This window comes from Mytilus edulis, chromosome 11 (genome assembly GCF_963676685.1).
Source record: "Mytilus edulis chromosome 11, xbMytEdul2.2, whole genome shotgun sequence".
Taxonomy (NCBI): Eukaryota; Metazoa; Mollusca; class Bivalvia; order Mytilida; family Mytilidae; genus Mytilus; species Mytilus edulis.
The window spans coordinates 63,910,506-64,054,684 of NC_092354.1; the positions used below are offsets into that span (position 1 = coordinate 63,910,506).

General features: G+C 32.9%; 4 protein-coding genes and 1 pseudogene across 4 annotated transcripts in view; 3 read left to right on the plus strand and 2 right to left on the minus strand.

Annotated features, from left to right (window-relative positions):
• Positions 1-9,823: 9,823 nt before the first annotated feature.
• LOC139496046 (uncharacterized) lies at positions 9,824-19,309 on the minus strand. Its single transcript, XM_071284475.1, has 3 exons — positions 19,200-19,309; positions 11,608-11,940; positions 9,824-10,762 (listed from the first exon to the last, which is right to left on the minus strand). The coding sequence occupies exons 2-3, from the start codon at positions 11,914-11,916 to the stop codon at positions 10,172-10,174; spliced, it is 900 nt and encodes a 299-aa protein (XP_071140576.1). The 5' UTR covers positions 11,917-11,940; positions 19,200-19,309; the 3' UTR covers positions 9,824-10,171.
• Positions 19,310-23,272: 3,963 nt separating this feature from the next.
• On the plus strand, positions 23,273-38,296 carry LOC139496047 (perlucin-like). Its single transcript, XM_071284476.1, has 4 exons — positions 23,273-23,388; positions 24,533-24,627; positions 32,900-33,002; positions 37,851-38,296. Exons 1-4 carry the CDS (start codon positions 23,319-23,321, stop codon positions 38,093-38,095), a joined length of 513 nt encoding a protein of 170 aa, XP_071140577.1. The 5' UTR covers positions 23,273-23,318; the 3' UTR covers positions 38,096-38,296.
• Positions 38,297-59,089: 20,793 nt separating this feature from the next.
• Positions 59,090-112,561, plus strand: LOC139494478 (scavenger receptor cysteine-rich domain-containing protein DMBT1-like; annotated as a pseudogene).
• Positions 112,562-115,956: 3,395 nt separating this feature from the next.
• On the plus strand, positions 115,957-127,139 carry LOC139496048 (L-proline trans-4-hydroxylase-like). The gene is made up of 10 exons (XM_071284477.1): positions 115,957-116,029; positions 117,117-117,133; positions 117,887-117,965; positions 118,595-118,676; positions 119,734-119,841; positions 120,464-120,555; positions 121,022-121,112; positions 124,468-124,597; positions 125,561-125,712; positions 126,901-127,139. Exons 2-10 carry the CDS (start codon positions 117,118-117,120, stop codon positions 127,024-127,026), a joined length of 876 nt encoding a protein of 291 aa, XP_071140578.1. The 5' UTR covers positions 115,957-116,029; position 117,117; the 3' UTR covers positions 127,027-127,139.
• A 1,879-nt stretch (positions 127,140-129,018) lies between these two features.
• LOC139494940 (neuronal acetylcholine receptor subunit alpha-10-like) overlaps positions 129,019-144,179 on the minus strand; it is a 20,552-nt gene continuing 5,391 nt past the window's right edge. Inside the window, exons 3-6 of the mRNA XM_071283067.1 lie at positions 135,013-135,122; positions 133,976-134,156; positions 130,777-131,131; positions 129,019-129,679 (exon numbers count right to left, since the gene is read on the minus strand). Of these exons, the coding sequence (XP_071139168.1) occupies positions 129,078-129,679; positions 130,777-131,131; positions 133,976-134,156; positions 135,013-135,122 (1,248 nt within the window). The 3' untranslated portion in view covers positions 129,019-129,077. The remainder of the gene's footprint in view (positions 129,680-130,776; positions 131,132-133,975; positions 134,157-135,012; positions 135,123-144,179) is intronic.

Here is a 144,179-nt window from a genome sequence, read left to right on the forward strand (position 1 = left end):
TAAAACTTGATCTGTAACTCATCATGGTTAACCCACAAACCAAAAATCAGCCCAATATCTGAAGGCGTTTAGAAAAAACTCTGTATAACTGTGATTTTCAACAATTTATCAAAGTTCAAAGCCCGTAATTTCAGCAAAAATTAGCGAAGCTGAACGAAACTTAAACTCGATCTGTAACTCATCATGGTGAACTCACAAACCAAAAATCAGCCTAGTATCTGAAGGTATATAGAAAAAACTCCGTATAATGGTTTGTTGCGGAATGACGGAATGACGGAATTTCGGAATTTCGGAATTTCGGACAAGAGTTTAAACTATATGGCTCCGACAACTTCGTTGCGGGACCATAAAAACGTGTTTATATTCTGTGATAATTAAGCCTGTCTTGTATTTGACCGACATGCTGAATCGGATTTTAACGTGATAGTAACCAAGGTAACAGTCCCCAGGAAGTCATGACACCCTAATCTGACACGTTATTCTACTTCGATCGACACATATGTACTCTTACTCTCTAGTGCCGCATACACCCTAATCTGACACGTTATTCTACTTCGATGGACACAAATCTACTCTTATTTTCTAGTGTCGCATACACCCTAATCTGACACGTTATTCTACTTCAATCGACACATATACACCGTAATCTGACACGTTATTCTACTTCGATCGACACATATCTACTCTTATTTTCTAGTGTCGCATACACCCTAATCTGACACGTTATTCTACTTCGATCGACACAAATCTACTCTTATTTTCTAGTGTCGCATACACCCTAATCTGACACGTTATTCTACTTCGATCGACACAAATCTACTCTTATTTTCTAGTGTCGCATACACCCTAATCTGACACGTTATTCTACTTCGATCGACACAAATCTACTCTTATTTTCTAGTGTCGCATACACCCTAATCTGACACGTTATTCTACTTCAATCGACACAAATCTACTCTTATTTTCTAGTGTCGCATACACCCTAATCTGACACGTTATATTCTACTTCGATCGACACAAATCTACTCTTATTTTCTAGTGCCGCATACACCCTAATCTGACACGTTATTCTACTTCAATCGACACATATATACTCTCACTCTCTAGTGCAGCATACACCCTAATCTGACACGTTATTCTACTTCAATCGACACATATATACTCTTACTCTCTAGTGCCGCATACACCCTAATCTGACACGTTATTCTACTTTGATCGACACAAATATACTCTTACTCTCTAGTGCCGTATACACCCTAATCTGACACGTTATTCTACTTTGATCGACACATATATACTCTTACTCTCTAGTGTCGTATACACCCTAATCTGACACGTTATTCTACTTTGATCGACACATATATACTCTTACTCTCTAGTGCCGCATACACCCTAATCTGACACGTTATTCTACTTCAATCGACACATATATACTCTTACTCTCTAGTGCCGCATACACCCTAATCTGACACGTTATTCTACTTCAATCGACACATATATACTCTCACTCTCTAGTGCCGCATACACCCTAATCTGACACGTTATTCTACTTCAATCGACACATATATACTCTTACTCTCTAGTGCCGCATACACCCTAATCTGACACGTTATTCTACTTTGATCGACACAAATATACTCTTACTCTCTAGTGTCGCATACACCCATAGCTGACACGTTATTCTACTTTGATCGACACATATATATTCTTACTCTCTAGTGCCGCATACACCCTAAGCTGACACGTTATTCTACTTTGATCGATACATATAAACTCTTACTGTCTAGTGCCGCATACACCCTAAGCTGACACGTTATTCTACTTTGATCGATACATATAAACTCTTACTCTCTAGTGCCGCATACACCCTAATCTGACACGTTATTCTACTTCAATCGACACATATATACTCTCACTCTCTAGTGCAGCATACACCGTAATCTGACACGTTATTCTACTTTGATCGATACATATAAACTCTTACTCTCTAGTGCCGCATACACCCTAATCTGACACGTTATTCTACTTTGATCGATACATATATACTCTTACTCTCTAGTGTCGTATACACCCTAATCTGACACGTTATTCTACTTCAATCGACACATATATACTCTTACTGTCTAGTGCCGCATACACCCTAACCTGACACGTTATTCTACTTTGATCGACACATATATACTCTTACTCTCTAGTGCCGCATACACCCTAATCTGACACGTTATTCTACTTTGATCGATACATATATACTCTTACTCTCTAGTGCCGCATACACCCTAATCTGACACGTTATTCTACTTCAATCGACACATATATACTCTTACTCTCTAGTGTCGCATACACCCTAATCTGACACGTTATTCTACTTCGATCGATACATATAAACTCTTACTCTCTATTGCCGCATACACCCTAATCTGACACGTTATTCTACTTCGATCGATACATATAAACTCTTACTCTCTAGTGCCGCATACACCGTAATCTGACACGTTATTCTACTTTGATCGATACATATAAACTCTTACTCTCTAGTGCCGCATACACCCTAATCTGACACGTTATTCTACTTTGATCGATACATATATACTCTTACTCTCTAGTGTCGTATACACCCTAATCTGACACGTTATTCTACTTTGATCGACACAAATATACTCGTACTGTCTAGTGCCGCATACACCCTAATCTGACACGTTATTCTACTTTGATCGATACATATATACTCTTACTCTCTAGTGTCGTATACACCCTAATCTGACACGTTATTCTACTTTGATCGACACAAATATACTCGTACTGTCTAGTGCCGCATACACCCTAATCTGACACGTTATTCTACTTCAATCGACACATATATACTCTTACTCTCTAGTGCCGCATACACCCTAATCTGACACGTTATTCTACTTTGATCGACACATATATACTCTTACTCACTAGTGCCGTATACACCCTAATCTGACACGTTATTCTACTTCAATCGACACATATATACTCTTACTGTCTAGTGCCGCATACACCCTAACCTGACACGTTATTCTACTTTGATCGACACATATATACTCTTACTCTCTAGTGCCGTATACACCCTAATCTGACACGTTATTCTACTTCAATCGACACATATATACTCTTACTCTCTAGTGCCGTATACACCCTAATCTGACACGTTATTCTACTTCAATCGACACAAATCTACTCTTATTTTCTAGTGTCGCATACACCCTAATCTGACACGTTATATTCTACTTCGATCGACACAAATCTACTCTTATTTTCTAGTGCAGCATACACCCTAATCTGACACGTTATTCTACTTCAATCGACACATATATACTCTCACTCTCTAGTGCAGCATACACCCTAATCTGACACGTTATTCTACTTCAATCGACACATATATACTCTTACTCTCTAGTGCCGCATACACCCTAATCTGACACGTTATTCTACTTTGATCGACACAAATATACTCTTACTCTCTAGTGTCGCATACACCCATAGCTGACACGTTATTCTACTTTGATCGACACATATATAGTCTTACTCTATAGTGTCGTATACACCCTAATCTGACACGTTATTCTACTTTGATCGACACATATATACTCTTACTCTATAGTGCCGCATACACCCTAATCTGACACGTTATTCTACTTTGATCGACACAAATATACTCTTACTCTCTAGTGTCGCATACACCCATAGCTGACACGTTATTCTACTTTGATCGACACATATATACTCTTACTCTCTAGTGCCGCATACACCCTAATCTGACACGTTATTCTACTTCAATCGACACATATATACTCTAACTCTCTAGTGCCGCATACACCCTAATCTGACACGTCATTCTACTTTGATCGACACATATATACCCTTACTCTCTAGTGCCGTATACACCCTAATCTGACACGTCATTCTACTTTGATCGACACATATATACTCTTACTCTCTAGTGCCGCATACACCCTAATCTGACACGTTATTCTACTTTGATCGACACATATATACTCTTACTCTATAGTGCCGCATACACCCTAATCTGACACGTTATTCTACTTTGATCGACACATATATACTCTTACTCTCTAAGTGCCGCATACACCCTAAGCTGACACGTTATTTTACTTTGATCGACACATATATACTCTTACTCTCTAGTGTCGTATACACCCTAATCTGACACGTTATTCTACTTTGATCGACACATATATACTCTTACTCTATAGTGCCGCATACACCCTAATCTGACACGTCATTCTACTTTGATCGACACATATATACTCTTACTCTCTAGTGCCGTATACACCCTAATCTGACACGTTATTCTACTTTGATCGACACATATATACTCTTACTCTCTATTGTCGTATACACCCTAATCTGACACGTTATTCTACTTTGATCGACACATATATACTCTTACTCTATAGTGCCGCATACACCCTAATCTGACATGTTATTTTACTTCAATCGACACATATATACTCTTACTCTCTAGTGCCGTATACACCCTAATCTGACACATTATTCAACTTCAATCGACACATATAGACTCTTACTCTCTAGTGCCGCATACACCCATAGCTGACACGTTATTCTACTTTGATCGATACAAATATACTCTTACTCTATAGTGTAGCATACACCCTAATCTGACACGTTATTCTACTTCAATCGACACATATAGACTCTTACTCTCTAGTGCCGCATACACCCATAGCTGACACGTTATTCTACTTTGATCGATACAAATATACTCTTACTCTATAGTGTCGCATACACCCTAATCTGACACGTTATATTCTACTTCGATCGACACAAATCTACTCTTATTTTCTAGTGCCGCATACACCCTAATCTGACACGTTATTCTACTTCAATCGACACATATATACTCTCACTCTCTAGTGCAGCATACACCCTAATCTGACACGTTATTCTACTTCAATCGACACATATATACTCTTACTCTCTAGTGCCGCATACACCCTAATCTGACACGTTATTTTACTTTGATCGACACAAATATACTCTTACTCTCTAGTGTCGCATACACCCATAGCTGACACGTTATTCTACTTTGATCGACACATATATAGTCTTACTCTATAGTGTCGTATACACCCTAATCTGACACGTTATTCTACTTTGATCGACACATATATACTCTTACTCTCTAGTGTCGCATACACCCATAGCTGACACGTTATTCTACTTTGATCGACACATATATACTCTTACTCTCTAGTGCCGCATACACCCTAATCTGACACGTTATTCTACTTCAATCGACACATATATACTCTAACTCTCTAGTGCCGCATACACCCTAATCTGACACGTTATTCTACTTTGATCGACACGTATATACTCTTACTCTCTAGTGCCGCATACACCCTAATCTGACACGTTATTCTACTTTGATCGACACATATATACTCTTACTCTCTAGTGCCGTATACACCCTAATCTGACACGTTATTCTACTTTGATCGACACATATATACTCTTACTCTATAGTGCCGCATACACCCTAATCTGACACGTTATTCTACTTTGATCGACACATATATACTCTTACTCTCTAGTGTCGTATACACCTTAAGCTGACACGTTATTCTACTTTGATCGACACATATATACTCTTACTCTCTAGTGCCGCATACACCCTAATCTGACACGTTATTCTACTTTGATCGACACATATATACTCTTACTCTCTAGTGCCGCATACACCCTAATCTGACACGTCATTCTACTTTGATCGACACATATATACTCTTACTCTCTAGTGCCGTATACACCCTAATCTGACACGTTATTCTTCTTTGATCGACACATATATACTCTTACTCTCTAGTGCCGCATACACCCTAATCTGACACGTTATTCTACTTTGATCGACACATATATACTCTTACTCTCTAGTGCCGCATACACCCTAATCTGACACGTCATTCTACTTTGATCGACACATATATACTCTTACTCTCTAGTGCCGTATACACCCTAATCTGACACGTTATTCTTCTTTGATCGACACATATATACTCTTACTCTATAGTGCCGCATTCACCCTAATCTGACACATTATTCTACTTTGATCGACACATATATACTCTTACTCTCTAGTGCCGTATACACCCTAATCTGACACGTTATTCTACTTTGATCGACACATATATACTCTTACTCTCTAGTGCCGTATACACCCTAATCTGACACGTTATTCTTCTTTGATCGACACATATATACTCTTACTCTATAGTGCCGCATTCACCCTAATCTGACACATTATTCTACTTTGATCGACACATATATACTCTTACTCTCTAGTGCCGCATACACCCTAAGCTGACACGTTATTCTACTTTGATCGACACATATATAGTCTTACTCTATAGTGTCGTATACACCCTAATCTGACACGTTATTCTACTTTGATCGACACATATATACTCTTACTCTCTAGTGCCGCATACACCCTAAGCTGACACGTTATTTTACTTTGATCGACACATATATACTCTTACTCTCTAGTGCCGTATACACCCTAATCTGACACGTTATTCTACTTTGATCGACACATATATACTCTTACTTTCTAGTGTCGTATACACCCTAATCTGACACGTTATTCTACTTTGATCGACACATATATACTCTTACTCTATAGTGTCGTATACACCCTAATCTGACACGTTATTCTACTTTGATCGACACATATATACTCTTACTCTCTAGTGTCGTATACACCCTAATCTGACACGTTATTCTACTTTGATCGACACATATATACTCTTACTCTATAGTGCCGCATACACCCTAATCTGACACGTTATTTTACTTCAATCGACACATATATACTCTTACTCTCTAGTGCCGTATACACCCTAATCTGACACGTTATTCTACTTCAATCGACACATATAGACTCTTACTCTCTAGTGCCGCATACACATAGCTGACACGTTATTCTACTTTGATCGATACAAATATACTCTTACTCTATAGTGTAGCATACACCCTAATCTGATACGTTATTCTACTTCAATCGACACATGTATACTCTAACTCTCTAGTGCCGCATACACCCTAATCTGACACGTTATTCTACTTAGATCGACACATATATACTCTAACTCTCTAGTGCCGTATACACCCTAATCTGACACGTTATTCTACTTTGATGGACACATATATACTCTAACTCTCTAGTGCCGCATACACCCTAATCTGACACGTTATTCTACTTCAATCGACACATATATACACATCATTCTAATTCAATCGACACATATATACTCTAACTCTCTAGTGCCGCATACACCCTAATCTGACACGTTATTCTACTTCAATCGACACATATATACTCTTACTCTCTAGTGCCGTATACACCCTAATCTGACACGTTATTCTACTTTGATCGACACATATATAGTCTTACTCTCTAGTGTCGTATACACCCTAATCTGACATGTTATTCTACTTTGATCGACACATATATACTCTTACTCTCTAGTGTCGTATACACCCTAATCTGACACGTTATTCTACTTTGATCGATACATATAAACTCTTACTGTCTAGTGCCGCATACACCCTAATCTGACATGTTATTCTACTGTAATCGACACATATATACTCTTACTGTCAAGTGCCGCATATACCGTAATCTGACATGTTATTCTACTTCAATCGACACATATATACTCTTACTGTCTAGTGCCGCATACACCCTAATCTGACATGTTATTCTACTTCAATCGACACATATATACTCTTACTCTCTAGTGCCGTATACACCCTAATCTGACACGTTATTCTACTTCAATCGACACATATATACTCTTACTCTCTAGTGCCGTATACACCCTAATCTGACATGTTATTCTACTTGGATCGACGCATATATACTCTCACTCGCTAGTGCCGCATACGCCCTAATCTGACACGTTATTCTACTTCAATCGACACATATATACTCTTACTCTCTAGTGCCGTATACACCCTAATCTGACATGTTATTCTACTTGGATCGACGCATATATACTCTCACTCGCTAGTGCCGTATACACCCTAATCTGACACGTTATTCTACTTGGATCGACGCATATATACTCTCACTCGCTAGTGCCGCATACGCCCTAATCTGACACGTTATTCTACTTCAATCGACACATATATACTCTTACTCTCTAGTGCCACATACACCCTAATTTGACACGTCATTCTACTTCAATCGAGACATATATATACTCTTACTCTCTAGATAGTGCCGCATACTTAACGGATTGCAGCAACATTGAGATCAATTTTAAAGTCTTTGGTTCTGTAGGTCGGGTTTGAACCCACAACCTCTCTCATTCAAGACAAACGCGCTACTAAAATAGTCCAGACTCGTTAGTGCTGGTTGTGAGACTTGTATCATTTCATCTATCAAAAAGACTTGTATCATTCCATCTACCAAAAAGACTTGTATCATTTTATCTACCAAAAAGACTTGTATCATTTCATCTATCAAAAAGCTTGTATTAATATGTATTGATATTGCGATTAGCCATTTCAATTGATATTTTATCGAGTTTCTTTCTATCTTGTGGTGTTACACTATTTTTCCAGGTACGGGTGAAGGTTGACGCCTGTTTAATCTTTTAAACCCACTGCATTTGTGTACCTGTCGTACGTCCTGGATGAATGTTCAGAACTTGTCGTTTGTCGATGTGGTTCGTAAATGTTCCTCGTTTTTTTATATAGATTATAACGTTGGTTTTCCTGTTTGAATGGTTTTACACTAAGACATTTTTGGGACACTTTATAGCTTGCTGTTCGGTGTGAGCTCCGTGATGAGGACCGTACTTTGACCTTTAATGGTTTTCTTTTACATATTGTATCTTTGATTGAAATTTGTCTTATTGGCACTTATACTACATCTTCTAAACAGGATAGAATAATTAAAAGTGTTTAAGTATAAAAAAGAAGATGCGGTATGATTGCCAATGAAACTACTCTCCAAAAGAGACCAAATGACACAGAAATTAACAGTACGGCCTCCAATAATAAGCCAAATCAATATCGCATAGTCGGCTATAATTAATCCCGAAATGACAATGTAAAACAATACAAACGAGAACACTCATACGAATGATTTATTATAGAGTATACTTATAAGACAATTCCTATTCCAATTTAGGAATATAACTGTTGTTATCCATTCGTTTGATATATTTCATCTTTTGATTTTGCCATTTGATTAGGGACTTTCCGTTTTGAATATTTTCATCGGAGTTCAGTATTTTTGTGATTTTACTTTTGAATTATGTCCGCATTTTTCATGTCAGTACAAGTTTTCCTCATTTTTGAAGGCTGTGCGGTTGCCTTTATTTACTTACATCCACGTCAATTGAACTCTGGGTGAAATTTGTCTCAATGAGACAACTCTGCATCCAATTCAGAATGTGAAAAAAGTGAACAATTATAGGTTAACTGCAAACCTGATTTTTTGTAGTTTGCTCTTATGTTTAGCATTTAAACGATTGTCCAAGGTAAAAATAGGGTTGAAGAGTGTTCACACAAACGACTCACACAAATGTTCCAATCGAGGATGAGAAGTCGAAAACGCATTATGCAAGACATGAAAGACCCATGGCAGTATTTATTTCTTTCAAAATAAACTGTGTAATAATTCAATAAGTCAATTTTAAACTAGGTATCCCCTCCCCTAATACGGCTAGTAATGTTTTATAGTTCTATATAAAAATCATAAATGGTTATCTAAAGTCGGTTAAGCAATAAAAGATAAAAACAGATAATTATTTATTTATTTTATTGAAAAATATAGAGCATCTTTTAAACTATGCTAACATATGCATTTTTTCACGAGTTCTCGTTGTTTATAAAATGTTGTTTATTTTAGATGAAGAAATTGACAGGCTACATGTATTTGGAACAGTAACTTCAATAACGTATTCTATTGGCTTATTGTTGACATGGTTTAACCCTCCCTATCCTTGAACTGCCCAGCGTAGTATTATAGGCTCTTCTTTGACGGATTTGAATAGTTTGTCTAAAATGCATGCCTGATCGCTGTTTGTCAAAAAAGAAGCATATAAGGAAAATTTGTACAGGTATAGTATTTAAAGATGGAACATCTGCTAAGCTATGCTAAAATATGCAGATTTTTTATGATTTCTCGTCGTTTATAAACATAAAGGTTTCTTTTCAGATGAGGAAATGTACTGGCGTCTTGCAACAGTTTGGACGACGCGTCATCACGGTGAAAACCGTGCTTATTCATTACTTCAATAACGTATTCTATTGGCTTATTGTTGACATGGTTCAACCCTCCTTGTCCTGGGACTGCCCAGCTTAGTATTATGCCTTCATTGGCATGTCTGAATATATTGTCTAAAAATATTTCCTCATATTCCTTGGGAATATGCTCGGCTACTTCAATGGAAACGACCCAATCATAAACTGGTAGCCCAAAATGTGGAATAGTTAGGTCCATATATTTAACATTTCCTTTGCTCTCTTCTTCAGTAAATGGTCCCCCGTCGTATGAATCGTACGACTTTATCTGTCCTAATCCTAAAAGTTTTGTTTTGTATTCACCAGTTCCGTCACCAAAACTTGCTACATTTTTACCCTGTAATAATTCCGACAATGCCGGAAGTAACGTCTTGTCTGCTCCCAGATGTTGACCTCCTCTACTACAATATCCCCCGGCCGCTGCGGTACCTTTCTTTCTCTACAATAGAAACAAATAGAAACATTATGTTCACATATACATGATATACATTCCGCTTAATCTTATTATAGTAAAATTTGTATAGTAAATAAATAAGAAGTCAAACAGATAAATAGACTATAGATCTAACGAGTCTGTATCACTAAATATGGTGGGGATATACATGTACCGCATTTTTGCGCCTGTCCCAAGTCAGGAGCCTTTGGCCTTTGTTAGTCTTGTATGATTTTTTATTTTAGTTTCTTGTGTATAATTCGGAGTTTAGTATGACGTCCATTATCACTGAACTAGTATAGATATTTGTTTAGGGGCCAGCTGAAGGACGACTCCGGGTGCGGGAGTTTCTCGCTGCATTAAAGACCTATTGGTGACCTGCTGTTATCTGTTCTATGATCGGGTTGTTGTCTCTTTGACACATTCCCCATTTCCATTATAAATTTTATATTATATCTATAGACTTTTTGTTTTGTTTACGTAATAGTTCCCAAATGTAATCTCTATACTTCATCTCAAAGAGACAGAACTTGTTGCTAGTATAAATACACGTTGGATAGCGGTTAAATTGAATTCTGGGGAAAACCAAACGAAAAGGGAGGGTTAATATAAGTCGGGACATATAAATGTTGAAAATATACAGCACATCATTATCTTTTGACCTTTACAAAAATAACAGTGCATTAAAACTTTCCATTCTAGGATAATTTTTTTTTAGGAAACTTCATAGTAAAAGTGGCACAGTAGTGTTTTAGCCCATAAATGGAGTTTTTATAGGTAATTGCATTGTCTATATTTACTGACGTGCAACCTACAGTAATGCACATGTGTTTTTATTGATATTTATTTACCTCACACTGCAGTACCCCGATTCTTTTACTCAATTTATTAAGCATTGCTGATACTGCATTTCTCTGTTTCCTTATAACATCCGTGATATTGGAATTAATTGGCATTGATCCAATAACTGGTAACACATTTATGGCACTATCCTGCTCGAATCTTTTGACATTTGTGTCACCTTGACTCAATACTTGGACGTTATTGTCACTTTGAACGACTGTTTTGTCTCCACTTCCGGCCACCAGGTAGAATACATTAAACCCGATGAATACACAAGCTGCCAGTATGAGCACTTCTCGTACGTTTAGTTTCGGCATGTCGTTATGTTCTACGTTGAATTTCTGAAATTAGAAAGAAATAGATATTCATATTTATTAACAGTTATATATATATACATGAAACCAGGTGCTCCGCAGGGCGCAGCTATATACGACCCCAGTGGTCGAACCCTGAACAGAGTGGGCAAATTTGGTCACAATATTCAAGCTTGATACTGTCTGAATTTGGATTGTGATCAAATTGTTTACATAATATGGGTTTTTGTCACAAAATTAATGTGGTCAAAGATCTAACAAATCTATACTGCACAATACTGTGCAATTGAATATTTCTTCTTGAAACTTTTCAAAATTTGAAATTTGAAAAATTTTGAAAAAAAAGGAATCCCTTTAAAAATGGTAAACAAAAAATCCCCACCCCCCACTTTTTGAAACCCCCATTGGAGCAATAACCCTTAAACTCAATCCCATGCTTTCTTTTGTAGTATTCAACCTTGTAGTACAATTTCAGAGAGATCCATACACTTAAACACAAGTTATCATCATGTATGTTTGGAAACTAGAAACATGCTTCTTTTTTGCCCTTTTTAGGCCCCTAAATCCTACATATTTTGGGCAATTAACCCAAAACTTAATCCTAGCCTCCCCTTTGTTATAAGGTACGTTGTGATACAATTGAGAGAGATCCATACAATTACACACAAGTTATTATCCTGAAACTAGAAAAATGCTTGTTTTGGGCCCCTAATTCCTAAACGGTTGAGACCATCATCCCAAAAAGTAATCCCAACCTTCATTTTGTGGTATTGAACCTTCTGAAAAAATATCATAAAGATCTATTCACTTAAACTAAAGTTATTATCCGGAAACCAATGTGTCTTCGGACGACGACGACGCAGACGACGACATCATACCATTATACGATCCAAATTTTTTTTTGGGGTCGTATAAAAGGGGTATTGCCGGGTTTGTGTCTACGAGACAGCAACCCGACGACAAGAATAACCAATAAACGCACAGACATCAACAAACGCGAGTTCTTAATACGCAACATAGAACAAACAAACATGCATAGTTATTCTCAACACTAACGGAAACTTGGTCCCAATCATTCATATTGATGTTATTAGTATTACAAAAACATAGACAAAAATATTTTACGCTCTACTTAGGGACATTATATTTTTCGGTCTGTTCGTCTATTCGTTCGTCTGTCCCGCTTCAGGTTTAAGTTATTTGTCAAGGTAGTTTTGATGAAGTCCAATCAACTTCAAACTTAGAACACACATGTTCCCTATGATATGATATTGTTTCTGTGTCATTTCATGCACTTTGGTTTACGACAAGAAAAGACTTTTATACAGCTATTTCTAATTATATTGCCAAGTTAATTTGAAGGTATGGACCAAAATTTCATGGTCCACTTAACACAGAAAATAATAGTACGAGTGTGGCATTAGTAATATGTTTAAATTTTCTAAACGTATGGTATACATTCTTATTCTCGCATGTTTGATACCATTGTTCTATTGCGTCACGTGTTATAGATACAATTATTTATTATTGCATGTCACTGGTAGTGGATTATATTAAGCTTTCAACTAGCGTTTATAAAATATTAACAAGAATGGCTTATAAATTTCATTAATAATTTATAATATAGAAAAGTGCCATTGACCATGAAAGCGTAGAATTTCATGTTCCTTAATGATGTTCGCTTGTCATGTTATGGGATTTTTGTCAGATTTTCGGAATCCTCTGGTTTTATCTATTTGAATGCCTTAAACAAAAATGCCCACTAACCCCCATTTTTCTTTTTATAAATCTTTTGCATTTATAATTATAAGCAATCTTTCAAAGTCTTATAAAATCCTTGTTTTTTTTTAGTACTTTTTGGGGACTTAAACTTGTCAATGATAAAGCTATGGAAAAATCAAGACTCAGAGAACATTTTCCCGCCAAATTTTCAATGGCTAATATCTCAAAAACATGCATAATTATGGACCTAAAACTTTTTTTTCGCTCTTTTGATTTCTTTATTAATTCCCTATAAATATATACCAGTGTTATGAAAAGCTTGTTATTTTGAAACTGAGTAGCGAACTTCCCTAATGTGAAGAATGAATGTAAATCCTGTTCCTAGTAAGGGGTTATCCATTTGTTTAGGCCTATTTATATTTCAAAACACAGAATATGTAGTGATAAAAATATTATATATGAAGAGTGCCCTTTATAAGCTATGAAAATTTACTTTTGATACCTAAACTTCCATCCTTAAAAACTCGCAGACTTAGAACTATTGGAATAGAAACATTTAAAATTTTACATAAGAACAGTCATAGTTATCTTCATGACTTAATAAATATCAAAACTCAGACTAACAACAGTGGCGGATCTAGAACTTTTCCTTAGAGGGGGCCCGCTGACTGACCTAAGAGGGGGCCCGCTCCAGTCATGCTTCAATGATTCCCTATATAATCAACCAAATTTGTCCCACGAAAGGGGGGCGGGCCCCCAAGGCCCCCATGGATCCGCCTATGCTAACAAGACTGCACACGCTGAAATGTCTCGCCTTTTTTACTAATCATTGATATTATGTTGATAATCCTAAGTATAAAACTTTATTAATAACTGTCAAATAAACTTAACATTAACCAAGATAACTAAACAAAGACCAATGAACCATGAAAATGAGATCAAGGCCAGATGAACCATGCCAGGCAGACATGTACAGCTAACAATGCTTCCATACAACAAATATAGTTGACCTATTACTTATAGTTTAAGAAAAATAGACCAAAACACAAAAACTTAACACCGAGCAATGAACCGTGAAAATGAGGTCGAGGTCAAATAAAACCTGTGCGACTGACATATAGATCATAAAATATTTCCATACACCAAATATAGTTGACCTATGGCATATAGTATTAGATAAAATGACCAAAACTCAAAAACTTAACTTTGACCACTCAACCATGAAAATGAGGTCAAGGTCAGATGACATCTGCCCGCTAGACTTGTACACCTAACAATCATTCCATACAACGAATGTAGTAGATCTATTGCATAAAGTATGAGAAAATCAGACCAAAACACAAAAACTTAACTTTAACCACTGAACCATGAAAATGAGGTCAAGGTCAGATGACACCTGCCAGTTGGACATGTACACCTTACAGTCCTTCCATACACCGAATATACTAGACCTATTGCTTATAGTATCTGAGATATGGACTTGACCACCAAAACTTAACCTTGTTCACTGATCCCTGAAATGAGGTCGAGGTCAAGTGAAAACTGTCTGACGGGCATGAGGACCTTGCAAGGTACGCACATACCAAATATAATTATCCTATTACTTATAATAAGAGAGAATTCAACATTACAAAAAATCTGAACTTTTTTTTCAAGTGATCACTGAACCTTGAAAATGAGGTCAAGGACATTTGACATGTGACTGACGGAAACTTCGTAACATGAGGCATCTTTATACAAAGTATGAAGCATCCAGGTCTTCCATCTTCTAAAATATAAAGCTTTTAAAAAGTTAGCTAACGCCGCCGCCGCCGGATCACTATCTCTTTGTCGAGCTTTCTGCAACAAAAGTTGCAGGCTCGACAAAAACCTGAAGAGGGACAGACGGACGAACGAACGAACGGACGGACGCAGAGACCAGAACACATAATGCCCATTAATGGGGCTTAAAAAACCAACTACGCCCTCTTTATCTTTTAGTTATGTGAACATTGTATTCTCAATATATATGTATATTGTATATGTACATGTAGTTAAATGAGAAATGAAGTAATTTAGTCCGATATTCACGGATGGCAGACTGATTGAAAGCTGTTATTGACCGATATACATGTATAACTTGAATATATATTAAAAAAAAAAGATCCCCACCACTATTTATAGCTTAACAAATAGTGTTTTATATAGATTTCATTCACATTGCAATGTTTGTGTTGTGTTTCTCGTTCAACTTGCAGATTTGGAAAGGTTACAATTTTATCACATTTACCTTCCCTCTTTAAAATGATGTAATTTTCTACACACAAAAAAGTGCATGGTTTTACCTGGATAAGTATGGGTCGATATTACATTTAAATGAACAATTTGAGTTGTATAATACCAAATTGAATACTTCGTAATAATAAATATTTCTGGTTAAATTATAAATGAAGTAATTCTACCACCATACGGTTTTTTGGTCCGATAGTCATGGATAGAAAGTTGATTTTGACAGACATGTAAAATAAACTGTTATCACAGAGATATGTCTCGCCTTTTTGTAATTTTGATTATGCAAAATAGCAATACTCTTATATCTTACACAAGTTATGCAAATATTCAAAGTCAATGAACCATGACTGAGTTATATGGCATGTAAATGAAATGTACCAATGCTAATACAACTGCATACCAAATACCATTGACTTGTTATAAGTCATTTCCAAATCTAAATACAAACATGAACTTGTAAACTATGTAAAAGTTTCAAAGTCAATGGACCATGAAGAGGGGGTGGGGCTATATAATCTCCATGGAAACAATTCGCCTTAAACTGATATATTTACAAACTAATACATGTAAACTAAGATAAGTTTCAAAGTCACTAGACTCTGACTAAGGGGCAAGGCCAATTATTCTCCAGGGAAATGAGATGTGCCAAAGCTTATACAACGGAATACCAAGTAACATTGACCTACCACAAATGGTTCCCCTTGAACTGACCTAACTCAAACTAATACATGATAACTTAGAATTTTTTTCAAAATCAATAGACAATGACTGAAGGGTGCGGAGCCAAATTATCTCGATGGAACCGAGATATGCCAATGCATTTACAACTGCATACCAAATATCAGTGACCTACCACTTGTGGTTCCCCATAAACTACACCTTATCACAAAGGAACCATAAACTACAACTAATCACAAACTAATACATTGTTGACGCCGTCGCCGCCGCCGACGCCGGAAACAGCATACCTATGTCTCGCTTTTTGACTCCGTCCAGGCGAGACAAAAAAATAACAAGAATGTGTCCATAGTACACGAATACTCTATCCGCACTATCATATGTTCAGTGGACCGTGTAAATGGGATAAAAACTTTAATTTGGCATTAAAATTAGAAAGATCATAGCATATTAGGACACAAATGTACTATGTTACAAGTTTATTGGACTCAACTTCATCTAAAACTACTGCGGCCAAAAACGTTAACCTGAAAACCGTGACAGACGGACGGACGACCGTATGGACAAACAGACGAACGGACAGACCAGAAAACATAATGCCCATAAATGGGGCATAAACATATCCGCATAAGGCCTTTTTTTAATTTTATGTCATGTAGGGATAAAGAACTACAGTCTAAGCATTCTAGTTAGCTGATTTATACGAAATACGAAATATTTTATTAAAGACAGCTTATAATAATCCACATAACACATGTAAACACACAAAACGTATATGGAAGTTCATAAAGTAAATTGCCTTTTTGACCTTTTTAAATTGCATAAACTATATCAGAGATTAGTCTTCCTTCGTTGGCTGTTAGTAAATATTAAATGCATCATACGGCTTATTGGGTTATATGAAAATCAATGTAGGATAAAAAAAAAAAAAAAAAAAAATTAATTCAAATAGTTGTAAGGCGGGGGGAGGGGGCTGGGGGTAAAAATTGCTGCAAGTTTATTTAATTGACATCAATTTTATATATATCCTTATTAGTCAATCAATTTTTACCAAATTAAGTTAAGAGGGGGGTATGGGGGTCAATGAAAAAACTATATGAATTCATTTTTTTTGTTATCCTACATTGAAATTTTGATGTCGTCCTTTTTTGGTAAATATGCCGCGGAAAATCAGTGAGAGATAGATGAACAATTATAAACTGTTCGCTTACAATTCATCACCAATCGGATTCACATTCTTAATACATTTTGTACCGCTTATCGGTACGGTATTAGGTATCATAAGTACTTGGGGACAGGACACATTTGTTTTGCCCTCCTCCTTTTCCCCCAAAATATATTAATCTTATAGTAATCTTTGAATTGATAGCAAATAGCAAATAAAAAAAATTGTAGTATATTTATGTTCTAATAGTACAGAAAAACGCGAAAATAATTGAAGTTAATCAAAACGAAAAAAAATACGGATTTTGGAAAAAAAAGGAGCAGGGCAAAAACAAATTGTCCTGTCCCTCAGTACCTATGATAGGTAGAGCACAGATCGAAATTCGAGGACCTAGAAGGTGTACTTGAATTGGTCCATTTTTATTTTGTTTTAACCAATTTTAATTCATAACCTTGTTTTAAGGAAATTATTAAAAATTGAGAATTGAAAATAGAAATGTGTCAAAGTCAACAAACCTACCAAAAACCAGAAAACAAATAAAGGGTCAGAAGGCCACATTTGATCTTCAACACAGAAGAAAATTCCTCACATGGAGGCCGTCTTAGACTGCCCCTAAAAGAAATGTGCACAGGTTACGTGCAATAATTCTATATCTATCAAGCACCGACTTGTCAAATATTGTAATACAAAATGTACAAGGGGTAATGCAGTGGCGGATCCAGGGGGGGGGGGGGGGGGGGTTCCGGGGGTGCGCACCCCCTTTATTTTTGCCGATCAATGCATTTGTATCGGGACATATGTTTTGCACCCCCCCCCCCTTTGCCCTGGGTTCCCTGGGTTAGCACCCCCCCCTTTCGAAAATTCCTGCATCCGCCCCTGGAATGATGTGGATTTCGACCATTTTCCTTTTTTCTATAAAATTACACACATTGTGTTAAAATTGAGCCATGATTTGAAATGGGGAGTGTTTCAAAGAAACAACAACACTAGCAGAATATACATCACGTTGAAGGTGGCAGTACTTTAAAGAAGGAAGCATTGAAAAATGGTACACAATTCTTAATTTTCGAAGCATAATTAATTGCAACTGTTTTCCTTAGGGATGCTCATGTTATAAACCGGTTTGAATATACCGTGTTTACCTGTTTACGGTTGAAATGTCACATACCCCCCACCTTAGTTCAGAGAACTCCCATCCTTTCTACAGCATTACTAAGTTATACAGTTCAACATTTCACACACAAGGCCAATATTCCGTAATACAGGGACTAACAACCAACCTTCATTAGAAAGCAGAGAAAGAATAAAAGAGATGAATTTCGTTTAAACTAAATACACACTTTTCTTGTCATTCCGCTAGAACGGAAAACACACAATATAATGCCATATCATATATATAGTACCATTTTCTTACTATACAAAGTATATACGTGTGTTTATTATTACTTACGTTTGTCAACGTTCATCCATGGAATGTATCGATCACGTCCGCCATTTTTATGAACGCCTATAAGTTGATCGGCTGTTCAATATACGGGTAGCTACATGATTTTATGGGTGAATAGGTTTTCATAATAGCGATTAAAAATAGTTGTAAAAAACTATTTAAAGGAAGGTATAAATAGGTTTCAGGTGGTTGTACTTGAATGAATATTTTAGCTTTTAAATTGTTAAATTAAATTGATTTATGAAACAATACTAGATGAATTTTATGAAGGAAAGATGAAGAAATCAACAAACATGATCATTCAGACATTTTAAACATTATGTTTAAATTTATGATTTTCTTGGAATATTTATTCGAAACCGATATTATTTTTTTTTGTGACCGAATATATCATCTTTAATATACATGTATATCCCTGAGTCTATGCATGCTATATCGAAGATCAATAGTACATAAAAATATTCTGCAAAATTTAACACGATTTCGACTTGTATTAAGTAATGAGATATTTAGAAACACATTTATTATTCGCTTTAGAGATTCTATTACTAGGCGTGTCAGTCGGATCGATTAAATGACATTAAAACTGTTTAATTCAGCATGAAAACATTGATATATAATATAACCAGTAGAGATAGATATAAATGGATCTATTTAAAAATCCATCTATAATTATTAAATTGGTCATTGTCCACTAATATAGACTAGTCCCTATCGTGGACGGGCCCGCGTGGACAGTGTGTTATCTTGCATTTTTTTTTTTACCCCTTCAAATTTTATTTCATCAATGCCTCATGCAGTCAAACAGCAAGTAGGGGCATGCATTTCAAACTGTAAAATAGATTGGGTCAGTAATTTTAAAGAAAAGTAGAGATTTGGTCCGACTGAAATAGATTAAAAATTAGCATTTTGGAAGCTGTCAAAAGATTTCAAATCCCCTTGGCATACAATTGTTCTTATTTGAGTTTAAGCTGATGAAGTTTTCTGTAATTTTGATAAAAGGAGTAGGTCCAGTAAGACCCCTTTTTGGCCCCAAAATATAGCAGTTTTACAAAATTGTTAAAATGTAAACTTTTAGTTATTTATTGTATAGTAGAATGGTTCTGTTACATAAATATGGGCTGTTTTGACAATACAATGCACATATATTGGGTACTAGCACCAATAAGTCATGCTAAATTACTGAAATCTTAACAATTCCAGCATTTTACTTAAATTTTAGCCGGTTTCCGTGTAAAACGGAAGTGGCCGCATTCGTGTTCATCCAAAATATTGAAATGGAAGTTGTATTTGATGATAATACATAACATATATAAAGATTGAGGATGAACACGGATGCGGCCACTTTCGTTTTTGACAAAAACCATCTGAAAAGTGACATTTTTTCGCATATTTGGTAGATTTTTCATATTTGAGCTTGAATCGGATCGTTTTGAATGACTGAATAAGTTAAAATCTTTCACATAAATTAATTGAATCATATGAAATAGACACTTAAGTGTTTAAAAAGTGGTCAAAATCTTTCGTCAGATGAAACTGAAATTTGAGGCCAAAATCGGTCCTTACCGGACCTACTCCTTTGTCCCAAAAGTAGTACAATACACTGTAAACATATTATTGAGAAAGCTCAGGAGAGATTTTTTTAATTTACATTTATTGTCTTAAAACAATGCACTTGTAAATAATTGTGTTCTCAGACCAACTGGTTGTTCTTGAATAACAGTTAACGTTGGAAATGAGATCAGATCTTTGACTGGATACTTGTTTTTTTTATTATGCTCTATTAATGATAATCTGAGATGACCGAGTGTTGATCGATGTTTTTCTGTTGCATAATATAATTGTTCGTTTGTGTAATCAGAGATCATAATTCTTATAACAAAATCTCATTTCTCCCAAAGGGCACTCGCACCAAGTCCTGTAACATATGACTTCATATTTATATTAAATATCCATCGTTTTTATACTGATATTTTCATTTTTTTTCAAAGAATTGAATTATCATTATTTTTTTACCAGTCGCCAGTTTCATAATACTTTTATTTTGATGAGTATTTAGTTTAATCTAAAGTGATAAGGTTATTTATATTATATGTTACATGTATGGTATCTGTAACCAAAAAAAAATGTTCCGGCGTGACATTTGTTCCGTCGGAACAAATTTGATACGAAATATGTTCCATCGGAACTTATATCACAGAAAATTTGATCCGGAACTAATTTTTTAACCAAATGTGAAATAAGTTCCGGAACAAAAATCACAGCTCTATGAGTTTTGTTCCAATATTAAAATTGGAAAAAAAGGGAAATATGTTCCTGTTATATTAGTTTTGAACGAAAGCATTTTACAGGAATCAATGAAAATGTTCTGCTCGAACCTATTTCACAGAAAATAAGTATCTTTAACATATTGAACAGCGAAAATTTTCTTGTTACACTTAACATTTATAATGCAAGCTGAATGCTGTACTATGCTTGAGGGTCTGGATGTGGGGGTCTGTTATTCTGTAAACATTTATTTTCACCCCTTTTTTCTCTAATCTTTAAAAAAAATAACCCATTTTTTCTCTAATCTTCATTTTTTTTTGCCCGATATTCTCTAATCTTCATTTTTAAGGGCATTATTCTTTAATCATTTAACCCCATCCAAACCCTCATGCTTGCATGGGGTACATTTGCAATTGAAGGCATAACTGTAAGATGAAGAAAGGAAATAAAAGCGATGATAATCTACAATGTATGTTTGATCATTTATGTGGTATTCCACCTCCTTGTTTCCTGTTAATCTGTCATTGGTGTTCTAATCATAAATGTACCTAGCTATGGTCATTGCACAGTTTTAAAAAAGTGTGTCTTTTGTTACTTTATGTCATTGATATAATTGATCAGTTGCAATGTCCTTTTCAAATTAGTACAAATGTTCATCTTTAACTATATTAATACTTTTTTTCGTAATGACTTTTATTGATATTTCTTATTTTTCTCTTTCCTAGTTCATAAGTGTCGTTTTTAGTGTTATTAACTGAGAATGTTATTACTTCTGATTTACTCAACAGGATCCAAATTGAACGTTTACACTTAATTATTGTTTAGTACATTATCAGTATAATACATTTTTTTATAATGACTTAAAACTCACGGATGACAAGTGCTTAGTATATAAGATAACTTGTTTAACCAGTGGAACATATTTCATAGACAAGGAACTTATTTCACCAGGTGAGGAACAAATCTCACAAATCCAGAACTTATTTCACCGGGTTACAAACATGGAACTTATTTCACTAGGTAAGGAACAAATTTCACCAACCCAGAACTTATTTCACAAGGTATAGTGTGGAATTTATTTCATAGAGATGGAACAAATTATATAGAAATTGTCTGTGAAAAAAGTTCTCCCAGAACATATTTCCTGTGAAATTAGTTCCGCTGAAACTTTTTTCACAGAAATAAACTTTGGATCACATATCCACCCATTGCGTACCATACAAAAACAATTCGCACCAAAGCGCGAACATTTTATTTTATTTTTTCGACGCTATCAATCATTTTTTTTTCTCTCCAAAATTTAACACTATACGGTATCGATAGAATCTGGATTCAGAAAACATTTTTTTTTGTTATCACCTTAACCGCAATATTTGTTCATGTAACTGATGAATTTATAAATGCTACACATTTATTTTCGATATTCACTTGTAAATGGAAACAAACATAAAATACTGAAATGTTGTTCATCTATCCAGGACAATAACACGGTCTTCAATTTAAAGATGGTGGGTCAAATATGACAAAATACATCTAAATGACCCCAATGTCACAAAAAGGGAAAATTATGCCAATGAAGAAAACACATTGCAATAGAAGTATACCGTATTCACAAATGATATAAAAAAGTCTACATTTTTTTTTTGTGTTAATATGTTTAAGCTTGACTGAGAACAAGTTTTACCCAACAGTCTAACATCGAAGGAATATTTATCAAATTCGGTTAAAAACCAGTGACTTGTTCAAAATGATGACCTTCTTGTCAACCTGGAGATAAGTCACATCAGATCACTCTAGAACACGTTGTAAAGCCTCATTGAGGTTTGTATAATTTGTCATCGCTAATTGTGTACAATGATAAGTAAACGTAAAATGGGTTGGAACCTTTTGTTGATGATTTGTATTGTTTATCTTGCTAAAACAGGTACGTTTAATTGCACTTAGTAAACTCAAAAGATACATGTATGTATGATTATATAACAAGAGATGTATGATATAAGTCAACGGGACAACAACCAAACGTAAATATGTATGTTTCCCCGTCATATTTTAAGCTTCGTAAATTAGTGTTAATCAAATCGTTATCATAATGCTTGACTGGCCTGCTTAAAAATCGAAGCTCTTTCAAATTATTTGAACTATAAAAAAAAAGATGTGGTATGATTGCCAATGAGACAACTCTCCACAAGAGACCAAAATGACATAGAATTAACAACTATAGGTCATCGAACGGCCTTCAACAATGAGCAAAGCCCATATCGTATAGTCAGCTATAAAAGGCCCTGAAATGGCAATGTAAAACAATTCAAACGAGAAAACTACCGGCCTTATTTATATATATAAAAAAATGAACGAAAAACAAATATGTAACACAAAAACAAACGTCAACCACTGAATTACAGTACAACTTAAGAACGAACTATAAAAATCATTTGAAAAAGGCTTAACTCATCAGATGGGACAAACATACAAGTGGACGTGGCCGGGTACTTGTACTTCCAAACAACAAAAAGACACTTGGCACAGATCTGAGAGTACTCCCAGTTCAAAGCCACTAACAACTAATAAAAAAAAAATCATGCATCTTAGACTAAATTATCAATCCGTACCAATCCAACATCCAATGGATTTAGTGTAAAGACGTCATAAACAGTCAGAGAAAAACATGACCTTGTGCAATGCCAAGATAATCATTTTATTGTTGTTACATGATCTTGCGGTCATAAAACATAAACAAATTCGAGCACAAGTTGTTCTCAGATTCAAAATCCAACCTATCAAAATTCTGGATTTCAAACTGAAGTTTCGAATACAAATATTGTTCTCCGAGGACAGTATCTTCTTTTTCTTTCTTGGTCTTTTGACATTGGATTTTAATATCAAATCGTTTCTTAATGTTTTTTGTTGAATTATTTTACAACTGTCATGAATCTGCTGTCTCAGAGATTCATTTTTGTTTAGAAATATATATTCATGACTTGCGATTGCTGTACATTTTTCTGCAGTATAGGAGACTGGGAATAATCACCAAAATTTTGTATACAACATATGGTTTGTTTTTATTTAAGTAAGTGGTGCCAATGGATGTCAAGATGGGTGGGAATCTTTCAAAGACAAATGCTTTCTGTTCTCCGAAGACCAGAAATCTTGGAGTGATGCAAAGGTATTACAATCTTTTTAACATATTAAAAACAAGAAGTTGTGACATGATTGCAAATGAGACAATTCACCACCACAGACAAAATGACGTAGAACTACATAGTTCACCGCACGGCCTTCAACAATGAACAAAACCCATTCCGTATTGTCGGCTTTAAAAGGTTAAACTAACAGCCTAGTTTATGTTAAAAAAACATATAGGGATGAGCAGTTCGAAAATGTAACTATTTCCATAAGGTTGATAAATTAAGATTAAATATGCATGTAGATGTATGACAAGGTTGCTGATTAAATCAAAAGTATCTTATATAGATAAGAAGGTGTGGTATGAGTGCCAATAAGAAAATTCGGAAGTCTTTTAGGGCCACGCTAGTCTACTTTTTACAATCTGATACAAGAAATTATCCATTTGAAATAACAAATTATAAATTTGATATAACAAATTATAAGTTTGATATAACAAATTATAAATTTGATATAATAAATTATTAATTTGATATAACAAATTATTAATTTATGTTTTATTTGATATAACAGACTATTAATTTGACATAACAAATTATCAATTTGATAAAACAAATTATTAATTTGATATAACAAATTATTTATTTGATATAACAAATTATCAATTTGATATAACAAATTATCAATTTGATTTGTCTACAAATAGTGAGATTTTATCATAATTATGATTAAGTAAAAGTTGCATAACCCGAACTGGCGCATGTCGTGTAGATAGAGGAATGCGAATGTAAGATGGAGGCGTAAATTTTTCGCTCCTCAGATAAGTCAATTATTTGCTATATATGATGTATAATTATGGATAATTCGTAGATGCTTCAATTTATGCTTAGTTGTGGGACCTTCCGCCCGGATAATTTATCTGATTTGATAATAGAAAATGACATTTTCAGATTTATTTTTTTAAACTTGTGTGATATTGTCTTCCATTCATAACATGCGTAAAATCTAGAGACCATACCTGTAACCCGGGGGTATTGAATATTAAACTGAACTGTAATCAAGTGTCGCAAAGCAATTTGAGGCTCTATACGAGTGGATAAAAATGGAAGAAGAAAATGTCAATACCTCCCAAATGTTAAATACCAGCAGAGATGTTCTATACGGGCAACCCGAACAAAGCGTAACTTTAGATAATGTCTATCAATTAATGCTAGGTATACATGAAAGACTTACAACTATCGAAAAGGGAATGTCACAAGTAAATCAAATGAACAGAACTTTGACAAATTTAGTAACAAAATTCACTGAAATAAACTCAAAAGTTGCAGAAGCTGAAGGGCAAATTAAAAATTTAAAAAGTAGATGTGATAGCAACGATGGAAGAATGTCCCAGATAAAACATGATCACACTGAACTAAATAAAGAAGTTAAAAATATGAAAAAAATCCAAACTGATGCTAATAATAACTTACAGGGAATTAGCGACTTCATGGACGATTTCAAGGTAAATCACGAAAACAACGTAAAAGATGTAAAATCGGCTAAATCATCCATTAGTAAAGTAGCAAATGACCTTGCAGATAACACTTTGGAGCTGAGAAATGAAATTAAAGCAGTCGTCAAAAACGCAAAACAAGAAAATGAAATTCTACAAAGCACCGTTATTGACCTTCAATGCAGATCAATGAAGAATAACTTGGTTTTTACTGGTTTGACGGAAACCGAAGGAGAAAACACTGAAGAAGTTATTAGAACATTTATACAACAGTTCCTACATATAACACACAGAATAGAATTCGGCAATGTTCACAGATTTGGATATGGTGCCAAACCAGGCAGACGCGGACGCCCTAGACCGATTGTGGCCAGATTCTTATATTACAAAGATTTGGCACAATCGCTCTCAAATACATACAGGCTCAAAGGAAAACCGTTTGGGGTTAATCAACAGTTCCCTGAAATAATTGAACAAGCACGCAAAAGCCTATACCCAGTCATGAAACAGAAACGCATAGAAGGACACACAGTTAAGCTAGTTAGAGACATTTTGTACGTGGATGGTGAAATGTATAACGACCAAATTTCGGACATAGAACCTACTGACAGTCTCGCATCTCAAATGCGCACACCGGACCACCATCAAAACCGGAAACGACGTCGACGCATATCTTCGACTCCTAACCCAGACAGCTAGGATTCCAATGGAGATTTTAATATGTTGAAGAAACAAGGATGTGCAAATAACAGAAAAACAAGTTATGACAAAAATATCTGTAAAAATGTCAACAGTTCATTAGACTTAAAAATATTGTCGCTCAATTGTTGTGGGATAATGACCAGAATGCAATATCCCGAATTTATATATAGAACTCATTAAATGTTATGACTTTATCTGCTTGACAGAAACAAAAACTGATGATTTTGATAATGTTGATATACCAGGTTATACTTTTAAATTGAAAAATAGAAAAACTAAATCAAAAGTCAAATAAGGTGGTATTGCATTTGGATATAAAAATGAATTAGAAAATTATGTGCAAACAATAGAAACAGAGTAATTTAGTATTTTGGGTTAAAATTTCAGCCAATTATTTAAAAACAGAACAAGATGTTATGATTGGTACAGTGTACATACCACCCGGAAATTCTACCTATAAGGTACATGTACCAGATTCAATAAATATACTTGAACAAGAATTTCTAAAATTTTCAGCAAACCACGAGTCTATTTTGCTTACTGGTGATTTTAACAGCAGAACTGCTGCCAATTTAGACTTCTATGAAATAACAAATACCAATCATGACACATCAGATAATTTTAATATTGATTTTTCAAACAATTTACACAAGTTTCATATGTCACGTTTTAGAAATAGTTGTGACAAGACAAAAAACCACTATGGCAATCTACTTTCAGAAATGTGTAGAAATAACAATCTGTTTATTTTAAACGGTAGGGTTGAAGGTGATAAAGAAGGCTTATTTACATGTCGCCAGTCAAGTGTGGTTGACTATTTTATTTGTACATATAATTTGTTATCATGTGTTGTAAATATGTCTGTACTTGATTTTTCTGCTCTTTTTTCCGATGTTCATTCGCCTCTGAACTGTAAGCTAGTCTTCAACTCGATTGATAACATCGTCGAATGCGATGACATTTAAATAAACGATTTTACATGCCATGAAAGAAAGGGCTTCAAAAAATGGGATTGTGAAAAAGAAGCCGAATTTTTGAGAAATATCGATAGAAATAAAATCGATCAATTAAATAATGATTTAACTATGTTGAATACCAGTATACTGGCTCAAGAAAATATTAATAAAATAGTTGAATCTGTAAATGGTTTAATGCTGGATTCAGCCGAAAAGGTGTTTGGATCTTTTACATATAAACATATAAACGACATGAAAAGAAATGTCGAAAAAAAGTTATTAAACCTTGGTTTGACAAAATATGTTGGGAAAAAAGGCGGTGCTTTCGAATATCAAAAAGAAGATATAAATACAATAAAACATATTTAAAAAGAGAGGAGATGAAGAATACAGAACGTGAATATAAGAGGCAAATGAACATTTCTATTAACAAGCATAAAAAAGCCATGAGAAAAAAGATGAATGTTTTAAAAAATAGTAATTCTAAAGAATTTTGGAGGATATTGAACTCGTATAAAGAGAAAAAAAGGAATAATATTCCTGTTGATATACTTTTTGAATTTTTCAAAAATTTAAATTCGTCAGATCCTGACGCTGGTGAAGAAACTATTATAGATGAAAATAACGAACTTAATTCGTTATTAAACAGTTCTATTACGGAAAATGAAATTTTTAAATGCATCAAAAATCTCAAAAATGGCAAAGCTTGTGGCGATGACTTCATCATAAATGAATATATTAAGAGCACCTCTCAGATTTTCATGCCAATCTATGTTAAACTGTTCAATATTGTATTTGATACTGGAAAAGTGCCTGAACTTTGGCTTGTTGGTAATGTTATACCTTTTTATAAAAACAAAGGTGACCAGTCAGATCCCCAAAACTACAGACCTATAACTATATTAAGCTGTATGGGTAAACTTTTTACGTCAATTTTGAATTTAAGATTGAGTAACTTTTTGGAAGAATATTTGTTGTTAAATGAAAACCAGTTTGGTTTCAGAAAGAGTTATTCCACTATAGACAGTATATTTACTCTGCATATTTTATTTGAATTACTGAGACAAAAAAAGAAAAAACTTTTTTGTGCTTTTATTGATTTTGCTAAAGCTTTCGATACAGTTTGGAGATCTGGTCTTTGGTCAAAACTCATTTTACATACAGTGAATGGGAAGATGTATAACACTATATTTAATATGTATAAAAATGTGAAATCACGAATTTTCAGTGATGGAGAATATTCAGACTACTTTCCATGTAATGTAGGTGTAAGACAGGGAGAAAATTTATCTCCCATACTTTTTTCTATTTATCTAAATGATTTAGAAAGCTTTTTTCAGAACAAAAATATAAGCGGTTTGAAATCTTTATCAGATCAGATAGAGAATGAGCTAAATATGTATTTAAAACTGTTTGTTGTATTGTACGCAGACGACACTGTACTTATGTCAGAAACACAAGCAGATCTACAAAAACAATTAGACGCTTTAAAGGAATATTGTGATACATGGAAATTAAAAGTCAATATCCCAAAAAGCAAAATAGTAATTTTTTCTAAAGGTAGACCACTACAAAATGTTAGTTTTAAATATGCTGATATTGTGTTAGAAATTGTTGAAGAATTTACATATCTTGGTGTATTATTTTCTAGAACAGGAAGTTTCACAAAAGCAAAAAAGGCACAAGCTGATAAAGCAACAAGGGCTATGTACGATATTCTGAAAAAGGGGAGATTACATAATTTAAATATTAAAAGCCAGCTAGAACTATTTGATAAAGTAGTTAAGCCTATATTATACGGGTGTGAAGTCTGGGGAATGGGTAACACCTCTGTTATAGAACGTGTTCATCTAAAATTTTGTAAATTACTGCTTAATCTTAAAAAGTCCACGCCTGATTTTATGATATATGGGGAACTTGGCCGATTCCCATTGGATATTTTTATTAAATTACGTACTATAAGTTATTGGGAAAAGCTTGTAACTGGGGAAAATAAGAAACTTCCTGTTATTCTATACAATCTTGTTACTGGTAGTTATAATGGAAATATAGCTTGGTTCAAGAATGTAAAATCTGTGCTTGATAATTGTGGACTATCAAATATATGGAACACTAAATATTTTATAAGTAAAAACTGGTTGTATGATACTGTTAAATTAAGACTAACTGACCAGTTCAGACAGACATGGTATGCTACTGTACAGAATTCTCCAAAAGCTCTAAATTATAAGTTATTCAAAAATAGTTTAAATTTCGAATTTTACTTTGATATTTTAGATGACAAAAACATTGCTTCTTTTTGTAGATTTAGAACTTTGAACACAAAAATTCCTATCGAAATTGGTAGATGGCAAAACATTCAGAGAGAAAATCGTATTTGTACTTTGTGCAATAACGGTGATATTGGCGACGAGTTCCATTACATTTTAGAATGCTCAGCAATAGACGATAGTAGACAATTGCTACTAAAGAAACCTTTTATAAACAGACCAAATATTCTAAAATTTCAAGGTCTCATGAATAGTAGCAACCCGTCTGAACTAAACAATTTGTGCAAGTTTATAAGAATTATTATTAAATGCCTAGAATCTCCTGGGTAATCACTTTATGTCTCTATTTTTACATTTGTATTTAAAATTTATACTATGTTAATTTATTTGTATATGTCTCTGTACCATTGTACTTTGGTTTACGAGAATAAAGAAAGATATGTATTCATATTAATATTATAATGGATTTTCAAAACTCAATTTACAGGTTGAATGTTTCTATACATCAACCCTCCTCCTCTTTCTCTTTTATTTGAGACTATTTTCGAGACTTGTTTCTCAATTTCGCATATGGGACCTGGTGCCTCAGAACAAACAAATATAAGAGAGAAAAAGGGTGTCTATTTGATCAAATTATATGGCATATTTTTAAATCAAAGCGAATGAAGAGTTCTATTGAGATGTTGGTGTTTTTAGGAACATAGGAACATGCAAGGATAAAAAAAAAAATATCCCTTATCTTCTTAAAAAAACCTGGCATGTTGCTTTATTAATTTCAATAGGAACATGTTTAATCCCGCTGCAAATGTATGCACCTGGCCTAAGACAGGAATCTGATGTACAGTAGTTATCGTTTGTTTATGTAATTTATACGTGTTTCTCATTTCTCATTTTTTTTTTATAGAGACCGTTGGTTTTCCCCTTTGAATGGTTTTACACTAGTAGTTTTGGGGGCCCTTTAAAGCTTGTTGTTCGGTGTGAGCCAAGGCTCCGTGTTAAAGGCTGTACCTTGACCTATAATGGTTTACTTTTATAAATTGTTACTTGGATGGGGATTTGCCTCATTGGCACTCATACCACATCTTCCTATATGTATGAAGGGATTTATTAAACATTCTTCAATTCATCACTGCATGAGTCTTAAATAAATTTGTTTCAACATATATTTTTGAATTGGATTTTTTTTTTTATTAAAAATAGAGAAACATGCGTGAGATTTTGAATTGATTGTGGACTTACAAATTAAGTTAAAAAAGACCACACGAGTATAATCTGAGCACCTTAATAACGTTGTATATACAGAAGAAGGAATTCAGATCATGAGCAATGCAAAAAACATTTAGGTCTATATCTCTAAACATTTTAATCCTTTCATTAGTATATATTTTGTCAAATCGAGAAGGGAGATAACCCTAATCCATGCATAAGTAATTTGACATATCACATTTCCTTTTTTTGTTATATCAAATTAATATGTGTATATCAAATAATTATAATCTGTTGTATCAAATTGATAATCTGTTATATCAAAATCGAAAATCTGTTATATCAAATTAATAATTTGTTATATCAAATTAATAATTTGTTATATCAAATTAATAGTTTGTTATATCAAAATAATAATTTGTTATATCAAATTGTAAAAAGTAGACTAGCATGGCCCTAAATGGCTTCCGTAATAAGAAAACTCTCCATGAAAGCTACATTGTATAAAAAGTTAACACTTATACATGTAGGTCAAAGTATGGCCTTCAACATGGATCCATGGCTAACACAGAACAGGAAGCTATAAAGGGTCCCCAAAATGACTAGTGTTAAACAATTCAAACAGGAAAACCATCGTTATAATCTATAAAAAATAACACGACGAGAAAACCATATCAAACCACACAAACAAACGACAACTGCTGAAAAACAGGCGCATAACTGACACTATTTGTTCACAGATTCCATGCAAACCACAGTCATCAACGGCTAACCCTAACTCAAATGATTAAAACATTTCACCATTAAAAATAAAATAAGAACAAACATAATGAACTCCAAGGCTAGTAAGCCAAACAACCGGACATATAGAAAACAACTGGCATATTCCTGACTTGGAACATGCATTGTCCGAAGAAAATGGTGGGTTGAATGTGGTTTATAGCTAGGTAGATCCCCGGTTGCAACTCTATGACAGTTGTTAATAACTCCGTTATAATGACAATATTCGACAAACGAACCAAACAGACATAGTTGAGTAATGTAATAATACCGGTAGTTGGGAGCTGTGTGTATAGAGAGAGCAGAGTGGTTGGTACAGCAATGCATTTGTATAAACTAGGCAGGGTTTTGTTTTTGAACTTCTTAATAAAATATTTCTATAGGAGGTAGACATGTTTAGGGGTCAACTGAAGCCAGCCTCCGGGTGCTAGATTTTCTCGCTGTGTTGAAGACTCATTGGTGACCTTCGGCTGTTTTCTGCTCTTGGGTCGGTATATTGTATCTTTGACACATTCCCCATTCCCATTCTCAATTTCATAACATTATCATTCCAAATTTTAAAAATAAATTAGAAAATAGAAAACTAAAAATACCAAGAACGACGCAAGCAAATCCAGTTTGAGGCTGCTTCTTCCGCTGTTATACACAGTTCAACTACGCTATCTATGCTGCAACCATTATTATTGACAGAGGTGCCTGATGGGTTATTTTCGTTCTTCGTAATCGGCGCATTTTCGCTATAGTGATCCGTTTTTCTACAGATTTTTTTTTTATATTTTCGTGATCCGTGATCATGGAAATTTATTTTCTGTGAATCGCGATTGACAAAAAAATCAACTCGTGAATCGTGATGAGACCCCCCGTCAGGCCCCTCATTTTTATCATGTTGCTTTTTATTTGCAGAGCCATTGTAAATCCCTAGGAGCACAATTAGCAGAACTGAAAGACTTTGACACAAATGAATTTGCCAAACATTTTCTCAATCTCAAGTACCTTTTTCATAATGGTAAGAATAATGTCTAATCGGATAACCTCATTCTCCTGGTATAAACCACCCATCAATGTAGACATAGAACCAATACTTGCACCAAATAACCAAGTATAATCAATACTTGTACCAAATATCCAAGTATAACCAATACTTGTACCAAATATCCAAGTATACATATACACTCTGAATATACACGCCATAAAAGGCTATAATAAATACCAAAGACTTTGTAAAGTGGATAGTCGCACGACAACGCCGATGCTCTATATTTAATAAGAAATAAACACAATTCATACATATACATCTACACATATAATATATAATTCAAACATCAGTATCAAACAAAAATTCTCCAAATAAAAAGCTTAATAAACTTTAACCAGAATTAAAATTTACCAAGAAAATTCGACTGCTCAGATTGACGATGTCGTGCTGAATGAATACATAGGCAATAAAATACCGCGAAAATAATTTTGAAGCGGGAAAACATTACGCCCTCTATGCTACATATGATGAAACACCCAGGAGAAATTAATTTCATTCTAATGCACTGCCCGTTTAAACGAATGAAATTATAATTCTCCTGGTATAAACCACCCATCAATGTAGACATAGAACCAATACTTGCACCAAATAACCAAGTATAATCAATACTTGTACCAAATATCCAAGTATAACCAATACTTGTACCAAATATCCAAGTATACATATACACTCTGAATATACACGCCATAAAAGGCTATAATAAATACCAAAGACTTTGTAAAGTGGATAGTCGCACGACAACGCCGATGCTGAACCCAAAGAACGGGAAGCTATTTATTACTATGTATGGAAAATTATATAGTCTAAAATGTAGATAAAACAAAAAAGATATTCATTTCCCAAATTCTGAGAAACAATCCTACGTTCTGATAAATCGTCTTTCACTAGCCATCCTTTGAAGTGTCCGACTTCCAACGTCCATGACGTTTAAAAAAGTCTATCTGAAAAACCAAACCTTGCAGAGGTAATAGCACCACAAGATACTATACAATCCCTATGCTTTTACATTGGGAACAAATGGAGAAATTGCATCAAAGAATGTTCCCTCATCCTTGTATAGCTTAAAGGCTTATTTGTTGAACGAAAAACAAAACATTTCTTTCACTTGTGACAAATTCCTGAATGAATACAAATTTTAATCAGATTAAATGCCACTGCATGCATATATAATTCCAAATTAGAACTGGACGCAAAGTTGTGACGTTCTTCACAATAATAAACCAGTTTTTATCTCTGTAAATATCCGTTTTTTCGATAAAAATTGAAATGTGTGTTGACTTGCAATTAATTTAATAATAACGCAAATTCAACAATTCTGATACACGCATAAAGCCTAGATATACCAATATACACGCACAAATGGTACGTTGTGTAAAACGATTATATGCACAAAATAACTTATTATACGCATCCTGTAATAACTCATCGGCTCTTCCTTCCATATTTGCGAGCCTAATTTCTTTTTAACATCCTCAAACACATATTTCTCTAATTGAGAATCTGTTGAAGAATCTTCACCAATAATCGAGTGCGCCCCTTCATACTATAGTATGCATCACATACAGGACTAGACAAAGTAATATCGTTTCTGAACACCTGGAAAAAACATACATGTATTTAATAACATAATTTTAAATTGATATGTGGTTCCTTCCACGTTTTGACATAGTTCATCAATACAATACATAATATACCAATAAAATGAAAAAATACAATATAGTACATCATGATCATGTAGTACATGCAATAAAAATGACCCCAATACATGAAAACTATCACCAAGTTAATACTAGTTAATTTCAACATGAAAACTATCACCAAGTTAATACTAGTTAATGTAATGTCACCCTAAACTCCATTCTAATAGCCAACACCCTAAATGGTAAATCAATATACCAAAGTCCGATTTGTTCCCTCTACCAGGTAAAAAAAAATAGCTTTGTTAGTAGGTAGGTAATGTAAACCCAACACCTGATCAATAAATATATCTCCTTTGGGACATAAAAACGGCTAGTAAAACGCCGATCTCCACAAAGGTAAAATAATAGTACTATATGCCTTGTACATGTATACATTAGGACTTTCAATAATAGGCAAACTGGGGGAACATACCACCCATTTATACCTTCTGATCAATTAATCTATCTCCTTTGGTATATAAAAACGGCTAGTAATACGCCGATCTCCACAAAGGTAAAATAATAGTAAAATATGCCTTACACTGCTGCATGTATACATAAGGACTTCCAATAATAGGCAAACTGGGGGAACATACCACCCATTTAAACCTTGCCAATAGATAGTGAACGCATCAATACACATTGAATGTACATTCCAATACCTGGAGTAAAATACAGGTAATCGATGGTTATGATCACTAACAAACCAATTAATTTCATGAGGACCCAAACAGGGATTCCAAATATTCAAAAATATGTACTGCATAACGGCATTCATCAGTATTTATGATAAGACTTATATAGTCTGCAATTTCATTCTTTGCCCTAGGTATCCATTCAACCTCTACGAACAAGTGTGCTTCAAACAAGTCACAAAAATGGCATATGCAAAATCTTGCAAATAAGGCTTCATACTGCCCTTATATTAATAATGGAAACAAAGTTTTGGTTATCCATAAACCATTAATCGTTTATCTCTCATAAAATCTATCAAAGAAGCCATATACATTTAACAGCCGTAAGTTCTTTCCAAGTAGAACTATGGTGTACATTGTATTCATGACACATACCATGAGCAATATTCTTAGGATTTTCTACTGAACATCCACTATATCCAGTTCCACTGGTATCACTATAAACATAGTGTGACACGAAAAATTGGATACAAATTGTTAAAATTAACACATTTAAGATTTACCAGCCAGAGTATAAGCTGCTCTTAACTTTGAACTGAAAGTCCAATATTAGATTCGAAGAATAGGCTGATTTAACATCAATACTAATGATTCAATCATAATATAAGCCACATTCCTATGACATATACGACATGGATATAATCTGACCAACGGAAGCTACAGTTCTCCCATAAAATAACCTAAATATCCTGAAGATACTATAACTTGTTTTATGGTATCAAACAGTTATGACAGTCTCTCAACTGGTATGCTTAAGATAGCTTTGTTTGTATCAATGAAATAACCAAATATATCAATGTATAACTGGGAGACCAAATGGACACAACCACTTTGGTCAATAAGGTCTTGTTTAACTCATGTGGCAATATCTGTACACACGCTAATATCAGAATCTGTGCCAAATCCATAATCTATATACATAAAAATTTCTTTTCATTTACCTCAATTTAATAGTGGTCAAGTAACTTTAGTACATATATAATAAGCAGAACTTTATCCAAAAAGGGGGAACGAGAATAAAATATATGAACTTTCATCCAAGGATTTGTAGTCTCAACTATTATACCTTGTCATATGTCCAGTAAAGATAATCAGAATGCAGATCGTATATGCCTATATGGTGATTAGCTGAATGTAAAACTTAAAACAATAAAATTCTGTTAATTAGATTGCATATATATCTACCAAGATATCTTCAAATTATACAAAGGTGTTTTCATAGATGTAAATTGACATGACCTATATCTAAAATTAAAACTTTCATTGCCATTGTTTAGAACAGAGGTAGCAAGTGAATTAGCAAACCAATAGTAACTGTTTATCATCAGTGCATGAATAATAATGTCCTCTAAACAAAAATCTTAAATAGCTTCTAAAACAAAATTAGCACTGTATGTTGTTTTGTAAACAAAACGGACAGCCGTGTAGTATAAAATGTATTTTATAAGCGTGTAAAATGGTATCGGTAATGAAATCATGACAACCAATGTTATACCAAAAATCAATATGTCGCTATAATCTATCTCTGACGATAATTTTAGACTGACCTTGTTCATATTCAAAATAGTCGTGTGTGAGAAAGTGTGCACTCGATTGACTACCAATAGAAATATTTAAATACTCATCTTATATAAATAATTCCGTATCTGGCCTATCGACTGCTTTCCGGTTGAATAGGCATCTATTCCTCAAATATTGGTTATCCATAACCATAGCAGGCTCCTTCCTGAAACTTAGACTGACTTCCGCTCGTGCTGGACATGTTGCAATAAAACGGGAAAAGGCATATACAACCGGGATGAGGTTCTCGAAAGGGCTTCTGTTGAAATTTTAATTGTTGTTTACTAGTGCTGAAAATTTCCTGTTGTGAAACACCATGCAGGAGTAATGTAATCAAGTAATGGAGAATTTGGGTCCATTGTCAAATTCAAGATAGGCAGTGTACCAAGAAAATTCGACTGCTCAGATTGACGATGTCGTGCTGAATGAATACATAGGCAATAAAATACCGCGAAAATAATTTTGAAGCGGGAAAACATTACGCCCTCTATGCTACATATGATGAAACACCCAGGAGAAATTAATTTCATTCTAATGCACTGCCCGTTTAAACGAATGAAATTATAATTATTAAGTTGTCGTCCTTAAGTACTTCAGCTCAGCCAAAAGTTGTTATTTTTGTTTCATTAGGCTCATTATGCAGGGACTATGTAAAATGAAATGGGTAAATATGAAAAAATCTCTGTCGCCTTCGGAATTTGAATGTAATTCTTCATGTACAATGGGCAAGAAAGACGTTCGATCTACAATAATGATGACAAAAGGGGAGATAACAATCGCTAGATGACATAAACTAAAGAAAATTAAACGTGTAGATAGAAATAAGAGATAAAACATATCAAATATTAAATATAGCAGATATCGAATATATTATTTTTTTCTAGAACAAACAAGACACAATTTCTTCATCGGTTTGTCGGACCAAGATCAAACAAATGTTTGGAAATGGGCCGGAAGTGGCGAAACAGCTGATTTTACCGACTGGACTTCCGGCGAACCTTCAGGAGGATCAGAACATTGTACTGTTTTATGGGGATACATTGGTTATTGGTGGAATGATGAAGAATGTCAAAAACAATTCCAGTATATTTGTGAAGCTGATAATACATTACCTGTTGTTGGAAAATAATGGAAAAATTCTGTCCGCTTTGTTTATTTTTTGTTTATAATCGGTTTAGCCGTTCAAACTATTGTAAAGAGTTAAGAAAAATAATTATTCAAACGTCAATTGGATTTCAATAATAAAGTACATATATGGAGAATAATGGGCTGTTCAATAAAAAGAAAAGAGAAAAAATACTTACAGCCGATTTCATTGAGTGTGTAGGCAAAGGTAATATCTTTGGTAAGCTTGCTTGTTAGCTGAATCGTGCAGTCATTATTAGGTCAAGTATACAACCCTCCTTTTGAAGTAGCCTAGTCCAACAGACAGATAGATTGGTTATCTGTCGGACTATTCTACTCTAAAAGAAGGGCAGTTTATCTAACCTAACAATAACTTCACGGTTCAGCTAGCAAGCAAGCTAACCAAAAAAATAACCTTTGCCTACACACTCAATGCGATCAGCTGTAAAAACTTTCTTGAAGTACCGAAGGACCCCTACAAGACCCTCTTTAATCATAATTCCTTAGGCAAAACCTTGGGTAGCTGAAAATACACGATGATGACTTAAACGGTGAAATGTATTTAACAAAAAGCGCGCTACATGTACTAATCATCAAAATTGCGAATTGAATTGAAAACCATTCCTCTTCTGTTATTATCATTAAAAGAGACTCGATAAAAACAAACTCTAATTTCAACTATTTGAATAAACTGAATATTTAAATTAATTTCTTCTAGTAGTCTGCCAATAGACCGTTATTTATTTTCCCGCGGTTCATGGGTTACCACCATTCAGCACGACAGGGCCGACTTGAATCAAATAATCAACATAAAGCATCGAAAATGAATACTACTGTTTTTCTCTTATGGTGTGAATTATATAACAAAATCATTGAATATGTTTCATTGATTTAACAACATGTTGCGGAACAAATGTTTTTTTAGCGAAAAGTGTACTTTTAAATGTCGATGTTGATTTGAAAGTAATTTTGTTATTTGCCATATTTTGTACTATTCTTGATTTACAAAGTTAACGATCTTTAAAAATTATTTAACTGCTTGTGTTCATCGAATAAATATACATTTAAAGGCTTTGAAGTAACTATCACTGCTTTTGGATTGTACTATCTTTAACCTGTATATAACTATATATTAGGTACAAGTATTTCATTTTCTAATGAATAAAACATGTCATTTTTTAAAGTTACAAGGAACCAATGTCTATTTATGCTCGTCTGGTCAGAGTTCAGACCGATGCCAAGTGTAGAGAGTACAACGCTCTATGCACAGGAGAAACTCTTGCAACAACTGTTGAACGTTTAATTTCTGTTTCCTTCCAATATGTCCTCATTTTCGCACGTGGCAATTTAGGTTGAATTGATCAGGATTCGTTACTTTGCTCCCTCTGCCTCTACTACATTAACCTCTAGCACCACGCCCACGTTTTCTAGTAGATTTTGGTGGCATTACTATTGTTTCCGAGAAATCTACGTATTAATCAGAATCGAAGGAATGGAACTGTATTGATATGGAACACGATATTGACGTTATTGTTGGGAACGTACTAGTAAGATCGCGGTATGAACGTAGTATAATCGTGGTAAGAACGTGCTTTAATCGCAACAAAAGCGTGGTAAGATCGTGCTGCAATCAGATAACTCGTGGTATGGTCGTAGTAAGAACGTGAAGAGCGTAGAACGATTGATACTGTGCTTTTTGTCCGCAATTCGCTTTTTGTCCGCTTTTGCTTTTTGTCCGATAATTTTGCGTTTTGTCCGAAACTTTTGCTTTTTGTCCGTTGCTTTTTGTCCGTTTTGCCTTTTGTCCGATTATTTTGCTTTTTGTCCGAAACTTTTGCTTTTTGTCCGTTGCTTTTTGTCCGTTTTGCCTTTTGTCCGATTATTTTGCTTTTTGTCCGAAACTTTTGCTTTTTGTCCGTTGCTTTTTGTCCGTTTTGCTTTTTGTCCGATAATTTTGCTTTATGTCCGATATAAAATGTGTATATTTTTGGCAGGTTTCATTTTGAACTTCAAAATACCATGTCCTTTTAGGAGTTAAATACAGACCATACTCACATTATAAATGATTTGTACATGAAATTTCATGTCTTTTACAATATATCGCATTACCTCTAAAATGGCTCGAAGCACTAATATCCTAGACCCATAGGTGTTGGTCAACAGAGGGCATGCAAGGGGAATACTCTTGTATATCCCTAAGTCTAAAAAACAACTATTGAAAGCTGGCTAAACTAAGACATACTCCAGGTAGGCCATTATACCAGACGAAGAGGTAGTCAAACCCTTATAAATGGCTTATAGCACTTATGTCCTGGATCTACACGAGTTTATCAGCAACGAATTAAAAGGGGCATGAGTTTCGCCGGTATATCACGAAGTAAAAATAAACCTCATTATTGCCAGCTCTTCAAACTAAGAGATTCTCCACGTTGGCCATTATACCAGAGGTATAGGTAGGCAGTGCCTCTTAAATGGTCCATGGGCCATGGCACTTATGTCCTCGACCCGTACGAGTTGGTCAGAAGAGGGTAAGGGGAATACTCTAGTATATCACACAGTCCACCAAAAATAGTGACGGCTGCCCAAACTAAGAATTTTTAGGTGCGCCCTTATACTAGATGTTGGAGTAGTCATTCTCTTAAAAATGGCTCATAGCACTTATGCTATAGACCCGAACGAGTTTGTCAACAATGAGTTAAAAGGGGGATGAATTAGCCCGGTATATAACGAAGTTGAAATAAACTGTTGCTCGCTGGCTAAACTAAGAAATTATCCACGCGGGCCATAATATGAGAGGTAGAGGAAGGGATTGCCTCTATAAAATGACCATGAGCACGTATGACCTAGACCCGTACGAGTTAGTCAGCAAAGTGTAAGGTTGGTACCCTAGTATATAATAAAGTCGAACTAAACTATTGCTGGATGGCTAAGAGATTCTCCGCGTGGGCCATGATACCAGAGGTAGAGGTTGTCATTGCTTCTAAAATGGCCTAAATCACTTATTCCCTAGAGAAGTACGCGGTATCATCAAAGGGTTTAAAAGGGAGTTGGAACCTCTGTTTACAAAGAAGTCGAAATAAATTATTGCCGGCTTGCTTAAGTACGAGATTCTCCAAGTTGGCCATTAATCCTAGGTTAAATGTGTGCATTGCCTTTTAAATGGCTGATAAAACTAACGCCCTAGACCTGTACGAGTTTGTCAGCAAAAGGTTAAAGGGGGGATGCGATGCCTCTTTTTACAACGAAAATATAAATTAAGCCGACTGGCCTAACTAAGAGATTCTATACGCGGGGTATTATATCAGAGGATGAGGTAGGCATTACCTCTAACATAGCCATAACACGTATGTCCCAGACCCGTGTAAGTTAATCAGCAAAGGGTAAGGGGGGTACCTAAGTATATCACAAAGTCGAAATAAACTATTGCTGGCTGGCTAAACGAAGAGATTCTCCACATGGGCCATGATACCAGAGGTAGAAGTGGCCATAGCCTCAAAAATGGCCACTTATGCCGTAGACCCGTACCAGTGCTTCAGCAAAGTGTTAAAAGGGGGAGGTGGTATCTATGTTTACAACGAAGTCGAAATGAATTATTGCCGGCTGGCCAAACAAAGAAATTCTCCACATAGGCCATTATAACAAAGGTAGTGGTGGACATTGCATCTAAAATGGCCCATACTTCTTATTCCATTGATCTGTACGAGTTTGTCAGCAAAGGGTAAGGAGGGTACCCTGGTATATAACAAAGTCGAAATAAACTATTGCCGGATGGCCAAAAATAAAAGATGATCCACGTTTATCATGATACCAGAGGTAGAGGTGGGCCTTGCCTTTAAAATGGTTTATAGCACTTATGCCAGCAAAAGGAAAGGAGGGTATTCTAGTATATCGTAAAGTCGTTATGAAATATTGCCGGCTGTTCAAACTACGAGATTCACCATATGGGCAATGCTACCAGAGGTATAGGTGGTCATTGCCTTTAAAATAGCCTATAGCACTTATATGGCAAATATCCGTACGAGTTTGTCAGTAAAGAGCTAAAATGAGGAGGTGGTACCTCTGTTCACATTAAAGTCAAAATAACTGTAGCCGGTAGGCCAAACTCCGGGATTCTCTACGTGGATCATTATACCAGAGGTAGAGGTTTATTTCGACTTCGTTGTAAACAAAGGTAACACCTTTTATTTTTAACCCCTTGCAGGCAAAATCGTACAGGTCTTTGGAATTAGTGTTATATGCCATTTTAAAGGCAATTACCATATCTATCTCTGGTAAAATGGCCTATGTGGAGAACCTCTTAGTTTGGCCAGCCGGCAATACTTTATTTCGACTTTGTTGTAAACAGAGGTACCATCTCCCCCTTTTGATTCATTATTGTCAAACTCGTGTGCATAAGTGCTATAAGAAATTTGTATGGCAATGCCCTCCTCTATCTCTGGTAAAATAGCCTACGTGGAGAATCTTTTAGTTTGGCCAGCCGGCAATTATTAAAGTGTATTTCGACTTCGTTGCAAACAGAGGTACCACCTTACCCTTTTAATTCATTGTTGTCAAACTCGTACGGGTCTTGGGCCTAAGTGATCTGTGCCTTTTTTTAAGGCAATGCCTACTTCTACCTCTGGCATCATACCCCACGTGGAGAATCTCTTGGCCAGCCGGCAATTGTTTATTTCGACTTTTTTATATACCAAGGTACTTCCCTAACCCTTTGCTGACTTACTCGCTGGCTTATCCCTTATTGTAAGTAAGTAAGTTCAATAAATATAAGACTATATGCCAGGTCTTTCTGACAACCAATTACAAACAAATTGGGGTTTATCTAATGAGGCTTTTCCCAGGATGCAATTGCTCGTAGACTGTATACAGTTGACCAAATAATCCACAAATTCCGCAAAAGGATCTTTTAATTATAGGCCATGTCCATTTAGACATTAAGCAACAAAAGCCCAGCATGACCGATGCATTTGTCTTTAACATCTCCGATATTGATTCCGCGTGGCCTTCCAATTGACATGAGTGTCCATTGGTGTTCATTGTTAAACCTTTGGAGCTATATCAGTTTGTGTGGAAATTAAGAGCACGATGACCTTCCCTTGGTGATAACAACATGACCAACAACCATATCGTGTGTTACCAAAAGCCGTCAGCGAGTCACACCGACAATTTGCTACCTTCGTGGACAAAAGCCTGGCTTTTCGCTGGATCCTAATTAACATCTAGTGTTGTCACTACCATTTGCTGTAGAGATTTAGTTGCCCAACATAACAGAAACATTCTTTGTAAATACTCTATGTTGATATTTTGACATTTGGATTGGTTCATATACCAATTGTAGCCGAAAAATGATAATGAAACATTTCTGTTTAATATCGATCTATTGTTGGAATTGTAAATTTTCATATTCAATTTTTGTTTGTTTAAAGATGACCATTTTAAATAAAGATTTTAATTTTTTAAAAAGCAAGTGTTAGACTTGTGCTTTTATTGCCACTCAGTTCATATAACCTGTCATTTTAGTCGAGCCTGTAACGTTTGTTGCAGAAAGCTCGACATATGAATAGTGATCCGGCGGCGGCGGCGGCGGCGGCGGCGGCGGCGGCGTAAGTTAACTTCTGAAAAGCTTAATATTTTAGAAGGTGGAAGAATTGGATGCTTCATACTCTGTATATAGATGCCTCATGCTACGAAGTTTCTGTCAGTCACATGTCCAATGTCCTTGACCTCATTTTCATGGTTCAGTGATCACTTGAAAAAAAGTTCAGAATTTTTGTAATGTTGAATTCTCTCTTATTATAAGTAATAGGATAACTATATTTGGTATGTGCGTACCTTGCAAGGTACTCATGCCCGTCAGACAGTTTTCACTTGACCTCGACTTCATTTCGTGGATCAGTGAACAAAGGCTAGAATAAGTTTTGGTGGTCAAGTCCACATCTCAGATACTATAAGCAACAGGGCTAGTATATTCGGTGTATGGAAGGACTGTAAGGTGTACATGTCCAACTGGCAGGTGTCATCTGACCTTGACCTCATTTTCACGGTTCAGTGGTTATAGTTAAATTTTTCTGTCTTGGTCTGTTTTTCTCATACTTTATGCAATGAGTCTACAATATTTGTTGTATGGAATGATTGTAAGGTGTACATGTCTAGCGGGAAGATATCATCTGACCTTGACCTCATTTTCATGGTTCAGTGGTCAAAGTTCAGTTTTTGAGTTTTGGTCTTTTTATCTAATATTATATGCCAAAGGTCACTATATTTGGTGCATGAAAATATCTTATGATCTATATATAAGTCTCCCAGGTTTTATTTGTTTTTCTTAAACTATAAGTAATAGGTCAAGTATATTTGTTGTATCGAAGAATTGTTAGCTGTTCATGTCTGCCTGGTATGGTTCGTCTGACCTTTACCTCATTTTCATAATTCATTTGGTCTTTGTTTAGCTATCTTGGTTAATGTTAAGTTTATGTGGCAGTTGTAATAAATCTTTATACTTAGGGCTATCAACATAATATTAATGATTAGTAAAGTAGGCGAGACATTTCAGTGTGTGCACTCTTGTTTAAATGTGCTTATTTATCCGAGTCCTGGACTGCATTCCAGTGGCTTTCATTCGTTTACTTTTGTGTAAATTTTATACAGATCAGTATTTTTTCAAATGTTTTACCAATATTTTAGCTGCATGTAACATCTTGAACACTCAGAACAGCAAAACAAAATTTAGATTTCAGAAATAAATAGCCTTTAGTCATCGACGAATAGCCGATGATTTCAAGAGTTGTTTCCGTTAAAGGATGATTCCTTTTTTTTGTGCAATACTTGCTCTTTCGGAAGCTCGAGGGTAATTTCAGCAAAAATTTTATCATTTTTGTTTTCATTACAAATTTTATTTATTACACTATTAGCATGATTAGTTATAACTTTAAAAATTGGCTCAAAAATCAACCCAAAAAATCGAATGATTTTGGCCTCCGACTTATTTTTCAAATGTTTATATCACTGTAAAAGCTCCAAATTGTCTCCCTTTAGTGCAATAATGACATTTTGTTTTGGCATTAGAATTAAAATGTCTTTTTCGGTGACCTATAGATATTTTTCAAATATGCTTTACGTAAACTAAACAGAAAACTGTTGTAAAATTAAATCGATTTCTGTAATTAAGTTCTTTTTTTATTTCGATATACAGTGTATATAAAGTGCGAATCCAGCTATTTCATTTTCACTGTCATATGCTGGTATGTCTATTGTAGAATAAAGGATCATGGGAAAACTGTATTTGTTTACGTTTTGAAAATACCAAATTAATTGATTTGAAGGAAAGTTTTTACATATTTTCATTGTTATATGTCTTTATTATGTACACACATAGCATTAAAGTTCAAATAAGTGTTATAAAAGCAACATAATATAGCATATCGATTTTTGAAAGCGATCCATTTTAACTATAGATGCGATGAATTATCACTGTTAGTGCAGTCATTTCTGATGTGGAATTTTCGAAGATGCGAGGAATTTTTATTGTAGAATTATGTGATAAATGCACTTGAAACAATTGAAAAAACTTAGTTGATGACTTTAGAATTTATGATAAATGTATTTTCAAATTGAAATACAAACTCCTCATTCATTCTTTATCAAATATATAGCTTTTCAAACTTGTAACAAAAACGCTTCTCAAAATGTCATATTGTATTCTTCAAATTACGTTTTTCCTTGATTTAAAAAAAAAATTAAAAGATATTTCTGTATTTTTTTTAAGTCAAAGATTGATATTGCGGAGTTTAAGTGCAGTCTGTGTAAAATAGAGACGAGTACATTTGAAGACGTTATCTTCCACGCAATAAATACACTTGCGAACAGAGAAATATGCATCTTGAAACGCAATGGTGACAGAAAAGCTTATAAAAAATTAACTTTCCCCAGTTGTACCCTCAACTGCTTCAATTTCCATATTCTGAAAAAGACAGTTTTGGTAGAACAAATGTTCTTGACTCGATTGTTGCTTGTGTGATTTTAACTGTATAAGGTGAAACGGTATGTGACATAAATTATCCAGTCATTAAAACATGAAATGTAAGGTGCGGGCGAACTTTTTTGTTTGCATTGGTACGTGAAGTAGAGCACCCTTGATACAAAAAAAATTATCCGTAATGAACAGCTCGATACCAGAGGAGGATTTAGGGGGACAGGGGGTTGCCCCCTTTTTGGGAAAACATTTGGTTACTTTTATATGGAATCACTGGAGCGGGCCCCCTCTTAGGTAGTCATTGGACCCCTACTTATGAAAATTTCTAGATCCGCGAGAGGATACTACCACAGAGGTCAAACAATGCACATTTGGGTAATTGTACACAACATGCATGCTACAATTCATGTTTGATGATCTTAGACCCTTTGGCTCTCTATGTGGGCTATTTCGGTAACTTGGTAAAAATCCCCAAACTGGTTACAAGGTTAGATTCAGCATGTCAAAGAACCCCAAATATCCATAAGGTCTTTTGTCTATAAAAATGCATGCATGGGATACATTTGTTATTGAAGGCATGACTGTAACAATAGGATGAAGAAAAAAAAAATCTTATTCTGGGGTCTCATTTGGGGGGGGGAGGGGTCTGATCCCTGTTCCCGCTTACATCTTTGTCAGATTCCCGTATCCCGCTTATACTATGCAGTTCTCATTTTTTTTAATTTTCCGTGTCCCGCTATACTTTATTTCTCGTTTTCACGACACAATCATTTGACTATCACGTGTCACGCTTACAAAAAAATCGGCAATTCCGCGTCACGCATTTACCCCAACGCGACCCAATATTCTACTCTTTTCTGACTCATATTAAGCCCATTATAAATATATTAAAAAAGTGTGTTTTTTATCCCTTTTTATCCCGTCTCGTTTCGGGTTGAGCCACAGATAAAGAAGGATAAAGATCCCTATACGATTCATAAGAAATTTTTAAAATGGAATACATTTAAAATAAATGTTATTTCTATTGAATTTATTTAGACACTCCAGTGTTTTAAAACCAAACTTTCCTCCGTAAGTTAAATTTTATCAAATCCGTCTCTTACTTTATCTATTGTTTGAGCAAGTCGGCTAAATTAAGGCTTTACAGCTAATTTCCTAATGCATGTAAAGCAAAACTTTGGTTGACTTGATTGCTTAGTTTGTATAATTGTTTATACAAACTTTGTAAATAAGATTGACATCTTTAAACAATATGTATCGGCATAGTTTAACCTGTATTTATATAATTATTATATTTGAATTAAATTGGATGTTATCATAATGATTGTAAAAAAAAAAAAAAGCAAGCACGCTAACTAAAGTCTTGCTTTACATGCTTAAAAAAATACGCCGTAATAGATAAAAAAAATAAATATATCATACAGTGAAAATGCGCCGCATATACAATACTAATGAATCGCTCTACTGTGAAAATGAAAGAATAGTATCATTATTCGACAGTAAACATGGCTCGCATAAAGAAAACATCATAGTGGAATTCAGTTCAATATGAAGAAACTGAATGACAAAACCTATTCTACGTTATACAACTTTAATAATTGTGTTGAAATGAATATTTTTTCTGCAACATCTTACCTGTTAGTTATAAAACACCTGCACGATCTGTTCGTGAAATGTCCTAAATATTCACCTGTTTTGGTATATATTTCACAGCTATTTGGATTTAGGCGCGAAAAAACCCCGTTCGCATCTCTTACTTTGTTTTATTGGTATTATGTGTTTCTTAACATATACTTTTTAACTAATTTTCTTCATTTTCTTCAAAAATAAAAAAAAAGTCGTCTGTTTATTTATCATTCTACATCAAAAATTTCTGGCATATACAGTGAAAATGATATTTTAGGATCCGCACTTTACATACACTGATATATATATCTCTCTATTTCTCCTATTAGTTCAACTTAAAAAAAGTACCTTAACAAAAATGGTTGCTTCTTTCGAGGGCAGATTGTGAGCTTAAGTGAACGATAACCCCATGTTTTTATTTGATTTTTCTATTTAGTATATGATAAAAGTTCATCTATAGAAAAACAAGCAAAATCCTACATGTATATTTAAAAAATAATGGATTAATACCCTCCAGTCCCCTTAACGACAAAAAAAATAAATAGAACATTACGTTTAAGTATCACCTACAGTATTTTACAACCTCCATTGGTGATACATTACATGTATTTCTGCTGTTGTTTTATATAAGTTATTGTCCTGAATAAACATCTTTATGCGTTTTTGCGTTTTTGCGTTTCAGTTTTTATTGTGAAATTTCTTCAATCAGCCAAGACAAACTTTAAATTTCGCCTTAACGATGTTTTCGCGAGAAATCCATGTATTATTATCGAATTACTACATTTAATCATTGTCTAGTGCCCTAAAATGAGATTTTCCGAGACGCTGGGTTTGAAATGGGATACCCTATATAATTTAAACAATATTTGCAATCTTTTCAAAAAGATGCAGATGGGAATTTTCGTTCCTTATGAAAGTGTTCGCAAGGAGTTAAATTATAAACTCCTTATAGGATTATCAAAAAGCAACTATTAAGGACCCCCTTGGAATAAAGATCTTCCAAGACAACGTGTTCGAGAGTTTGAGTTTAATACATGACTTTTTAAAACTCAATGGACGGAGCAGGATTATCTTACTCTTCCAGTTAACCATACATCATCACAGTTGCATTGGTTCTTGTTGCTCAGATTTTAAATTTCAATGATTTCGTCCGAGACCACAATTGTCGTCCCTTGATTTTCGTTATTAGTCTCTAGTGATAACAGTGGGTTACTTGCCAATAATTTTTATACCCCTTCCAAATTCATTTCTCCTTGTTTAATGCCTCACATTGTAAGTAGGGGGGGGGGGGGGGGGGGGAATTACACTGTAAAAAAATTTGGGTCCAGAATTTTACAGGAAAGTAGTGATTTGGTCCAGCTGAAAAAGGTTAAAAATTAGCACTTCGGAAGCTGTCAAAAGATTTCAAGACACCCTAAACACAAAATTGTCCATATTTTGAGTTAGACGCGATGAAGTTTTCTATAATTTTGATATAATTTGTCCCAAAATTAGTACAACACAATGTAAAAGTTTCATTGAGAAAGCGCAGGTGGGATTTTTTTAATTTTCATTTATGTTTTAATAGAAATGCACTACGAATTAATTGTGTTCTCGGACCATTTGTTTTGTGGACTGTTGTGTATCTTGTTGTTTTTCATTCAGCTGCGGCTTTGTTGGTTTGTTTCAACCCTTTTTAGTGTGATTATCCTTTGGTACACTTTGCCTCTCTCTTATATATGATATCGCAATAATTATATATATGTAAACGTTCATATACATTTATATGGATACAATATTGAATTAAAATAGATATAATAATTAGATAAGTGAAAAAAAGAAAATGAAGTAATAATTGTACGTGTGAGAAGTTGGCATTCTTATAAAAAAGAAGATGTGGTATTATTGCAAATGAGACAACTATCCACAAAAGACCAAAATGAAACAGACATTAACAGCATTAGGTCACCGTACGGCCTTCAACAATGAGGAAAGCCCATACAGCATAGTCAGCTATAAAAGGCCCCGATAAGACAATGTAAAACAATTCAAACGAGAAAACTAACGGCCTTATTTATGTCAAAAAAATAAATGAAAAAACAAATATGTAACACATAAACAAACGACAACCACTGAATATACAGGCTCCTGACTTGGTACAGGCACATACATAAATAATGTGGCGAGGTTAAAGTCTTTTACACTATAAATATTTTAGATCTTGTTATATAGACTAATTCTTATTCATTCTGGTCGTAAGTTAGTCTGTCATCCTCAAACGTGTGAGCAATGGTGTACGTACACCAATTTGTAGAATACATGGGATATTCAAAGACTTAAACGAACGTTAAGTCTCAGAGGCATGACTTTTTATTAGTTGTTAGTGGCTTTGAAATAGCTGTCAGATAACTGCGAGTACTCTCAGATCTGTTCATTGTGACTTTTTGTGTCGGGATGTATAAGTACCCGGCCACGTCTACTTGTATTTGTGTCTATCTGATGAGTTAAGCCTTTTTCAACTGATTTTTATAGTTCGTTTTTATGTTGTACTGTTATACCACTGTCCCAGGTTAGGGGGAGGGTTGGGATCCCGCTAATATGTTTAACTCCGGCACATTATTTAAATCTGTGCCTGTCCCAAGTCAGGAGCCTGTAATTCAGTGGTTGTCGTTTGTTTATGTGTTACATATTTGTTTTTCGTTCATTTATTTACTTAAATAAGGCCGTTAGTTTTCTCGTTTGAATTGTTTTACATTGTCTTATCGGGGCCTTTATAGCTGACTATGCGGTATGGGCTTTGCTCATTGTTGAAGGTCGTACGGAGACCTATAGTTGTTAATGTTTGTGTCATTTTGGTCTTTTGTGGATAGTTGTCTCATTGGCAATCATACAACATCTTCTTTTTTATATGCTCGAAACTTTAGAATAGTTTAGAAATTTATCAAATCAAATAATCCTTGAGTGATGGTTTCGTTATTGAAATTCTAAATTGATGTTTAACCGCGCTAAATATTATATATGATAATCATACGAATAATTCAGGAACGGAGTTTCAATCTGTAATTCAATAGTTGTTGTTTGTTTCTGTATTTGTTTGTCGTATAGTGTTTTGTAAATCAATGGTTTTCTCGTTTGAATAGTTTTATCATTATGTTAAATGGTGTCGGCGTTTGCTACATGTGGAAGTGCACACATTTACGACATGTTATTGCTTAAACGCACAGTTTCTTCTTCCCGCTAATAATATATAGTCACCATTTGCACTTATATGCGAATGGCCGATTGACAGTCGCTCCAAAATATTTTGCAACATTTCAGTTAAAAAAAAAACTTTTTTAAGTCTGGTAATATTTTCGTCATATTTCCAACAACTTTATTTTTCTTAAACATTACAAATATTACAAATATAACAAACAAACTTCATTTTTGGAACACTATCACAAAGTTTACGTAATACATGTGTAGCTATTTATTTAGATAAACTGTATTAATCCATATATTTCGGAATTATTTAGCAACTATATCCAAATGACGAGGAAGTTCGAGGTTATTCAAGTAATAAGATTAAGGAAACTTTGGTTAACACAACAGCATTTTCAACAAAGTAGTTTATTTTTGTTTGACAAACTCGAAAAGGGGTGGAAAAGTATTAAAATGGTTACTTAAGCATTTACTTAATTTCTATCACGAAATAAATGCGTTTAATATTTTAGATACAGATACAATATAGTGCATTCGTAAATGTAAAACACTTTTTAATAGAAAATTTAAAAGAGATACATCAACAGTGTTTATTTTAGAATTGCTCAAGTCTGTAGGGCTTATTCCCGATTGTCCCACTTTTTTTTAAATTAAGAGCTCATATTGTCCCACATGAAAAGTTCTGACTGGTCCACATTATTTTATGAGGCGAAATGTTCGTATCCCTTGTTAGATTGTCTCTATGGTTTTGTTTCAGATATATAAGCCAAAATCTACATTTTATGCGATGCTCTTCTTTTAGACATTGCGGCCATCTTAATTATTGGGCGGGGTCATCGGATACTTTTTTGAAACTAAATACCCTAAGGATGATTTTGGCCATGTTTGCTTTAATTTTGCCAGTAGTTTCAGAAGAGAAGATTTTTGTAAAAATTAATGACGACGACGAATAATGAGAAAATGAGAAAAGCTCACTTAGTCCTATGGTCCAGGTGAGCTAAAAAGCAAAACGGACAAAAAGCAACGGACAAAAAGCAAAAGTGTCGGACAAAAAGCAAAATTATCGGACAAAAAGCAAAACGGACAAAAAGCAACGGACAAAAAGCAAAAGTATCGGACAAAAAGCAAAATTATCGGACAAAAAGCAAAACGGACAAAAAGCAACGGACAAAAAGCAAAAGTATCGGACAAAAAGCAAAAGCGGACAAAAAGCAAATCGCGGACAAAAAGCACCGTATCAAACGATCTTGATAAGCGTACATGTAGTAAGGTCGCAGAATAAGCGCGGTGAGAACGTGGTATAATCGTAACGGGATCTTTGTGGAAACGTAATGAGGACGTCGTAGCATCGTGAAATCAACGAACATTTACATTTTCATGCCGCCCATACCGCGACCTCATCACGATTGGAATTTATTTTAGATCGCGGTGAGCGTGGTGCGATCGTGGTCTAGTGGGACTGGGGCTTAACATTCTACAAATTTCAACATAAACAACCAAAGATCTGCCATCATTAGCAACCAATTGTCAAAATGATAAAGATAAAATCTATTAAGATATGACCCACGACAAAACCTGGCAAGGTTTCTGACTCTAGATAGGTACATTCAAATGTGATGGTGATAAGAGATTTTTGAGATCTCAAAACTCCCCTTTTCAAGTATATCAGTAGATTAACAAAACTTATACAAAAGAACATACAATAAAAACCAATATACATGATATGCACCAACACAAAATAAATAACAAATTACACAGTTTTGAAAACAGCTTGCAGTAACATAAATCAATATAAAAGTACTACATCTTCTAATTTTTATAATTACTACAGATAAGAAATCATACAGTCCTACAGAGTCGTATGCTGTGATCCCGTCAAGATTTTTATGCCCCACCTACGATAGTAGAGGGGCATTATGTTTTCTGGTCTGTGCGTCCGTTCGTTCGTCCGTCCGTCTGTCCCGCTCCAGGTTAAAGTTTTTGGTCAAGGTAGTTTTTGATGAAGTTGAAGTCCAATCGACTTCAAACTTTGTACACATGTTCCTTATGATATGATCTTTCTAATTTTAATGCCAAATTAGAGTTTTTACCCCAATTTCACGGTCCATTGAACATGGAAATTGATAGTGCGAGTGGGGCATTCGTGTACTGAGGACACATTCTTGTTTATACTGCAACTATATATATAGTTGTGTTTATTTCCTAAATATAGTAACACAGCTATATTTTGTGCAATGTCAATTTCACCATGGATCACTTTTCCCACAATCAGGGGTTCCTTAAAGGATGAAAATAAGTGTTAAATAAGTTTTACAATTGAAATAGCTATCAATGTATTAAGGTCAATGTCAGAAAAATATAAACTTTTTTGTATGAGGCTCGGTAGAATCTCGCCCTTCCCCAGTTTCTCAGCCTCTTCCAAACAAGTTTATATTTTTCTGACATCGACTTATATTGTTTTTATACAGCAACATGAAAATACCACACAGGAATAATGCTCAAAAGAAACTATACTACTGTATATGAAACTAATCAGCGAATTGATATTTATACCCCCAAAATACGAGTACCAGTAGATAAACAAAAACATTATAAATAGACTTTTAAAAAATAGCAATAATTTTAGTCTATAAAGCAAGTAAGACTGATTTGACGGACATTGTCTAATTTGGTTACATTGTAGCCCCATAAACGATATGGTCGTATAAAATTAGATGCGAAATAATAATAATAATAATAATAATATTTTATTCAATAAAATATCAAACATATTTATAATTACAATACACAATGTATACGTTACATAAAGGCAATACTAGCACATATATGGTAAAATATATTGGCATTTTTACGAGTGCAGTATCCCTAAGTATATGAAAAAAATTTAAAAGGGATAACCCAAGGCATGAAAGCTCTAAAGCTTGTTTTTCAAAACAAGGACATGGCCAACTGCAACTAACAAAATGAAATTTAAAGCGTCAAAGCGCTTTTCTGTTTCACCTTCATGAGGTTAATATTTGAAAGCCATAAACCTATGCTTGCAGCAATTTAACCAAATTAGATCTAAATAAGATAGCCGAATTCATCTATAGTCAACTATGAGATCTGACCAGTTTTAAAAGAATTTGTTTTAATTACGGGGTCAAAATCCTTAAGCAGATGAAATGAATCAAGTGCAAAATCAATATACACAAATAAATAAAAAAGACATTTAGAATCCTGCACTTTCAATTGTTGTTAAAGACATTTTTAACACAAAGTTGCAAATTTCGGTTAATCAGCTCCGACTTTTTCCTGGGTTTATCATACAGCAACCCCAACTATCCTTCAGCAGCACAAACAATTCACAACTTTTTAAACTACTTAGTACCCTCCCATAGACCAGAGATCAACCCCAGTTTTTGGTGGGGTTCGTGTTGCGCAGTTTTTAGTTTTCAATGTTGTGTTTTGTGAACTATTGTTTGTCTTGTTTTTCTTCTCCTTTTTAGCTATGGCGTAGTCAGTATATTTTTGCCTTATAAGTTCGAATGTCCCTCAGGAATCTTTTGCCTCTCTTTTATAGACTCAGGACGATTTAGTGCTGGACATAATATTTAAACATCTGTTTTAAATGTTGAAAACTGTAGGTTGCCCTTTAAATGTATTTTGGTTATTTTTGTCGTAAGTTTGCTGTCTTATTGACGCATACCACACTTCATCTGTTATCCCATCTTCGCTAGCCAAGGGTTACGATCCACTCCCCTGGGCTAGTGAAGATGCTTTCAGTATCCATGATAAACCGGTTTTCACTGTGGTTTCTGTCATAAAAAACTAACCTCTGTTTTTTTGACATTTTGTAATTTTAATAAAAACAGGATATCTTTGTGATATACCGAAAGCTGTTGTTGATTTGCAAAGGCATCGTGGTTTGATTTAAATATAACAAAGCATTTTTTATATACGAAAGTATTCCTTAAGTTATAATGATATAATGATGTAGATATGTATTATACATCAATAATAAACGCATCAAATAAAACAAATACAAAAAAAAAAAAGATACCAAGAGCTTTTTCTTATTGTAAAACACCGAGAAATACAAAAAGGTGATTCAAAGGCTGAATTCAAAATTTGTTTAAATTATTATTGATGCGAAGGCTGAAATAATGATTTAAACCAATTTGCATTTGGAGGCCTTACAATCTATTTAAAATATTGATCTCTGATTACGTTATACTACATGTGATCTCTGATTACGTTATACTACATGTAGTATAACGAAATCAGAGATCAATATTCTAATTAGATTGGTCGTGAAAATCCCCTCAAATGAAAACACAAAAAAATAATCAAACAAAAAAAGGCCCCCAAAAACGTGATATATCATTGTGAACATTCAAACACAATCTTAGGTTACATTGAACATGACTGTCATTGAGTACATGATCATTTATATCTACGATGTGAACTTTGTGTTATAATTTTCATTTTGAAAGATAAAATGTATCGGGACAACACAACATAGTGTCACTGAGATTGAACATATTTTCAAATAAAGAAATGTTATCTTTCCAAATAGGACCCTCAACAAGAAAATGAGAAAATATCATGGGGACCTTGATCGGCGAATAAAACATTTGATTGTTGTTTTTTTGTTTCCATCGGTTTGTGTTAAATATTGTCATGCTTAAACGTTGGACCAATATGTACAACATTACAACAAAGGTCACTCGAACTTTAATTCCTGATATCTTTGAAAAGTGAAGACCATTGCTTAGCACAAATATTGTTCCAAATTTACAACGATTTTTGAGAGGTTGATAGGCCCCCCTCTATGAATTTCATATTATATATCTTTTCATAGACTGACCGATACTTATTTTGTCTTATCCATTAAGTACTAATAGAAAATGAAAACAACACGTGTTGTCTGCTCTATGGTCGGGTTGTTGTCTCTTTGACGCATTCCCCATTTCCATTCTCAATTTAACGTTATATAATATCAAACGCCCGAAGCAATTTTCTGGATTTACCTTTACCATGAACGCTCAAAGGCTTAAGCCAAATGTTTGAAAGTCAAGGAGTAAAATAAGAACCGAAAAAAATGAAGAGCTATATGACTAAAAAACCTGAAAAAAAGTAGCCAAATCTTTCTAAGGCCAATTTTGCCGGAGGGAGTTGACACTTTATAGACGGACAATTCTAGTAATAGTGAGCTGATGATATCCTCGGGGACTGATAGTCCACCAGCAGTGGTACTGTGGATTAATTTATTTTCGAGGGTATCAATTTACGTGGATTGCTGAAAACTTGTATTTACGTAGATAATTGATTTTGTTGTTTTGTCAATCTCTGCATTCAAAGTCTATTGAAAACATATAATTGGTTGAACATTTGAATTCGTGGTTCACAAGTTCCCACGACATTCACGGAAATGGTATCCAACGAATAATAATGAATCCACAGTATCGAAAAATGTTCTTTTGAAGGTGCCTATACTGTTTACTTGGTTCTCGGACTTGTATATGAATAGCCCAGGTTTCTCAGTGCATCAAAAAAAGACAACAGTATGTGCCGCTATTCGAAACTCATGAATCGATTGAGAAAAATCCAAATCCGGGTTACAGACTAAACCGGAGGGAAACGCATCAAATATGAGAGGAGAAGAACGACACAACAGAAACACTACATTAAAATGTAACACACACAGAAACGAAATATAATATAACAATGGCCATTTTCCTGACTTGGTACAGGACATTTTAAGAAAAAAACAACAAAATGATGGATTGAACCTGGTTTTGAGGCATGCCAAACCTCTCGCTTTTAAGGCAAAAAGACTACACTACAAATAAATGGAAGAACATATAGGACAGATAAACACACAAATAATAGCTAACAAAACAAAAGGTACCAGGTTTAAAATTTAATACGCTAGACGTGCGCTCCGTCCACACAAGACTTACCAGTACAATACACACATAATCGTCATTTATTTTCTTAATATTTGTTTCACTTCCATTTAATGACGACTTTCATTTGCTTTTACACAATTTAAGGATCTGCTTATCTTTCAGGAAAACCTGAGATCATTCCTGTTTTACTGGGGTTAATGTTGCTCGGTATTTTGCTTTGAACGTAGTGGTTTGTAGACCGTCTGCTTTCGTCGAGTTTTTTTTTTGCCATGGTCCTGTTAGGTTCTATTCGATTAATGAGTTTTGTTTCTCCCTTTGATACCTTCCGCCCCTTTTTGATGTGATTGCTCAATTACAAAGTTGGGAAAACATTAGCAAAATCGAGATAATTACTATTTCAAGTAATTGTCTTAATATTTCTATACAAAGAAGTATCAGGGATATCGGGAATCCAGCATTAGAAGTCATAATATTATCAAGCAAGAAAAAAAAAAATTAAATAAAGAATAAACGTGATAAAATTATTCAAGAATTCATTTTAGCTATCAAACAAACACTAAATTGATATAGACAAGTTAATCAATAAAGGACATTTTAAATAGTGTTTTTAATATAAAAAAGAAGATGTGGTATGATTGCCAATGAGACAACTCATCACAAGAGACCAAAATGACACAGAAATTAATATCTATAGGTCACCGTACGGCCTCCAACATTGAGCAAAGCCCATACCGCATAGTCAGCTATAAAAAAAATTACAATGTAAAACAATTCAAACGAGAAAACTGGAAAATGTGTTGTATACCCAATTACGATAAAAAAAAAGAAAAAAAAAAAAAACAACACCCAAACAAATACTAAACGTCATAAAATTTGTAATAATTTTTTTGCAGATCCCTGTGTATTGTATAAAATCAAAAAAATTGTATCAAATAATACACTTATTTACGATTAATGTAAAGATAAAGCGAAATAAGAGGGAAGTACTTGATAATGTAAAGATTATACATAAATATCTGTATTTGGAAATAGCTACCCCTGATAGTGACACTACTTTTAATCAATACTTGTTTTATCATTACCTCAATGTAATAAGGTTATATATATATTTTTGCATTTAGAAAAAAAACTTTAAAAAGCGCTTATATAAAAACAATTAACATAAATATCTAATACTTTTAGAACTATTTATGACTTTTTTTTGAACATATAGATAAAATAAAAAAAGAACAAACTTTCAAAGTTTTCCCTTTTGGAGCCCCATAAGGACAATACTAATATTTTTGGAAAAAGTCATCAACTGATATTTCGTTGACCCTATTTACCCGAAATTGTTCAAAAGGAAAATAATGCTTTTAATTCTAGTCTCTGTGAGTATTTACTTTGTATCAAAAATCATTCAATCTTGCGGGTATTCGTCTGTAAAAATTGTACATTGAATTATTCTAAATATTTATTAAAAGATGTTGGACTTTTTTTGTATTGAAATTGATTTGTTTCTTTTCCCTTTTTTGATGAAGTTTGATCACTTTAATTATGCCCCAGTCCCACTAGACCACGATCGCACCACGCTCACCGCGATCTAAAATAAATTCAGATCGTGGTGAGGTTGTGGTATGAACAGCATGAACATATATATTTTCGTTGTTTTCACGATGCTACTACGTCCTCATAACGCTTCTTCAACGATCCTGCTACGATTATACCACGTTCTAATCACGCTTATTCTGCGACCTCACTACGATTATCACGATCTTTCTACGCTCATCACATCCTCACTACGACCGTACCACGATTTCTCCGATTGCAAAACGATCTTACCACGCTTCTACTGCGATTATAGCACGCTTTTGTAACGGCCATACCACGTTCATACCGCGATCTTACTACGCTCCCAGCAATAACGTCAACATGGTGTTCTATAGAAATACTGTATCATTCCTTCTATTTCTCATTGATACGTAGAGTTTCTCGGAAACATCACAGTCATACAAACAAAATCTACGTAAGGGTAAGGTTAGAGGTAGAGACAGCGGCAGATCTGACAGTAACGAATTATGATCCAATAGATACATGTATATGTCGGACCGACCAATCCAACCTGATTCACAACTTATTGCTGGTCCATCAAGATCAATACTTTAAATAGTGAAAGATCGTAGGGATGACACAGATGCATGATTGAGTCGTTGGAAAGAAAGGACAAGAGGTCCAAATTACATAAGAAAAAAAAAATGGAAAGCTTTGATAAATTTTATATGACATTGACAATGAGCATGATGATCGTAGTATGAACGAAGTCAGGTCGTAAGAACAGCGAGATAAGGACGGCATGGGCGTGCTAAAATCGTACTATGGTCTTGAACAGCTTGGTATAAGCGTGATATAAACGTGGTATAGTCGTAGTGGAAGCGTGTTTGGGTCGCGGTAAGAACGTGATGGTCGTAATGAGGTCTTAGTAAAGTCGCTGTGACATCGTTGCGCAGTATCTTTCGACTAGCTTCGCGCTTTCGCTACGCTGTCGCTACGATGGTACAGCGACCATTGCGATCTTACCACGACCTTACTGCGCTCTCACTACGCTTCTACTACGACCTGATTTCGGCACGACCGCACCAAGATTGTTTTGAACATGTTCAAAGTTGGCCACGCTCATCACGATCATGAAGACCTCACCACGACCGTTCTACGACCTTACTGCGATCTGCACGATTGCACTACGATCGTCTAAATTTTCATTTTTTTTTCACAGATCGTAGTGCGATCGTGGCCTAGTGGGACTGTGGTACTGCGATATTAGCTTGAAGATATATATTGTAGGACTGCATTTTAAATATGAATTTCCGAGCATATCTCAATTAATCAATCAATCAATCAATCAATCAATCAATCAATCAATCAATCAATCAATCAATCAATCAATCAATCAATCAATCAATAATCGAGCAAACAAGCAAGCAAGCATCTGTCATGACATTTATTAGTCGAGTCATGTTATTGGTTTTAAAACGCTAAACTGCAGTCTTAATCATTATGACTATAGTTACAAAACATTACTGACCAATATGAATTAATTTCAATTATACTTTTCTGCTGAACAAGCGAATAGTTTTATATAGTTCAGTTTTAGAAAAAGTAAATCTACAAAAATACCGAGCTCCGATAAAATTCAAAACGGAAAGTCCCTAATCAAATGGCAAACTCAAAAGCTCAAACACATCAAACGAATAACAACTGTCATATAACAGATCGACAATAAACCTTCAACATGTTCAAACTGAATAATGTTCGGATATGATCTCTTATATACTTATGAACTTATTTTTACAGATTAGTTGCGTCTTTCTGAACGGAATATCTGCATTTTGGTTTAATAATGGTAAGTTAATATAATTACACTCTAAGAAAGTCGGGAAAAATTGAATTACCTAGTTTTGTATCCTTTTATTTGGTTTGAAAATAAGGCCTTCCGCCAATTGGAATTTGTTTCGAGCTTTAATTTGTTTATGATTGAATTTGTCCAGTTTATACAAAAGTGAATTCCTTTAAAAAAGCGTTTAGTACTAACGTCAATTTCTCTTAACACCTGTTACAATGTAGCACCTTTCGATCCATCCAGAGCATTGATAAAGGTTATAACCTTTCGACATGGCCAATCATCTACTGCGATCATCTGCAGCCTCACGTTGATATTTCATTTTCAAACAATAGATCCGATTGCATTAAATTACTACATAAATGCTCTTCAACTTTGTAATTGTTTTAGCTTTTTTCATATTTTGATCTGAGCGTCACTGATGCGTCTTATGTAGACGAAACAGGCGTCTGACGTATTAAATTATAGGCCAGGTACCTTTGATACAAATGTACCTAATTAGAGATATATAAATAAACACCATGTCCTAAAAATTGAGAAATGGTTCATATTCTTTTAGACTTCCGTATTTTGGCGAATATTCAAAATTCTTCTTGGAGATCATTCACCAATATTCCTGCAATTATTCCATAATAAGGAGGAAATAATACAATATCCTGCAGAGGGATGAAGTAAGGGGTTTCAATCAACCAAAAAGCACTGTTGTGTGCGGTATTAAATGATAAGATAATAAACAGTAAGATACTATTTAATACTATAGGCTCAGATTGTCGAGCATTGACACCTTTAAAGTAAATTCCCTTTCATACAACATGCAATCATCAGTAAGAGTATTGGGGAATCTTTTGGCTATACTTTATTTAAGAAATAATTGATGCAAGCTATACTTCATTGTAGTTTTAACATGGATAGGCATTATATTCGTGATTATTTTTGCCTGAGCGACAGTGAGGCCTAATATAACACGAATATAATGCCTACCCATGTTTAAACTACAATAAAGTATATGTTGCATCAATTATTTCGATTCTGATTAGGACAATTTATGTAATTTCTATGTCCGATGAGTATAAGGGTAAAGCGATTGAATAGGCGCTTCCATGAACCCCCTTTATGTTTGTAATAGAAGCAAACAGCTGGCACTGAGAGGAGGAGGGAGGAGTTTTTGAACAGCCAGCATGAACGGTTGTCGTAACTAGGTCAAATATGTCAATTTCGGACTGCAACACATTACAGTCATAATAAATGAATTAGTAAAACCATGTGCATCATTTTAGAGTTTGGAAGTGTTTTAAGTTAATGAAATATATTAAATACATGCCAATTTGATAGAATTTATTATTCTGCAGTAGTCAATATACGCATGTGCAAAATAAGTCTATTGAATTAAGAGCATGGGTTTATTCATAAAGCGAAAGAAGCACGTCATATTAGAATTACTCACCTTATTTCTTTAAATATCCACATAATTTGGAATACGCACTTACGTGAACAAGCTAGTTGTACATTTTTTATTTTATAAATAAACCGAGGGTTAATCAAGTAAATTCATCCAAACCGAACCCCACTCGGAAAGCAAATTAAGAATCGCACCTCGGCGTCGTCTATAAACGGAAAAAGAAATAGATTAACCTCTATGATTGTGTCAATGCAACTATAATTACTGCTAAATCACTTCCGGTTTGATGGGAATTTCTGTACTGTCGATTGAAATTTTTTTAACAGTGGATCTTAAAATTTTCAATTATTTTGTTCAAGGTCCCACAACTGAAGTTCCGTCGAACACATCTACACGTAAGTAAAACAATTTTTATTATAGATATCAAAAAGAAAATTTTCATTGTATATTATCTAACAAAGTTGTTAGTGTGACATCTTATAAAAATTAGTGTCATATATGATCGTTTTATTCTATTGTAAGTATTATATAAATATATACATGTATGATTAAATTTTAGCACCACGTTTGAAAATATTGTTGAAAATTGGTCTTCTACTCAATCTATTACAAATAGTTAAAGTCTGATTGTTATCCAGTCTTGCAATTGAAACACTTGGTGAAAATACAATTACATGTGCCAAATTATTAACATAAGACTGAAGCAACAAAGGTACATTACTTCACTACACATAAGTCGACGCCATTGCAAACTCGAACGACGATAAGACGAATTAACAAGTCTTACAAAACACTTTATAGAAAACTAAAAATTGTGCATCACGAACCCAGCAAAAAACCGGCGCAGGATGAAAATCTTAGGTTTTCCGAAAGAGTTGGTATATTCTGGTTCACATAATTTGAGACTAAACTTTCATTGGTAAATGTAAATTCACTGCAGATACGCAATGCATGCAATGTAAAACTAAATCGGAATATTGTTTTCAGCAATTAGACTTGTTGGAGGCAGATATCCATGGGAAGGCAGAGTAGAGATTGAACACAATGGCCAGTGGGGTACAATATGTGATGATATGTTTAATTTTAAAGTATTCATTTTCAGGATAAATATTATTATATCCCTAAAGAAGTATCAAAAATGCTTAGGTGTTGTCTTACTAGAGTTTATTTTGGATCTCAGAATATGATCCTACCTGCACATGCTGCAGTTGAACATAACCCAGTGATTTAATTATTGTTTTGGATTTGTAATTTCACTTATTTGAACTGAATGAACATTTTTTTACTCTTTGAAGATTATCTGAAAGTTCGGTTGGTAAATGGTAATTATCCTTGGGAAGGACGAGTAGAACTCCACACACTAAATGGAAGCTGGGGGACCATTTGTGATGATAGTTTTGGAGTAGAAGAAGCACAGGTTATTTGTGGTATGCTAGGATATTCAAAAGCTGGGTGAGAACCATGTTTTCATTGGCGCCGAACATTTTTAAGTTATCGATAGAAGTCTTCCTATATTTGTTGTCTACCAAGAAAATTCGGGAAAAAATGTTATAATGCTGGAAATATACCATTTATACAGTGGGGATCACTTCTAACCTCCCATGAGAACCGTCAGAATAATCTGGAATAAAGCTGTTCTAAACTGTCCTAAAACAGTTTTAGGTAGAATTGACCAAATCAGTCCTGATCAGTTCTAGGGTAGAACTGCCTAAAACTATTTTAGGTAGAACTTTTCAAATCAGTTATAGTCGTGGACCTGTCAGCAGAACTGACCAAATCAGATCTAACCGTAGAACTGTCAGCTGGACTGTCTCAAAATGTTCTGGCCTTATAACTGACTGTCAGGATTGTAGAACAGTTTTAAATGACGTCACTGCAAGTTTTGGCATCTCACTGGTCATCATTCAGTGCTGTTATTATCGTTGATAAAGTCATATATATTATATTCTTTTGACTAATTTATATTGAAGACAAAGAGTTCCTGAAACTGTTCTATGGATAGAACTGACTAAATCAATCCTAGCCATATAACTGACCAATCAGTTCTAATCGTAGAACTGTTCTAGCCGTAAAACTGTTCTAGTTGTAGAACTGACCAAACATTTTGGCAGTTCCAGGTAGAACTGTTCTAGGGTAGAATTGTCAGGATCAGTTCTAGATAGAACTGTCTAAAAAGTGTTAGGATGACAGTTCTACATACTATTCTCCTGAATGGTTCTGACAGATTTGATGGGAGGTTAGAAGTGATCTCAACTGTAATTGAGTTGTAAGGAGTGCATGATAAGGCCATCATGAAAACAAAAACAACGGAATGTCGTCTACGAACAACTCTCAGTTTTCCACAGCTACCAAATGCCTCCTTCACATATAAGAATTTTCGTACCAGTCCATACAAATGGTTTAAATACACGGATCCTTGAATGTTTTTCATTTTTACGATCGATTTACAGGTTGTTACGAGTAATTACAAGCTATGGATATTTACCGATTTATTACGAGTTATAACGATGTATTTATTGCAAAATTCCACGATTTATTGCGAGTTGTCACAGATAACTACACACAACTATTTACGGATCGTTACGAATATATTTTGGAATGTTACTATTTGTTAAAGCTTTAACGTGCTAGTTACGATATTCTTTAATGTCGTTACGTAAACTTGCGAGTATGTTACGAGTATTTACGAGTTCTTATAAGGTTTTGAAAAAAGAGTTTAAATCCTACAGTTCTCAGTGTATCATCATTAGACAACTGACATTCAGAGAAACATCATGTCATATAAGAGTTACCAATTAAAGTTATATCAACAAATTCTTAAATGCTCCTTTAAAAAGCAGAGGGAGGATGAGGCCGAGCAGATATTAGATATTTCTCGTCTCACTCTGAGGCGTAGAATAGATGAAGCTCGCATAATGGGTTTGATCATTATGCCAAAAGAGAGGTATGCGGGCACCACAGAGACCTCTCTTTCGACATAATCATCATCTCTTTCAAAATACTTTTTCCCAAATGGTAAACAATACCTGCACATACTTAATGAAGTGCTCGAAATAATTTGTACGATTGATAAAGCCATCGTAACACGTAAACAACACGTAAATGATCAGTAAATAGTCGTTAAACTAATTGTAAAATAATTGCTACAAATCGTTAAAAATTGTAACGATTCATTTACGGATTATTGAGAGCAGATAATAGTTAATAACATTTTGTTACGAGCGGATTATCTACTAAAATTAATCCATTGACAATCATAAAAAAAAATGACATGTCAAGACATTTGCCTCCCCTTTCAGGGATGCTTAAGAGTGCTTGTGAATTTTTGCAATTTGTGACGACTTTAAGCAACCAAGTTATTTTGGGATGCTTGTTGTGGACAACATATATGATATACAAGCACTCGAAACAAAAGTTTGAACATGTGAAGGGAGCATACATTCATAAACTAGAGATTTATTATATAAATATTTAAACGTGTCGATACAGATGCACTGGGAATTATGGGTACACGACTATTGTACCCACCAACTAGGTGAACAACATGTATTTATTGTATGATATGTCTACCCATGATAACTACATTTGGATGTTAAACAATCGCCATTTTTTGAATTTTCCTCGGTGTTCGGTATTTTTTGTTATTATACTTTTTTTCATCGCTTTATTACCATAATTTTTTTTTATCAGTTGTTTTCATTTACAATGATAATGCAATTCCTGTGTTCAAGATTTGATGTGCACCTACTGTCGTTTTCACTTTATTAATTTATTATTGAACTATGTCAAGTCTAACTTTTAAATTTATGACTATCTCCATGTAACAGGACAAAGCCATTTATTTAGAAAATAGATTATTTAGAAATCGACAATTTTCACAACGCGTTAGTACACGAAAGAAAGCTCTCGTCAAAATACATTTCATTGCGCATTTCCAGATTCCCTAGTTAAAATAATCCAACAATTCAAGACTATTTAATAAGTTAACCATTTAATATCAACACTGAATAACATAACAAAATGATTACTTTTAGATCAGTCCCTTATTCTCAAGCTCATTTTGGCGGTGGCTACGGACCTATTGTGCTTGATGATTTACAATGTAATGGATCAGAAGCTAGCATATTAGATTGTCAGTCAAATGGTTTATTTAAACATAACTGTGGACACAATGAAGATGCAGGCGTTGATTGCCAAGGTAAAGAATAGTTAAATGTAACTGAATTCCTATTTGAACAAAAAAAATTAACTAATGGATCATACTTATGGTGAATACATAAGTATCTACTCTGGGAGGACATTCTAACTTATCATTATAGGCGTTCACACAATTCCTTACATTACACGATATTCAACAGTAAACTGCATTGAGTTTGTTAAGAAAATCATCGCTATATAATAATAACATTAACTGTACTATTGTTACAGCACTGTATGTGCATTTAGAACAATAAAGTGTATTTCTTAAGGGATGAACAAAGTAAATACATATACAATTAGAATTCCCCCCCAAGACTTAATTTAGAACATGGAGTTCAAATACAAATATTCAATTATCAATTATTTGTGAAATTGCAATATAAACGTAAGATAATTCACCTGTACATAATATCAAGATACACATTGAATTACCATTATCTTGTAAACTATAAAATTAATCAAAATAAACTATTTTCATATTACCGACTTTTGGCTTCGGGTTCTATAATTTGTCGACAGGTAACTTACTCTGTGGTAAGACAACCTCGTACTCGGTCAATTACGTGCAACATCAAATACAATCAAATATATAATCGGTACAATTTGGGGGGAAAGTTTACTGTTTACCGATGATTTAGTCATGTATAGTAAGCATTAAACAGTTAACTTTTTCTCGACATTGTACCGATTAAAAGCTTAAATTTATTTATTTACGTTGAACTTGCTTGACTGAGTACCATGATGTCCTACCACAGATAAGGTATCTTGTCGAACGAATATAATGTTGGAGTCATAAGTCGGTAATACAAAAATGGTCTCTTATGTGAAGGCAAAACCATAGCACGAGGACAACATCTATGAATGTCAACATAGCCGAAATAATCAGCCGAATTACTAAAAATGTTATTATCCTTAAATGTTGATGTTAACTTTTTTGATGATTCTTAAAGGTACACTTTAATAAATAGAGAAAAAAAAATAATAAACAAATCGATCTACTTAGAGTTCAGTTGACTGAAATAATAAGTCACCTCCTTCTATGAGTTGCTGCCGCGAATAGCAATTTCGTTAACATGGTTAACACGTTGTGTTACTAAGCATCCGATGTTTTTAATTATCACTATATGTTTAACTTTGATATGAATCTTATATTTAAAGGTAACAGTTCCGAACAAACGACACAGGACTTGAGTACTTCAGTAGGTAAGATTATTTCTATATTACGTAAATATAAGGAGAAAACTACATACATCTACATATTTGATGTTTATGTTACCTTTATCATGCATGTTAATGAAAATGTGATAATAACTTGTGTATTATTAGCCTACGGATTTAAGTAAGATTATGTTCTAACGCACATATCGTATCTTTGCCCATTGTACTACATGTAGTCAATATTCAGAATAAGTTTGAATAAAGTATAATCGAAAGCAATTTTTGTAATGTTTTATACTATAATTTGTTGTCATTTTATTGATTGTTAAAACTGCGCATTGGTTCTTTATGTACAAATATTTAGATAAGGAATCGACTGTGGAGAGGTATAGGTTACACTTTTACAGTATCACTAGCATGTCAACTCTTCAATTCATGAGTTCAAACTTTGAATGTGACAGGCACCCTTTACCACGATCTCCAAAGGCACTCTGACTTTCTTGGTCAATAACATCTGACAGCCAGGATAATGCTAAGAGAGCTGAAAGAGGCCAATAATCAACAAAACATATATTTATATTGATTTACTATAAGCTTTATTTGTTGGCTATTTTTATATAAAGATATTGCAGATTTCAAAAGATAGTTTCTAGGGGGGGGAAGAAAGTACATTTATACGTATTATCAATAAAATTATATAAAAAACATTGAACAAATGACATAATTTTGTATACATTTGTTTGGTATATAACATCTATTTTCTTTTCAGACATGACTTCGTACACAAACACTCGTAAGTATGTTTAAGTCTTCTTCTGTTTGTACAATATTTAAATGGTTATTACTTTAAATAATATAGTGAACGTTTTACTCTTATAAGTATGACATTGTATTGTTACTAGAAATTATAGCAACATGAAGCAAGACACTGTTTTGACCCTATAACATACCAACAGATTCCTTGTGTTGTATTTATATGTGAATAATCTAAATTTAGTTATCAGACATGACCACTCATACATGCATATAGCTGATTTCGTCTGATTTTTCCTATTTGACCTTTCTCCATTTATTTTTGTTTACCTTTCTGTCAGTTTAACTACACACGTTTGTATACAACAATGTTCATAGCATGTGTGTTTATTGGTTTCATAAAAAAATCGAAAATGGTATGAAATACACTGGTTTCCATGGCAGTAAATTGCATTTACTAAGATACAAAAAAAACCCAACCCCAGTATAATGCTATGTTGATGATTAAGTCAATATGTCTGGGTAGCCTATCTGTTTGCCGTCTATATATTACTATTTTTCCTATTTGTTTAAGTGATATAAAAGTATCCTATATATATTTTGAAAGCAGCAGCTGCTTCGATATGAATTAATATTGAAATTAGTAATGTCTCAAGAATAAATATTAAGTTACTGAAATAGTAGTTCATATGACTAAAATTGGCTTATTCCGTATGTTGAGTTTATTCTAATGAGTTAAGTACTTGAGCATATGACATCTATAAATTGAGTTAATGAGTGGATGTCAATAGGCAATATGCGTACTAGTAGTAATTACAAATTACCTTACACATTTATGCTGAGTTCACACGTAATTCGAATTCGATTCGCATTAACTGATTCGAATTAGTTTAATTCTCATTCGAATGCGCGTCAAATTCGCTTTACTGTACGAACAACGTTAACTTTTAATTCGTATTAACTAAAATGTATTTCTAATGCGAATTAGATATTCGAATTAGCCAATTCGAAACAATTCGAATGAAAAAAGAAGAGTGTGCGAACGCGATAAACGAATTCGATTCGCATTCGATTCGAATTTAATTCGAATTAAATGTAAGTGTGAACGAGGCATTAGATAATGCTGTTTTTTTTATTTAAACTTGGGAGGTTTAACTGGCTACAAAACCAGCTTAACACAACAATTTCTGTTGTTCGCTGGGGGGATGCTTGTACATAGGAAGAAATATTGCAGTTCTTTCACTGGTTCCGTTGATTGTTTCCGTTTGAATTTGTCAGTGTTATGGACTATACCTTTTTGAACTTGCCTTAGAGTTCGATTTTTAGTTATACATTTAAAGAAATTATAAATTATATCGTTTAATTTGTATCTTCTAAAATGTGTGTAAAATTTTTTTTGCGAAATAATTATAAATTCTGTCCAGTATTGAGGGATTTGTATGTGTTATGATCTTGTACAGCGGTTTGGACTGATAATTTATAGAATATTTTTGTATCAGCTGATTTCAAATACCTACATTTTTAAAACCTGCAATGTAATGAAAGAAGACACAAAAACATAACAATATTGGCTGTTCTAAACATGCTGAAGAACTTGAAGAATTTACATGTCTAGAACATATACATTCATTTGTATTCATATAATTTAAAAGAGACTGAAGAGTTCGATTTTAAGTCCTTCTTTTAAGCAACACTTGAAACGAATGGCGCGCAAGCGCGGCTTGAAGACTACTTAAAATGTTTATGCTGATACATGGCTTGTTTCGTGTTTCTCTGTTTCTGTTTGATCCACTGATGCCTATTATGATAGTTTTTATTAGTTTGTCGGCTCCTCTTTCATAGAAGTTTGAATGTCCAATCAGTAGCGTCTGTCTCTGTGTTACACACGTGCTCTTAGAACGGAGAAAATAACTCAGAGAAGCAGAAGACAAAATAGAAGGCTGATGATTAAATCATTTCTCAGTGGTGCTATAGTTTGTAGTATTTTATTTTTCGAAAGGTGCGAGTCAAGTTCTGTCTCTCTGTGATGCGAATGCTCAAGGAATACAGGAAATATCTCAGAGAGGAAGAAGACAATCTAGAACTCTCTTATAATTTAAAACATTTCTTTAATGTTGCGGGCTTATAGTATTTTTTTTAACTACATTATAATTTTATTCACCAAATATTTCTTGTTACATAAACCATCAAGATTCCAAGCTTCTCTTGTTACAATCCACTGACTACCTAGGGAAGAATCAGCTCATTAAATTAATTGACATACATTTTGTTTATAAAAACACTATATTAACCATACTAGAAAAAATATTCATTGATTATGTTTCTTTTAATTGTACGTAACATTGGACTTATTGTCTTATGTCCATTAATATTAGTATCTACTCTCTTGGTGTATTCATTAACAAAAAATCTGTAGACGCCTATGTTTTTTGTTTTCTGCTCAGATACATAGTACGACTTATATATTGAAAAAACTAATAATTGTAATCAAAAAAATTATTGAGTAATACTTGTTGTCTGTAATTTTGTATCCAAATATCAGGTGTTGTAATTTATTGAAAAATCTAATTTACTCTTTTCTAAGAGGTCGTATATTTGTTGCCAAAATCTTGTCAAATAAGAACAATTGAATAAAATGAGCATAGTATTCTTCTATGTTACAAAAATTACACAAACTATTATTAGTTATTTTCCATTGTAATAAAAGCTTTTGGTTGGTACAATAAGCTGTAGTAGTTTCCATCTGTATATATTTTTTTTTTCAGTTAAGTATTTAAAAATAAAGTTATATAATGAGTTCATATTTGGAGCTTCTTGCATTGGTAGAATTTTCAGCCATCTGTTTATCCCTACTGACGGTTCTTTTTTACTATTCACTAGAGAGTCATATAACATTTTATTTGAAAAAAAAAATAGTCTCAAAATAACGATCCTTCCATGTGATCTTATTACTTTACTTTGAACAGAATTTTCTTGTTTAACTATGTCAATTCAATTTTGTGGAACGGATTGTTTCAATTTATGAAATTCACTTTAATTTGTTTAAAATATATTTTTCTGATAATGACACAGTGTCAACTAGAATGTCATTTAAGTATATTATATCGCTCTTAATCCAGTTTTCAAAGATAATTGGTTTATTATGAAATGCAATAAATTTATTCCTCCATATTTTTTGTTTTCTTATATCAACATATGTCACTGGTTATTTTGTTTGCCAATCCCCAGTCAAAATCCAGGACTTTATTACTTCTCTATAAAATTCTGGAATGTATTTAAAATATTCTAAATGTTTTATATCATCTAAATTCATATTAAATATAACTAAAATATTATTAGACACTTTTAGATATTTAAAATATATAAGCTTCCAGTTGACAAATGTACCATCAACAAATCTATATACACATGATGACTTAAACGATATAAAATAACTTTTAAAAGTGACCATTTGTAAGCCTCCTTTTTCATATGGAAGTGTTATCAGGTTTCTTTTTACTTTGTCTGGCTTCCCATTCCAAATATATTTAAAGCTTCGTGTTTCTAGTTCTTTAAGATAATTTTCATGAGTTAAGCAAACACTTCCCAAGAATGTAAATAAAGGTAAAATTACTGCTTTAATATTTATTATTTTCCCTTAAATTGAATGATTCCTTTTTTCCCATGTCTTGAACAATTTCATCGTTTTCTCTATTTTACAATCCCAATTTATTTTTTTGCATTCCTCTTTATCATGTCCAAAAAACACCCCTAATGCTTTAATAGGTTTATCTCCCCAATTAATCCCCGCAATTTTATCTTTACATGATTTCAATTTCCCGATCCATAATCCTTCTGTTTTATTTCTATTTACCAATAAACCTGAAAACGAGCTAAGAATTTCTATTATATTCATTGCAAATATAACATCGTTTTTATCTTTGCAAAAGAATATTGTGTCATCTGCTAGTTGGGAAATTTTAATGCTGTGACTTTTCCCATCTAGCTTAATAGTGATTCCTTTTACTTCGTTGCTATTCCTCAACTTAGGAGCCATAATTTCAACAGCCATAACAAACAATAACGCTGATAAAGGACAGCCTTGTCGGATTCCCCGTGATATTTTGACATTTTCTGATACCCACCCATTGTATTGTTCATGACACATGTTTGAACATCGTATACATAGTTTCAACCCACTAAATAAAGGATTCATTAAACCCAAAATGTTTTTAAAGTTCCAAGCATAAAATCCCATTCTAACGAATCAAATGCTTTTGTAAAATCCACAAAAACAATTGCTCCCTCAGTTTCGTATGTTTCTGAGTAGTCTATTACATCTTGGATTTATCTCAGATTAAACCCAATGAATCTATTTTTAACATAACCGGTTTGATCCTTATTTATAATTTTTGGAAGCACCCTTTTTAAGCGTTGCGCAAGAACATATTACAAAATTTTAAAATCTTTATTAAGAAGGGATATTATGCGATAGTTTTCCAATAGTAAAGGATTACTCTTTTTGAATATCAAGGTTAATATACTAGTACGTTGTGAATATAAAAGACTGTTTCTATCGTATCCTGTATTTAAGACATTTACCAGTAGTGATTTAAGTTTATTCCAAAAAAATCTATAAAATTCTACCGTAAGTCCATCAAGACCTAGAGATTTATTTAATTTCATTTTAAAGATACCATGTGTGCATTCCTCCATTGTAATTTTCCCATCGCATATTAGTTTATCATTTTCATCAACTCTATTTTCTAATTTTGTATCGTTGATATATTCTCCTGTTAAATCTTTATTTAAAACTTTTTTATTATACAAGTTTTCATAATAATCTTTTATCTTGTTTACAAGTTTCTCTTGATCCGACATTATTTCCCCATTATCTCCTATTAGCTCACTTATTGATTTTTTTAACCCAAGGAAGTAAGAGTACGTCGACTGAGAATGCGCGAAAGTGTATACGACACTGATCAATAACGGTCTCTGAATTTGGGTATATTCTTTAAAGAAAATGGCGTTTTCTGTGGAAATAAGATTGTTTCAAACAAAAAAGACACATTTAGGAAGTACAAAAACTACATTTATACGTTATATCACAAATATTTCCAACTTTTTATATTTTCATAGGAGTAGCGGCTCAATGATTCGATCTCTGCCTTTAGTAGTATAATAGAAGACTAGACCCTAGGCATTAAAGAAAACGTTCAGTTTCAAAGTTGATTTATCATAATATGCATATGTGTTTATTTCAGCGATCAGACTTGTTAGTGGTTATTATAATTGGGAAGGGCGTGTAGAGGTGTACCACGGAGGTCAATGGGGAACTATCTGTGATGACCAGTTCGATAGACAAGACGCTCAAGTTATTTGTTCTATGTTAGGATACAGCAGATATGGGTAAATTATTTAGCTACGTCATTTTAACGTTCATTCTACAAATAAAGTCAGTCAATTAATTTAAACTTTAAAATTGAATGAAACAGCACAAAATTTACATCACCATGATTACGTAATTTGATATCGATTTTGACATTTTGAACATAATGCAAAAGCCTTGAATTATTTTCACTCAAAATATCTAATCTAATATCTCACAACATATCTTTTTCCAATATCTATTAAAATATGGTTTTCTGAAAAACGATTAAAATGAGCCTCTTGGATAATTTAGTTATTCTTCAGCAATGAGATTATAAAGACATTGATTTCATTTAAAGAAGCAATCCAGTTTCATATCACATAGGGTGATTCTCTTTTGGTATACTTGTTTTAATCAAGACTTTTTTCTATTGTTCAATTCGTTAGTTCGTCGTGGTCATTTTCCAGTTTTGATAACTGTAATCACAAATTTGATAGGGAAAAAGCAAAACTATTTTTTGCAACTTTGATAAACTTTGAAAAAAACGCATAGGTTGTGTTCGCTATTATTATTGAAACATAAGATTATCTTTTTTAATAAGTAAATAGTTTGGTATACAGTTGAATAGTTTTCAAATGTTGAGGCTGTGTTGAGCAGTATGTGAAACATATCATTGTTATGCTTACACAGTCATGTACCTGTGTAAAATTAATAACACACTTTGACTTTTCTTGTCAGTGTACACCAAATGATTTTCGTCAAAATTACGCTTAAAAATATTATTTATGAAACTTAAATCGCGCGTGTGTTCCCCAAGAACATATAACATTTCTGCACAACGCTTTGTCATAAAATATCAGGAACTACTAAACACAATTTTTTAGGTCAAATTTTACGCCGTTGAAAGCTGGTGATCAACATTTATGACTGTTCATTAGGGAAACAAGTACAAGTAACAATATCGTGGGGTATTTATGCTGATTCCTGTAGGTAGTAATGGAAGTATAAAAGAACGTGAATAATTAGTTTAGAAGTTGACTAACAATAGTAAATTCGTTTGTTGGATTGCTTTTGAAATAAAATGTTAGTTATATTTTACCAATTGCAATGATTTGTTGAACTTGTGTAGGGAACACCTTTTTAGTATTTCCAAGTAAGATCATTCGATCCAATAAATGTATGGAATATTTCTAGCAATTATTTATCATTTAAGAAATTCAGATTCCTCCCTCGTTATATACTTAAATGTCTAGGCAAGACATTCATGAATTGGTCCATTGTATAAAGACGCTTAATTTATTTTAAAGTTGACTAGTTAAAGAGCTACAGTAGTTAACTGTCAGTTCTTGTAGGCATCATGCAATTTCGATAAATTTCAAACCATGGCAGAAAAAATCCATTGACCTAATCCTTCTAATTGAAGTCATCGCGATTTAGAAATGGTAGGTCCTTCGGTTCTGCGTTTCTTGTAATTTGAGAAATATCTAGATAACTTTTGGATAGAATGATAGCAAATAACGGATTTAGCTCTCCGTAATTGTTAATTTCTTGTGCATTTCATCCAAACTGTATCTTGAGTGACGAAAACAAGAAAAGTGAACGAATGTTGTACATGTTATATTAGTGCATCGTTACATACAATTTTAACATATATTAATTTAATTTCAACTTAAATGGGTTATTGTTTGTCACATTTTCACCACTCATTCTTAGGCAGATTTGAACTTAATCGTAAAGAGTTTTATTTTATTTTTTTAAGATGTTTTTTTTTTACATTAAAAGAAAGTAATACAAATTCTGGATTTCATAGTCAACAAACACTTAGACTAAGTAAACATAGTTATCAAAAGTACCAGGATTATAATTTAGTACGCCAGACGCGCGTTTTGTCTACATAAGACTCATCAGTGACGCTCATATCAAAATAGTTATAAAGCCAAACAATACAAAGTTGAAGAGCATAAAGGATCCAAAATTCCAAAAAGTTGTGCCAAATACGGCTAAGGTAACCTATTCCTGGGACAAGAAAATCCTTAGTTTTTCGAAAAATTCAAAGTTTTGTATCAGGAAATTTATAAAAATGATCATATTATTGATATTCATGTCAACACCGAAGTGCTGACTACTGGGCTGGTGATACCCTCGGGGACGAAACGTCCACCAGCAGTGGCATCGACCCAGTGGTGTACATCACAGAACAAAAATAAAGTTATTGAATGTACTCTACTAGTTTATATATAAGGTGATAAAAATGATTCATAATATAAGTTGAATTATATTTAATATATTTTAGTCCTACATAACTGCGCTGAATTGAACGTAGCCATTGTTTACATTCACGAGTGTTTATGTTGCAGGTCCATTGCGTCATATTTTAACGCAAGATTTGGAGAAGGCTCTGGGTCCATAATGTTAGATAATTTAGAGTGTTCAGGATATGAGACTGATTTAGCTCAGTGTAAATCTAACGGATGGTACACAAATGACTGTACACATAGTGAAGATGCTAGTATTTCCTGTGGTTAGTATATAACTTACTCATGTTTCGTGAGCATATAAAACAATATACCGAAAATATAGGCTATACTGACAGCATAAACTTTTGATTCAGATAACGAACATTTTGAAAATAATACTTTCACTTAACAGTTTTACAATGGTTGCCTATCTTTTAAAAATGACTGCAGATAGTGTAAGATGTTCAGTTTAGGTTATGCATTATTCTGTTGTTCTTTATAGAAGTATTTTTGTTTGCTGTGCAAAGTATTTGAATGTACCAAACATAGTAGTGTTTTCAATAGTTATCAAAAATACCAGGATTATAATTTTATACGCCAGACGCGCGTTTCGTCTACATAAGACTCATCAGTGACGCTCAGATCAAAATAGTTAAAAAGCCAAATAAATACAAAGTTGAAGAGCATTGAGGATCCAAAATTCCAAAAAGTTGTGCCAAATACGGCTAAGGTAATCTACTCCTGGGGTAAGAAAATCCTTAGTATTTCGAAAAATTCAAAGTTTTGTAAACAGAAAATGACACGTTTAAATCCACAGGATTCGGTATCATGCAAATGTATATGGGTTACAGTGAATTTGTATAAACAGTGATTATGTAGAATCCCTGAAATGTTCAGGGATTATGTAGAATCACTGGTTAGTTTAGGGATTATATATAATCACTGAAAATTTCAGGCATTATGTATAATCACTAAAAAATACGTCAGGGATTATGCATAATAACTGAAATTACTAATTAGTTTTATTTACTAGTATTAAGAATCTGTTTATATTTAACAATATCTGCATTTTTAAAATAATAATGTGACATACAATGTTTCCTGTTTTCTTCAAGGTATTTACGTTCTAGTATGTAATGAAATTAATCACCGGCGTCATTTTTATTACATAGAAGACACGGTCTATTAGTTCTAACTATATTGTTCGATCTATCCTGTTCGATATTGAGCTTGTGATATGTGGTCTTAAATCTACACAAATCAAAAAAGATAGTTTGTTCCCAAGCTTCTTTTCCAAAAATATTTTTTAAAACGTTTATAATGCAGTGCCTTTGGTAAGTTTTCAAGCAGAGAATGCCAGACTTGTACAAACTGATCTTTAAGTCTGAACTTGTTGAATGAAAATTATGAAAGTAACCATTTCCTAAATGACTGCGGTTATCCACGCATTGGGGATACAGCATTCATTTAAAATAGTCTTTACTCTGTTTAACAATGAAAATTCACATTTTCATTAATAGACATGTGATAGCACAATTTATATAAAGCATATGATAGTTTCGTCAATTTACCAGAATTTCAATTTCCCCTAAAATGAGATCAATCTAATTTTTCTGTCCAAGTCTATAAGATGTCTTCCAAGCTCCCAATACATTATGTAAGAAGGTGTTGATGTTTTCAGACCTAATAATAATTTACAAAATTTAGTTGTACCCTTTCAGTTATGTCATTATTTCCAATACCCCATACTTCACAACCGTACAGTAACATTGGTTTCACCATTTTATCAAATAAGTCCAACTAACTACACATAGAAAGATTACGTGGACGACATAGTCTTAACGCTTTGTAAAGAGTCTTACATGAAGTGGCATTTTGTACGTTGAATTGTTTTGTTTTATTAAAATTGCCTGTTCTTGTTAAAATTATGCCCAAGTAGTTGATTCATCATCGATATCCAGATTTTTTTTCATTAAAAAAAAATGAAAATTACATGATGGTCGTCTCCTTGAAAAAAAAAACACCACCTTTTTTATCAACATTTACTTTTAGCTCCATACATCTGGGTAATCTTGAAAACAATCTAATGATTTTAAAACATCATTATACACATAAATTGTAAAATGTTAAGCACAATATATTTAAATGATAACCTGAATATATTAAAATGTTGGGCACAATATATTAAAATGTTAAGCACAATTTTTTAAATGATAAGCAAAATATATATTAATATATATTAATATGTTAGGCACTATACACAATTTTTTAATGTCAAGCACAATATTTAATTCAATTTAACAAGGATCTTTAAATTATTGATAATCCCTGAAATCATATGAGGGAATTTGTAGAATAATTATTAAAATGTTTCAGTGATTATGTAAAATCACTGGTCATTTTTAGGGAATATATATCATCACTAATGCTTTTAGTGATTCTACATAATCCCTGATTATACAAATTCACTGTTACATTGATGTGGGTTACATTGGTTGACTGTGAGACCCCAAAAAAGTTTTCATCTATGACTTTTTAGAAGAAATATATATGTATATATTTATATATTATGTATGAAAGACATTGAATGATTTACTGGTAAGAAAAAAGTAACATCACAAAAATACTAAACTCCAAGGGAAATTCAAAACGGAAAGTAACATGTCTGATTTTTAATAGCTATAAATAAAAAGAACAATTCAACCTCGATGTGAATTAGACTCTATGTAAATATATCAAGTGCAAAGTATCAATTTCGAATGTACGGCAAATATACATACCCCCCAAAAACTCGGAATTCATCACTATAGTTGTAAAAATCCTGATATATTTTTAATTTCATAATTACAAAAAACTTAAGTTTACGGATCTAACCGTGCAATCTTTATTCTTTTTGTAATAATATGTATAAACCATATTTCATTCTTTATTATAATAGGAAATCCAAAGTCATGTAAGTATTTAACATGATTTCCTTTTATTGTCAACGAATGGCGAAATTCAGAAATTTAGATGTCGACGAATGTCACAAATGTTAAAAATAAACTACTAAAAGAGGGACGAAAGATACCAAAGGGACAGTCGAACTCATAAATCTAAAACAAACTGACAACGCCATGGCTAAAAATGAAAAAGACAAACAGAAAAACAATAGTACACATGACACAACATAGAAAACTAAAGAATAAACAACACGAACCCCTACAAAAACTAGAGGTGATCTCAGGTGCTCCGGAAGGGTAAGTTTACGGATCTAACCATGCTAACCGTGCAATCTTTATTCTTTTTGTAATAATATGTATAAACCATATTTCATTCTTTATTATAATAAACTTCTCATTGTATTGAAACAAATAAGTATAAAATGTATAATTTACAGTTCATTGTTATTGGTAATTGAGAGGATGATATTTCATTCTTCTACATGTTTCGCCATGTTGATAATTGGTTTAGAATTAAGATAATTGATTGGCAATTTAAATTTAAAATGTTGTTATTCAAATTCATTGCTATCCAGCGAAAAATTTACATCAAAAGTCAACGTTTACTACTATACATGTAGATATAAAAAGACGAATGTTTGTATAACTGTTATTTTAGCATGCAGAAACCCGATTATTGATAAACAACTGAATACAGTTTGCTTATTTAAGTGTTAATTTATCATAAATTACGCTTGCAATAAATTTGTAAAATACATGTGTAGTGTCTATGTAAGAACTGCCTTTCTCGTTGCTATAATCCCTACCCCTTTAGTTGTCATCAGAAGTGACATACTACTGGATTTATTATTATAGTTATGAGTAACTCGACGGGTGTACATTGTAACTGGAACCGATTATTCTGTAAAAAAATGAAAACAACATGTTATTTATTTCATGTGTCCGAAACGCGTTTTATGATTTGCCTTAATCAGGAACGTCGAAATATTTGAAAGCCGATCATCTATAAAACAGAGACAGTTGAAAGCTATATGACCAAAACGGACACGAAAAATAGACAAATTCATCTAGCTAGTTTGATGGGAGTTGAAACCCCAGTTTCTTTATAATTCTAAAATTTATAAACGGACAATTGTAGAAAAAGTTTGAAAAATTTAAACTGTAATGAATTTTCATGTTTTTAGTTTCATTTTAATTCTTTCTTTTATAATTGGTTTATTTTAAATGTTTTCAGATTATGAATCTTCTACTTATCAGTATAGAATGACAACGTCTGATACACTTGGAGGATATGGTATATACAGATTGATATATTTCCTTGTGTTATATTGGTTTTAAAAAATCAATTGAGAGTTCAATTCTTTTCAGTAATCTTGTAATATCAAGATTATGACATAATGTTTAAGGCATAATAGAATTGCATGTGAATTCATTATATTTGTACAATATAGTTACCATCTTTTTCCAAGATTGCAAATAATTGATACATTGTTTTGGAAAAGGTTTGAAAAAAACCAAAAGCGGTTAGCAAAAAAAAGTGATAACATCGACAATCTGGCATCTCTCTACCGGAGACTAAACTGAGTAGACGTAATTATATATCACTCACCGTACGGCCCTGGTCAATTAGTACAAATTCATACAACATAGCAAGTTAATTGACATCAAAATAACATTTAAAACGAGAAAACTAACGGCCTGGCCACTGTTTCACAACGCCTTCCTAACTTACGATCATCGTATCAGTTTTCGATCCGTTTACGTGTGGTTCTACGTTCCGGCCGTTACGTGTGTTTCAAAAAGGCATCGTAAAGGAATACAAAATTGATCGCAAGTTACGTAAGGATATCGTAAAACGGAAGAGTGCTTTCTTTCAAGTCCGCACTTTTATCGAGTATGGCATGCCAAATAAACATATTAAATAATTATTACGGATGGCGAATTATTACGATATTTTTATATCAAAATTAATGCAAGTAAAGAAGTTTAGCCCGTTTTCCATATTCAAGTTATGACACTTTTATTATAGATATAAAGTTAATACAGAATTTAAAACGATTAAAGAATTATGCAAGTATTCCTGAAAATTGTTATGCCTTTTGAGTTTAATACCCGGTAACATATTGCACAGGGAGGGAAATTTTCAAACGCTCTCTGTCATTGAAATTAAATTACGACATCGGCTAAGAGGGCATTCAGTGTATATACTAGTATTGTCCATTACATATATTAACAACACTTTGTACAAATGTTCCTTTTGAAGACAGAAAAATATAGATATATTAAACAAAACTATCCGTCACAGTGAGGGTCTGGATTGGGGCAACGATGGGGACAGGAAGAAGGGGATCTTCGTTTCTTAAAAAATTGTTCTGTAATTATTTTTACCATTCTTATCTATTCAATACGCAATATGCTTATTCTTTAAATTATGTGTCCTTTTTGAATTTGTCACTGCACTACACAAATGAAACCGTTTATCAAATTTGATTGAAAGTAAAAACGCTTAAATATAAATATTTTATTTTATTTGTATTTTTTTTGGATATCTGGGATAACAAGCAGTACATCAGATCAAATTACTTATAGAATAGAATAGAATAGAATAGAATATTTTAATATTAAAGTGCAACCTGAATTATAACAAAAATTGCATTCATATATTCAAGTAATTTTCAGCCAGCCAAATAGGCTTATGATGCACTGTACATTGTGTGTCATTATTGAAAATAAAATAAATAAATAAGTATAGTTCAAATTTACACGCATATTATAGCAAGGCACGTTATCAGTTGATCACAGATTGTCTGATGGTAAAACTGTTCAAAATAAAGTTAGAAACAAGCTTGCTGTAATTACAAAATAAATGTTTTAATTTGATGTTCGCTGGTAGCGTAGTTAAGTCTATGTTGTACTTATCTCGGATATCATTAAATAATGTTGTTCGTAATTGTTCATAGCGTTCACAAAACAGCAAGACATGGGATTCGTCCTCTATTGATTGAGACTTGCATTTTTACAAAGGCGTTGGTCAAGTGGCACGTTACGAAATCTGCCCTTTTCGATCTCTAAATGTAAAGTTTCGCTTCGCATCCGGGCTATCACTGATCGTTGTTGTCTTGATAAACACCTTTTCAAGTATAGCTCTACATTGTAGTCAGTTTTAATGTTTTTATATGTTCGTAATTTAGGCATATCTTCCAATACATTTAGCCATTCCTGTTGATGCAGTTCAACGAGTTGGTTCTAAACACAAGATACGATATGAGCCGTTTATCGTATCTAGTTTGTGATATGAGGTAATAGTAGATCATAGTACTGTGAAGGTGAGCATTAAGATTTATAAAATATACAGCACCATTAGTTATCCGACATTAAGAGTAATCTGGGATCTGATAGAGTAAGAATTTGATCACCAGAACCAGATTTTATCATTGATAGTCAAACTATCCAACAAAATATAAAAAAAATGTCTATCAATCAATTGTTTTGAAGAATATTAAAATATATTTAACAATTATTCGTAGTGAAAAAAATGTGTTACCCCCCAAAAATAAAAAACAATGTCATCCGTCCTTGAGCATTTGTCTTCCAGACCTTTGCAGTAAATTTTTGTTTACAATTGTAATGAATTATTGATCTTACAAATATAAAACTGCAGACGTAAGGATCATTCCGGCGGAAGAGACGTTTTGATTCTCCAATTCCCTTCAATTGTCCATATATTTTAGAATAATAAAGAAATTAATGTTTAAGACCACCAGGCATCTTCAACTGATTTTGCTATTTTTAGGACATTTTTGGTCAGATAGCTCGTCAACTGTTTCTGTTCTTTTGCATCTTTGGTTCAAAATATTCGGCTCTAACCGTAACAGTGATCAATCTAGAATAAGTCTTTGATTGAATGAAATTTATATAAACTAGTTGTTTCCGGGTTTTTCTGCTATTGAAGAGCTTTTTGTTGTCAACGGTTATTTTGATCTGAACTCTATCACAAACTATGTTATCATAGTTGTTATAATTTCTGAAACAATGTAGGTGAAGGATTTAAGGTTAACTTTGTCTGGAATAGTTGACGAAATGGTAAATCAAGATTTTTTAACTCGTGCAAGATCGTGACTTTGGAGCAAAATAATGATGATTACGAATGTACATAATTTGCCTAGGTTATATCAACGAACCAGACCTGATTAGGACCAGTTCAACATTTCATTCCAAGTAATATACTTAAATCAATAATAAATTTGGTATGCAAAAAACGCTGAGTTTAGTTATTGTCTTAATCCTTTAATTTTGTAATCGCTTTTTTATTTTGCCTTTTTTCCAATGTTTTTTTTTCCTTCATTTAAGCATCCTTTTATTCCATATTTCTTATTTTATGCTCATTTTTCTTACATTCTCTCTTTTTTTTGGGGGGGGGGAACGACATTATTCCTTATTCTGTAAACCTCATCCACAACCTCTTATATTTGGGGTTATTTCAAATAAATATCTGATATTCAAGCACCTATTAGCGGTATAGGATGCATAATATTATATGAGTATCTACAAGAAAAATTTTTTGTGGTCTCTTTTAAAGGTCAGTGCATGAGATAAATATGCTACAACCAACCCACAAAAGGGTTGCCTTATATGAATTTAATAGCTATAGAATGTGTTTTTAAATTTTGTATTTTGCTGTTTGTCTTATTGTCGTCTCTCTATGGTCATAATGTATCAACGACAACGCATGCAAAAATTGGAAAATGATTCATAACTATGACCATATCTACGATAATTCATAGTAACACAGATTAGCCAAGTTATGTACATATTGTTACATGTTCGATAACCCCGCCTGTCAACAAATATAGCCGATATGGCTAAAAAAAATAGTTGTAAAATACAGGTTTTTGTTTATATCTCTGAGACCAAAGCATTTAGAGCAAAACTGACATGGGGTAAAAAAGTTCATCAGGCTAAGTTCTATCTTAAATTTCCAAACTAATCAGACAAGCTGTTGTTGGGTTGCTGTCTGTGAATTAGTAATTTTAAGGAACTTTTGCAGTTTTTTGTTATTATCTTTAATATTATTATAGATAGAAATAAACTGTAAACAACATTATTGTTCAACAAGGTAAGATCTGCAAATAAGTTAGCATTACCAAAATTGTCAATTGACATCATAAGGAGTTATTGTCCTTTAAAGTTAAATTTAACAATTTGTCGTAAGTTTTTGTAATCTTTTACAAAAATCTTCTCTCATGAAACAACTACGACAAATTTAACCAATCTCGGCCTCAATCATTACTATGGTAACTTGTTTAAAAAGTGTGTCCGATGACCCTGCATGCCAACCAACATGGCAGACATGGCTATAAATAGAACTTAGGGGGAAATGCAGTTTCTGACTTATTTTTCTGAAACTCAAGCAAATGTATATTAAGGGTTGCATTATTTCATGCATCAATTTTAAATAAAAATATCAGGTGAGCGACAAAGGCTCCTTGGAGCCTCTAATTATTTACAATTGATGCATGAAATAATGCAACTGTTATTATTTTTCTTTAGTTTCAGAGATCTACGTTTTTGCAATTTATATCTTATTTATTTTTTACTCGGACGTTGGTAGTGAGTAGCGCTACGCTAACAAAACCTTGTTTCAGGAGTTAGTGCATGGAACCTATTTGTATCATGTTTTATATCTGGTTCTATTGCAAATGCTATTTTATTGATACTAGATGTATTTCAAGTCTATATCGGGATAAAAATCCATTTCATTATCAAAATGATCAAATGAAAAAAATGTAGGTTAAAAATTGAAGAACCTTCTCCGTCTTCTAACATTTGCGGCATCTTGATTGAGAATAAAGAACACTGCATCCATCTTAGATTTTCATATTCGCAAAAAAACTACGATCGAGATACGCATACGGACCAAATACTCATATGGTCTGGAACATATGCAATCCTATCTTTATGCATGCAGACAGTTCACAGGGCATATTCAATATGTAGTTTTTATATTTTTTTCTCTAATGTAGATGCGTAGCAAAGACAGAGTTATTTTACTTCCAAAAAAGTAGAAACAAAAATACTATCTAGTTAAAACTATGTCGTTGTAATGTGTATATGCTATTATAACTTCTTATCAATTATTGCGTTGGTATATAATTTGTAAAATAAAATGTATTATTAATATTGTCGAATATGCTTATTGTGTGCTCTTTTAATTAATTAATTGGAATAAAACATCCTTCTTTAAACGTTTTGTCGATTACAACTGTGCCTGTAGTAATAAAATTATAAAAAGGTACAGAATGCGGACGTGATAGAAAGCCCATTTAGTTATTTGTTTAGACGGAAAGTGATTCAAAATACCTAACGTTGAGATTTGTAACACGTACTAGCACTTGCCTTACTAACGCCATGTTAGTCGACCAGTTCTGATAGGAACATCACCCCACTACCACCCCCCTTCTAATCGTAGTAACGCAAAGCTAATAAAACCTGCGTTTCAGGAGTAAGTATCTTGTTTTATATCTGGTTCCATCTATTGCCAATGTTATTTTCAATGGGAACAAACGAAGAAAGTGTAGTTCATATATTGAAGATTATTATTCGTCTTGTGACATTTGCGGTATCTTGATGAAGAATACTGAATGCTGCAGCCATCGTACTAGATTTGGATGGTTTAATTCTTATTCGCCTAAAAACTTATATCGAGATACGACTGTGTATTGCAGTAGTAAGTTACGTCAGGATATATGTATTATTTACGATCATCTTAACTAACGACGGCTTTGTGAAACGGCCGTAAAACCTACGATTTCGTTACGATGGACTTACGATGACACGTAGATTTACGATGGCTTTGTGAAACGGTACTCTGATTGAAATACAAAACAATAAACGAAAAAATAAATATGATTTAACAGAAACAACGATAACTACGGAAATACAGGATTCTGACATGGGACAGACACATACAGAATGTGGAAGTGTAAAAAATATTTTTAAGAGGCTAACCAGTAACTAACTTGTGACTTAAACTAAAATATCCATCAATACATATCCGTTGAAATTATTTTTATAAACAGTCAGAGAAAAAAACATGATATCATGTAATGCCGAAATATAGATATCGACAGAATACAGGATTATAGAAGAACAAATGATATGGGGTATTTTAACTAATAAATTCTTATTCTTATTCTTATTAATTTTGTAGATGTAAGGCTGGTTGGTGGTAACTATTATTGGGAAGGACGTGTTGAATTATACCACAATGGAGCCTGGGGAACAATTTGTGATGACAGCTTTGATATAAAGGACGCTAGAGTAATATGTGCAATGTTAGGGTACAATAGATATGGGTAATTCAATCTAACTACTCTTACTCTTGAAAGATATTTGGGTATTTCTGATTTATTTGAAGTCGTTATTGTTATGATGTTTGAGAAAGAATTTTCAGTCATATTATAAACAATATTTGATCTCGTTGTTCTAATTATAGTAACATTTAAATGAAACACATGCAACACAAAGCAAATTTGAAATGTTTTGTATATGATAAATCGTATGCTAGTGTTAACGTTTATACAACAGAAGCTTTAAAATAACCTTCTTTAATACTTTTGAGAAACCTTTAATATGGCAGTACAATATTACATGTGCGTCGTTGTAATGCGTTTAAATACCTCATCTAATATTTTACGCTCGTGTAAGGTCACAATTTACAGTATGAATTGATAGGGGTATGCTTCTTACATAAAACTTACAGAGTGATTAAGAAGACCGACAGAAATCGACACTTCATAAGTTTTACAGCCAAAACCACGAATCGATTGACCAATCAATGCGTCCGTATCTCAACTCACTAGCGAAATATGTTCGCGGTCTTAGATAATAAGATACCAGCATAGTCGTCTGATCTAAAATTTTATAGGTTATGTCACGATTGTGACAATTTGACTAAGTGTGAATTCGCATGGTGAGTGTTGATGGCAAAGTATGATATCAATCCTGGTCGACGCAACCGTCCTCGCTCTATTTTGGTACACATGATTCCCTCTATTGTCGTGTGTTACCTTGATTTGTCTATGTATATGTCTAATCGATTTACAAGATCTGAATATCGGTTAACTACCATTTCCTGTATCTAGCAATACGGCAACACTGGCTACTGACAGGATGATATTAATCGGCAAAACGTCTGAATTTGTTTTCAAAATTAAGTGAAGTACTATTATTAAACTTAGGCGATCATTGTATATGTTATAACATATTTTGGTTTGGTATTTTGTTTGTAGTCTAAGTTAAACCACTGTATACAAGTTTACAACTGCATGGGTAGGAATAGATGACAAAAAGCGAAAACAAATTTCATCTTAATATCCACAGTTTGTTGAACGACGAAAACTTGATTACGATACAAATGATGATTAGAAATTAATAGGCCCGATACATACTTATTTATATATAAAAAGATGTGGAATGAGTGCCAATGAGACAACTCCCCTCTAAGTCACAATTTGTCACAATATTTTTATATTCAAATGTACATTAAATTGAGAATGGAAATGGGGATTTGCAAAAGAGACAACAAACCGACCAAAGAGAAGTAAACAGCCGATATCCACCAAGGGGTCTTCAACACAGCGAGAAAATCCCGCACCCAGAGGCGTGCTTCAGCTGGCCCCTTATACAAAAATGTGTATAAGTTCAGTGATAATGGTCATAATACTGAACTCCAAAATATATAAATGAACTAAAATTAAAAATCATACATGAATAAGGCCAGAGGCTCTTGACTTTGGACAGGCGCAAAAAGAATGCACGAGTTAAACATATTTTGTGAGAACTCAACCTTCCCCCTATACCTTTAGCCAAAGTAGAAAAAACAAACACACAGCAATCAAAAATTCCGAAATGTTTTGTCAATTAGAGTTTAGGAATATAATCCTAGGGAAAACATTTTAATAAACACTATTTGTTCAATTAAGCAAATTTTTATCAATTAAAAATAAATTTTACTGATTTACTATTTTACATGTAGAAGCGTTACAGCATATGGAAATGCTGCCTTTGGTCAAGGGTATGGATCTATTATGTTGGATGATTTATCCTGTAATGGGTATGAAAGTGACTTATCCCAGTGCTCATCAAATGGATGGAACCACCATAATTGTAAACATAGAGAAGACGCAAGTGTTTCTTGTCGTAAGTTAACTCGAATTAAAATGTGTAATATTTGTTTGTCCAACTATAATTTTGATCATGTAATACATTCATGTGTCTCTTTTCCTTGAATTAGCTAGTCGTTTTATGTAGATATAAGAAGATGTGTTATGAGTGTCAATGAGACAACTCTCCATCCAAGTGACAATTTGTAAAAGAAAAATCATTATAGGTCAAGGAACGGTCTTCAACACGGAGCATTGGCTCACACCAAACAGTACGCTATAAAGGGCTCAAAAAATAACTAGTGTTTAACCATTCAAACGGGAAAACCAACGGTCTAACTATATAAAAAAAATGACAAACGAGAAACACTCATGAACCACATCAACAAACGACAACTACTGAACATTAAGTTTCTAACTTAGGACAGGTGCAAACAAATGCAGCGGGTTTAAACGTTTTAAAGGAAACCAACCTTCACCCTTTCCCGAAACAATAGTGTTACATCACAACATAGAAATACACACTAAATATCAATTGAAATGGCTTAACTCAATCAAAAGACATATACACACAAGTGAAAATACACTGAACGAATAAATTTGATCTATGACACAATGTAAAATTCAAAATAGATAAAAGCAACAGTAGTATACAGCTGGGAAATGTTAAATAATTACAGAAAGTGAACCATAACCTTGAACTAATAACCTTGTCGCCAAATAAAATATTGTACACAGGTAAAAGAAAATAGTTGTGTTGTAAGGTATACAGTAAAAATGGAGAACGGATTTTTTTTTTACAATTAACTAATTCATACTAAACACTTATCAAAGCTGGTATATATTATAAATAGAGAAACATAAAATAACAAAACAATATTACAATTGTATCAACAAGTCAAATTAACATCAAAGTACGATTTGAGAGTACTCGCAGTTACTGAAAGCTAATTAAAAGCCAAAATCAAGTTAAGTGAGTTACAACTTTGTTGGTCAGTTGTCGTTGTTATATTTGGGAAGACATAATCAGTGTTTAATATGAGGCAGGTGTTACTTGAGAAAGAGGACGAAATCCGTATCAATTACTTTTTTAAATTCTAACATATGCCGGAAATACCGTAATGTTTCCGATGTTGATCCTATTTTACTCAAAGTCTTATGACAAACGAGGCTGGAAGAAAGAGAGAAAGAAAGAGGTTTCTGCGCAAATGCGGGAATATACAAAAGTTAGAAAAAAGTTAACGATTATGAGTTCATTAGAACATTAGACATTATATATATGTATATATTTTGTATTGATTTTTCTACTGTTTAAGGGGACGAAGTCCCCTTATTATTTATTAAAGATGTCGCTTCACGGAATACTGAAAGCAACTTAAATCGCATTTGACATTTAAAATTGAAAATGGAAATAGGGAATGTGTCAAAGAGACAACAACACGACCAAAGAGTATAAAAACAAACAGCAAATTTTGTATTTCCTTTAATTTACTTTTGGTAAATTCATTGATCAATATTAAGTGACAGGGCTGAGATATCAAAACACAGGTGTACATTCATCAGCATTATTGTTGATGGAATGATTCGATGGTCAATATACCTATTATTATTGAAATAAAAAGACAGTGTTCGTTATAATGAATTCACTGATCCTCTCTTCATTCTGTTTTATTATTTCTTTCAAAAAAAAGACTGACATAAAAAGACTAGATAATAGTACTATATCTCCATTGGCCGTAACATATATAACGATACCTTTATGTGCATCAATATATCAGCAACTCCATATATAATACCAATATAATGGAGCAACCTAGTGCTAAATGAAATTTTTGTTAACGTTTTTTTCAAACGCAAGTACTTACTAATTTAATACTGTCAAATGAAACCATAGGCATACTTTGAATTCATGTGTAGCTGCAAGTCACACATATCTTGTCACAATGCGTACACCAATTCTTTTTCTAATTGCAGGTTACCCTAAATCAGAAGGTAGTAAGTACATTTTATTAATAGACGTTTTTGCACTATGCAAATGTGTGGGCCATTACTTAAAAGCGCTCAAGTTCCCGTAAAATTTAGCATCACAATTTTAAAAAGATGACGTCATATATAATTAAAGAGGGATTGTTGATTGACGTCAGAAGGTTATTAAGAGACATGTTTAAGGTTACTAAGTATATGGAGGCTAAATATCAAGTGTTAATATGTTTATTGCAGTCTAGTATTTAACCAAATGTAGTAAATTCATCCGACGCTATAATTCATTTATCAAATAATTGTAAACACAACAGTCATAGTATAAACGTCATTTCGACAATGAACTCGCATGCACGTTACCTCAAAATCATTTTTCAATTGAACCTGTACTAACCGTAAAATCATCTAGTGTAATGATCTAGAAAAAACATATTGACATGTAATTGATGTCTTTTTGATGTGGTTCTAATTGCGTCAATATGAAAGGTTAAATATTTTAGTGTTTCAAGTTGTCGCAATATACATGATATAACCGTTTATGTTCTTTTGCTTCGTGTAGTATATAATTTTAACATTAAACTATATTAACTTTGATACTTCTTTCATTGCCATAAATAAAGATAAAGCATCCACACAATATTTTGTCTTAACTATTAAGGAATTTTAACGATGTTTATCGATACATTTTGATAGAAAAGCGATAAATTCCAGATGAGCCATTGTCAAATTAAAGAATATTTATCCTGTAATTTGAAGTATTTCGTCGAATCGATCTTTAAAAGAATTTACATAATATGAGCTCTACATGCTATAATTCACACGGGATAACCACCACGTTACGCATAGTAAAAATGCTAATCTTTTGTACCCATTGTTACTGATATTGAATTGGATGACATGTTTAAACTAAACTAGAATAAAAGAGTGACGAAAGATACCAAAGGGACAGTCAAACTACCCTCGCTCTTTTCAAGTAATACAAGGGATTTATTTTGTATATTAAACACATAATATGTATGAATACTAGAACATTGATGTTGGACTGATTTTTTAGTACACACCATTTGTGATGACCTGGTTCTTTAAAAATTATGATATGATTTTAGGAACTGAAGTTACAACTGCTCAATACTTTGACAGAGCTACAACTGCTGACGTAGTTGGAAGACATGGTAAAACATTCTATACTTCTTTTTCTTTTTATGATGAAAAAATAAAAATGTAAGAGTCACACTTCCTTTGAGTAGGTTACACCGTTTACACTATTGTGTAGTCTCAAACAGCAAAAGGTTTCTTAACAAAAGACGAGCAGATATCAAAAGCTCCAGAAAAAAATGGCGCCAATGTTGTTTTTTTTTATAGAAAAAATGACAAGACAGACAACAATATAAGGAAACCAAGTGTTGAGATCAACTGACTAAATACCGGTGGTAATTTGTTTCTGTTATTTTCAGGACGATCTTGATGGCCGCTTTGATTTCATACTTATTTGTTTGTAAATGTGATTTAATTAGATGATCTTGCTGTCATTTTAATTGGTATTAAGATGGCAATCTCAGAGAACGTAACAAAAAGATAAAGTCGAAACTTTGCATTCACAAAAAAACGAAAAGCCAATGGGCATCAGCTATGTAAACTATCGGACTCAAACTGGATATTTGAATACTCGAATATAATACTCATCGCGATATAGCCTTTTGGGCTGATGCGAGGTTAAGCAACTATCTTTCGATCAATCAAATCTTATAACATAGTTTGTATGGTTTTTTTATGGGCATTATGTTTTCTGGTCTGTGCGTTCGTTCGTTTTTTCGTCCTTGCGTTCGTCCGTTTGGTCGTCTATCTGTCCCGCTTCAGGTTAAAGTTTTTGGTCAAGGTAGTTTTTGATGAAGTTGAAGTCCAATCAACTTGAAACTTAGTATACATGTTTCTTATGATATGATCTTTCTAATTTTAATGCCAAATTAAGAGTTTTTACCCCATTTTCACGGTCCACTGAACATAGAAAATGATAGTGCGGATAGAGCATCCGTGTGCTAGGGACACATTCTTGTTTAAATCTTTATGTTTAGCGTACATTCGAATCAAAATCAAAGCAGCTTACAAACAAATTATTCCATAAACGTATTTCATTTGTCATATTATTAAGTTGTTGTAAGTTCACTTATATATTGTATTAAAACAACACAACTGTTTCTAATGCTTTAACGTGCTTGAATAAAATACTTTTTATTTTGATCAACAGGTCATTTATCATTCCGCCTGACAAATGATAGTGAAGGATATCTACAGATTTACTATAATGGACAATGGGGTTATGTCTGTCACAACTATAATCAATATACAAACCAGTTTCATTCTGCTTGCCGATATCTGGGATATTCCTCGTATGTCTTTTTTAACAAAATTATTAAAGTTTTAGGAGATATAATTGACATGATTGATGCAATAATACAAATATTACTTGTATCTCACCTAGTTTAAAAGTCCATTCAAGCCTTTGCCATCACTTTGCGATCGTCGTCGTCTGTCGTATGTGGTATGTTGTCCATACGTCATCGTAAACATTTTCAAAAATGTTCTCACTGCAACTTCTTTAATAAATGTTACCACACAACATGTTTCTTATATAAATGTTACCACACAACATGTTTCTTATAGTATGTAGGTTGAAAATTATATATGGAGATTTTATCCATCAACTATCATGGCTGATGATACTAAAATAAATTCATTTGGAACAATATGCATATATTTTCTAGGTGGTGCATTTTTGCACCAAATGTTACTTTTATTTGGTCAGTAGTTTTCATTTACCAATAGAATATCCAGGAGGATACAATTCAAGGCGAATGAATCTTGTAGGAATAGATGTACATATCCTTTCATATTGCTACATCACTGCAAAAAGATTTTTTTTTTATATTGGTTATTGTCTTGTTATATCAGGATCAATTTTTAAATAAACACCAATTTACATTTTAGTACCGATTTGATATAATGTTTGTTAGGTCATTGTTAATATAGATATTAAAAGTGAAGCACTAATCAACTATATAATTAGTTTATTTAGTCTCCTCTACAAGGTTATCACCAGCCCAGTAGTCAGCACTTCTATATTTACATAAATATTCAGCGATACTGTCATAATTCTAAATTAACTGTTACGGAATTTTTTCATAATACTAGGATATTCTATCCAAGGACTATACTACATTAAATGTATTTTGGAAAAGTTGGTCTTCAATGCTCTCCAATTTTGTTCTTTATTTGGCTATTGTAGCTTTTTTTTTAGCGTCACTGATTACATTTTTTGGTAAAAACGCCCGTCTGAAGTGCAGAATGTGAATACTTGTCTATATGATTCTTTTTTTTATTTAGTTTCTAAAGCATTTGGTCTCTAAGGGATAGATATGTCACTAATAATCAGAACATATTTTCTTATCTTATGATTAACCATTTATTAACTGCATAGGAATCCAGTTTTGTATTTGTTTACAGTGCTTACAGCGTTTATGGGCGATATGACCGTTCCCATACTGCTATAGTAACAGATTTTAACTGTCCTAGTAGTAACTACTATTATTCCTCCAATGGTATTGATGACTGTACTGGTAACAGATTAGGATATACCAACTACTGCAATGACAAACTCTACATTGAATGCAGTAAGTAAAGATTTGCAGCATATGCATATGCTTACGGAAGCTAATGGATGGTTATTAAGAGCATGATTTTGTTATTTGCTTCGAATTGTTTTAACCCCGATCGTTAATGACATCCGATACAGTTTTAACCCCATCTTGATTTTTTACAAATATTTGTCACCTTGTTAATTCAAATATGTAATAAAAAACATACTTTTATGTGCTAAATGTAGAATTAAATGGGGGTAATAGTTTTAGACACTTTATTAAAATTTCGGTTTCTTTGAAATTTCTATTCTTTGGACAGACATGCTTATTTTTTTTTGTTTCAAAACATAAAAAGGAAGTATTGTCATGATTTGTGTATCAATTTTTGGAAATGATTTTTTTTTTATTAAATTTACATGCTTTTAGAAAGATATCTGACTTTTTTTATTTCGCTGCATATTTATCTACTTTAAAGAAAAAAGAAGCATGGGCGATTTCTTCAAAAATATTTGAATAAATTATCTTTATACAGAATCAATAGAAATGCATTTTTAATCATTTGCTTTTCCTATTTTTGTTAATTTTCCGAAATACATATTTAATAACTTGTAGATTTTGATGTTTCAGCTGGTTTTTTATTCACTGCATATTTATCTTATTTAAAAAAAGAAGCATTGGATATTTCTTCAAAAGTATTGGAATGCATAATCTTCATAGAGTATTAAGTCAAATGCATTTTTTTCTCATCTGCTTTTCGTATCTTTTAATTTTCGGAAATACATATTCAATAACTTGTAGATTTCGATGCTTCTACTGTTGGATATGAAGTTACAACTGCAGATAAACTTGGTAGTCATGGTAAGACAATTACACTATTGTTATTTATCCTGATTTGTATGTCTATCTTACGTTTTGTAAAAATATAATTGGGATGCTAAGACTAGCCCTATATTTTTTTTTGTCTCTTCCCGGACGTAAAAAAGACAGATCATATTATTATCACTGGTCAATATCATATGACTTGCATTGTATTCTCTTTAAAGTGTTGTGACTAGAAATTTAAATAAAGTTTTCATCTCTTCTATACCAAAAGAAACGAAATTGTACAGACAAAATTAATATTTATATTTTAAATATTTATTATAAGAAGAATGTTCGTGAGAGAAACAAGAATAATTCATAGACGTTTTGTAAAGTTACAAACTAGAGGCAATCGCAGTTCAAATATGTTGAAGACTCATAAGTCAGGTGCGATTTATTTCATGTTTCAGACATGAAGGAATCGTATAACCTCTGAAAAGAGAGTGTCTGGGTACCTCGACAGGAAACACATATCCTGCTAAATAAAAAGAAGATGTGGTGTGATTTCAAGTGAGACTGCTATCCACAAAAGTTCAAATGAAATAAATACAAGCAATTTTATGCAACGTTACTGACGTCAACAATGAGAAAAACTCCATGACGTATAGTAGGCTATTATAGGTCCCGAATTGAAGAAATGTGAAACAATTCAAACGAGAACACGAGCAGCCTAATTTTTAAGAATGTTAAAAAGACAGGCATAAGTAAATGACAACCGCTGAATTTTAAGCTCCCGACTGGTACACACAGAATGTGGTTGGGTTAAACATGTGTACGCATTAGCCATCCACATACACACATAAACAGTGTGTCTTTGTTCGCTGAACATGAGTCCCATTTACTTGTTATCTACAAAAACGTATTTTAAATGTAAACTGTGTCTTTTGCATAAATGTGCGCTCATATAACGGATCAGAAGTGTTCAAATCAAATATTGAAAATCAAGCATGAAAAGTGTATTAAAGGCGTCAAAAAATTAACTTTAGAATAAAATGATTCATTATTTCTGTTTGGATTAATAGTTGTTAGAAGTAATAGAATACCTGTACTGTAAAGTACTAGATTTTAATCTAACATAAAGCTATGAGACTTAATGTCAATTCTAATATGACGTGCTTCTTTAGCTTTGTAAACAACACCGTGATAAAATTCTCGATAAAATATACTTAGCGCAGACTCAGAGATATACATAATAATGGCTGTTACAATATACTTCCCACGTAAATCTACATGTATTGGAACCTATTTGCAGACCCTTTGCCGATTTTATTGTTTTAAAAAGGGCAATTAAAAAAGACAAAATATTTTTTTTTCTTATTCGTATGCATAATAAAAAGAAGTAATGCACAAGAGCTCGGAGAAATCAACAAAATAAAAATTAAATAAAATTCCGCGAAAGTCTATTAATTTTTTTGGCGCATTTAAGTCATTTCAAAACATGACGTCATACAAATGAAATCGCTAAAGTTGAAAGTTTTCTGTTACGTGAACCATCGGAATTCGTATGATATTGTATTAAAACTGATTTTTGAGGTAGGTTTTGTTTTATTTTCTATTCTATTGCATCATTCGCATATTTACTCATTTCAGCAAGTCAACATGGCGGCTCCTTAGTTACAAAATGTCAACTGTGGATTTGACGGAAGCTTACGAGAAAAACATGTAAATTAAAAATGACAAATGTTGGGTTTGAGAATTTAAAGAATTAAAAAGTTTTTTTCTAGCAGTTATTCACGAAATAACCTACGTAAATAGAACTAATATTTAATATGTGGTTTTAGGTCATATTCCCGTACGTTTAACATATGGTGGTGAAGGATATCTGCAGATCTACTATAATGGACGCTGGGGTTATGTCTGTCACAATTCCGGTCAATCCAAAAACAAGTTTAATTCTGTTTGCCGAAATCTTGGATATTCATCGTATGTTTTTTTATATTAAGTGCATTTAACCAAACTTCACCACAATTATCATTGATGTATCTATTTTAAAAATGTGTCCGGTGACCCGGCCAACCAACCAGGATGGCCGCAATGGCTAAAAATAGAACATAAGGGTTACCTGCAGTTTTTGGCTGTTATAGCTGAAACCGAAGCATTAAAAGCAGATATAACATGGGGGTAAAATTGCTTATCTGTCCTGATATTTTCAGACGAATCGGACAACCCGTTGTTGGGTTGCTGACCCAGAATTGGTAATTTTAAGGAAATTTTCCAGTTTTTAATTATTATCTTGAATATTATTATAGACAGAGATAAACTGTAAACAGCAACAATGTTCAGCAAAGTAAGATCCCATTTAGGAGTTATTGTCCTTTATAGTAAATTTTAACAATTTTTGGTAATGTTTTGTAATCTTACAAAAATCTTCTCCTCTGAAACTGCTCAGACAAAATTAACCAAACATGGTCATAATCATTATAAGGGTGTTTAAAATGTGTCCGATTAACCCACCTGCCAAACAACATGGCCGACATAGCTAAATATAGTAAAAGGGGTAAAATACAGTTTTTGTCTTCTATCTCTAAAACTAGACCATTAAGAGCAAATTTGACTGAGATACAAATGTTAATCAGGATAAGATATATTTGTCCTGAAATTGTCAGAGGAATGAAAAGAATTGTTGCTAGGTTGCTGCACCTGAATAAGTAATTTAAAGGAAATTTTGTTGTTTTTGGCTATTATTTTGAATATAATTATAGATACAAATAATTAGTAACAGCAATAATGTTTAGCAAAGTAAGATCTACAAAATGCTAAACATGACCAAAATAATCAATTGACCCCATTAGGATTTATTGCCCTTTACAGTCAAATTTAACATTTTTTAGTATTTTTTTGTAATCTTTCATAAAAGATTTCTCCTGAAACAGCTGAGACAAATTACCAACTACACAAATAAGCTTTAGGGTATTTAGTTTTTGAAATGTGTCCGATGACCCTGCCTGCCAACCAACATAGCAGACATGGCTAAAATAGAACATAGGGGGAAATGCAGTTTTCACTTGTACCTCTGAAACTAGTGCAAAAGTTAAACGATTGCATTATTTCAGGCATCAATTGTTAATAAAAACATCATATGAGACTAACTCTTTTGAGCCTTTAGTTGTTCAATGTCAAAAATTTATTCGATCTCTTTACATCAAAATTGTATGCATTATGTGAGGTACTTGACATTAACTAAAATTTAAAAGAAAATGCCTATTATGTATACGAAAAAGATAATTTAGATTATATTTGGTATTTTTAAAAGCATCCGAATATTCATGACTTTATTTGATATTATGATAATGTATTGTGTTCCATGTGCAAATGAATGTACATTGTATGATAAAATACGAGTTCAAGAAAATAATGTCTATCAGATTTCTTAGCATCCGCATACGATTAGTTGTATTGATATTTGTTTTAATTACTTTCAGTGCTCGTTCCGTATATGGTAGATACGACAGTTCCCATACTGCTCTAGTAACAAATTTACAATGTCCTGGGAGTTATTATTATTCTTCTTCTGGGAGTTATTATTACTATTCCTCCTCCAATGGTATAGATGACTGCACTGGTGACAGATTAGGATACAACACTTATTGTAACGACAAACTCTATATTGAATGTGGTACGTATACACCTCTCTTGAACAAGGTACATTATTTTCGTAGACTTGATTCATTTTCATACTCTAGACTGTTGTTGAAGATCTCAAACTGAATACATATTTTACCCTTCGATATATTGGTGATTTGATAATTTTCTTTGGTACCAATTTCCATTTGCGAATGTTTAATTTGTTTTACAATAACAACATGAATAATACACGATTGTTATAATGAATCCATTGTATTTAGTTATATGGATGTTTTATTTGATTTTAACTCATATCAAACGTGTATCGTTTTACCTAAGCCTTATAAATGTTATATAAACGGAGTTATTTCTTTAAAAATATGTTATTATATCTAAACGTTATAATACAGAGAATTTTGTTTATCCGGTTAACTTTATGCTTGACTTAATAAGTGTTTGGACTGTCGGTTTGGGTTGGGTTGACTTTGGGTTGTCGGAGTATTGGGCTGTCGGAGCAATGGATTGTCGTACTATTGGGTTGTTGGGCTAATGGGTTGTCGGACCAATTGGCTATCGGATTAATGGGCTGTCGGAATAATGGCGTGTAACCGTCTCATTAACAATTATACCACATCATCTTCTAAATTAACAGAACAGATTTCTTTTTTAAATTAACAGAAAAGATAAAAAAAAATCTACATGAAAGTCGAAAAATATAATATTTTATGTATGATAAAAAAAAAAAGGGCTCCAGAAAGGTTCTCCTAAGATCAAATGGTCACTTTTAGAAATTTCTTTACTTAACCAGGCCATTTAAGGCAAATTATACAGTTAACAGTGACACCAACAAAATTCAAACTTAATCTCTGTGTGTATACATGTTTCATAAGATTTGATTGAGGCAAACTAAAATTATAAAATGGAAACCAACTTTGTGACGACTAATGTACTGACGAACATGGGTTAAACCTACTACAACCCCCCCCCTCCCAAATTGCGACGCGGCCATAAAAGTGTTTATTTTTTGTTTTTGCCCTTGTTCCTTGAATCGATCAAACGATCAAATGTGTGCACAAAGAGTGGGACATTGGAAATTTATTCTTTTTTTTCACATGGGACACTAAAGTCTTGTATTCATGAATGTTTACAACTTGTTGGGACTAGAAAGCATTGATAATTACAAAGAAAAATAAGATTGGTATGTACTGCACTGTTTCTAGTGTTGCAGTTAATTAAATGTGTGGAATTTGTCTTCAAATTATTACTGTTATTAATCTTGTATATATGCAGACATTCTCAGCTTAGTGGTTCCATTCAAAATCTAGGTATAAATGCAGTCTTTTGTAAAGGTTACAGAGACAGATACAGAAAATAAGGGCGTAATTCATGTAATTTATAAAAGATTGAAAAAAAAACGTTGAGAATAGCAAAACAATTTTTTTGACGATTTATCCGGATACCTATTTACAGGTTTACTATCTTAAAGGAGAGAAGGAGGATTTTAGAAGGATACGAAGTGTGCTTCAGCTGAATCCCCCTCCCCAACACACACACCTACACCTACACACACACACATATACACACACACACACAAAACAAAACAAGATAGTACGTTATCGGAATCTTGAACTTGTGAGATATATGTAGAAAGACGCATAGTAAGAAATGATTCATTATTGATACAATAATATTGCTTGATAATTTTGATTTGGTAGTTTTGCCAGTAATAGCATAATTATTTTACCGGGATTCGCACAATTCCAACTTAGCAGATGTATTCTATTTGTCTATCTCGGAGATCCTGAATTCCAATTGCTGAATTGTAGTACAACAAAGCAGTTATTAATGATATGTTAATAGCTACATGTATATATTAAGAGGATTCCACTATACTGGACTTCCAATATTAGCGATCACCCATTGACTATTATTATTTTTGAAATCACAACCAACTTAATTAAAGTGTGTTCAATTTGCCTGTCCGTCTATCCGCCCGTCCATCACACTTCAGTTTCAGTTTAGAAATGCTTTGACCAAATGATTATATTATTGGTTTGTTAATATTATGTTAAGGGTCAATTATGTGATTTATGCTGGTGGAACAACATCTCAGACGGATGTGTGCCATAAGCAATTAAGAATTTTCTTACACTTGTTAGGGCCATATCTATCTTGCCTTTCCATAAGCCAGGTTGGCCCGGCTATTGCAATCCCATGAAGTTCGTCATCTGTTTACCTTAAACCAAATGCTCCACAGGGCACAGCTTTATACGACCGCAGAGTTCGAACCCTGAACAGTTGGGGCAAGTATGGACACAACATTCAAGCTTGATACAGCTCTGAATTTGGATTGCGATTAAATAGTTGACACAACATAGTTATATAACACAGAATGAATGTGGTCTAAGAACTTAAACTTAAAAATTGGACATTTACCTATTATGGTCCAATATTCAAAATCTAAATACATGGTTAGATTCAGCATGTCAAAGAACCCCAAGAATTCATTTTTTGTTAAAATCAAACTAAGTTTAATTTTGGACCCTTTGGACCTTAATGTAGACCAATTTGAAAACAGAACAAAAAATTAAGAAACTACATACACAGTTAGATTCGGCATATCAAAGAACCCCAATTATTCAATTTTTGATGAAATCAAACAAAGTTTAATTTTTTTGGGTCCCTAATTACTAAACTGTTGGAACTTAAACTCCCAAAATCAATCCCAACCTTCCTTTTTTGGTCATAAACCTTGTGTTTAAATTTCATGAATTTCTTTTAACTTCTACTCAAGTTATTGTGCGAAAAAAAGAAAAATGCCTAAATGGGCTCTTTTTTGGCCCCTAATTCCTAAACTGTTGGGACCATAACTCCAAAAATCAATCCCAACCTTCCTTTTGTGGTAATTAACATTGCGTTTAGATTTCATAAATTTCTTTTAACTTAAACTAAAGTTAAAATGCGAAAACCAATGTGTCTTAAGACAATGAAACGTAATTATCTGTTCAAGTATCTACTTGTATGCGACACTTTAAAAAATCAACATACCCCCTCCCCCCTTTTTCCAAACCCCAAAATCCCAATGTTTCATTACATATTACATTGAACAATCTGAAGAAAAAAACCCAGACAAGACTGTGAATGAAGCAAAAAATGAAGTCATATTCCAATTTGAAAATAAACACCCTCTATTTATATATTTTTTTACATAAATTTCTATTTACGCAGTTTTTTAGTGGATGTTGCTATGGATAATATGTCTGGTAACAATTGAAGTCAACAACACTTGACGATAGTTATTTTAAAGTTTGCGTTAGCTTTTATGTATTTTCTTATCGGTTATAAAACAATTCAGGACATTTAAGCTCTTAAACTGCGATATTCTGCAAATGAAAACTCCGTTTCCAAGGAAAAATTCGGTTGCTATGATGATAAAACTAAAAAAAATCCCACACATTTTTCTATTCAATTTGGTAAAGTAGTATCCAAACCTGATAACTACAGTGCTAACTATTCTGTACACATTTGCACTTTTCTGAAAAACACAAGAGAAAATTTGATAATTTCGCAAAAATCCCAATTTCAGAAAAGTTGAAAATATGCATTTTTTCGCAAAATTTTTCAAAAAATTTACAAATTTGGTGGACATACAATGTTCGCTAAAATGAAGCTTAAACCAATTTCTATCAATGTAACATATGAAAATTAATGAAAAATGCATGATTCTATTCATAATCTGAACTGTGATTTAGCTGATTTTTCAAAGATTTTACTACGCTTAATAACCAAAAAAATGTGTGTCCGTTACCATGGCAACCACTCATATTTTCCCACTCAAAATTATTTTTTAGCAGTATTCATTTATAGCTTCTATTATGCCAATTATAGATAAAATCGGAAACCCCCCATATATCACATGCATATGGCACTCTGCCTGGTTCTTATGAAGAGCTGTACTTAAGGTAGATGGGTTGTCTAAATTATAATCCATAAAATGTTTTCATAATTTGCCAAAATGTAGTTTATATAATGCTTTTTAAAAAATAATAATAAAAATAATGGGTCACCGGGCTTATTTCCACGCTACACGGTGTTCAAAATTGACAAATTTTGTATAGATTATATATGGAAAATCCAATTTTCTGCAATAAAGCGTAATCTACACCATAAAATTTTGAGATAACATATGAGAAGATGGCTTTAGTAATATGCTTTTAGTTAAGAAAAAGAAACAATGGGGTCACCGGACTCGTTTTCTTGCTGCATTATAAAATAGGTAAATTCCTAACACATTTCATTGTAAGTTAAGTACCTTAATCTGAACCATCTGCCCTTGCATTTGAGTTGCCTCCCCTTATGTGGCAAAGTTGGAAAAAAATTGATCAGACAAATGTTTTCGTTTTTTTGTAAAATACAACCACAAATATGATAAAACATGTCATTTTCTATACTGGAGTGGAAGTTCTCACACATGAATAACCCACTACTCTAAAAATTTGCACATTCTATTAAAGATCTAGACCTTGTTTTCTGGTATTTCCAAATCCAAGATGGAGGAAGACACCCTATCTACCTTAAGTCAAATGCATCTTATTTCTTATCTGCTTTTCTTATCTTTTAATTTTCGGAAACACTTATTCAATAACTTGTAGATTTGGATGCTTCTACTGTTGGATATGAAGTTACAACTGCTGATAAACTTGGTAGTCATGGTAAGACAATAATTATTACAATATTGTTATTTATCCTGATTTGTATGTCTATCTTACGTTTTATAAAAATATAATCGGAATGCTAAGACCAGCCCCATATTTTTTGTCTCTTCCCGGACGTAAAAAAAATTAAATGGACAGATTATACTATTATCACTGGTCAATTTTATATAACTTGCATTGGGATTGCAATGTATTCTCTTTAAAGTGTTGTGACTAGAAATTTAAATAAAGTTTTCATCTCTTCTATACCAAAAGAAACGAAATTGTACAGACAGAATTAATATTTTAAATATTTAGTATAAGAAGAATGTTTGATAGAAAAACAAGTATAATTCATAGACGTTCTGTAGAGTTACAAACTAGAAGCAATTGTAGTTCAAATATGTTGAAGACTCATAAGTCAATTGCAAAATATTTCATGTTTCAGACATGAAGGAATCGTATAACCTCTGAAAAGAGAGTGTATGGGTACCTCAGCTGGAAAAACATATCCTGCTAAATAAAAACAAGATGTGGTGTGATTTCAAGTGAGACTGCTATCCACAAAAGTTCAAATGAAATAAATACAAGCAATTTTATGCAACGTTACTGACGTCAACAATGAGAAAAACTCCATGACGTAAAGTAGGCTATTATAGGTCCCGAATTGAAGAAATGTGAAACAATACAAACGAGAACAAGAGCAGCCTAATTTTTAAGAATGTTAAAAAGACAGGCATAAGTAAATGACAACCACTGAATTTTAAGCTCCCGACTGGTACACACAGAATGTGGTTGGGTTAAACATGTGTACGCATTAGCCATGCACATACACACATAAACATTGTCTCTTTGTTCGCTGAACATGAGTTCCATATACTTGTTATCTACAAAAACGTAGTCTTAATGTAAACTGTGCCTTGTGCATACAATTGCGCTCATATAACGGATCAGAAGTGTTCAAATTAAATATTGAAAATCAAGCATGAAAATTGTATTAAAGGCGTAAAAAAATTTACTATAGAATAAAATGATTCATTATTTCTGTTTGGATTAATAGTTGTTAGAAGTAATAAAATACCTGTACTGTAAAGTACTAGATTTTAATCTAACATAAAGCTATGAGACTTAATGTCAAACAACAACAGTACACTGAATCATGTTGTTTTAAATATGAAATGCACCAGATTGTATTTTTTTCCTTATTTGAGTGTGTCAAAAATAGAACTAATATTATGTGGTTTTAGGTCATATTCCCGTACGTTTACCATATGGTGGTGAAGGATATCTGGAGATCTACTATAATGGACGCTGGGGTTATGTCTGTCACAATTCCGGTCAATCCAAAAACAAGTTTAATTCTGTTTGCCGAAATCTTGGATATTCATCGTATGTTTTTTATATTAAGAGCATTTAACCAAACTTCACCACAATTATCATTGATGTATCTATTTTAAAAATGTGTCCGGTGACCCGGCCAACCAACCAGGATGGCCGCAATGGCTAAAAATAGAACATAAGGGTTACCTGCAGTTTTTGGCTCTTATAGCTGAAACCGAAGCATTAAAAGCAGATATAACATGGGGGTAAAATTGCTTATCTGTCCTGATATTGTCAGACGAATCGGACAACCCGTTGTTGGGTTGCTGCCCCAGAATTGGTAATTTTAAGGAAATTTTCCAGTTTTTAATTATTATCTTGAATATTATTATAGACAGAGATAAACTGTAAACAGCAACAATGTTCAGCAAAGTAAGATCCCATTTAGGAGTTATTGTCCTTTATAGTAAATTTTAACAATTTTTGGTAATGTTTTGTAATCTTACAAAAATCTTCTCCTCTGAAACTGCTCAGACAAAATTAACCAAACTTGGTCACAATCATTATAAGGGTGTTTAAAATGTGTCCGATTAACCTATCTGCCAAACAACATGGCCGACATAGCTAAATATAGTAAAAGGGGTAAAATACAGTTTTTGTCTTCTATCTCTAAAACTAGACCATTAAGAGCAAATTTGACTGAGAAACAAATGTTAATCAGAATAAGATATATTTGTCCTGAAATTGTCAGAGGAATGAAAAGAATTGTTGCTAGGTTGCTACACCTGAATTAGTAATTTGAAGGAAATTTTGTTGTGTTTGGCTATTATTTTGAATATAATTATGGATACAAATAATTAGTAACAGCAATAATGTTCAGCAAAGTAAGATCTACAAAATGCTAAACATGACCAAATAATCAATTGACCCCATTAGGAGTTATTGCCCTTTACAGTCAAATTTAACAATTTTTAGTAATTTTTTGTAATCTTTCACAAAGGAGTTCTCCTGAAACAGCTGAGACAAATTACCAACTTCGCCACAAATAAGCTTTAGGGTATTTAGTTTTTGAAATGTGTCCGATGACCCTGCCTGCTAACTAACATAGCAGACATGGCTAAAATAGAACATAGGGGGGAAATGCAGTTTTCACTTGTACCTCTGAAACTAGTGCAAAAGTTAAACGATTGCATTATTTCAGGCATCAATTGTGAATTAAAAAATCATATGAGACTGACTCTTTTGAGCCTCTAGTTGTTCAATGTCAAAAATTTATTCGATCTCTTTACATCAAAATTGTATGCATTATGTGAGGTACTTGACATTAACTAAAATTTCAAAGAAAATGCCTATTATGTATACGAAAAAGATAATTTAGATTATATTTGGTATTTTTAAAAGCATCCGAATATTCATGTCTTTATTTGATATTATGATAATGTATTGTGTTCCATGTGAAAATGAATGTACATTGTATGATAAAATACGAGTTCAAGAAAATAATGTCTATCAGATTTCTTAGCATCCGCATACGATTAGTTGTATTGATATTTGTTTTAATTACTTTCAGTGCTCGTTCCGTATATAGTAGAAACGGCAATTCCCATGCTGCTCTAGTGACAAATTTACAATGTCCTGGGAGTTATTATTATTCTTCTTCTGGGAGTTATTATTACTATTCCTCCTCCAATGGTATAGATGACTGCACTGGTGACAGATTAGGATACAACACTTATTGTAACGACAAACTCTATATTGAATGTGGTACGTATACACCTCTCTTGAACAAGGTACATTATTTGCGTAGACTTGATTCATTTTCATACACTAGACTTTTTTTCAGTTTAATTTTGTTATTGTATTTAATTCCTATTTCATTTAGTTCACTTTTTGTAAAAGTTGAATTGCATGATCGGTTCCTCAGTGAAGAAAAATCGCAAGCGCTTTTATGGTACCATCTACTTTTTGTTCCTATTTAATTATAGTTCTAAAGTATGATTTGGAAAAGATGGAAATGCATACTATAAATTATGGTAATAGTACAATTCATGAGTATTTTAACCTCTGGAAAACATAAAACTATACCCATACAGACTTTAAGTTCACAAATGGTTGCATTTAAAATATGCAATGGAATTTTCAATTGGCGAAACAAATGAATCAAGTAATGTTCTTGTCAGAAATATTAAACATAGGTAATACCAAACATGTTGAATACCATTAATTTGGCTCGTTTAATTTTATCTAAATTTTGACAAAATATTAACTTTGCCTATTTGACAAAACTATAAAAAAAAACACGAACCATAAAATTAATCGGAAACTTTCATTGAATTTATAGCAGTTTGACACACACTTATTTTAATCATTGCGAAGCTTTATAATTCCTACATAGAGTGATGCGTATCTTCAGCTGATTTTAACAGAGTTATCTCCCTGTAGTGTACCACCTTACATTTCTGTTTTCTGTTTCAGATTCTGTAACAACTGAGGAAACGGCCACAGTACCCTTTAAGACGGGTAGGTTTATCAAACAAAAAACAAACTCAAATTATTCTGACAATTTCATAAATACATGAAATATCGTTGATGTGGTCATTTTCTGTTACGTATGTAACTTTGAAAACTCACTAATAACACTAGGATTATGTTCCCTACAATGTAGCTAAGAAGTTACATAATACAACTTTTTAGAATTTTGAATTGAATATTTCAGATCTCGTAATTGATTTGGCCATTGGTTCATTTTGATACGAGCGCAGATTATGAGTTGTATGGTGACAAATATATCGTCTGGCATACAAAGTCATACGCTTGGTATGTTTTATACCTTTTCAACAGTTGGATATGTTAATAACAAATTATAATTATCAATTTTGATTGGCACTGAACTGGTTTTTATTTAATTTAAAAAAAATATGATAATAATTATGATGGACACTACAATTGTTATTAGGGTATTGCATTTCATTATGATAATTATTATCATTTACATTCTTTAGTATTTCCGGTTTCTAATAACTCAAATATCAAACTTAAGCTTTAGCTTTGATTTATCTTAATTAGGATGTCAGTCAGTAACGTCTTCTCCTGCTGATGTTATTTTCGTTGTTGATGAAGTGTAGGCAATGATAACTTTGACAGAACAAGAGCATCCATTGTTGACACTATCCGTCATCTTGATATCAGAAATGATTTTATAAGAATCGGAGTCATGACCTTTGACGATAATAGCCGAACAGTTTTTAATCTTAACAATTACCCAGGTGATTCTAACAGCATGGTGAATCGCGTTATGTCAATGCCATACTCCTCTGGTGGAACCGATATTGCAGATGCACTTTCCCATGCATGCAGTAATATGTTTACCAGCTTCAACGGAGACAGGTTAAACGCCACAAATTACCTTGTGTTGTTAACAGATGGACAATCACAGGCCCAACAAGAGGCTGACCGATGTAAAGCCTCGGGAACTAAAATTATAAGTGTTGGAATCGGTGATAGTATTAATGAACAAGTGTTAAGAAATCTTGCCTACAATTACGACTATTATCTAAGTACAAACTATTCCGATATTGCTGGTTTCCTCCCCAAGCTGGTAACTACAGCTGTTAATTGTGGAGGTTTAGGTACATATCAGTATTTGATTTTCAATGAATGTTTTATTAAAACTCTGTACGCCTATACACATGTAATGGAAAAATCAATAGTTTTTATATTTGTGTTAAAAAGATGTTCAATGCTATACAATAGAGAAGCAAGCTCCAATATAACGTTTCATAATTCAACGCTGTGATTTTCATGATTTACTAGAGAATTACTTAAAAGACTAACAATTTAAAGCTATTTAATCTACTTTAAAATAAATCAAATTTCTATTCTTGTAAACGTAAAGAATCTACTGATAAATGTGGCTTCACATTTATCGAATATGAGTTAGATATCCATGTTTAAAAAATGTATATCGCCTCTAACATGACAAAATGTTTAAATGTAGAACATTTAGAATGTCCATGGATTTTTTCTGCAATTAAAATCGATTTTGTTATGATTCAAAATGGTACAAACAAAGAAAAACTATGTTGTGTTTTTGTCTCTATGCACTTGATTGGGCAATACTTATTTCACGTAATAATCAAATGCTTAATTTCCAATTTAAAAAGGTACCACACAGACTTATTAATAGCACAGTACTAATAAAATCGGAATGTTTGATTATATAATATGGTACCCTATCATAATCACAGAAATGAGAGTAAGACATTTAATTTACATATTGTGTTATCCTACTTGGTATTTGTCGCATTTTTATTTAAAACATGATATCTAAAAACCCAAAATAAGGATGAAAAAATTCCCTCAAACGTAAAGTCAACTTCGTCGTACAAATGAAAACTATTGATATGATGTATTTAATATTTAGCAGCCTCTGTTTGAAAACAAAATACAGATTTTATTTATTTATAAAAATATAACTAAAGAAATAAGTCTACATATTTATTATCGTTTTCATCAGAATCAACCAATGCCAAACACATCACTGTAAACTGTCAGCACAGTAGCTGGTATGTCAAGGTCCATCTTCCGCCAATGGAACAACAGTATTCCGACTTTAAAGAGACTGATATCTATCTTGGGTCCCACAGTTGTACAGGAACTAGATCCGGTGATTACCTCATTTTCAATGAAGATTATACAACATGTGGAACAAATAAAATTGTAAGTAGTGCGTTGATAAACATGACGTTTTAATTCGGAAGAACCATATCCTAACTTGTTTGTGTTATCGAACATTCAGATGATTAATAAGCGGGCATTTGTCTCATTGGATCATACACTATATCTTTTATATATCAGATAGCAAAAAGGGTAATAATTCAGTTGTTAAATGGGCGTATTTCGTTGAGAAATATACCAGTTAAGAAACAAGCATATTACAAAAGCAATTGTTATCCCTTACTACAGTCAAAATTAAATGAATATTTTTTTTATTTTTTGAGATAAGTTTGATATATATAAACATTTTTTTGCTGAATCTAGAAACAGGAGGATCGTTTGTCAAATTGTTTAACTGGTCTGGTTTTTATATATATATATATTACCTGTAGGCGCCCCATATATTGATCGGTACGCTATCGATGTAGATGCTTTTGTAACAAATGAATCATTGTACACACATATATAGCACTTTATTTGTCATTTAAAGTCATACAAGGATCTTGTTGACTAGATTTTTGTCCAATATAAATTGAGCAATTGTTTCATTTTTTGTGTGTGTGGAACGCCATCATCAGTTAAAACATGGTTGTCATAATCAAAAAGAAAATGTGGTATGATTGCCAATGAGAATCTAGAAATTAACAAATATTAGTCACCGCACGACCTTCAACAATGAACAAAGCCCATACAGTATAGTCAGTTATAAAAGGCCCCGACATGACAAATGTTAGACAATTTCAACGAGAAAACTAATTTATGTACACAAAATTTACATGTTTGTTTTTGTTTTTGTTTTTTTTTTTTTTTTTGGGGGGGGGGTATATAGAAGGAATCTTAAATGAATCATTGTTCTTCAGTAGGAATGCTCCATAGACAATAACGTGATTAAAGAATTGGTTTTTAATGATTTGGCTCAAGCAATTAAATTTTTTATAAAAAAAAAGATATGTCTGATTTTTTATCCACACATATTACCCTTGAAAGGACTAGACGTTTTAGATATCTGTTTGTTTGTGTGACAAAATAAATCGTTGTGATGCATACCAAGTTGTTTAAGTAACATTGTTTTTTTTGTTTTTTTTTTTTTTTATCAGCTTTTATAAAAACAAATGTGTTTTGCATTTATAATCTATTTGGCATGAAAAAAAGTGCACAAACACTTAAAAGTCTTCTTACCAATTCAGCAATGAGGGTAATAACTAAAAGTTTCTAATTTTAACATTTTAATAAATTCGACAAGTTACTATTTTTGTACAAAAGTTCAAAATAATGACCTTTTTTAACAATATTTTTGTGTTATTTTCATAATGCAAATGGTCATTTTGATAAGACTTTAATATAATTTGTAATCAATTTAGAAAAAAATTATAATGTTCCTCTAACAAACTTGTTGTATTTCACAGGCATCTTCAAATGGGGTTATCTATACAAACACACTTGTTTACGCTGTGCACGATCCAAACCAGCCCTACATTGTCCATGAGTACAGGTTCCGGGTGAGTGTAGAATGTGACATGTCAAAGCAGGAATCAGGAGAAAATAACATCAACAACAACCATGGCAATTTAGAACAACAGACAATTTCTGGTGTAGGACATTTTGTCGTTCAACTGAAGTTCTTTAGTGATTCAAACTTCCAACACGAATTCAATGGATTCCCCCCATCCTACATGGTTGGTCAGAATGTGTACGTCAAGGCAACTACACCAATCCATGATTATAATGTGAAAATGAGGTTATCAGATTGCTACACAAAGCCAAGTAAATCAGCAAGTGATTCGTACATCTACTATCTAATACAAAATGGGTAAGATTCATTACAGGGACTTTTTAATCAGAAATTGGAAAGATTTATAATATCTACTATTTAATTAAAAATGGGTAAGATTCATTACATTAATTTTTTAATCAGAAATTGGTTAAAATTATAACAATGACTATTTAAACTCATTAAACACAAATGGGTAAGATTTGTTTCATGAACTGTTTATTTAGTAATGGGTAAGATTCATTACATGGACTTTTTTTAGGAGTGTGTGCGATTTATATCATTAACTATTGAACATGTTAAATAAGTTACTATTTAATCAGAAACTGGAATTGGTAATAGTTATTGCATAAACTGTTTACTAGTAATTGGAATGGATACAATCTATGAAAACATCCTATAGCTACTGAAACATGTTTTTAAACATTGCCAGGTACAATGTATTCATAATCCTCGAGTTTTACCTATGAAGTGTCATTTAAACATCTTTTCATAATTTTATTACATATTATTTTAAAAATAACATGGTTGAAAATCCAATTAAATCCTTGTTATAATTTCTTGGTTTTTAAGAGAAAAAAAGTGCCAATGTAAAATGTACAACAAATCTAGAGAGACTCACGTCCCGCCAAATTTTGTCAAGGGCTCATATCTCTAAACTAAGCACATGGACATTTCATTTTTTTCTGCTGTTTACGTTCCATTATTCTTACAATTTCAATTTATTACAGTATTTTCGAATAGTTTGTATATTTAAACAGGATAGCAAACATCTTAAACGTAGAAATGCCACTCTGAAAATTATTTAAACTTTGATTCGTTTATGTCTTTTAACAACAATTTTTAGATAAAAGAAGATGTGGTATGAGTGCCAATGAGACAACTCCATCTAAGTCACAATTTGTAAAAGAAAAAACATTAAAGGTCAAAGTACGGCATGCATGTATGCCTTACAAAATGTATTTGTAAATAAATAAAATCTACCATAATATCTGTGCTTTGACAGATGTCCTGCGGCACCTAGTGCTGTTGTCACCACTAAGTCTACACATGAAACGAGATTCCACTTCCAGGATTTCGAGTACGCCTTTCATCCTGATTCAATGTATGTTCATTGCAATGCCACGTTTTGTCAAAGTAATGATTACTCACGTGACTGTGAGCCTCGTTGTAGTAACAGGAAGCGAGTCGGGAGTATAGATCAAGATGATGAACCTATTGAAGGCGTTGGACCAATTGGTTATGCTGAAGATGAAGCTACAGTTTTTTTTCAAAAAGGCAAGTTGGTTAAGGAAATTTGAAAATATTAAAAAAGGCAAGGTAAACTATCAACTAAGAAACAGATGTTTAAATTTCTTAAATTGATTAAGAAAAAAATCAAAGTGACAAATAAAAAACGTCTTACGAACAAAGAACTTGGTTCATAGAAAAAATAAGCATCAATAAAGTAACGATTCGGGGATAAAGCCATTTATTTTAAATGAAATTTTTTTTTTAAATTTCGTTCGTCTAAAACGCATTCTTGATTTACCTTCATTGGGGTTTTCAGACCTAAACATTAAAAACCATGGATGATTATACGCATTCAAAGTTATTACCCATATAACTAAATTCAGATACTGTAATAGCGTAGCGAAATTGTCCAAGGACGTAGAAACTTTTTGATAATTTCCTTATGTATCCATGGGGATGTTGAATTTAAATTGATGTGTTAAAACTATAAATAATTCAGAAGTCATTTAGATCACATTTGTCCAAAAGGTTTTTATTAAACTAACAAACTTGCATTGGTTTCAAATATCGTTCTTCGCAAATTAGCACATTAAAAAGTAAAATCACAAAATTACTGAACTCCGAGGAAATTTCAAAACGGAAAGTCCCTTATCAAATGGCAAAATCAAAAGATAAAACGCATTAAACGAATGGACAACAACTGTCATATTCCTGATTTGGAATAGGCATTTTCTCTTGTAGGAAATAGTAGATTGAACCTAGTTTAATAGCACTAAACCTCTCACTTGTATGACAGTCGTATCACATTCCATTATAATGACAACGATGCGTGATCAAAACAGACATAATAGGGAAAAATTGTCAAAATACGGGAACAGCAGTCATCACCGTGTCACATTCTCAATTAGAACAAAAACAAGCTAATATTTAACATAATAGCACAAAGAATATATCAAATCTAACAACCATGTTCATTGCTTATTTTTTTTGTACCGGTATTTCATTTATGTTAATAAAGCACAGCGTGATTTTTTTTACATTATAATTATCACGAGAATTATTCTCCAATATCGGAACAAACATATTTGTTGAAGACTGAAATCAATGCATATGTTTTCTTTCAAAACATTACAGGTTCAGAGGCGTTAAATGCAGGAAAGAAACCGGAAGTAGAAAACAAGGGAAACAAGCCTTTGTACATCGTTGGAGTTGTCGTTGTAGCAGTGGCAATGGTTGCCATTTTGGTTGTGATGTCGATATATTTCAGATCAAAGAGGCGACAAAATGGACAGTCTAAAATTGTGTAAATAAATATCTTGTGACTCATGAACTCTATTGTTTTAACTGAAATATGAACAAAAATTGCTATAATGAATAATTGTATTTTATATCTGATGATGATGTTTAATTTGTGTTTGAAGTTCTTAATAAAATAGGTTTTGTTACTTTTGTCTCGATGTATATATATTTGAAGAATATATACTTAAACTGAAATGTTTTGACAAAACATAATATAAAGTCGTTAAAACATTCTTTAAAAGGATATCTCTAAATTCGAAATATTTGCATCTAGTATTATTGGGTGTCATTAATAAACAAAACTTTGAATTTTTGAATAAAACTAAGGCTTTTCTACCTGAGGAATAGATTACCTTTAAGTTAGCTGTATTTGGCAAAACTTTCAGGAATTTTTGGTTCTCAATGCTCTTCAACTTCGTACTTTATTTGGCCTTTTATAACATTTTTGATTCGAGCGTCACTGATGAGTCTTTTGTAGACGAAACGCGCGTCTGGTGTAAATATTAAATTTTATTCCTGGTATCTATGATGAGTTATTTACAGTTATGGAATTGTATTGCAATTAAAAAAAAAAAACATGCATATCTTTTTCAGTGGCTTTTAAAGAACTGCCTTCCTTCCTTCTTTTGTGGTAAAATAAAAATACAATGTCAATAGTGTAAAAGGAATTGTTCATCCTTTCGACGCACCAGTTCTTACTTAATTTGGCTTCGTTGTGTTATAGTATTAATGAATGGGTGTTTTTATAATGGCCCTGTTATATGTCCAAGGTCTGTTATAATGGTCGAGGAAGTCTGTAATGTTGCCTAAGGCCATTACAGACATCCGAGGCCATTATTACTGACCGAGGACATATAACAGAGCCATTATAAAAACACCCATTTCTTAATACAGTTATTAACCAACTGAATAAAAGTGTATGTGTTAATATACCAAATATCCAAGATATTAAGTTGACAGAAGTTATGTGTTGAAAAACAGGAGGAACAGTGATCCCTATATATGGTTCTTTAATGTTGGTTGCTGGTTACTAAATTAAATAAAATACAAAAAAGTATTATACTCTTTACAACTTAATTTTATTAACTTTTTTAAAAACCCTAACTGTGCTTTATACAGACATACCGGGCATTAATACAGGGCCATTACAGAAAAACAGGGCCATTACAGAAAAAAACAGGGCCATTACAGAAAAACAGGGCCATTACAGAAAAACAGGGCCATTACAGAAAAAACAGGGCCATTACAGAAAAAACAGGGCCATTACAGAAATTCATTTTTGGCAATAATGTACTTAGTTGGTTAATAATTTTTAATTATTTTCATATAGTGTTTGATATGATTGATATTGTGTCATCTCGACTCTCTCCATCAAAAGAAGAACCGAAAGAATGATAATGCCCTCTGATCTACATGAAACCCTAAATAACGATAGTATATGGGATAAATGTGCGAAGACAACGTCAGCAATACCACGATTAATTAAAAAAATTAAGGCTTCTTTAAGAAAATAATTTTGGTTCAAACAGCGTTAACAGAAGTTCAGTTTGTGTGAAGCTCTTACGTTTTTCTTGCATAGAAGCGCACACGATTAACGCTTTAACAAGAATAAAAAATTACAAAATATGCATTTAACTCTTATAATGTATTTAAAAAGGAAATTTGATATGATTGTCATAAAAACTCTCCACAAGAGACCAAAACGACACAGAAATAAATGACTGTATGTCATCATAGGCCATTGCGCATAATCAACTATAAAAAAAGCCCGAATGACAAATGGAAAACAATTTAACGGGAGACTAAAGATCTAAATTATTTACAAAACAATGAACGAAAAACAAATAAGAAGCACAGCAATAAAAGACAACCACTGATTAACTGACTCTTGGATTCGGACAGTAGTATACAGAATGTGACGTGTTTAAAAATAGTTTGATGGCACCTTCCCTCCCAAACCCGGGACAGTGATGTACATGTAACAGTAAATCATGAGAAACATCTATAAAAAATCAACTGATAAACATCTTAACTCATATACAAATAGATAGATATCTAACAAAAACAAGAAGTGGACGTGGACTGGTTGCAGTTGCAAAGCCAATAACAACTAACAAAAAATCATTCTTATTTCATTTTAGAATTATACGTACATTTTCATAGTGGTATAGTACTTTTTCTTTAAATATTCATCCCTTTATATTATTAACTTTGTGTTTACATTGTATCACATATAAAATTTATTCGTTCAGTGTATGTTAATTTGTGTTACTACTTTTTATTATTTAGTTAAGTCACCTTTTAGGGCAATTGTGTTAATTGAAAAGCACTATTGTGATATACACCGATTAGTTATGTTCTAATAGATATTTGATTGATTGATCGATTTCTCGTATTGAACACCACTTTCAGTGCACTGTTGATTATACTACCGTAAAATATGGTTTTGTTGGTAGAGATAGTCAGGATAAAACCTGAACTTTAGCAAGAACACTGACAATACTAATCAATTCGCCTTTTCAGAAACTAGAGGACTATGGGTAATTTCATTGTTCGTACACCAAAATGAATATAACGTTACGTCACTGATTGAATTTTAAATGTTTAGAACGTTTTTAACCAATCACAACGTATTGGTGTACGCTTTTAAATGCATAACTCAAAATGCATTAGATTCTGAAACGGCGATCGCACCTACATGTTTGATTTGTTACATAGAGAAAGAATACCATGGGGTATAACTATACAAGTTATCATAGAAACCTTCAAATTGTCGTCATTCGCTGCGCAACATCATTATAGTGCTAGCGAAATAATAAAAATTTGGACACAGATAGAATCAATCACCGGCGCAGAGCTCATATCCGTTCCATACATGCTCCGCAATACTGCACTTAATATGACAGAGGTCATATTGGATGTAGTGTTACGAAGTAATGAACGGAACGGATATGATCTCTGCGACGGAGATTGATATAGAATGTCACGCATGAATGGCAAAAGAACCAATGGTTGAGTTGTTTTTGTTAAATTGCTATAAATTTTAACCAGAACACTGAGTTGAATGAATAATGAAAAAAAAACATATCATCAATAGAAATCTTGCATTAATTAAAAATTGAGCTTCAACATAGGAAGATGCATTTTGCGTCCTTCCAACATAAGAAAACAATAAGCAAGACCTAGACCACACAGCAAGCTATAAAAGTCCCTAGAAATGACAAATATAAACAATTCAATCGAAAAAATAAAAGGCCTGATTTTTTAAACACAGCAGAAATAGAAATACCGCTGAATTACAGGTTCCTGACTTTGGACAAACACATATATAATAGGATTGGGTTGAACACGTTATCGGCCGCCCAGCCCTTCCCGGAGACGTACGACAGTGGTGCAACAAAAAAAAAGAGAACAGACTGTACACAACAATAAATGAAAATCAAGTATAGAAGGTTATGTTTATTTATTAACTTACAGATTCACTTCTCTATTTACTTAATTGTATGTAATGTACATGTACATAATCTGATATGTATGTATGAAGAGTTCAAATTTAAGGACGTCGTTACAATTGAGATAATCGATTGTGATAATAACATATTTCTGAACAGTATTGCAAGGTAAATTTCTATTGTATTTGTTTGTGTTTGTGTTTTTTGTTTTGTTTTACAAACAATAGCAGAACATTTCCAGAAGCATTCTTTAAACAGGTGACATGCAAAATATTTCAATAACCTGGTACAACATCTTTTAATAGTGGTAGATCACACTTCAAGCCACCTTTACATGCAACGTCTCGTCAGCGGTTACAAAGCACTTTTTCTAAATCAATTTAGTTTTCAATCATGATAACACAGTGACAATACTATAGTAAATAGTCTTTCAAGTTAAAAGACAGTGTCATAAAACTATGACAATGTCATTTACACTGTTTAAAGAGAACCGCACGTCAAACAAGAAATAATAGCGAACAAGCAAAGCATTATTGACAATAATACATAGAATCAATTGACTATATATATGTATGATATATTTTCCACTGAACGTTTAACGAATTTTCAACGGTTCATTATTTTCACAATTTCTAGCAGCCGGGACTATGTTAGACAATGTTTTCAAACACATTTTTTTTTTCATTCTTTAATCGTTCTTCGTATGTCTAGAAAAAATCGACTATATGTTTTCCCCAATAAAAGCACGTCATATTAAGAATTTGGTTAGAAAGCTTCCTGAACCAAATAACTTTGATTGATTAATTTATTCATCTACCCAAAAAAATTATGACAAGAAGAAGACATTGTCAAATCGCATTAGATTCTAATTAATCTCATGACCTTATGACATTTTGTTTTGTTCCTAAAATATCAAGGACGAAACACAATGTGTTTCTTTTTCTTTTATATTTGTTAAAATCGCATTAGCCTAAACACAATGTGTTTCTTTTTCTTTTATATTTGTTAAAATCGCATTAGCCTTTTTAATGCAGATAAAGTCAAATTCTATCTGATACATGTTTATAAATGCAATTGATTTGTTATTTGATGGAGAGGTAAATATACCAGAGGGATATTTCAAACTCATTAAATATAAAGTAGAAAATAAACGGACAACTCCATGGTTAAAAAAAAGAACAAACAGACACACTGACAAAATATGGTACCGACATTTTTTTCATTATCTGTATATGAAATTTAATAACCTTTTCAGCATGGAAAAGCTAGCTGGTATGTTTTTATTTTTTACTCACATTATATTTGAATTCTTATAAAAATGTAAATTTACTGATTTTCAAGTCTTTTGGTCTGTGAAAGACCAGAACGGCATAGGTTACATTTTATATATACAAAAGATGATGTGGTACAATGTATGATTGTCAAACAAACAAAACCCACATAAATTAATAAAGTTTCTATATGTCACTGTACGGCCTGAAACAATGAGCAAAGCCCATACCGCATAGTCAGCCATTAAAGGTCCTTATTGACAAATGTAAAACAATTCAAACGAGAGAACTAACGGCTTAATTTATGAACAAAATATGAATGAAAAACAAGTTAACCTAATTTTCATCTTTTTAAAAGATCGAATTATTTAAATCTTCAAAATACTCCTCCGTGCGTTTGGTTCAAGTATGTTTCAAGGTACCTTCCAAAATTAAAATCACAACGTAGCTGATGATGAACACACTGCGCATAACAAAACGAATGTTTAACCAAAGTTGTGTATACGGACACAAAGGATATGATGTAACTTCTGAAGACCGTTACCTCGTACTTGCTGACTGTAGATGTTGGTTTTGGTTTATATACAAGAAACAGGAAAAGCCTGTGTGACAATTCTTAGAAGATGTAAAATTAAATTTTAAAGACATTTTCAGATTTTCGTTGTTTTCCTTGGCTTGTGTCACGTGTTGATTTTGTCAATCATACGACCTTGAAATACCAGACTGAGATCATTTTAATCGTTCTTTTTGACAGAGTATAACTTCACTGATAATTTTGAGACCACTGATCAAATGGTCCAAGATTTTAAAGACAAAGGTTATCTTCTTGTTAGGTATGTGTATTTCTTGTATCTTTCGTTTACATTTGAATTAGGATAGTTGGTATGACTGCCAAGGATACAACTCCATCCATGTCACAATTTCTAAAAGTAAACCATTATATGTCAAAACAGGATCAGTACATTAAACTAATACAAGGCTTGTCTTGGGGATGTCAACACAAATTGCTTGCATTGATACATAAAAAATGTTTACTAGTAAATAAACGCATATATTTATTTTAGATATTCATATTTTATTTCGATTGAGTATATTTTTTGAATTTTTTTTTATGTTGCATCATTTAACAGTGCTTCAACAAAATATTTAAACAAAAGGACAACTCTTTCTAGCAGTATGGAGATAACAGATTATCGTTTATCATTGTAACATTTTTTTTTGTAATTGACAAATATCGCAGGATCGGAGCCTAATAATATGTGCCCAAAACTTATTATTCTTTTCTCTAGTAAGCCAACTATAAAGATTTTACTGTTTTAGTTCGTATCACACTCGAAACAGTGGTAGACTATAATACATAAATAAAATTACGTCACTTTTCTTGCTTCCCTCTAATGTTCCTATTGTTATCTAGGCGTTTTACATATATAAATAATGAATTTAGTATTGTATTTGTTTTTAGGAACTTGTTTGATAAAGATGAAGTTGAGAAGTTTATTAAAGCAATGACTGACAGCGATGCCTTTTATAAGAACGCATATGTAGTAAGATTAGTTGTTCTCCTTGTCGACGGCTTAAACAACGTTTTTTAAATAAATACAGAAAGATGTTGTATGATTACAAATGAGATAACTTTCAACTGGAGGTCAAGATATAAATAATAATAGGTCACCGTAGAGTCTTGAATAACGAGAATAACCCACACCGTATGCATTTATGGTCAGATGTAAAATGACACAATATGAAATATGTGAAATAATCCGAAAGAGAAGTTAAAGGTCTATTTAATACCAATACGATTTTCTAAAAAACAAAATCCAAATGTGACAGACATGAATCAGCTGACTGCTGAACTACAGGCACTTGATACATGTATAAATAATGTGGTGGGTGAAACATGTATATATGCTGTTTTGAATTATGAGTGTTCACAGAATATGTTTCCTTTCTATGACGTTTCTGTTATTTGTATTGGTAATTTGCAATTCAAGAAAAGGGGTGAAAACCGACACCGTAAAAACAGCACAAGGTGAAGAAAAACAGACTACAGCAGACATCATAACCAAGATAAAATAAAGGAACAGACACATAGTAACACTCAAGTTTTTGTTAATTTGTTGGTTTGTTTATTTATTTGTTTTGATGTTTGTTTGTTGCTTGCTTTTTAAAATAGTTTGAGCTCTTTACTGAATGTGGTGAATTGAATCATGTACAATTAATAACAGCATTTTATTAGACACGATCGCGAGTTGTTTTTCTCTACTTTTGGTGTTTTAAAACTGATTTCTTTGATATAGGATTAAAAACTTAACACTGAGGATTCAAAACTTAGAACATGTTGAGGAGCATTTAAAACAAAATATTACAATTAACTAGATAAGCTCTTTCTTGATTACCCCTCTAAAATGCATAACAAAAAATAACATATTAAAATTTTATTATTCATATGTACGTATCGTTCACAAAATCAACGCTGTTTGGTTTTGTTTTGTTTTTTTGCCATAAAGAGGATATCTAACAAAATATGTTATACAAACAGCGAAATAACTAGTCTTAAAACGGTCAGTAAGAAACATATTTTTGCCACTTGTCAACTTTTAGCTAGAAGCTGGGGAAAGAAAAGTTCCAAGAATAACATGGAGTCATCCAGGAAGTGACGTGACCGGATTAGCGGCTAGATCGGAGAAGGTGGTCAACACGTGCGAAAAGGTATTGTAAAACCTTGAATATAGAGAAAACATATAAAGTGATGCAAAAATCAATAGTTAAACTCCATGTTGATAATTTATCATACACAGTAAAAAGAACAAGAATCGCTTTTCCAAAATCGCCTACCACATACTTGACTGTCCCAATTTGGAAAAACAAAATCTTCTGTCTTAGCAGATTAAAATGAGTTCAACCAAGACCTGCAAATTCGATTCACAAGGGTAATAATGAATATAACATTAATATACATAATTTTGATACATTCATTCCTACTTTCAAAATAACGCATCCACTCTCTCCATGTCTCTCTCCTCTCTTTGTTTACGCTTAATCCTGACATTATCCAATCCTTCTAAAATATAAAATAAGTTAATATCTATCCGATTCCCATAATAATCGATGTCACGTTCACATTGCTTAGGTTTTAGGCGCCCCAAAAGAGGTTTAATACATGTAACGTATTATCAATAAATCGAAAATTGTGTGTTTATATTTCTATTACGTGTGTATCATGTGAATATAGTTTAGTACGTTTGTATATTTTTTTGTACGGGTGTATATATATTTTATGGTATGTGTGGGGTTTTTTACGCACATGTTTTATTTTTGTTTTGTTTTACAGCTACTTGGTGGCGAGGTATACCATTACCATTCAAAATATATGTTAAAAGATGCTAAAATTACAGCACCACATTACTGGCACCAAGACTATGGGTAATGTTTCTTTTTCCATTTTCTTTCGTTCTGTCTTTCTTCTTTCTTTCTTTAACTATAATTTTTTTTTTAAACATTTCTAGTCCCAATAAGATTAAGTGTAATGTGTATAAGAGTATCAATTATCAAACAGCTGTACAACAGACTACAGTAACCACTCAGAACATGTTCCGCCGAATAAAAAAGTACAAACAAAGGCAAACCAAATCTACATTGTAAAAACACTTAGTACTGATATACAGACTTGTGAATATATCGAGACGATTGCAAAATATTGTGTTCTCTGACCACATGGTACGAGTAATAAAACTAAATAAAAGAGAATTCCGGAAACCCTAAATATTACATGTGTATTTTGTATATAGAAAAAGACACGTTGTCAAGCTTTACAAAACAATATGACTATTCCATTCTTCCAATGATTTCATTTTATTTCACTCAATGTCATTCTTTTCTTCTTCCTAAGATACTGGTATAATTGTGGAAATCTTTATCCGGATATGATGACAGTATGGGTAGCTCTAGATAAATGCACTAAAGAAAATTCCTGTCTAGAAGTAAGTTAGTGTGCCCTTTGTAAATACATAACGTCGCTGTTATACAAAAACCTCGTATCTAAGGTTTTGATTATTTCACACCAGGCAGTAAAAACTGAAATCTTTTTATCGATTATTTAGAATTAAATGTGTATGTTCCACTGTATGCGAAAATATCTGATCTTCTAACCAATAAATTACCAAGACGAGCAAAAATGTCTGCACCTATATTGTATTTTGAAAGCTTTTCACATTATTTCTAAGCTTTATTAGCTTTGAGAACCTAAAATTGATTCAGTAAACTGTAGCTGTTATGATGTCAGCTGCCGTGCCGTGTGTTTTTCTTTTGAGATACGATATTTTCGAACAACAAAATGTCTCACCAATCCGACTACACTTTTTCGTCACATGTCAGAATTCAGGTTAATGATTGGTTAGAAGATCAGATATTTTCGCATACAGTGGAACATACATATTTAATTCTAAATAATCAATAAAAAGATTTCCACAAAAAATTGAGATACGAGGTTTTTGCATAACAGCGACGATAAGTATGTTACATATAAAATCTTAATTTGAAGTAAGTTATTGGATCATTTGTGAATAAATATTTCAAATGTGGTAGTAATCAGAACTCCAGCTCAGAACAAAGTAATTACACTCATAGCACAAAATACTAGAGATAGCCTAGCTATATCCAACAATAAATAATTTGGCTTTGCTCCTTGTTGAAAGTCGTACAGTGACCTATAGCTGCGAATTTCTGTGTAATTTGGTCTCTTATAGCGAGTTCTATTATGGCAATCATACCACATCTTCTTTTTTAAATTCAATTGTTTGGTTGATGTATAAGGATTTCCAGTTAACACTGTTTTGGTAAGTCATAACATATGTTAATGATACAATTGTCAAACATCGGCATAGTCTGGTACTATCAATTAAATATTTTGTGTGACGAATGGGTAAGAATGTTATCACAAATTTATCATACATCATCTGTTGGTACCTAAAATACTAAATATTTTCCTTAAGGGCATACGATACAGTTACAGGGGAGGTAATGACGTTGCTTAAATGTTAATTGTTATTTTCGCGACGTCGAACGATGACTTATCGGAAACAGATGCAGTTTTCGGCTGATTTTTATCATTCAAACTGATTTAACTTGTAACGAGTTCATGGACCCCTCTTTTTAAAAAAAAATGCCATTTGGTTTGATAACGTACATTTTGTACGAAGATTATGTGTGCTATAAATTATGTTTTTTTTTTTTTTAGAAATAGCTCAAATTGATCAAATGTTCGTAAATAGTGCATTTTTTTTTAAATTTTATAAATATACAGCAAAAAATGACGTTTTTCTGTATTCATGAGCAATAAGGCCCTTATTTGGCCCAAAAATTACTGTTTATTTAAAAGTTATCATACATATTTCTAAATTACTGAAAACTTGACTAAGGTATAAGGTACTAAGAAAAACCAATCAAATTTGACATCAAACAAGTAATCATGGCAACAAATCATGACCTAATTTGCATATTTTGTTAAATTTCGTGATTTTCCTTGTTTTTTCATCAAATTTTAGGTATATTTTAGATTAAAAAAGTATGTGCGCACCCAAGAAACATCTTTGTATTTGGTGAGATTCTGTCGATAGTTATAAAAAAGCTTCTGTTAAATTATTTTGTTGTTTCTCGGCTGCGCAGGATGTTTCCTCAACGGAAATAAAGATAAAAAACTGCATAAATTCTGTATTTTTCATCGTTTTTGTGAAAACAGTACATATTATGACGTAATTGTGACGTCATCAGATAAAATCTTTCTGTTTTTCATTTATATTTCTTGACCCTATGCATTTCTAAACATTATGTGCAAATTTGAAATGGTTATCAAACATTTTATTTTCTTGGGCCAAAACTAGGCCTTAATGCCCCTACTCCTTTGAGCTATTTCTAAACAAAAAAATCATAATTTTATAGGATACTTATATAAAACAGAAATTACAAATAACTTAACAAAAAACAGCTTGTGTTTATCTTTTTAAACAAAAACGTGATGTATATCTGTCGAAAGGAAACGGAATTTTGAGCAAATATATAAAATTTGGACCTCATTTTACTCAAAAAGTAGCACACGAAGGTATATTTTTTGTTACATATTTGATTTAATCAGGAAAAAAATAGCCTATGTGCCAATTGTCAGCAAAATTTCAATATGGGATCAAAACTGTATCGTATACCCTTAATGTGTTGTTTTTCGAACTGTTTACTCCATATTTAGTGTGTTGTGTTTTTATATAGTTTTTGTAATATTGCGTATTTCCTTTTACCTAATGTTTCAAAACTTTCGACTGACAATGCAGAAAAAATGCCAAAGAGAGGCGAAATATATCGAAGGGACATTCAAACTCTGAAGTCGAAATAAACTGACAAAACAATGGGGAAAAAAACAGACACACAGAAGTATACAAAACACAACATAGAAACTTATAGAGACTGATCTACATGAACTGAAACAAAAACCTGCTTTCTTCTCATGGACAACAGATAAGTAAACCTCAATGTCGTTTTTGTTCAAAGATTAATAAATAAACTCATCATAGATACCAGGACAAAATTTTGTAGTTATGCCAGATGCGCGTTTCGTCTTCAAAAGACTCATCATTGAGAATCAACATTCCTAAAAGTTTTGCAAAATACAGCTAAAATAATCTTTTCCTGAGATAGAAAAGCCTTAGTATTTCAAAAATTCAAAAGTTTTGTAAACAGTTAATTTATAATTATGACCATATCAATGATAATTCATGTCAGCACAGAAGTACTGACTACTGAGCTGGTTATATCCTCGGGGAATTAAAACTTCACCAGCAGTAACAGAACGTCAATAGAAAACAAATAAACCTAATAGTCGAATACAGAAATACATCACAGTGGTCAAAATAAACAAATCGCCCAAACAATCATTAGTTACAACAAAACACATAAACAGACGGATTCGGCGACGCCAGCATCGTGTCATTGTGCATCAAATGTCTGATGTTCCTACTCTAGAAGTGTTATCAGTCGTGTCGTGTTTCTCATGATGATAAAAAGTGTGAAAAAAGGCGAAAACAACTTAATAACTTGCAAACATTTAGTAAGGAAAGTTTTTATTTTAGATAAGATGATGATATCGGATATGCACATAATGAAACAACATTAAGCATTCCCCTTTTAAAAGATTTTAAAGTTTGTTTTTATCTCAGGTCATCAACTACCTCCAAGAAACATAACACAAAACAAACAATGTATACATATATATAGCATTTCTTGTCAACAATGTTCACACTGTATCTACAATTAAAAGGAAACAAATGTAAATTGTTGCACATTTTACAGATACTAAGTGGATCAAACAATTGTGGACGAATAGAGCACCATCCACATGACGGACAAATAGTAGCACAGAAATCTAGGGTTGATGTCATCAGGGAAAAGTGTCCTCACATTTACGCGGAAATGAATCCAGGTTTTATATACAATTTATTCTTCTCCGCCAATTCACTCAAAGTTTTTAATTATAACATAATTGTAACATATATCTTTGTGACTATTATTCACCTGACATAAGGGCTTGAAGAATACAGATAAAGAGGTTACCAACTACATAATTCAGATAATTAAATTGGTTGTGCAACGTCTCATGAATGTAAATGTATCCCGGGTGTATCCTTCATCGGGAATGCTAAAACCTGAACTTGTGAACACTCATTGCATTCCGGTTTACTCCATAAAATACAAATTGGACGCCAATTAGTAGCCAATAGCCAGTACAAAGTACTAAAAGTGGCGTCAGAGTATAATTAAATCAATTAATCAATCTAAACAAATAACTTCAATGTTAGCAGCTGTCCTATATCAAAGCTTTATTAATAGGAAATACATGCCATCTAAGGTTAATACATAGTTCCGTTCAGAAGATGTTAGGATGATAATTTACAAAAACAAAAAGTTCACAAAAGGAACATTGAAATCATCTCTTTTGACGTAAGGTTTATTTTTCGACCGATCCTAATTTTCTGAGTCAAAATGTGATGTAGATTTATATAGCGGAACGTAAAGAAGGTTCAAAACAGTTTTGCACTGCGTTGAATTTAGTATGGGTTCTCCCACACTTAAACATTTGTATAAGGTTTTGCATATTAAAATAATTTCAACTCGATCATAACAAAGAGACTTTAGTTTTTCTGTTGTCAGTACAATTACTAACTTTTTAGCCTACTAATATATCACAATTTAAAAGAGGGACGAAAGATACCAAAGGGACAGTCAAACTCATAAATCTAAAACAAACTGACAACACCATGGCTAAAAATGAAAAAGACAAACAGAAAAACAATAGTACACATGACACAACATAGTTGACTTGAAACGTATTATTTCTATAATATTGAGAAAATAAAGGAGTAGTTGATGTATTTCCTTTATACAGGTGACGCTTTATTCTTCCATTGCAACACCTTGCACCATAGCAGCGCAAATCGTAGTGATCTTAGACGGTGGGCTTATATCATGTGTTACAACAAGGCTACAAACAACCCAACGTTTGCCCACCACCACGCACAGTACACTCCTATCAAAAAGGTATTAATATTCTCTTCTTTCAACCCACCACTTTTTTTTCTTAAAAGGCCCTATATCAAGTTAGGAAAATGGCCATTGTTATATTATAGTTCGTGTGTCACATTTTAATGTTGTGTTTCTGTTGTGTCGTACACCTCTAATTTGATGCGTTGTCCTTAGATGTGAATCTTTATCGATTTATGAATTTCGAACAGCGGTATACTACTGTTGTCTTTATTTTTAAAATCATATTAATATATTATATTAACTTTTAAGATACATACTGTATAATCTTGCGTAGGTCCAGCATACAATACAAAACTGGCATCAACATTATAATGCAACTAAGTATTCATTTAAGTCCTTATTTCGATGTAAACATTTCATGAATAAACATTTTGCGAAAAGTTGTTAAAGTCTTAAGTGCATGCATTAACTATCAGTCAGTCCTTATAAGTAAATGACAGGACGACAAATGCAAACACTGAACTATTGTGCATGTTTACAACAAAGATTGCAATGAAAGTTTACGGAAAGATGATTTGTAGTATGGAAATTTGATCAATTTGTTAAATATTGAAGAAAAAAATTAACAACCATTAAGTTCCAGGTATCCAAATAGCGTTGTTACCCCGATTTTGTTTTTTGTTCATGGATTTATGAGTTTTGAACAGCGGTATACTACTGTTGCCTTTATATTTCCTAAAGTTACAGGCATCAGAAACATGTCATTTATCGCTCTAACACATCGTCGTCGTCTAATCCAAACAGTTGTACAAATTGCTTTAGAATTGTGCTGAACATATCGATAAATATACAGCATATCTTGTTGTCTTTGACAGAATTTAAATCTGTACACTATTTAAGTAAAACGTTGAATAATATGTGATTATATGAAAGTATTATTAGGGGATCTTAAAACTGGGCAATTGCATATATTTTGACTCGCTGTTTCATAGTTTTCAAAAATAACACATAACCACGACAAAGCTTGGATTAGGTTCAGACAACTTATGTATGCGGTATGTCAACATATTGAAGCTTTACATTAGCCACTTACTTAGGCTGAAGAAAAAAATCTATCTTTTGTCATAACAAATATATTACTAAATTAAGTAGCCACCAATGAAATTGCTTTCATGTAGGATATACACGTATTTCTCTTCTTTTTTTTAACAGTATTCACAAGTATTCTACGTTTTATTTCAGGTACCTAATTCCGCAATTAAAGAATGCACTAATTTAACAGACCTTTCTGGAAAGGAGTTTATTCATCCGAGTCAGAATGCAAGCATTGCAGAATTATTTGCTAAATATTCTGCGAACACGACATAATTGAATAGATGATTTTCATATGTTTCAATAATGTGAGCAACAATTCTATGAATATTTATTTATGTTAATTTTCCCGTACAAGTCCGACGGATAAAAAAGTTAAATCACAAAAACTATTTACTCTTGAGAGGTTGGCATCAGATGTGGATACTAAACATATTAAAAGGTATGTTTAAGTACACACCATCTAAGTCTCTTTCGTCTTGCAATAGTGTATAAAATATACACTGGGCATCCTTTACACAATAGACACATTCCAATTTTAAAGATTTGTCAATTTGTTGTTTCATTAAAAGAAGTGGCCAACGTAGATTCTTTAATTACTTTGTCTGAGGGTTGTTTAAATCATACTTTGTAAAAACTTTCTGATTTTAACAAAAATTCTCTGAAAATGACAATATCACAATTCTTGATATTTGGATTTACAACATATTCATTTCGTTTGGATGACATATTTTTCAACAAGCAATCGACATTCCAAATGGGACTAATGGTGCGCATATACTTGCCGACTTGTTCTTCGTTCGTACAAGGCTGACTTCATACGGGAGCTTCTTCGGAAGACCGACAAATCAAGGATTCTCCGTTAACTTTACGTCCCGCTATATTGATGATGATCTCTAACTATATAATTCCAAGCGTGTAAGCTTGTTGACAATGCTGAAAGCATCTATCCCATAGAGCTTTAGATAAACTATTCAACAGATATAGTTAAGTTTGCTTGACTTACCTTTAAAACACTGATGGATTCAATCAAACATTATGCCAGGCAAACTAAAAAGAGGGAATTGACTGCACTTTCGGAATTGGTTAAGTCTACGAGGTCTTTCTAGTCTTAGATGCATGCAATTTATAATGGGATGTACGCGGCCACGTCCACTATGGTGTTTTGTTAAGTGTGTTTCTTTTTGTATCAATCTGATGAGCTTAACCTTTTTCTAATGTTTTTCTAGTTTGTTGTACTTTTACACCACTGTCTAAGCTGTCCAAGGTTAAAGATAGGGTTTAACCCCACCATATTTGTACGTGATTGTCAGGATCCTATCAATTAGTTGTTGTCGTTTGTAGCTATGTTACATATTTATTTTCGTTCACTATTTTGTCCATGAATTAGGCCGTTAGTTTTCATATATCATTGTGGGGCTTGTAACACAACTGTATAACCGACTATGCGGTATGGGATTTCCTCATTATTGAAGGTCATACGGTGACCTATAGTAACTGTTTTTAATTTCTGTGTCATTTTGGTCTCTTGTAAAGAGTTGTGTCATTGGCAACCATATCATTTTATATATAACCGTATACAATGTCAGTTGAGAACTAAACTTTTCGACGAAAGACATGATTTTAGTGTTCCAATTGTGAACTTTCAACTCCTATGTAGTAATATTCCAACAGCACTTGCATATGAAGTTTATACATCTGCGTTTATATTTTCGATGTTGCATTTCAAATCACGAGTTTCTTTATAAAGCGATTTGGCTTACAAGGAAACTATTAAAGCAAAAGTTTCAAAAGGAAAAGTTGAAATAATCCCTTAGAAAAATGTTCGGACACCATCATGGGTTGGTTGAATGTTATGAAATATCTGTTTTACAGATGACGACAGCTTTGTTTTAACTTAAATACCGTCCTTTTCCTCGAATGTTACCTATCCAAACACTTGGTTTAATACATACATTGACAACACGAATTCTGCCACATTTGTATACGTAGCAGGATATATTTTCCCTAACGGAGCACCTGATATCATCTGCGGTTTTTGTGTGGGGTTCTTGTTGCTCAGTCTTTAGTTGTTATGTTGTATTTTGTATACTAGTGTCTTCACGTCGTTTTTCGTTTGCTATGCCATTGCCAGTTTGTTATCGACTTATAAATTTAAATATCCCTTTCATAGTTTTCCCTTCTCATCAGGTATAGTACTTTTACTCCTTATTAATAACTAAATTGATGTAAATATATGTTTATATATAATAACTTAAAGATACATGTTTGAGTCAAGAACTGTATTTGTGTGTACGGATATCTGTTGAAGAACACATTGCATGATTTTAAAATATGAAATGATCGCCAGGATTCATTGCAAGAATACACAATGTTGATAAAGACGTCAATATCAAAAACAGAATAAAAAATAACCTATCCAAAACAAAGGCAACATCCCTCCATTCACGATAGCATTCCTCGTCGTCGTCATCTTCAGACTGTTTTATTTCTAAAATATCTATTAAACGTTTACACCACTCATCTCGGTCGATTAAACGCTTAATGCTTTCCTTCCGTTCAGTACGATGATTAGAGTTATCGTCCCTATCGATCATGCCAGTTCGGAAACGTGTATTTTCCGTCTGATGTGATTCAACATTGTTGGATAATTCCATCAGTTCGAAATGTAAATGATTCTTTCGGACATTATCGGTCTCTTCCATAGAAACCCGAGATTTTGAAGACACATTGAAAATTTTCGATTTAGCTTTCGGACTGCATTTTGAAATACGTATGCAAAATAGTTTCGCTAGAAATCGAAACACTAGACATTGTAACCATGCCGGAACTCTTTTGGGTTTTCCTCGTTGATGATGTATACATAAGATCCAAACCGATGACAATACAGACATACAACTCATGGATAAAACAACCATCAGATAAATGCCTGAAATTCATCAAAATACATTACAATTATTAGTTCCGTAACTTAGTTTCGTATTTTTAGAAATTTCAGTAAATTCCTGTCAGTCATGTTATTCCGGTTAATAACATGCATGATTCGGTAACCTGTTATTTATGAAAATCTGATGTACGGCTATGAGTAACTCATTATCTTTCTGGTCGTGTTTCCCACAATTTTGACCGCCAGTTCGAGTTTAAACATATTTTATTTGAGTTAAATCAATTTTATAACGATTCCTACGATTTGTACGTTTTGATTTTGTTTTGTATGTGTAATGATAGCCAATACCACTTAAGAATTTATGGGCATTATTGTTCGGGATATCATTAGTATGTTCATTCTTTTTTTGTCTTTCGTTCTTTGTTGGATTCCAAACCCAATTCTTACAGGTCAATAACCATGATAACTGTCAGTTTCTAACTAAAATTCTTTAAAATCGAATATATAACTTTTGTTTTAGCTTTGTCGCTGTCATTTTATTAAATTACTATGGTAATATTAGTTAACTTTTGTGGTACCATTTGCTTTTAAAAGTATTGTCAAACAACATGTACTTGTAAGAATATTACCTCCAAAATTAACTGATGCAGGGACTAAATGATTAGAGCATTCTTGATCAGCATTCACAAGTAATGTTTTTGGCATAATGATTGACTTGAAAGGTTACAAGTACACCGATATTATCAAATTGGAAAGTTCCGGAAAGTTGTTGTTTCAATATTAAGGTTGAACAGTCGTCCATTGTGTGACATTTTTTCTATGCACATGCATCTACTTATATATATATATATAGAGAGAGAGAGAGATCATTTATAAATAGGCTATTTAAGCAAATGTTTTGTTTAATTAAATTTACATCTAAAGAAAATCGATGAGGTTTTCTTGTTTGACTTTCACTTCTTGATGGAAGCATGCAAACCTGTCTTAAAATAACGTCATGCAAATGAAATGTTTTCAAGTAGACGATGTTGAACTGACCAAACAACTGAATAAATTTCTGACGTTATCACGTGACGTTTTTGTGTAAAATGAAATCGAACACGGTAAATGAACTATCGCGGGGAAAAAAATATACTTACTGATCACTGATATAGATTCTGACGTAGAAGGCATTTTATCTGCAACCATTAGCATAAAAACAGTTATGGTAAGTAACACAGACAGACCCAGGGTTATCTTCTCTCCACTCTCGGGTGGTAGTAAAAATCCAGAGATACACAGAAACGATAGAATGATACATGGAATGATGATATTCATGAAGTAATATTTTACTCTTCGTCGAAGATGGACGTAAAATGTTACATCAGGAAAAGGCTCCTCACAGCAATTATAATATATGACGTTACGCTCCACTCGTACGTGTATAAGTTCCCATTCGCCGTTATCTACTAGGTTAGATACGTCTATGGTGTCAGATCTGTTAAAAACATTTACCTAAAATTGAACAATTACTTCGCCATGTTAATATAACACTTAGAAAAATAGTGTGTTTATCGTAATCTATTGTTACAATATCTCATGTTGTATTTACAACAGACGGGTGTGTTTTTCTGTTAGTTGTTGTCCCCGCAGATAAAGCCCAAAGCACCATCGTTTTTGTGTGTAAATCTCATTACATAATTTGCTTGATTAATGAATTAGGTATTGATAACTCACTTTGACACTCAACATATATCCCAACGACACTTACCAAAGAGGATTTCCTGGATAATCATAGGTCTGTTCTATGTTCCTTTGGAATTTCAACCTAAGATGAAGAAATGTATTGGATACCTAAACTACATAAGTGTCATTACAAACAACGGTATATTGCTCACGTGCAACACGAAACGTTTTTTTCTACATTAGTAATATCTATTTTATCAGCAATCAAAACTGGGCTTCAAAGTTATTGTGAAACAGCCTATTCTAGAGATGGCGTGAATCAGATGTGGAAATTGTTTTTTTTAGAGAATATACAATCTAAGACTCTTACATCTTGCAATAGTATTAAAACATTTGACTTTTCGACACTTTACACAAGTATTCCCCTTCCCAAACTAAATATAAATTGAAAGAGTTGGTAATGCTTTGTTTCATAAAAATTAATGGCCAACGTAGATACAAGTATCTTGTCTTATAAAGGGATTAATCCTACTTTGTAAATATCACTCTGATTCAAACAAAACATTTTCCGAAACTGACATTATTAAGATGCTTGATTTTTGACTGACAACATCTTTTGTTATGTTTGGATGACGTGTTTTTAACAGACTATCGGCATTCCAATGGTAATCGATTTTGTCCCTCTTCTTGCCGATTTGTTTCTTTATCATTATCAGGCTGACTTCATACAGGAACTTCTTAGGAAGAAAGATAAGATGTTAGCAATATCCTTTGACTCTACGCCATATATTAGATGATGTTCTTTCACAAAATAATTCAAAATTTAGTGACTATGTTGAATACATCTATTCCATCGAACTAGAGATAAAGGATACAATAGATACAGTTCAGTCTGCCTCATATCTTGACTAACATCTAGAAATTGACAATTAGGGTCGGTTGAAACAAACCTTTACGACAAAAGAGATAAATTTTGCTTCCCAATTGAGAACAATCTTTTCGTATGTAGCAACATTCCATCATCGCCTGCATACGGAGTATATATCTCCCAGTTGATACGATATTACCGGGCTTGTACTACCTATAATGATCCTTGATAGAGGGTTGCTGCTCACAACGAGACTATAAAATCTAGAGTTCCAAATTGAGAAGTTGACATCATCCCTTCGTACATTTTACGGACGCCATCACGAGTTGCTTGACTGTTATGGAATAACCGTTTCACAAACGATATCGGATATGTCTCCTATGTCGTAACTATAATCTTCTTCCCTTTTCACTAATGTGACCTAGCCAATTAGACTATTTAACCTGTTTGTAAGAACGCGACGGGTGCCTCATGTGGCGCAGGATCTGCTTACCCTTCCGGAGCACCTGAGATCAACCCCAGTTTTTTGTGGGGTACGTGTTGCTTAGTCTTTAGTTTTTTATGTTGTGTTTTGTGTACTATTATTTGTCTGTTTGTCTTTTTTCTTTTAGAAAATGGCGTTGTCAGTTTATTTTATGAGTTTGACTCTCCGTCTGGAATCTTTCGCCCCTCTTTCGTTCCGATTTATCAAGTAGCAATTGCATTTCAAACATACACTACATGCACCACAATTTTCATTCGTTAAAATAGAACAGGTTTTAATTGAAAATTAACTTACATATAGTGTCCATAGTCATATCATTCTGAACGGTTGAACGAACGTTGGCTTATATGTGTCCAAGCCTATTTACATTTAAATTAGATTTAGACCAATCGTTTGCCGAGAACAGTTTTTTTCACTATTGGGGAGAAATTTTCGGTGGGAAAGGTGGAAACGATGAAAAATATTTAAGAATAAAGTAAACTATAACGTTATAGTTATGACTGAAAATACAATGACTTTTTATGACGACTGAAGTCAATTAAACGCTTTATACTTTCGATGACTTATTGAAAAAATAAATGCATCTAACAAATAAATTGACTGTACATGGACACACGAACATGTAAAACATTTTTAAGCGATATCACCAACAAACTTCGGCATGGCTACCCATAAAATAGCTACACAATGCCGCCATCGCACTTCATTGTGATCAAATACATTTAGCGTCAAACCATCGCACATCATCTGGGTCAATATCCCTAATGCAGCTCAAATTGGGGAACACAAAAATTGTGCGTAAAAAAAAACTCTGTGGTGATAACGGACATGTCCATGTGTTTAACAAGTGACTGGGCTTAACCAACTGTGCTTATTTGGAAAGTAGAGGACGATAGAATAAATTTGTAAAACCTAGGGGTTAATTTGATGTATGCAGAAAACTAAATTTCAAAGACCTGATTGTGTGAAAAAAAGGGATTTTTTTTAACTCGGAAAGCCGCATCGGTGTGCTTATTTACGGAAAATTGAATCTCACATCGTAGCCTGAAAATTCAACCACATATGTGAAAATTCTTCAGCTTCGAAACGAGCAATCATACATATCCAAGTTTACGTACGATATGAACAGAGGAGTTGAGGAAATTTTTTGAGGGCTATGATTACCCCCTACCTGAAATGAAATGCGCATATGTGCCCATCTAGAAAAAGGCGTTTTAAAAGTATGTACCATTATCGGGGTTTTAGACGACATATATAATTTTATTATTAAATGATTTTGATACAACTTGAAAAGGGTATGAATAACATAAAGTAACTGTACCTGTAGACCGTGATACGCCCAAGATCCTAGTTTTAATTTACACATTTGATCATCGAATGGAAAATATGTTATATCTATTTTACACGAACTTCGAAACCTCACAACTGGTCCCCAGAAAACTCGACTGGAATCGAAAACCATTGCTAGGCTAGGCATGTATCCGGATGTATAATCGTCAACACTGAAATATTGTAATTTATAAGTAGATAAAGTTTCGGCATAATAGATTTTTTACAATTCCTTAAATTAGTACACAAGATGACATCAGTTCTTTTGGGTTAACACGGATAATGTTTGGCAAAGGCAAAAACATATGCATATATGCTCTATACTATCATATCGGCAAAGCCTATCAACTGAGATGCGCCATACTTAAAATCAGGAAGCTGGCAATACGAAAACTGAAATAATAGCGTTTATCAAATATCCTAGTTCAATTTGTATGGTTCGTTAGTGTCTTTGGAAGAGTAACCTTCATCTTGCAGTAGGTTGTCCAAGATAGTCGTACAAATATAATGCTAAAGTCATTAGATTTACGTATACATGTAGTTTAAGTGCATAATTAGGCAAAATATACTAAAATAAAATTGAGAAGGTAAATGGGGAATGTGCCAAAGAGACAACAACCCGACCATAGAAAAAAACAACAGCAGAAGGTCACCAAGAGGTCTTCAATGTAGCAAGAAATTCACGCACCCGGAGGCGTCCTTCAGCTGGCCCCTAAACAAATATATACTAGTGCAGTGATAATGAACGACATACTAATTTCCAAATTGTACACAAGAAACTAAAATTAAAATAATACAAGACTAACAAAGGATAAAAGTCTTCAAATAGGTTATTAATAGAAGTTGTACAAAGATTTCGCAGTATAAACAATAAACTTTAGGCGAAGTGCCATTCAAATAATTCTAAATACACCCATTCTACTTCCATGATACATGTAAAATGAAAATAATTTCTTTTGGTTGTTTGTGTCGATTGCTTACTGTATCATAAATATTTTAAGTTAAAGTTTCAAAATTACATTATTTTACCTGTTATACAAAACAACATCCGGGAGCCATAGCCTGTCACATGGCAACCGGATGCTTTTCATCCCTTCAAAGTCCTGTGATGACCATTTGAGTTTCTGGTCGTACCACTCCTGTGACAGACATAAACATTATTAATTTCTATACCAATATGTATAGAGCAGTTTGCAAACATTTGATTGTTGAGAATTGATGCATTTCTGATTCGGCATTTAGAACAAACATTTAGTAAAAAAAAACCCATGCAAACGCTATTCACAAGATTTTGTAGCAGATCTATATTCTTCTCGAGTGATTGATTTTCAAAATCAAGAATTATCAACCTTCCCCTTTAGATGGGTATCTAGGGACTACCAAACAACCCTTTTTCCCCAATAAAGGGAGCGAAGAAAAATATACAGGACAGGTCACAGGAGTAAATGAACAGTCTAAATAATTTTTTTTGGATAGTAACACTGTTTTTAATTTATATTCCGAAAAGAGCAAATGAAACAAAATTAATAAACTATATATATTTATATATCGTAATATTTTTAAATTTGAAAAGATTATGTAAAATGAAAATGATTAATATATCTTTCAAAGATTGAAACGCAAATAGCGTAATATGTATATGACAGTTGATTTGTCTTTCTATAACCTATATAAATAAGTTAATACATTAGACACCAGTCATTACCAACTGTACGTTACATGTATACTACAGTCAAATTGTTTATGTGTGACCTCATGATATATATCTTCACAAGTGTTTCACAACCTTCATGCATTTCATAAATTAACACTAAATTACTTGTAAATGTATGCGTTCTAAGTTTTTTTTTTCTTCTAGAGTTACCATATGCAACTATTCCAGTCATAATTAGGTTCGATAACTCTGTATGTGACTGGTTTAATTATGGTTATGTAAAATGTACTGGTTACCCAAGTAATAATTTCAAAATATATATATATATATAGATATTGCATCTTTGTTTCAACCCATCCGTGGTTTCCTTTCGTTGATATAAAATATTGTCATAAAATGATTTCATAAACAATCGTATAATACTAATATATATATTAAGTCTTGTCAATATTTACATCGTGATTAGGTCACGTTGCCATGTTTGTTTTGTTTGATCACGTTGATGACTTAATTAATATCTCCACAATCTTGCTTTATCCTTAATTATCATACGAGTTACAATAACGTGTCATATTTAATTGCAATACAAACAGTTAAATTTTATTGAATTATGTGCATGTGTAAACTAAGTGTCGAACATCCTCTACGTTTGAAATTATTTGGTCGCCATTTTGTTATATGTAACTTCGAAATTTTATCAAAACAAATAGCATGTATCCACTTTCACAGAGGGAAATAGTGTTTAAATATATGCTGCATTAAGGTAAGACAATTATTGAAAAGACATGCATCTAACAATTTTACGATTTTCATCGTACAAATCTTCAAAAATATATATGTCCATGTCGAATGTAGGACAGAAAGTCACAGGACAAAAAGTCACAGACAAAAAGTCACGGACAAAAAGTCACAGACAAAAAGTCACGGACAAAAATTCACAGATGGAACTTGTGCATTGAAGGTGGTGGATGTGTTTTTATATCGTGCGACAATTTTTACCTTTTACAGAGTACCTGAACATCTTATTGGGCTGAAAGTGCAGGAATACGCATACAATACATATTTATCACTTACTTAAAAAGAAAATTGCAATTAATTGATCACATTTCCAATTTTTCCAACAACAAAAACAAATTTTACCTGACGCGCCAATCATTCAAAATGGCGGGCTTTTACAAAAGTTAATACTGCAGCCATGTGTGCCCTTAAAATTACTTAATAAGTAATAAGTTCATTCCATTTGCTTATATTACATATTATCCTACGTATATTTCCTTTAAAATTGTATTATTTTAAGTGCACTTGACCGATTTTACATTTTTTTTTCACTGGCCACGTGCGTTTGATTTTTTTTTTTTTTATTATTTTTATATCCCCATAGTTATTATGTTATTTGCCAATTGAATTAATTTTATTTCAGGAGTACATACAAATTCATATATTTTAAATACAGTCTCAAGTTCAGAGAAATTAGTTTATTGTCTGTTCAAGTGGGATTTTTTGACTAAACACTTAACACCCTTGTATAGTTTTCCTTCATATTTATCATCTTATTTGCCAATTAAATTTCACTTCAGGAGTACATACATAATTATATATAATTTAAATATAGTCTTAAGTTCAGATAAATTAAATTATTGTCTGACCTAGTGTGATCTTCTCACTAAACATTTAACACCCTTGTATAACCTTTTTATCATATCTATTATCTACTAAAGACTTATATACTAGCAGTTATTATTCTTATATACATCTTATCCATTAATAAATAAAAATAAATATATATTTACTAAAACAAATAGACCTAAACTTTTTGCATTAATAAAGTTAATACATGACTCTGCTTCTTCACTAGTGCTTCCAGCTGTCATTATTTATTAAGATTTTAAAATTATAAGGAAAAGCAACTGTCTACTAGGGTATACGGAAGAACATTAGTACCTGGCAAATATTGTACTGAATTGAAACACAAATGACTGAACATAAGCTAGAAAAATATCTCAAAAAAACTTTCAATCCGCCTATTGGTCCGTCTAGACTTGTACCAGTTGTGTTGTCCGACAGCAAAGCAAGATATTTACAAAGTGAATGTAAACTGTCTCCCGAGATAGATATCAAATGGTGGTTTAAGTCAGGTCAAACTTCAACAAGCGGTCTTATTTGGCTAAAAGACAACTTAGCGTCTAAAATTGGACATCTCGATAATATTTCCCTGTACGTGTGGCTAGGTACATGCGACTTCACAGATTATAGTCGTTGTGATAAGATTGTCACATTAAAACATAACCCTGAGGAAGCAGCATCACAACTTATAAACAATTTAAAAGAATTTGCAACCCTTCTAGCTGAATATCCTGGATGTAAAATCACATTTCTAGAAATCCCTATATTTTCTATATACATTTGGAACCGTCTTCATGATCACCCTGATCCCAACAGATTTAAAGCAGACGACAATACATTAATAAAGCAAATTCTAGTTGTAAATGACCAGATAAGAGCCTTAAACAACGATCACTCGTCAAGATCTCCAAGCTTCTCAGCCGACATATATCATCCAATTTCCTGTAACTCGAAAAACACACACAGGCATGGTAGAGACTTGTACAATTTTAACTTATACCTTGATGGCATTCATCCAAAAAGTGCGTTAGCTAGAGTATGGCTTCGTAAATTAGCTCACAGAATTAAATTGGACTGTTGGTAAAAGAAAATAAAAAAATATTATTATTATAGATAATTTAGTTCTTTTAAATTTTAATATACAACAAATTTATATTCCACTTTTATTATAAAACTGTATAAGGCGATGGTGGGGCTTACCACAACGTCCTTACAGTAATCGCAATAAATATTTTGATGGACATATAATATTTATATTGAATATTGCAACTTTCTTACCATTTACATCATAAGTATTTAGAATTTTCATGATGAATATCCAACCGTATAAAGTTGATAACATACAGAAAACCAACTTGGTTAGTGTACATGCACTTGCTCAAAATAGTTACAACAATAACTACACTCTCAATATAGAAAAATCACTGAAGAAAAAGCTTGAAAGTACTAAAAGATCTGTAATAGAGTATGTCTATACTGGCGGTGGCGTTACTATCAAAATGGACACCATATCTTTTGAACTGTTCATATATGCTCTGGAGCAATATTTTAACGATCCTTCTTTCAAGTTTCATGATTACCGCAAAACCATAGCAACAGACAAAGGAGGAAATAATGTTCAATATACCTACCATATTTTTGACAATCCAACTGATAGTTACACAATCAATGCATACCTAACAAAATGCAACTTACTAATCAATGGGAAAAATGTGGACAAATTGTTCTATAGAGATATTGAACACATACACAAGATCATGTCTAATACGCAAATCAATGGTGCAAATATAAACCTGACCTCCTGAATAAAAACCTAGCATCAAAACTAATTGAGGCACTAGATTGTCTTAAAAAATCAGCAACACCGAATCCTGGCTTACCTGAGAACAAATCTACAAAAAGTTCAAATGAGGAACGTTGTATTAAGTGCAATAGGAACTGCAAATCTAGGGCAGTATTGTGTCATAACAATCACTGGGTTCATTATAAATGTGACAAGTTGTCTGTAGAAGATATTTCCTCCATCGAAAAGAATGATAAAACATATCAATGTAAAGGTTGTGACAGTACAAAGGTAAATATACTTGACACACAGAAGGGCAATGGTGGGACTTACCACAACGTCCCTTCTGTGTTAAAGTACCACCAATCCCATATAACTTGTACTACTAGTCCTGAAACACATCTACAAACATATGGAAATAGCATCCAGTCAGAAGTAAGACATATTACTAGTGCAAGAGCCATACTTATAGAGGAGAACCTTATACAATGCTCTGTATGTGATGAAGCCCTAAATGATACAGAAAATATCTGTCCAGAGTGCAATTTAGTATGTCATAACAGCTGTCTTGATACCAATACAAATTCCTGTTACACTTGTGTTGGCTTGTTAGATCAGAGGTCCAGTTCAAATACATTAGAAACAGTTTACAAACTCCATACCTCTACAAATTCTATCTTGGTACAGGACATTACTGATCAATCTCAAGATGGACATCCATTATCTACAAAATCTTCAAACCATTCGGATTGTCTCAACACACAGTTACCCAATCTCAATACTAAAGACTTATCAACATCCTTTTCAGATCTAGAAACTGTTGTTCAAACCACATGCAAATCTATTGAATCTAATAGCAATGTAGCTAAGAGTAATCACAACAACATTGAATTAGCATGTACCAACACGTCTGCAGTACCTAAAACTGCCAATCTTTCCATTCCGGATATTCCTATGCCTCACAATCATCATGTTACAAATTCAAAAGAAACAAGTAAAAAAGATCAGGGTAAAGAAATTTCGGCCAAAGACTTTAAACTTCTAGAGCAAAAGTTTAAGAAAAAAGAAGAACAATTAAAGATTAAAGAAGCTATATTAAATGACAAATCAAATGACAAGTCAAGTATCTTAGATAGACTATTCAAAGCAGAAAGTAGAAACCTAGAACTAGAACAATCTCTTAAAACCCTAAATCAATGTTTAGATAACTCTGTGAAGAATCAAGCCCACATGGATAGTAAGACAACTGACAACCATAAACAAAAACAGCCAGCTGAAGATCTCATCAGAGGTATACATGAAAGAGTAACCGAGTACGTCCTAAAAAAGTTGATCGGGAACTTAGTCTTCTCCAATCCTTGGATACAGATAGTCCTCTACAAGAGTAATCTACACATGGCAATAGTGCTCCAACTAGCTCCGTCCAACACAACGTTGAATATGCAAATTATCGCAATAGTGCTCCAACTAGTTCCGTCCAACACAACATTGTCTATGCAAATCCACATTTTCCGAGCTACCCATACAACAATCACTATTCCAGAGATTACAACATTCCAGCCACTAATTATAATAGTACATCACATTATCAGTGGGGCAATGGTGGGACTTACCACAACGTCCCTACTGATAGTCATGATTCGTGCTATCCACACTCTCACAACTGGAATAATTATCAGGACAATATCCACAAGAGTTACTACCCGGAAACAAGTACTCCAGATTATTATACCCAAGGTAACTGGTGGGGCAATGGTGGGACTTACCACAACGTCCCCCCAGAAACCTTTCATCATTCTCATAATCGGCATTCTGCAGAAAATCATGTTTGTTTTTCTAATTTAATCTCACTTACTCCGACTCAACTTTCTGCAAATTCTGCTAGTAATACAGAGGCAAATTGTAGAGAAAAAACATCTACTGCAAGATTTCATAATTCTTCGTCTTCCTCTAAAAGGAACACTCCAGAAGTGAAAGATAAAACTTCTCCAATGCTTCACGGTTCAAGAATAGGTCAACCCCTATATTATTCACAAGACAAATCTGAGCAGGATTTTTTATACAAGGAACTGTTCCAATTCGAAAGGCACAAAATGTTGTCATAAACTTCGACACGTTACTTACTGAACAAATGAATACAAGCAGTGATGGAATTATTGAATACGATGTTTTAGATTTTAAAAATGACTGTATAAATGTACATTGTGTAAATAAAGATAAAGATGTACGTAGCAACTCTACTCTGAGGATTTTAGATTTTAACTGCAAAAACATATTGACATGTGGTCCACTATTTAAAGAGTTAGAAAGCAAAATTGATATATTTCTTCTCCAAGAACACTGGCTATATGACTGCCAACTAAATCTATTACAGGAACTACATAGTGATTTTACTGGAACGGGTAAAGCAGTTGATTCTAATGATCCTATTCAACCTCTTCATATGCCTCGTGGCTATGGAGGTGTAGCTATATTGTGGAAAAAGAATCTTGACAAACTTGTTACAACTTTACCAATTGGAAATGAGAGAATACAGTGTATTGAGTTGTCTGGAAATCAGAAACTTTTATTTATTTCTATTTATCTTCCTTGCAAATCGTCCGATAACCATCTAAATGAACTTTATGAATGTATTGACCAATTACATGAGATCATGGAGGTTTATAAAACCACTCACCAGATAATTATTGGTGGAGATTTTAATGAAAATATTTTTAAAGAAAATAACTCTAATAGAAAAAATTATATACTTGATTTCATGTCAGACCATAACTTGTCTACTACAGAAGTTGGAATTACCTATACACATACCAGTGGCATATCATCTTCTGCAATTGATTATATACTTTACCAAGAGAAATTTAAAGACTTCATAATAAATATTGAAAAACCTGACATTATTTCAAACGTCTCGGATCATCTTCCAATTCTACTACAACTCAAATATGAATTTCCCTGCATTAATTCCGTAAGTCAAATACAGGTGACTACCCACCATAAGGTCAAATGGAACAATATAGATAGAGATAGATATAAAATTCTAGTTGAAGAAGGCATAGCTCTATTAAAAGTCGATCCAATGAACCCTAATGAACTGGATCAAGCTTTTCAGACTCTCAACCATACTCTGACTAAAGCTACTTTGGCTGTTGCTCCCTAAAAAAAAAGATACGGAAGAAGAAATTACAAATTATGACTGAAAATATTTCTCAAGCAATATCAGAGAAAAAAATAGCATTCTTTCAGTGGAAACAAAATGGTCGTCCACCTGACCCCAACCATCCTCTTACTATTCAGAAGAAAATCACAACTTCCTCTCTTCGTAAACAATGCAGAATAGAAACTGCACTACAGAGAATACAAGAACGGCAGAAAATCATTGATGCAGGGTATAACGATCCGGCACTTTTCTACAGCCTTATAAAAAAACAAAGAGGTAGACTTTCACGCTTTATTGAGGAACTAACTGTTGATGAAGAAATTTTCCAATCTCCCGAAAATGTAATGAAGGGCTGGAATAAACATTTTGGTGACCTAGCAAAAAAGTCCAACAATAACTCTTTTGACACTATTTATCTAAATTCAATTGAAAAAGAAGCTACCCATATTATTAACAAATGTAAAGATACATATATTCATCAGGAAATTTCTACTGAAGAGATAAAAAGAGCTGTCTCAAAACTCAATACAAACAAAGCTGAGGATTTTTATGGTTTAACAGCTGAACATTTTATCCATGGAAGCGAATCTTTATTACAACATTTACAACATCTGTTGAATATCTGCTTTAAATTCTGCTACATACCGGATTTACTGAAAATCGGAACTTTATTTCCTGTGTTCAAAAATAAAGGGGATGTAAAAAATGCCAAAAATTATAGAGGAATTACTATAACTCCAACATACTCAAAAATTATAGAAAAAATATTGAAAGAAAGAGAAAATCCAAAAATTATAATTTCACAAAACCCACTTCAAAAAGGATTCACTGAGGGCACGTCTCCACTGATTTGTGAACTTTTTATAGAAGAATTTGAAAGGGAAAGCAAAGACCTTAAACTTCCAGTCTACATAGCCTTATTAGATGGCAAGTCAGCTTTCGATGTTGTGGTACATGCTAATTTGATCCGTCGTATGTTCCAGATAGACTTCACGGAACAATCCATACTATTACTAAATAATCTATATGTAAATGCATCTTCTCTTATCAAATGGAATAATATAATGTCAAAAGAGATGTTCACTATTGATCAAGGGGTCCGTCAAGGAGGTGCATTCAGCGCTGACTTATATAAAATCTACATTAATCCTCTGCTTAACATTTTAAGTACATCAGGTCTTGATGGAAGAGTAGGGAACATAAATTGTTGTGCTCCTACATGTGCTGACGATGTAGCACTTGTCTCCAACAACCCTCTAGAATTACAAACCATGATTAACATTGCTTTGGATTTTAGCAAAAGAGAAGGATATTTATTACAGCCTACAAAAAGCGTTATTATTCCAGTAAAAACATGCCGCAAATTTTATGAAATTGAAGATGGATTTTGGAAGTTAAATGGAAAAAACATGCCAATTGTTTCGAACGCCTCACACATAGGAATTCAAAAATCTGACAAAAATTCTGCTGAATCGATAGTAAATGAAAATATAAAGAAAGCACGTAGAGCAATGTACAGTTTAATGGGTACAGGCCTCCATGGAGAGAATGGTCTAGATAGTAAAACTTCAATAGCATTGATAAGAACATATATTCTGCCAATATTAACTTATGGTTTGGAAATTTTATTACCTAAAGGAAAAATACTAAATAATATATCTATTCAATATAAAAAATGGATCAAACAAATTCTGTCTTTAAATTCCAACGTAGCAGATTCTGCAGTTTATACTTTATCTGGTTTACTCCCTATAGAAGCTGAAATCCACGTCAAAGCTATCAATCTTTTTGGAAACATATCTAGAGCGAATTGTGATTCAATTGAATGGCGGCTAGCCGAAAGACAGTTACAGATAAAATCCCATAATAGTTACAGCTGGTTTATTGAAGTCAAGCAATTATGTTTAAAATATGAAATTAATGACTTATATGCTTATTTAACCAATCCGTTATCAAAATTCCAATGGAAAAAGCTA

Bases quoted from the DNA above. Each gene is read 5' to 3' on its own strand.
- LOC139496046 (XM_071284475.1), bottom strand. From the start codon at position 11,916: ATGCCGAAACTAAACGTACGAGAAGTGCTCATACTGGCAGCTTGTGTA. The intron at 10,763-11,607 runs GTAAATAAATAT...TTTCTATTGTAG, and splicing joins TCGGGGTACTGCAGTGTGAG to AGAAAGAAAGGTACCGCAGC.
- LOC139496047 (XM_071284476.1), top strand. From the start codon at position 23,319: ATGATAAGTAAACGTAAAATGGGTTGGAACCTTTTGTTGATGATTTGT. The intron at 23,389-24,532 runs GTACGTTTAATT...TTTTTATTTAAG, and splicing joins TGTTTATCTTGCTAAAACAG to TAAGTGGTGCCAATGGATGT. The intron at 33,003-37,850 runs GTAAGAATAATG...ATTTTTTTCTAG, and splicing joins CAAGTACCTTTTTCATAATG to AACAAACAAGACACAATTTC.
- LOC139496048 (XM_071284477.1), top strand. The intron at 120,556-121,021 runs GTAATGTTTCTT...CTTCTTCCTAAG, and splicing joins TACTGGCACCAAGACTATGG to ATACTGGTATAATTGTGGAA. The intron at 121,113-124,467 runs GTAAGTTAGTGT...CACATTTTACAG, and splicing joins AAGAAAATTCCTGTCTAGAA to ATACTAAGTGGATCAAACAA.